General features: G+C 43.2%; 1 protein-coding gene across 1 annotated transcript; it reads right to left on the bottom strand.

Annotated features, from left to right (window-relative positions):
- Window positions 1–62896: 62896 nt before the first annotated feature.
- Window positions 62897–127939, bottom strand: LOC145348984 (transmembrane protein 182-like). Its single transcript, XM_080197160.1, has 6 exons — window positions 127578–127939; window positions 108611–108742; window positions 93129–93225; window positions 75450–75545; window positions 68180–68317; window positions 62897–65322 (listed from the first exon to the last, which is right to left on the bottom strand). Exons 1-6 carry the CDS (start codon window positions 127719–127721, stop codon window positions 65084–65086), a joined length of 846 nt encoding a protein of 281 aa, XP_080053286.1. The 5' UTR covers window positions 127722–127939; the 3' UTR covers window positions 62897–65083.
- Between the last annotated feature and the right edge of the window lie 16240 nt (window positions 127940–144179).

The raw sequence follows: 144179 nt of genomic DNA, 5'->3' as shown, positions 1-144179 counted from the left end.
ACGATCTATGTCCCTTTGCAGACTTTCAGTGTCCTCTGTACACTTTGCTCTGCCACCCATCTTAGTATCATCTGCAAATTTTGACACACTGCACTTAGTCCCCAACTCCAAATCATCTGTGTGAATCGTAAACTACTGTAGTCCCAACACTGATCCCTGCGGCACAATACTAGTCACTGATCGCCAACCAAAAAAGCACCCATTTACCCCACTCATTGTTTTCTATTAGTTAACCATTCCCTATCCATGTTAATACATTACCCATGTTAATAACACCATGCACCTTTATCTTATGCAGCAGCCTTTAGTGCAAAACCCTGTCAAGTGCCTTCTGGAAATCCAGAGATACCACGTCCACAGTTTACCCATTGTCCACTGCGCAAGTAATGTTCTTAAAGAATTCCATCAAATTAGTCAAACATGACCTGCCCTTCATGAACGCATGCTGCTTCTTCCCAATGGGGCAATTTATATCTAGATGTCTCGCTATTGATAGATTCCTTGATGAAAGATTCAAGCATTTTCCCCACTACAGAAGTTAAGCTAATTGGCCTAGAGTTACCAACCGTTTGTCCACCTCCTTTTTTAAACAGTGGCGTCACATTTGTTGATTTCCAATGTGCAGGAACCACCCAAGAGTCCAGTGAATTTTGGTAAATTGCCATTCGTGCATTTGCTATTTCCCCTGCCAGGATAGGATTTAGTAACGCCAGTGCCATTAAATGTCAAGGGAAGATGGATAGGTTCTCTTTTGTTGGTGATGGTCATTGCCTGGGACTTGTGTGGCACAAGTATTACTTGCTACTTGTCAGCCCAAGCCTGAATATTGTTCTAAGTTTCCTGCATCTGGACTACTTCAATAACTGAGGAGTCACAAATGGGAGGCGATGTTCAGGTAGCACTGCAAGCCAGAGACATTATTGGGGGGCCGGTTGTTAAATTCGTGACCGATGTCCAGCTGATTGTTTATTCCCCTTTTTGTTAATGTAATCAGCCACTTAGTGCACTAATTCTGGCCTCCCCAGTGGGGTGAGGGCGGCCACAACTTACCAGCATTCTGTGGAGCATAGAGTGCCGGAGATTCATTCGATTAAGTATGCCCAAAAAACAGATGGGAAAATCTCCCGTTTTCCAGCCTGTTGGGCACTTCATTTTTTTGGGGGGAGAATCACAGGTATGTTGTTGAACATTGTGCAAAAACCCAGCAAGTATCTTGATTTCTGATCTTTTGATGGAATGAAGGTCATTGACGAAGCAGCTGAAGATTGTTGGTCCTAGAATACTACCCTGAGGAACTCCTGCAGTTAAGTCCTTGAGAGTAAGTTTCTGTTATCTTAGCAGATACATTCTCACAGCAATATCTCTTGTTCTCATGACAATCTCCAATCAGATTATCTTTGAATTGCTCAAGCTCACAAGTTCGAGTTAGCAATCACTGTGTAGTCATATACTAATCTATATTCCCCCCTTTTCCTGAACTCTGCTGTTGAACATGTAGCGTTCATAAGTGATATTTGAAGAGGGTATAAAGTGAGTCTTCAAAACCTCCAAAATTTTGCAAGATTTTCTGCTCCTCCGAGATTCTAGGTTGCAAAATACCTTGTAGCATGCTTTCTCCAACGTTAATAACAGAGTTGCTAATCTTATTCATTCTGATTTCTTGACTAGATTTATGGCAATTTCATAGTTCTACCATTAAGAATGGAAGAATTTCCAATTCGTTTTCTCCATTTCCCTTCATCTCCATAGGAATTGGTACCAAAATATTCAAAGCCAAAATAAAGAGACACAGAGTGGTCAATGTTCCTTACAAAGTTGCAGACTGATGTTTTAATTGTTCTCTGCTGTTTTTTACAGCTGTTGACTCTCTCATGGATATCAAAATCCTCTCAATTTCAGCTGACACCATGTTTTGTTTGATGGCTAAAATAGCTTCTGCTTGAATCCTTCACACACAGAGAATGACATCAGAGGTCACATGACTCAGAGGGCACCTGACTATGCAAACCACAGTACACACAGGCAACTTTTGGCCAAGGCATTTCTCCAAACAGTGATGTTCCTATCCATCCAGCGCCTTTGTCCTCCCACATGGTGGAGATAGCTGGTTTGGAAGGTGCTGTTGAAGGAGCCTTGCCAAGTTCTGCAGGGCACCTTGTATATGGTACAAGTGCTGCCACTGAGAATTAATGATGGTGGGAGAGTATGTTTTATATCTAAGACATGCCATAAAATTTAACCTTTTGATCTGAGCTATCTGTCCTAGTATTTATTTATATGTCTTGGACAGGGTATTCCCAGCCCCTTACAGCTTTGCCTCTTCACCATTACCATCATCAGTTACCCACTCACCCCAACCATCACCTGCCATCCTATCCTTCCCAGAGGTGGAATAGGAAGCAGGGGGCCAGGAAATTAGTGGGGGTGGGGAAAATAGCAGAGTATAGGTCCAGGTTTTCAGGTGGATTTGCTATTTTGTGGCATGGTTTCCCAGTGCAGCTGATCCTGACAGAAACATGTCAAAGTGGATGTAGAGTCAAACAATCAACTGTAATGTGTGCTTGATAGATATGGCCCTAAAAGCCTGCATGCTCCCAATATGTTGGTCATGGCATCCAAGGTACCAAGTTTGCAGCCATGATATAGGTGAAAGGGCTGGGTATCCATTAGGTTGTGTAGACCAGTGGAAGGCAAAGAACATAAGGTAGAGTGTGACTGCTAGGACTTGGGTCTTTTAACCTGAATGATGACCATCATTGTGAATGTTCAGACACGTCTGAAAACTCAGCCATGTGTACTCCTCCATGATCATATCATAATGCAAGGGGTGGCCTTGGTATGTGATGCGAAGACTAAGGGCTGGAGTCTGTGTTCCTGCCTTGTGTATGGCCAGACACTAACATTGAACACTCAATTGTCTCAGTTCACAGATACAATGAAGAATGGAGAATGCAGGTTGTAGGAAATGCTGCCTTGTTAATTGTTATAATTAGGAGACAAAGGACTCATCACCAATTGACACAACTTAGGAGAGATCATCATCCTGAGGATCAAGAGTTAGCAAGGCCCTACAATGGCCCAGATGCTAATAAAGAGCTGCCAAATCCATGAAGACGTTTGGCGCAACCAAGAGTTGCAGCTCATAATGAACACACATCTCTGACAACGTGCATTCAGATATTTCACCTAGTGGAACCAACTTCTATTGCTCTGCATCTTGCATAGGGAGAATGGGAACTAATAAAGAAATAATACTCAGCCTTAAACATGGAGACTAAATCACATTCCAGAGAGGCATGAAAAGTTGTGATTAACCAATTGTTCGGAATCATTGGGTGGCACAAACGTATTGATTGATTTTGTCTTTGTCACCACTAGTATTTAATGTGTCAGAAAGTGGAATATGCAGGCTTATGCGACGCCTCTAACTCTCAAATATCCATCAAAAGATTGAATCCCTTTAAGCTGGGTTGTTTGTATTTTGCCTTTTCTATTAGCGCAAGAGTCAAATAGTTTTCTTTGAAACATGACATCTAAGTTTTCTGCTGTGAAGAATGATGTTACTGCTTGAGGCAAATCCTGTGTAACTGTGACAAGCTTCTACTAAAGCAAGCTTTGTGAGAAGAAAACAAATCAACATTTTACTTGAAGGATACCTCATGTTTTTTCATGTAGTCAACATGCTGGTCAGCAAATTCTGCCCCCAGTGGAAAACTTGCTTCTAGAAATACATTCGGTTGACAATCCAGGTATACAGAGCAGTCACGTATTTAAAAAACGTAAAGCTATTTGCTGTATTAGTTTTTCATGAGACATTTTGTGCAGAATTTTCATCCTTGAGGTAGGTAGGTAGGTAGTGGGAATTCCACACGTTCACAAGCCTTTGAGTGAAATATTCTCAGCAGTGTCATTGAAGATTGCAGCCAGAAATCCAACCCTTAGTCTACTGCGATGTGAATGAATCGCATATCCATCATTGTCAAATTGGGTGCTCTGTGAGATTTCCTCTGTTGATAGCTGCCAAACATGGTATTTGTGCTCCAACGGACAGGTCAGCATTTATTCCCCATCCCTAAATGCCCTTGAGAAGGTGGTAGTGAGATGACATCATGAACTGTTGCTATCTATGTAGTTTAAGTACACACACACTGCACTTAGGAAGCAAGTTCCATGATTTTGAGCCAGTGACACTGAAGAAATGGGGAATATATTTCCCAGATTGATGTTCTGTGGCTTGGAGAGAATTTTTCACACAGTCGTGTTCTCATGCCCTTGTCCTTCAAGGTGTTAAATGTCACAAGTTTAAAAGATGCTGTAGAAAGAGCGTTGGTGAATTAATGCCACGCACCTTGAAGATGGCACACACACAGCTGGAAAGAATATTTAAGATGCAAAATTGGGTGTCCATCAAGCAGGCTACTTTGTCCTGAATGGTGTCAAGTTTCTTGAGTATTGTTGAAGCTGCCACAGTTCATCTTCTGCTCTGTTCCTCAAGATGGCTGATGCTGATTTGTAAAGGTAAAGCCTTTAGACAGTGTGCGCCCAGAGAATCTCAAGGGCACTTTTAAATTGCCTCTCTTTTTGTGGAATGGGCATCTCCTGGAAGCTGTGAGGTGACAGTGTATTAAAGGCACTCATCTAGCAGTGAGACAATGATTTGTTTCCAAGGGTGTATCCATATCCTCAATGTGGCTTCAGAGAAGCGCCTCTTTATTTGGTGCTCCCTGTTTACGATGGAGTCATGTGCACAGCCAGCTCCAGGTACACCTCTTGTCATTTCCCCCACTGTCCTCCTCATGCTTCTCATCCTTGGTTACACTTTCATCTGAGGCAAATAGCTCCAGCTCCTTCCCCACCTCTTCCTCCAATGAAGATTTTGCAACTGCAAACCTTTTCATTACATTATATGATGTAGCATGCAACAGGTCACCCCTATCCCTGACATTCTCTCAGGAGAGTATTGCAGTGGACTTCCTGAGCTGGCAAGATATTGAAAATGCATTTTGAAAAGACCAATGGCCCACTCGATGGTTGCCCTGGTTTGAAGGTGATTGCTGTTATAATGCTGTTCTGGTACCGTTTCCACTTGGCACAATGGAGTAGGCAGCTAACTCCTCAGTGAGTAATCTCTATCACCCAATAGCCCACCACGGATCTGGAGTACAGACTCAACAATGTGTAGTCCCCTTTCACACAGCTGTGAATATTGGAAACACTGAGAATGAGGATGGGATTTCCATGCTCAGCTCCCTCCTCAGACTCTCCCCAAATCTTTGAAAATTCAGCCTCTAATGAGTAATGAACTGTCAGGATTATCAAGTCTACTTGCTTCAAATCGTATTACATTCATGTGATAAAACCAGACTGCAAATTGCTTGATATCAAATAATAATGAAAATAGTATCTTACTGTAAAAAATATATATATTAAGTAACTGGAAATGTTATAATTATGCCATTTCACTGCAATGTTTCAAAATAGCAATCATTCAAATTACTCAACTAGATAGCACAGCCCTACTTGTGTGTTTTACAATGTGGTCTAAATCATTTCATTGTGCTTGTACCTTATAATAACTTTCTCCCGAGTACCCAGCAATCGGTTCCTAATCCATTCCAGTCTCTTGGCTATTTTATTCTACCAGATTTATTTTGATGCAATTTGACAGCTTTACTGAGATCTAGTATATCATAATATGCCGGCTGTAGAGTTGAGCAGAAGGTGACCGTGTTTCTTTAAAAATATACAACTGATGAATGAAAATGAGAGCTTATAATGACAAGTGTGCTCCGCTGCACATTTTGATGTTGTAATGTAAAAATTACAAGATTATTTTTTGACAGTGCTGGATGTTTCAGGAATGCTCAGTGAGGGACATTGGAATTCCTGGTTTTGTTCATTTCTGACTTGTGCGCATATTGGCTGCTGCGTTTCCTACATTACAACAGTGACTACACTTCAAAAGTACTGCAAAGCTCTTTGAGATGTCTGTTGGTCATGACAAATGCTATATAAAAGCAAGTCTGTCTATCTAACTCAGGAGATCTAACAAAAGTAAAAGATTGCAGACACAAAAACAGAAAGTGTTGGAAAATCACAGCAGGTCTGACAGCATCTGTGCAGCCTTTGCGCATGTGTCGATCTCAGCACTGACAGATCAGCACATGTGCAGTGGCCCACTCTACAGGAATAGGCCCCGCACACTGAAATTTAATGATATTCACACTGGTGCCCTCTGCAGTGCACAGAGCATAGGAGATTCTAGTCTGAACTCCCGCTGAAGAAATCAACGTGAATTACCCCAGTTTTCCCGTGAATTCAACACTTAGAATTTTTTTGGGACAATTCCACCCATGGACTCAAAACCTTTCTCTCTCCACACAAGCTGCCAGAACTGTTGAGTTTATCCAGTTTTTTCAGTTTTTGTTTCAGATTTCCAGCACCTGCAATATTTCACTTTTATTAGAAGAGTAGAAAAGTGATGGATTAGAGTTGGAGAGTTGGATGGAGAAGGTGGAGCAGAATAGAAGGTCAGGAATAGGTAGAAGCTATGATGAGACTGACAAGATGTCATGGACACAAAAGAAAGGGAGTTTTAATGGTAGCATTAAGGACTAAAAGAAGATGCTGATAGTGGCATTAAAGTTAAGATAGCAGAATATGTTTATAGGAGGATGTCAGTGATCAGTGAAAGCAAAACTAAAGGACAAGTGACAGATGACCCCTGTGGAAGGGAGGGTTGCATAGGGACAGGCAAAGAAAAAGAAAAACAGGGAGTCAAGATGAAGGAGAAAGTTCAAGTTTGAAGTTGTTGAACACGGTATTGAGGCCATAAAGTGTCTACTCGGAAGGTGAGGTGTGTTCTTCCAGTTCGCGTTGTACTTCATTGGAGCGTTGCAACAAGCAAAGGATGGATATGTGGGCATGAGAGTAAGATGGTGAGTTAAAATGGGAAGTGACAGGAAGGTTGGTGTCATGCTTGCGCACTGACTGGAGATGTTCCCAAGTATTGTAATTTGCCTTTTCCTGGTAGATGCACAATAACGGTAGCAATAGCAAAGTTGTTGATTAATAATGACAATTAATGTAACTCAATTAGTCATCAATTAGCCAACAACATTCCCTCCTTACCATATGTCATGTCTCAAATTACTCAAATACTGGGTCCCAAAATATTATCTTCTGAAAGAAATCAATTTAATTTGCATCAATTACATCACAACTTTCTAAACTCCAGGGAATATAAGCAAAACGTATGCAACCTGCCTTCATAACTTAACCCTTTAAACTCTGATGAACTGAGCATCAGTCACCTGTCAAATGAAGCTATGAGCTGAATTCTGCTTTATGCAGCTGACATTCTCTCCTGCAATTTGAAAGAATCAGCAGTAAAAAAATTCAGGATTGTGGTGGCTTTGAGAGACTGCTGATATGGCAAACGTCCTGGCCCAGCAGACAGCTGATGTGTGGTATCAGTCACAGATTCCTCTGCCTGCACTGCTTCTCAGATAGGCCCAAGAGGGGACTTTAGATATTGTAGACTGGGTCTTCTATATGTGTATCCCCCAATCACACACATCCCATTTGTCCTGATATCCTCTGAGACGCCTGGCTTCTCCTTCCCCTTCTTAAGTCTCGTTGCAACTAGAACTAAGAAACAATAAAAGTTCCAGTAGTAAGTACGGAAAACTGAGTAAAGCAATAAAAGGTGTGGTTGTAGAAATTGGGCAGCCGAGTGATTAGCATTGCTGTCTCACAGCGCCAGGGACCCACGTTCAGTTCCCAGCTTGGGTCACAACTGTGTGGTGTTTGCACATTCTCTCCGTGTCCAGGTGCTCCAGTTTCCTCCCACAGTCCAAAGATGTGCGGATTAAGTGGATTGGCCATCCTAAATTGCCACTTAGTGTCAGGGCGACTGGCTAGGGTAAATGCGTACGGTTGTGGGGATGGGGTCTGGGTGGGATTGTGGTCGGTGTAGATGTGATGGGCCGAATGGCCTCCTTCTGCACTATGGGATTCTATGGTAAATCAGAGCTTAAGCAATGTGATTCAGTAGAATCCAGTTCCTTCATTACACGGCTTCAAAACTTCTCAGAAATCAAACCCACAAGGATTGGTGGCCAGTCTAGGAATGGGAGGAGCCACCATGATTTTCAATTAAGTCAGTAGTGGGTGCACATGACATCATTAGAGCATAGCATTGACCATTTAGGATCTTGCACCTGATGCAATGTCAAGAACTGGTGAGGTAAAATGATGCTGTTGTTAGTCATGGAGATGGAAATCACGATCCTGCTGACCCATGGGCAGAAAGGATGGACGTTAAGATTCAGCTGGAAGGAAGCGACACCCTCACAATAGAGTCACAGGCAGACAGCATTGCAGCTTGACAGATGTCAGAAGCCTCAGAATTTCCTGGCTGGTCACTGCTGCTGCTGAATAAGATTGCTTTCCCAGTGGACACATTTTGCTAGTTGTCACCAAGATCACTGTCGCTGGAGGCCTCTCCCACACCCCAAACCTGATTTTTGCCCCTCCCTGGAATAGTATGCTCTCTTCTCCTGAGGAAAGAGAAGGCAGTGATTTGTGAGTACAAGATACAGATTGTTGGAGCGGAGTGATGGACAAGGTGTTTGTGAAGGGATGGAGGAAGCTGGCACAAAGTTGAAAGTGAATGTGAGAGCTGCTTGTTCAGCCGGGGATATGTGGAGCTGTTTAGAGAGAGGGGAATGAGTGGAATGCAAGGTGTATTGTCCTGAGGAGTGTTTTGCAGAAGAACACTGGAAAAGTCAGACTGTGGAATATGGCACTCAACTTTCCTGCCCTCCTGAGACCCTCTTGGAACATTGTACCCAGGTTAGAGAGGGTATGGTCCAGGATGCAACACTGGGTGGTGAGAGGTGGAGGGTGGTGCAGCCTTTCCACATCTCCTTTCCATTCCTGTGGTCGCTAAAGGCTCAGGTACCAACATATAGTTCAGATGTGCTGATACCCAGAAATCCTTACTTTGACAGGAATGGACCATCACCCACCACCCTCTCTGGGAAACCAGGGTCACGATTCTCCCATCGCAACCCACAACTTTTCTGGCGGGTCGAGGTGGGAGGTGCGCATCGCTGGCCTGAAAGGGGGATTTTGGTGTGCGCCAGGAATGCATGCACATCTCCCAGAGCCGGTAGACAGTGGCCAGTCAGACCACACTGGAAATGACGGGTAAGTCATTTAAGTCTTTTTAAAATGGATTTTAAATACGTTTAGCAGTTCATTATCGGGAACTTTAAGGTCCCGATCAAATCTCCCACCCCACCAGGATTACTTCATTCGGTCTGGGATGGAGAGAGGGCAGCAATTGGGGCAGACTTGGGCGGGGGTGGTCTGCCGGCAGGGGGGAAGGTGGCCTGCCTCCAGGGGGCGTCTGACCCTGGATGAGGTGGGGCGGGTCTGCCATGGTTCGGGGGGTGGGAGGATGACACTGCTGGGGAAGTGGTGGGCTGTGCTTCGGGGCTCTCCGTGACAAGGGAGGGTCACGGCTGGCCTAGGAATTGCTGTGGGGGCCACGATCAGGCCATAGAGGGGCAGCACTGAGGAGATCCCGAGCTGGCCAGCAATCAGGCTGGCCAGCAAATGGGGAGACTGACAGATCGGGGCCGCTGCACATGCACAGAGTTCCAGAACTGGCAGACTCTGGCACGAATAGGCCCTGCTCCCCTGCGATTTTAATGATATTCACACGTCTGGGACACCTGCAGTGCACGGAGTGCAAAGATTCGGGTGAGAAGCTGAACTGAACAATCAGGATTTAGAACAGTTTTCCCGCCAATTCAGCACTTTTGGGAGATTCACCCCCCAGGTTGCTGGCTGGTAAAGCTGTGACTGAGTTAAAAAGCCACAGCAAAGCTCAGTCCAATTGTAAATTGGGGGTTCCCAACCCAATACTGGCCTTCACACTCCATGCCGATCTTTTTAAATAAAATTTGGCCCAATGAATCAGTCATTCTGTGTTGCATCCAAAACCAGTGACATTGCAGGCAATGCCTTTACTATTCAGGAAAGAGACCTGATAGTTGAGAGGGGTGTTGGACATATTGGAGATTTGAGAGTTAATAATAAGCTATAATATGAACATGATGAACCATAGTGACGGAGAGTGGCTGATGGATCAGCACGTTGTCAAGGTAACACAAAGATAGATAAAACATGGAATTTAAACAAAGGGATTCTATTTGCACTGCAGGCTAAATTCGCCAGGTCCCGTGGTGGGTTTGGAGGCAGAGGGCCGGGCAAACAGTGGGGGACCACATCAGATGGGATCCACACTGCAATCCAGCAGCCGAGGAAGCTTCCCAGATGTGTGCCGGGAATAGGATTGGCTGCCCGCTCACATTCCAGAAACTGCAGCTCCAGGCCTCCATTTGGTCCTGGCTTCAGGATTCTGAAGCCCGATGGAAAATCCAAGCCTGGATATCTGGGTATCAACTGGCATGTAAAAGTGTGCTGGCTAGAGCAAACATCGATCAGATGTGGAAACAGACAGTCTTAGCAATGGTGCAAACATGCAGAGTAAAGCCCATTTTGGAGTCAGATAAGACATATAAATAACATAGATCAACCTCAAACAATTGCCAGGGAAGGGATGGGTCTGGAGGCTAGCAAATGGAATTTCTGGCAATGTTTTGTCTTCCTAATATTCAGTTGGAAGAAATTTCTATTCGTCCAGTATTGAAAGTTAGACAAACAATCTGATGCTTTTGACCATCAGAAGGTGTTGAGAGAAGTGATCGTGAGGTAGAATTGTCCTCAACATACTTGTGGAAACTGATGCTATGTATTCAGATGACACAGGCAGCATGTTGATGAGAAAAAGTGGATCCAAGGATAGATCCTTGAGGAGAGAAGGCATCGCAGGAGATTCAAGCAAATTACTGCAGATGCTGGAATCTGAAGCCGAAAAAGAAAATGCTGAAAATCTCAGCAGGTCTGACAATGTCTTTAAGGAGAGAAAAGAGCTGATGTTTTGCTTCCAAATGACCCCTTGCAGATGATTCCCTAGTTGTAGCTGGATAGATTTAGAAGTATCCAGTGGAGTCCAACGTCAAATTTTCTGTTTCCTCATAGATAACTGAATTTGTTTACAGTTTGAACATTTTGCTTAGAATAATGTATTTTAGAAACTGGATGCATAATCAGTCAAGCCAGTATGATTAACCCATGTACTGATAGATTGCAGCATTTATTTGCACCTGTAAATGTTTCTGCATCCAGCTTTATTTTTTCATTTATGCGTTGCATATAGAAAATAGTTGATAGGCCTAATAAAAAAAATCAGCACTGGAATTATAGAAAATATATTGTTATAATCCAGATTAGAAACTCCAAGGTTTTTATGAAGTCAGCCTAGACCATAAGTTTTGCACTTTGAATTTGGCACAGGTCATGGGTGGGGAGGGTGGGATTTTCCCATCCCGGTGCACAGTAGGCCAGGAGAATCACATGTTGGCCAATTCGTGGGATTGTCAGCATTCACGCGACATTTGCGTCTCCCAGGCTCAGATTTCCAGCAGCTTCTGTGCAGTGCCGGAAATCAGCTGAGAGGTGAGGCTATTTAAGTGCTATTAGTGGGTCTGGGACTGAATTCTTCGGGCTTGCTAGTCTCTCCCTCCTCTTCTCCCCCACACCACACTCCCACACCCCAGGAGCAATTCACTCCAGCAGGGAATACTATAGCTCCCCACTTTTGGGGAACCAGCAGGACGGCTGAAGGGGGGACAATCAGTGCCTCCGAGGGGCTTGGATGGCGATGGGGGCTGGTGTCCTCTGGGCATCGGCACCATGGCAGTGCTAGCCTATGCACCGTGGCACTGCCCAAGAGGCAAAGTGCTAATGCCAGGGAGCATCTTGGCACTGCCCACCAGGCATGGCCTAGGGGATGATCAGTGGGAGTGGGGGGGGGTCCCAATGCCACTCTGCATAAGGATCAGTGGGGGCTGGAAGGAGGCTAGTGATTGGGGCGGGCTGGGAAGGGGTTAGTCAGCCAGGGGGTTCTGCGGGGGGAGGTCTGCCGGAGGGATGTCTGCCAGGGGTGGGGGAGATCATCACTGCTGGAGTTGTGGGGGGGCAGAATGAGGGAGATCAGAGTTGGCCCACTAATGGACAGGGGGCTGTGATTGGGCTGTGGGGGGTTTGGGGGAGGGGGGCGCAACACTGTGGGAGTCCCAGGCTGGGCAGTGATCAAGCTGACCAGCAAACGAGAGACTGACACTTTGGGGCCGCTGCTTATTTCAGTCTCTTCAGGGTGAATACGTCTTGCCCCCTGAAATCTAATGATATTCATACTGGTGACCTCTGCAGTGCATAGAATGTGGGAGATTTTAATGTGAACTCCCACTGAAAAAAACAGTATGAATTATTCCTGTTTTCCCACGAACTCAGAGTTTTTTTGGGAGAATCACCCCCAAGGTGTTTCACTCCAAGTATGATTCTAGTGACTCACTAGGGAGCTTTTATCAAACAAAATTTATTTAAGAATACAGTTGAAGTATAATTAGAAAAATCAGCAATAACTTCTCCGAATTACAAATGAGAAAGAAAAGACAACCATGATATTATATAAACCTTAGCAGCTAAATATGTTGTTCCAACCAAATATCCCTCCAAACATATATAGCAAATGGAATTTCTGCAACGTTTTGTCTTTGTAATATTGAGCCAGAAGAAATATACAACCATAGGCTTAGCACAGAAAGCAAGTCTGCTCACATGATGATCATGTGATGGTGTAATTTGCAGCTTTGCAACACCTGCTGTGAATCAGTCCTTCAGATGGGGAATTGAGACGCTGAGGCCCTCCTGCCCTGGAACTTATAGCATATCTCGAGCGACAGAGACCCCACTTCTGGCCAGCCAGCAAGTAGCAGAATTTCCAATATTGACAGGGGGTGGCGTTAGACAAAAACATTGCATCCTGCCTGCAGTCCAAACAAGTTCTGCCAAACTGAAAATAAAAACCTTTGGATTTCTTTTATGCAAAAAAAAACTGTCCAAAGGCACCTTACCTGCCAATCAGTCGCGAATCAAATAATTCCCAAAAAAGTCATGAAGCTCCAAGACACTGCATTTGGCTGAGATTAAAAGTAAACAAAAGGTCCAATATATGGCTTCAGTAAAAATAAAAGATTCCAGTTCACAGTCCGATGCCAAAATCAAAAAGGCCAGGCCTGCTTGCAAAAACTGCAGAAAACATGATGAAAATGCATTTCTTAAAGGCACAATTTCATCACTATATTAAAATATTTAGTCCACGAATGCAGACCTTATCTATCTGATTACCCTTTGAAATGTTCTTCTTCACTTTTACACCAAGTCATTACAATCTTCAGCATACATGAAATAAAGTAAAAGGAAGCCACCATATGACAGAAGTACCTGCAGCCTGCCATGCCTCCAAACACCACTAAAAGAAAAGCTTTAGCTTCTTGTCAAACTCCCTCACATCAAATACTGCTAGAATTTACAGTCATAATCTGCTGCGCTTGAGCATTTATCTTCCTGAGCCAATAGATGAAAGAATCATTAATATTGAGCAACAGAGAAGCAGACAGGGACTTTCAAAGGTGTCCTGCTCACTCATCAAGTATGCTGTGTTGATTTTTTTTCTCTGAAAACACAAAGCAAAAGAACTTTTTGTGTCATATGACAAATCCTGCATAGGAGTAATTATCAGATGGCAGTCCTCAGTGCATACAATTTCTATGTAATTACCACTAGGAAATATAGAGCGAGTTGTATTTTACAGATTGAAAAAAATCTTGCTGAATTTGTATTAATAGCCTGAGAGAGTACTTTTCCCGTAATCGCTATTCCTCAAAGCCTGCCAGAAAATTCTTCATGAAAAATGTGAAAGTCTTGGTATAAAAACAAAGCAAATATGAGTATGATTCTGTATACAGCAGGCCACCCATTGAGTGACAAAGTTCATCTGATAAAATATAACATATCAAATAATCCCAATGCCAGTGTTTCATTTGCTACAGGGACAGCGTTAATGACATATTTAACAGCTTCTTCTTGGTGTCCTCACTCTACATTAACCTGCTGTAAGGTGCAGTGAGAAAGAAGAGAGAGTGCAATCAGAACATTATTATGCTGACAGGCTGGGTTAACAAGGTTGTGAAAATAGGAGAGTGGGGGATGGCAATTGTGTCTGATCAATGACCAGGAAGGGAGTGACAGCTGCTTAACTGAACATTCTGATGAAAGAAAGATACATGACAATAATCAGAGTTGATGTGAGGCTGGAGATTCAAAAAAAAGCAGTCACTCCAGTGTCTATGCAGCTAGATTTTGCAGAATCAGAATCAGGACATTTGGTCCATCATGTCTGTGCCGGCAATTTGATTGGCAATCCAAAACCAATCCCACATCCTGTTCTTTCCCACGTCCCGGAGGCACTGCGGACACCTGGGCAGAGAATGGAAGAGGCTGCTCACGTCACCAGCAGCACAATGTCTCAGCAACATGAGTGCATCAAATCCTCCATCAGCTGACCTCATAAAGAGTCACATGTAGCAATCCATTAGATAGGTTCAGAGGCAGCGAACTGGCATGAACAAAATGTATGAAACAGTTTGCAACATTGACCACTTTGTAGCAGTGATGACACATAATGAAGCAACATAGTGTTGAAGTGATGGCAGCACAGTGGCACAGTGATTACCACTGCTGCCTCACAGCACCAGGTTCGATTTCTGGCTTGGGTCACCATCTGTGTGGAGTTTGCACATTCTCCCTATGTCTTCATGTGTTTTCTTCCACAGTCCAAAAGACATGATGGTTAGGCGAATTGGCCATGCTAAATTCTCCCTCAGTGTACCTGAACTGAGGTGTCAGAGTATGGCCACTAGAGGATTTTCATGGTGACTTCATTGCAGCGTTAATATAAACCTACTTGTGGCCATTAAATAAACTTTACTTTAGTTATATGGGTGGGCAACCTGGGATCTCCCACATTTGGACTCTGTGAGCATGCATGTGGGCCATGACAGGGCTGATGTAGTTTGTGCCATTCCTGAAGGGGCTCCACCTTGTGATGCCACCCCTATGTTTTCAGGTAGGATCAATCTTTCTGATGGAGAAACAAGTGATCCCTCAGCCTCTCCAATCTAACCATGTACCTGACGTCGCTCACACACATGGAATTAATTTTGGATTTGTTTGACAACCTCTCTGATGCCTTCACATCCTTCCCAAAGTGTAGTGCTCAGAATAGCACACAATATTCCAGTTGAGACTGAATCAGCATTTTACAAGAGTTCCCTACTTTGAATTCCATGCTCCCATTTTATAAAGCCCAGGATCTCATTTGCTATGTTAACCATTACCTCAATCTGCCCTGAAAATGTCAGTGATTTGTGCCTTTTATTTTGTATCACCATTCTTCATTCTTGCCACCAAAATGTAGTCAAATCTCTCTGCATTAAATTTCATCTACCACATGTCCAACTATTCCAACCACCTGTCTATGGAATCTAGGAGCCTATCACTTTCTGCCTCACAGTTTGCAATAGTTGCAAGTTAGGCAGCATGGTGGCACATTGGTTAGCACTGTTTTCTCACAGCATCAGCGACTCATGTTCGATTCCCAGCTGAGTCACTGTCTGTGTAGAGTCTGCACATTCTCCCCTGTCTGCATGGTTTCCTCCGGGTGCTCCGTTTCCTCCTAAGAAACACAGCAGTCCTCGTTCAGATTGCTGTGAATCCCACTGTAGAATCTTTCTCAAATCTGAAAGACAACAGTTCAAATTAATTGAAAGGGACAGTTTAAAGCATAATCATCCTGTAAAGTCGAGCAATCATAACAATATTGGCGCACCTTCATCATCATCAACACTAAATGGCTATGGGCCAAGTGTTGGGAAGTGGGATTAGTGTAGGTTGATTGTAGTTTTGTTGATTCAGGCTCAAGGGACTGATAGGCTTCTCCTGTACTGCATGATTCTGTGACTCAAAATCCTGCAACTTCCAACCTATAAGGCCATTAGACCATAAGACATAGGAGCAGAATCAGGCACTCAGCCCATCGAGTCTGCTCCACCATTCAATCATGACTGATATTTTTCTCATCCCTGTTCTCCTGCCTTTTCCCCATAACTCATGATCACCTTATTAATCAAGAACCTATCTATCTCTGTCTTAAAGACACTCAATCCCTGGTCTCCGCAGCCTTCTGTGGCAAAGAGTTCCACAGATTCACCACTCTCTGGCTGAAGAAATTCCTCCTCATCTCTGTTTTAAAGGATTGCCCCTTCAGCCCAAAGTTGTGCGCACTGGTTCTAATTTTTCCTACTAGTGGAAACATCCTCTCCACATTCACTCTATCCAGGCATCACAGTATCCTGTAAGTTTCAATAAGATCCCCTTCATCCTTCTAAACTCCAATGACTACAAACCCAGAGTCCTCAACCGTTCTTCAAACAACAAGCTCTTTATTCCAGGGATCATCCTTGTGAACCTCTCTGTACCCTTTCTGAGGCCAGCACATCCTTCCTTAGATATGGAGCCCAAAATTGCTCATAATGCTCCAATGGGGCCTCAGAAGTACAATCATTGCTTGTATTCTAGCCCTCTCGACGTGAATGCAAACATTGCATTTGCCTTCCGAACTGCCGACTGAGCCTGCACGTTAACCTTAAGAGAATCTTGAACGATGGCTCCAAAGTCTCTTTGTTATTTTTGGTGTTTTTTTTACCTAGCAGCATTGTGGCAATACCGGGACCACACAACGCTCCATTGGTTCAAGAAGAAGGCACAACTTCTTCTTCTCAAGGTAGTTAGTGGTTGGCAAGAAATTCTGGCTTTGCCAAGAATATCCATGTCTCAAGAATAATTAAAAGATGGTCAACTCCAGCGTCTTTTTATTCATGGTCAGCTTATATTTACTCAGAATCTCCATACATTAAAAGAATGTATTTTTAACTCACGTTATAGGATGTGGGCACTGTTGGTTGGCCAGCATTAATTGTCGATCATTAGTTGGCTTTCGAAAGGTGATGGCGACCTGCCTTCTTGAATCTCCCTGAGGTGTAGGTACACCCACTGTGCTGTTAGGGAGAGAGTGCCAAGACTTTAACCCAGTGATAGTAAACGAATGATGAGATCTCCAAGTCAGGATAATGAGTAACTTGGAGGAGAACCTCCAGGTGGTGGAGTTCCAATGTGTTTGCTGCCCTTGTCCTTCTAGATGGTAAGCAGTCACATGGTTTGAAGATGCTGTCAAAGAAACTTTGGTGACTTCCTGTAGTGCATCTCGCAGATGATAATATTAATTCAATACTGTACAAGCGTGATCTGTCAACTGATGATTGGGGGAAAGAATCACTTTTCTTTCTTTCTACTTAGGGCAGGATTTTCCAGCCCTTCCCGCCAGTGGGATCTTCTGATCCTAAGATAGGTAACCCCCTACAGCAGGTTCCCCAGAGGTGGGGCAGGTGACCCACACAAAAAACCATAGACTTCAGCGGGACTTCAGCAAGTTTTTTACACAGAGGGTAGTGAATGTCTAGAACACATTGCCTGGGGAGGTGGTGGGAGCAGGTATGATTGCAGCATTTAAGGGGCAACTAGACAAATACATGAATAGGATGGAATGAAAGGATATGGACTCCATCAGTGCGTATGGTTTTAGTTTAGGCGGGCGCAGGCTTGGAGGGCTGAGGAGCCTATTTCCATGCTATACTTTTCTTTGTTCTTTGGGACTGTAAAATCCCACCAGTGGCCTATAGCGATCATCCTTCTTTTCTGAAAAACACACCATGAAGGGGCTGTAAAATCCCAGTCAGTGGCCACTGATAAGGATAATACTGAGGTTGTCAGACTTAAAACTGGAATTCAAATTATAAGACTTCTTTTTTCTATGCCACTAACTTTAGTAATTTGCTTCATCAATTACTTGAATTATGTCAGGTAGCCTGTGGTTGTTGGAAACTTTTTTTAGTTCTTTTTGGGCTCACAGATACCCATCTTTTATTTGTATGATTAATTGGGCCCCTGCAGTCTGTATACTCACACTGTATTTTGGGAATACAACTTTAATAATGAATATGAATGTATATGACTAGAATCAATTGCAGAATACACCCAGATGCAAAACAGTCATTGCTCAAATGAATTTCATTCCCATTCCCCAGATTTATTTCATTATCAGAGTGGAAAACTAGCTCATGCTGTGAGCCTAAAGCAAATGACAATGTACATTTTAAAACAGAGTGTACGTTTAATGACATTTTTTCCACAAGGAAAAGATTAAAATGCCTTGGTTCATGCAGATTACAGGTTCAGTCAGTAATTGCAATAGACAGAAGAGTTTCAGGGACACAGAATTAGATTCTAAGACAGTCAGATACTGAGAGTTTACAAGGGAAAAAAATTAAAGAACTTTATATAAAATGCACTATGTGCCTCTATAGTAATGAATCTGCCAAAGACTGATAACGTTTTACCTGAAGAGTTGATTGAATAAACCAGATTATTCATTAACTGGTACCTTAAAAAATATCAATTTATTCTGATTATTTCTTGCAGGTTAAAGAGCAACTAGGAAATGTGACAGAACAGATTAAAACAACAGTTCGTTAGTGAAACAAATTTGACAAATGCCTCATAATCCATGGTTTGTAAACTTGTCGGAACTGCAATCCTTTTTGTCATTGTGTCAACTGTCCATTTCAGAAAATAAGAAATATATACATTTTAAAAAATTAATGATAATACAGTTGTATGACTCACACAATCTTGCTTCAGAAACACTCTGCTTTTTACTGATTATATTCCACAAGATGCCTGTATCCAGTTTGATTATTGTATTTTCTGCCTTTCTATATTTCAGTGAACATTTTATTTTTATTTCTACTTTTCTTCATTGGCAATTTATTATTTTATTTATGAGAAGAAAAATGGATGAGGTTGCATTGTTGGAGAGGATGGCTCTTGCTTAAAAGGAAGCTGGCTTTGGACCCTTTCTTTCTACCATTGCAGCACAGTGGAAAACAGGAATGGGATTTGGGTTAGAACATGAATTCTGATCTTATCAACTTTGTCCATTGACTTTTATTGAGCATCTTTGTATTGGAAAGTAAGGATTTTCATGTTCAAAAGTGCACCTTATTTAATGTAGGACTTGTATTCTTCAGGTTTGGAGGTTGCCCATGTCAATGGCTGATCAGTTGGTAGCACTCTCAATTCTGGGTCAATAAGGTTCTAGTATCAAGTCCTACTCTGGGAACTTGCGCAGGGAAATCAAGGCTGACACTCCAATGCTCCACTGCTGAAGATGCCATCTTTCAGATTAGATGTCCAATCAAACCTTCTTAAATGGCTGTATTTCACTATAGCTGACATTATTTCATAGAAAGATAGAAAAGTCATTCCTGACCAAGGCACACAAGGCCATAGTGCAATAGATAGATGCTTGATGGCCGGTGCAGACACGACAGGCTGAAAGACTTCTTTCTGTGCTGTAAAACTCTATAGGCACGATCTTATCAGCAGTTCACGTAATGCTCCCACTTGCAGCAAAATAGGAGAATTTGGCACTCAGAAAATCATTGTTCACTGCAGCAGGATGGGGAAATCCCGCTGGTGTGAATGGCTGTAACATTCCAGCCTATGACTCTATGACCAATATTTACCTCTCAAAAAAAACATCTGGTTATTATTGCATTGCTGTTTGTGGGCGTTTGCAATGCAATAATTGGCTGCCAAATTTCTTATATTCCAATAATGGCTATATTTGAAAAATAATCTATTGACTGTAAATTAGCTTTGAGATATTCAGTGGTCATGAATCATAGAATCCTACAGTGCAGAAGGAGGTCATTTGGCCCATTGAGTCTGCACCAACCACATTTCCACCCAGGTCCCATCCCCATAACCCCATTCATTTACCCTAGCTAGACCCCTGACAATAGGGGGACAATTTAGCATGGCCAATCCACCTGACTTGCACATCTTTGGACCATGGAAGGAAACCAGAGCACCCGGAGGAAACCCATGCAGACATGGGGAGATTGTGCAAACTCCATACAGACAGTGACCCAAGCCAGGAATCGAACCTGGGTCCTTGGTGCTGTGAGGCAGCAATGCAAACCATTGTGCCATTGCACCACCTTCCACCCTTGACTAGCTGTCAAATCTGTCAAAACATTTCTTTCTTTGAATGTTATATATTTCTTCGTAGCACTATGGTAATCATACAGATTAATTAACTAATCTTTACAAATATTTTCTGAGTTAAGTAAGAGTCTGAATCTTCTGGGGAGTGGAAAACAATATCAGATTGCCACTCAACTCTAATTTTTCTATCTTAGACTGAGGATGCACATTTCTCACCCAGGCTTCTGACCTGGCCTGCTGGGAAATGTAGATTGTTCCTGCTCTAAGAATCCTTCAGTGTAATGTAGTAATGTTGGAGGGAAGCAAGCCACGACCCTTTTTTTACAGAGCTAGCTGCAATAAAACAGTGGGTTTAAATGTCCAAATCACTTTGACAGGAGAGATGATAAGGGAGTAAAGTAGGTAGGTGAAGGAGTAGGGTGGGACAGGTGGTCAAGTGCTTGTGAGGTGTTGGGGAGGGCTGTGTCATCAGGAAGGGTCAGGTCCATTGGGTGAGGGAGTCAAGCGGTCAAGGGTGTAGTCAGTAAGGGATCAAATATTCACAGGGTGGCAAGTCAACTGATTGTGGTTGAATGTTAGAGGATAGCCGCAGATTTGTGGGGTAACTGGGTGGTCAAGGGGGTGGATGTATATTTGGACGTATGTCAGGTGGGCAGGGGGTCGTTCGAGGGGAGTAGAATGTGGCAGATGGAGTACAGCTGGAGGTTGGTGAATGGTTATAAGGTAATGGGATGGTCGGGGGGGGTTTGAAGGGGTAGATAAGGGTGCAGGGTAGTAATCAGAGGTTTGGATAGGGTGGCAGGTGAGCTGGTGATCAGAAGGTAGTGATGGTCAATGGGAGGTTGAAGTAATAATCAGGTCATCATGAGATAGTTGGGTGGTCATTTGATAGTTGAGTGGTCAGGGGAGAGCAGAGGCAGTCAGGTGGCTAGAGGAGTAATCCAATATTTTAACTTTCGATATACCTTAAATACGATACATTTGGGAGTACATACATACAAAATTCATTTAACTTCTCCATTCAAAAATAGAATGTGATCTTATGTAGCACCTTCCCTTACCGTAGAACATCCCAATGTAGCTCACTGTGGCTCCTTAGACAGAACTTTCTCAAACCCACAACCACTACCATTTGGAAGGGCAGCAGACACATTGAAACACCCGCACTGGGAATTTCCCCTCCAAGCCACTCATGATCCTGACTTGGAAATATATATCAACGTTCCTTCACTGTCACTGGATGAAAATCCCAGAATACCCTCACTAACGGCACTGTCGGAGTGCCTACACTACGGACTGCAGCAGTTCGAGAATGCAGCTCACCATCCTCTTCTTAAGGCAATTATGGATGGGAATAAATACTGGCCTAGACAGTGAAGACCACATTTTTTGAATGAATAAAGAAAACTTCATATGGGTGAAATATTTTTTGAAATGTAGTTACTGTTTCAATGTGGAGAAATGCCACAGCCAATTAGCACAGAGCAAAGACCCAAAAACAGAGTTAAGGGATAAAAGACAAGGGCCAGAATTCTCCAAACTCACCCGATGCTGGAAATTTCTGATCCCGCTGCAATAAATAAAGATTTGGCTTAGCACCAAATTTTCCGTTCTCGCTGGCAGCTATGATGGGGTGAACAAGATCAGAGAATTCTAGCCCGGCTATTTCCTATCTTTTTATGAAACTCTCCTACCTTTCTATGAAATAATGACATGGGATCTTTTATAGTGAACTAAGAGATTTTGATTGGGCGCCTCATCTGAAAGATCTTGGGCACAATTTTCCTTCCCCCCTACGTGGGTCAAGTCTTATTTTGCCACCCATTAGGCACTTAGATTTTTTGGGAAAATCACACCTGTTATAATACTGTAGTGGAGAATTCTGATTAATTCTAAATTCCCAGCATGAGGATAATTGGCAGCTAATGTTTAGTATGTGGTTTGAGAATAATACAAAATATGTAAGTAATATCTTAATAATGTCTCTAAGAAATGTTTTTAACATGCCATTAAAATGAAAAATGCATTCATGAAAGATATCAGCACAAGTCAGGCACAAATAATGCAACAAAGTAATTTACCAATGCATGTTTAGGCCAGTGGAATAAGTCCAATAGGTAAAGGTGCCTTCAATAGAACTGGTTTACATTAGTTAGAGAAATGTTGAATCATTAGAGGCCATTTTTGGGAGAGAACTTCCATAAAACAGACAAACGAATAACAAATAAATATTTGAATATGTCAAAATATGATTGATCAAAGGACATGCTGTTGTTAGATTGACAGAACAGCAAATGAATGAAATTGCTTTTAGTCAAGTGCTGGGCTGTATAATCTGATAACAAAAACTATAACCAATTCTGGTCTTTGGCATGAAATCTGAGATCTTTTGTGAAAACCTGCTAGCTCATTAGCTGTGTAGGTGGAACCATTGATCTTCCATTTTGGCCAGAATGAGATTTTCTATAAGGTCAGGTCCATCAGATAGAAATCTATCAGGTCGTCCCTCATCCTCCGTTGTTCCAGTGAGAAAAAACCAAGTTTCTTCAACCTCTGCTCATAGCTAATACCCTCCATTCTAGGCAACATCCTGGTAAATCTTTTCTGTACCCTCTCCAAAGCCTCCACATCCTCCTGGTAGTGTGGCGACCAGAATTGAACACTATATTCCAAGTGCAGCATAATTAAGGTTCCATAAAGCTGCAACATGACTTGCCAATTTTTAAACTCAATGCCCCAGCTGATGAAGGCAAGCATGCCGTATGCCTTCTTAACTACCTTCTCTCCCTGCATTGCCACTTTCAGTGGCCTGTGTACTTGTACACCCAGATCCCTTTGCCTATCAATACTCTTAAGGGTTTACTATATATTTCCTATGTTGGAGTGAAATCAAAGTAAAGGACAGAAAATGGTTACCTGGCACACACCTGGGAAGGGACATTAAGAGTCACTGACTTTGGGCACAGACATTACACAAAAAGTTAAAACCTGTAGTGTTTAGATTACTGCAGGAAACAGGTCAGAACTTAAGGCACCTTAAACTTGAGATAAAAGCAGACCCAGAACAATGAGTTTGATAACGAGATCAGCCATGATGAGAACATAACTGCATAAATGTATATAACAAGAACAGCCATTAACACAGGACATAACTGCTTAAATGTATCTACCCTATGTACAATGATGTGATAACTGTCAGTGTCTTTACTTGTCTGTGTATAACAATGTGTTAACTGTCGATGTCCGTACTGTCTACTCAACTTGTAACAATGTGCTAACGGCGAAATGTCCGTACTGTCTATTATCTAAAATGTATAAAAGACGCTCAACTACCATAGTGTAGTTGAGAAGGTGACTGACTGTACTACAGAGTGCCAGCACTTCTCCCAATGCTTTGTCTGAATAAAACTGTTTGTTGAACCTCCAAGTCTGACTTCAAAGTGGCGAATTTCCCACAACACCTATCTGTATTAGACCTTCCAAAATACATTACCGCACATTTGTCTAGATTAAACTCCATCTGCCATCTCTCCGCCCAATTCTCCAACTAATCTATATCCTGCTGTATTCTCTGATGGTCCTCAATGCTATCAGTAAATCCACCAACCTTTCTGTCGTCCGCAAACTTGCTAATCAAACCAGCTACATTTTCCTCCAAATCATTTATGTATATTAGAAACAGCACTAATCCCTGAGGAGCGCCACTTGTCATAGCCCTCCATTTAGAAACACGTCCTTCCACTGCTACCCTTTGTCTTCTATGACCAAACCAATTTTGTATCAATCTTGTCAACATACCTCTGATCCCATACACCTTCACGTTCTGTACCAGTCTGCCATGAGGGACCTTGTCAAAGACCTTGCTGAAGTCCATGAAGACAACATCCGCTGCCCTACCCTCGTCAATCATCTTCGTCACTTCCTCAAAATACTCAATCAAGTTAATGAGACATGATTTCCCCTTCACAAAACTATGTTGCCTCTCACTAATAAGTCTATTTATTTCCAAGTGGGAATAAATCCTGTCTTGAAGAATATTCTCCAATAATTTCCCTACCACTGACGTAAGGCTCACCGGCCTGTAATTACCTGGATTATTCTTGCTATCCTTCCTAAACAAAGAAACCACATTGGCTGTTCTCCAATCCTCTGGGACCTCCCCTGTAGTGAACGAGGATACAAAGATTTCTCTCAAGGCCCCAGCAATTTCCTCCTTTGCCCCTTTCAGTATTCTGGGGTATATTCCATCAGGCCCTGGGGACTTGTCTACCTTAATGTTTCTCAAGAACCCCAATGCCTCCTTCTTTTTCATCTCAACATGACTCAAATTATCTACACACCCTCGCCCAGATTCATCATCCGCCAAGTCCTTCTCGTTAGTGAATGCTGATGCAAATACTCATTTAATACCTCACCCATTTCCTCTGGCTCTACACGTAGATTCCCTCCTCTGTTGTCGAGTGAGCCAAGCTTCTCCCTGGCTATCCTCTTGCTCTTTATATATGGATAAAAAGCCTTGGGATTTTCCTTAATCCTCCTGACTTTTCGTGACCTCTTTTAGCCCTCCTTACTCCTTGCTTAAGTTTCTTTTTACTTTCCTTGTATTCCACACTTGCTTCGTGTGTTCCCAGCCTCCTAGCCTTGACAAATGCTTCCTTTTTCTCTTTGACTAGGCTCACAATATCTCTCGTTAACCAAAGTTCCCAAAACTTGCCGTACTTATCCTTCATAATTAGTTGTAAATGCTAAGTCATACAGGTCTACAATTATTGATGTAATTTCCTACTCCTCGGATAGAATTTAATGGTTGATGAGGTTTTCCATCCCTTCACCCAAAGAGTTAGCGGAGAATGCATTCCCACTGATGCTGGCAGCCCCTCAGCCAGTTAATGCTCTTAGGGCCATTAATTGGCTGGAGACAAGTCCTGGGGATTTCACTTTGGAGGAAGTCCTATGTCAGAGTTCTCTTAGCCAATCTGATTGTCTGTTTTCAATAAAAATCTGGAATTAAAAGTCTAATGATGACAACAAAACTATTTTCAATCGTTGTAAAAATCCACCTCGCTCACTGATGTTGTAAATCTGCCATCCTTACTTAGCCTGGCCTACATGTAAGTTCATACCTTATATGACTCTTTAATATCTCAGAACAAGGACAATTAGGGATGGTCAATAAATGGTGGCCTAGCCAGTGACGCCCACAGCCCGTGAATAGAAAACTGAACTAAAAAAACTCAGAGCCAGGTGGAGGTAAGTGCTGGTGTGGATGGGTGGGGGGGGGGGGGGGGGGGTGGGGTTGACAGAGAAGCTAATGGGGGAAGGGGAACACACATATGGGAGCTGACTTTGGGGGGAATGGTCCAATCAGGAACAATGGCCTGTGAGGAAGGCATCCTCCCACTACTCCTTTCCAACTGGAAGCCCAAGTAGGATAACCTACTAGGCTTTTCTTATTTCCCCATTCCCCTCTCCCTACACCTCCATCCCTCCCCACCCACTCCAACTTCCATCCCCACCCTCCTCAAAATTGAGGACATGCAGAAAGCAAATTGGCCACTTAAGGGTCTCAGTTGGCAGCAGCCACTGTAAAAGTTGAGGGCAATAGGGTCATTCAAAGGCCACTTGGGAATTTTATGGTGCCTGCTGCCAACAAGGATCAGTGAAATTCTGTCCCTGATGTCATGCACAATGAGAAGTTTTATACATAGACAATAGAAGAGAAAAGAAGTTAAATAGATTTAGAACAGATACGATAACGTGAAACCTCCCTAAACTCTCCAGCTGCCTGTCCTCGCAGGAACTTTCTTAAAGCCTGACTCTTTACCCAGAGATTTTGTCCTTTTTCCTAACATCTATCCCTTCAGTTTGTGTGCATTTTCCCTTGCATCTCTGTGAAATGCCTTTGGATGTTTTTCTCTATTAAATGTACTTTATAAATGCAAATTGTTTTTGAAACAGTAAAATACTGGAAGTTTACGCCAACAAAGATATACAAGCATTAGCATACTGCTTTTGTCTGCCACACCATGTTGGTTTGGAGCCATTACCCTTTTCTTAGTTATACTCCAAATGCGCCCAAATTCAATTTTATTTATTGATAGTTATTTACTTATAATGTTTCATAATATTCAATTTATCGCTGACACTGCTCTATCACAGAGGTTCAGCCAGCATTGAACACTTATACAAAGCAAGAATTGCCCAAAATCAAGATTATCAAGGATATCTTTTGGCCCTGGAGGGAGTGCAGAGGAGGTTTACTAGGCTGATACCGGAGTTGAGGGGATTGAGCTATGAGGAGAGGCTGAATAAACTAGGCTTGTACTCGTTAGAGTTTAGAAGAATGAGGGGAGATCTCATTGAGACGTATAAGATGATGAATGGGATGGATAGGATAGAGGTGGAGAGACTCTTCCCGCTCAAAAAAGGCAGTAGGACTAGGGGGCACAGCCTCAAGATAAAGGGGAGGCGGTTTAGAACGGAGTTGAGGAGGAACTTCTTCACTCAAAGGGTGGTGAATCTCTGGAATTCTCTGCCCGTTGAAGTGGTGGAGGCTGCCTCGCTAAATATTTTTAAGAAGCGGGTTGATGGGTTAAGGGTTATGGGGAGAGGGCGGGAAAGTGGAACTGAGCCACAACAGATCAGCCATGATCTTATTGAATGGCGGGGCAGGCTCGAAGGGCTAGATGGCCTACTCCTGCTCCTATTTCTTATGTTCTTATCTTCCTAGAAGCTGGCTGTCTGAGTAGGAAATACATTTGTACATATAATTCAAAAGCATTCCCACAGTTCTCTATACAATTAAGGGATAGGCGGCACAGTGGCACAATGGTTGGCACTGCTGCTTCACAGTGCCGGGACCTGGGTTCGATTCCCAGCTCGGGTCACTGTCTGTGTGGAGTTTGCACATTCTCCCAATGTCTGCGTGTGTTTCCTTCGGGTGCTCCGGTTTCCTCCCATAGTCTGAAAAACATGCTAGTTTAGTGCATTGACCCAAACAGGCACCGGGCTGTGGTAACTAGGGAAATTTCACAATAACTTCATTGCAGTGTTAATGTAAGTTTTACTTGTGGCTAATAAATAACCTCTAAACTTTAAATATGTATCTGTGCTGTAAGTGCTGGTGCATATCAAGTTACAGCAGTCTAAGTGGACTAATGAAAATACTAAAATAAGAGATTTCCCATTCCGGTGTGCAATAGCAGTTAGCCAAATTGTATAGCATGTTGCATTGGGATCTTTTCATTGACTTCAAATAGCTCACTACAATCAACAACATGTTGGTCTGAAGAATCAAATGATGCCCCAGGGGATTGCTTGGAGTCAGTGGATTGGTCAGTATTTAAAAACTCTAAAAACTCTAAAAACGAGTATGCCACTATATTAACTGACTTCATTAGTAAGTGTATAGAAGACTGTGTACCGAAGAAGCAAATGGTGTGTTCCCCAAACAGAAACCATGGATGAACAGGGATATCCATTGCTTGCTGAAGTCCAGGTCTGATGTATTCAAGTCAGGTGACACTGATCTATACAAGAAAAAAGTCTGACAACACCAGGTTTTAGTCCAACCGATTTATTTGATAGTAAACTCACAAGCTTTCGAGGGGACTGCCTCTTCGTCAGGTGAATGGAGAGTTCTGGCCTCGGACAGAGCATATAAAGCACAGACAGTTTACAGATTACTGTAAATGCACCATAGAAAGCATTCTTTCTGGTTGCATCACAGCTTGGTATGGCTCCTGCTCTGCCCAAGACCGCAAGAAACTACAAAATGTCGGGAATGTATCCCAATCCATCATGTAAACCAGCCTCCCATCCATTGACTCCGTCTATACTTCCCACTGCCTCGCCCAAGTAGCCAGCATAACTAAGGACCCCACACACCCCGGACATTCTCTCTTCCACCTTCTTCCTTCGGGAAAAAGTTACAAAAGTCTGAGGTCATGGACCACCGACTCAAGAATAGCTTCTTCCCTGGACTTATCTTGCATTAAGTTAATCTTTCTCAACAACATAACTATGACTGTAACACTACGTTCTGCACTCTCCTTTCCTTCAGTAATCTCTAAACTGTCTGTGCTTTATATGCTCTGTCCGAGGGCAGAACTCTCCATTCACCTGACGAAGAGGCAGTCCCCTCGAAAGCTTGTGAGTTTACTATCAAATAAATCGGTTGGACTAAAACCTGGTGTTGTCAGACTTTTTACTGTGTTTACCCCAGTCCAACGCCGGCACATCCACATCTATACAAGAAAGCCAGATACGATTTAAGGATATCCATCAAACATACCAAAAGACAATACTAGACCAAGCTACAGTCCCAGGCTAGCCACACAGACCCCCCGCCGACTATGGCAAGGTCTGCAAGACATACCAGGCTACAAGATGAAGGTATGTAAGATCGCCAGCTCCAATGCACCCCACTTTGATGAGCTCAGTGCATTCTATGCCTGTTTTAAGCAAGAGGTCAGCAAGAGCATGCCCTCCACCCTGGAAGCCCTGGATGAATCTGTATCTGGGGTCACCACTGCAGATGTCAGAGCAGCTTTCTTGAAGGTAAACCCACGGAAAGCAACTGGCCCAGATGGGGTACCCAAATGTGCACTCAGATCCTGCGTGGATCAGCTGGCAGAAGTATTCATAAACATCTTCGAAATCTCTTTACAACAATCTGAGGTCCCTATCTGCTCCAAGAAGCCAACCATCATCCCAGTATCCAAGAAAAACCAAGCAGCGTGCCTTAATGACTATCGGCTGGTGGCTCTGACATCCATCATTATGAAGTGCTTTGAAAGGTTAATCATTGCGCAAATCAATTCCAGCCTCCCGGACTACCTGGGTTCACTACAGTTTTTCCTAGCACCACATCAAGTCCACAGTAGGCACCATCTCCCTAGCCTTGCACTCAACCCTGGAATACCTAGATAACAAGGATATCTATGCCAGACTCCTATTTATTGACTACAGCTCAGCCCTCAACACTATTACTCCCACAAAACTCATCTCCAAACTCCAATGCCAGGGCTTTGGCACCTTCCTCTGTGACTGGATCCTGAACTTACGAACTCATGACCACAACCATTAAGGATAGGCAACCTATTATACTCCTTATACTCTATGACTGTGCAGCCAAATTCCCCTCCAACTCAATTTTCAAGTTTGCTGATGACACCATCGTAGTGGGTCGGATCTCAAACTATGACGAGACAGAGTACAGGAATGAGGTAGAGAATCTGGTGAACTGGTGTGGCAACAATAATCTCTCTCTCAATGTCAACAAAACGAAGGAGATTGTTATCGACTTTAGGAAGCATAAAGGGGAACATGCCCCTGTTCACATCAATGAGGACGAAGTAGAAAGGACCGAGAGTCTCAAGTTTTTAGGTGTCCAGATCACTAACAACTTGTCCTGGTCCCCCCATGCCAACACTACAGTTAAAAAACCCCACCAATACCTCCACATTTTCAGAAGACTAAGGAAATTTGGCATGTCAGCTACAATTCTCACCAACGTTTATAAATGCACCATAGAAAGCATTCTTTCTGGTTGCATCACAGCTTGGTATGGTTCCTGCTCTGCCCAAGACCGCAAGAAACTACAAAATGTCGGGAATGTATCCCAATCCATCACGTAAACCAGCCTCCCATCCATTGACTCCGTCTATACTTCCCACTGCCTCGCCAAAGTAGCTAGCATAATTAAGGACCCCACACACCCCGGACATTCTCTCATCCACCTTCTTCCTTCGGGAAAAAGTTACAAAAGTCTGAGGTCATGGACCACCGACTCAAGAATAGCTTCTTCCCTGGACTTATCTTGCATTAAGTTAATCTTTCTCAACAACATAACTATGACTGTAACACTACGTTCTGCACTCTCCTTTCCTTCTCCATGAACGGTATGTTTTGTCTGTATAGCGCACAAGAAACAATACTTTTCACTGTATATTAATACATGTGACAATAATAAATCAAATCAAATCAAAGCTGAACGTCAATTAAACAATGTGATAGTTGTTGATGCAATGCCAAAGAATCTGTCCTGAAAGTAAACAATGGAAACTGTTGAGTCTCATTTTTACATGTAGTAAATTATTTGAAGAGATTTTTAATTATATGGGTGGAAACTTGTCTCAGTTCTTTTATATTACACTATTCTGCCAACTCATGCAGTATCTACCATTGGTAGGTCTGAGGACTGAGATTAGTAAAGTTCCGAATGTCTACTGCAGATGTTTTTTAAAAATATTTATTCATAAAATCAATTTATTATGTTTATATTCCGTTAATCACATTATCCCCCATTACAACAACACACATGTCATTCAATTACTCAATTCCTAATAAAAACAATCATTGAAATTCTTAATCTCCCCAGATCCCCTTCAAAGAGTCCATCACCACTTGGAGCTAAAAATCAAACTGTGAAATGACAGGCACCCTACTGTGGTAATGGCTGATTATGAAATCTGCCATAAGCACTAATCTAGTAATGGAAACACTAAGGCTTATGTAAATAAACAGAGTGAAATTGCAAGTATTTTATCTTCTAACACACCCGACAGTTTATCTTCAAAGGGCTGAAGGACAGGGGTTTTAAATGCCTTTTTGAAAGCTCCATTTGACTGTTCATCTCGATATATTTTACAGTGATTTTTTTGAAAGATCCAATAACTTCACAGTTCCAATGAGTTTTAACACATTTTATGCACATACTTGCCTAATTTCAGAAATCCCAATGTGCATCTAATCTCTCCCAAAAGGCAGCTTGCTTCTTCCAAAAAACATCTAACCTCTCCTAAAGGGCATTAGAGCTCCCTCTAAGGATCTAAAAGAATGCCTTACCTCTCGAAAAGACTAACTCTGGCTATCCAAATAAATTTGAAAAGCTCAGATGTGCTCCTACAAGGTCCAATCTGTGAATTTCAGGTTTCAGACCTTTCACACCAAAATCACAAGAGTGGAAGCTGCTGCTGATTTCCATGGGCAGTTGCCTTAATGAAGTGTGCATAATTGAATCCTAACCTGAACATATTCCCATCCAAGTGAAAATGGTACATGCCATGTTCGGAATAGGATTGCCAGATTTGAGCCTCTTCCAAAATTTTTGGCATGAATACTAGAGCCTTAAAAATGACTGATTTAAGAAAATGAATGCATTGGAGCATACTTTGTTTTCAACTATAGATGTTACCTTAACAACAGTGAAATCAAAATAGAGGGCTAATTTCCTTCTCAAGTTAACAACTGGCTTCTATGCACACGTTTAGAGGACTAGAGATACTTACATCTTTGTTCTTGTTCTTTTCTCAATAAATATGCAATTTAATGATTTTACATACACAAAGTCTCCCTGGAAAAATAATGGCATGTTAATGATGTACGCAGTTATCAATGCACAAATCAGCCAACAAATTCTACGAATGAAGAGACATGCTGTGAATTGTGAATCTTCATAACTTGCTGATTGATTTATACCACATTACCATTTGCCTTCCATGAAATGCATCCCATCTTTAGCTTCCATATAATTTTAGAAACCTGTCAGACCTTAATTGTATGTTAAACTCACCACAGAAGGCTAGGACTCTTAATAAACACCCTAAAGGCCCATTTAATAATGTGACAATTGTTGATGCAATACCAAAGAATCTCTCCAGCCCTGAAAGAGAGTAATGAAAATTGTTGAATCTCATTCCCACATGTGATAAATTATTGTAAGAGATTTTTAAAAATTCTGTCAATTGGCATTAAACTCACGTCCCCAAATTTTATTGAGTTGTTTCTCAGCAATTAAATCGCCAACACTCACAATTTCAAAAATTGGACCTTAATTAAATGTCATGATATCAATTTAAGTTTTGATTGTATGGATGGAAGCTTTCCTAAGGCCTTTATGAGTTACTTACATTTCTACTACAACTTTAAATGCAATAATTTTGAAAGTCTTTTCAATTTTGCTAGTTAATAAACAGGGAAATCATTCCATTTATTTTATTATGTTGGTTAGCACATGGTGGCCAAGTGGAAAGCTTATTCCAAAGTCTTCCTACAAACTAAAGAGCAAGGATGAATCCAGAGAGAAAGGTGAGAAAGATCATTTTCAATGACTTATCTATCGTTGTTCCTCAATATATTTTCAGTTATGTTAAAGGCCTCTGATTTTCCGATAGCTCGAACTGAATTCTCGTCACTCATAAAATGTTTCATTTTAGATAGATTTTTGCATAAATCTGCATTCCCAAAACTAAAAGAATTGGCCAATGTTATAAACTCTAGTCTGATTCCTTAAACAGTCCCATCCATTTGCAGGCATGGCTGATCTGAGAAAAGTGTGTAGACTGTTGAGTACATTTTTTGAGCAACTTTCAGTCTGCTCTTGATTATATTAATACTGTTAATCAGAACCACCCCCATCACAAGCCCATGGTGGTGACAAGCAAAAAGAAAAATATTTCCTTCATCCAGCTGTTGGCTATTAAAGAAACACAATTGAACATTTGAAGAATTAATCAGTGCCTGACTTAATTATGCTTTTTAATGGGAGGGTTTCATTAACAGTTGTAAATTGTAAACCCAAACCCAAGATTGCTTATAACATTTGGTCTAATCTTGGATTTTTCTTCAAGCACTCCATTGTTTTTTGTTTCACTAGGACTATAACTTGTGCACTCCAGTAGAATCACAATTAGTACGGAAATCTTTCTCCTCCTTGATAGATGCTATAATTGCCTCATCCTTCGCAATTATTAATTGTGAGAGTAGGAATTCTGCTGTGAAATACATGCAACACCACCCTCTAGTGTATATACATGGAATATATTCAAAGGTGATTGCCATTTGAGTTCATTTGAAAAGCCGAGTTGGTGTAGTCCTATAGCAAGAAAATGCTTACAATATGTACGTGTAATCAATGATGGTTAAATAAACATTGCAGTATGGATAGCAACTGAACCAATGCCACAATAAATGTCCTCTTCAAATAGGTGTTTTTATTTGCAATGTGTATGGCAAGGAGACAAAAATATTTTCCTCCTAGCTTGTAAGGAAATTCAGAACAATTTAAATAAATATCTCATTGCAAATAGATACTGTTAGAGAATGCATGCTATCAATGAATTTTCTCTGTCAGAGGAAAGGGGAAATCAACTCATGAACATAAATAGGGTACCTTGGGCCAGTTTTTTGCCTGAAAAATTTAAACTGCATGCTTTCGTGCCTTCTAAATTGTACAGTAAGAATAACTATATAGAGTCCTCAGGAGTCATGCAATTGCAGTGAGAATTATTTTAAAATCATTCTAACAGTCTAATACAATCCTGAATTTGATCATTGATACTGAAAAGAAAACTACTCTGGTGTGAAAAAAACATAAACCTTTAAGTACCTATTAGATTTGTAAATAAATAAGGAACTACACTGGAGGAATATTCTGTTAATATTCCATCTCAAAGGTTACATTCATTCTTCAATCAATGGACCATCTGCTGAGCTGATGCAATTCACAGCTTGTGAAACCCAGCCAAACATTCACAACAGCTACAGCTGTCATAAAAAAGCTTCCAGCTACATTGGCTGAAACTCGCAGAACATAATGATATCTGATTTCCATTTCAAAGCATTGCCTGTCAATTAATGGAGGGAAGCAGGTGCAGGCATTCAGTCTACTTTCAAAGGCAGGGTCTTTTGACAGTCAGAGCAATCAGTTGATTTAAATCATAGCACAAAACACGACAGCAGAAGTTGACAGGACATTTTTCTTACTCGTTTAATTCATTGTGGCATTTTCTCCAATGGAAAAAGTATTGTGATGTATAACAATACATACATAATAGTGGTCAATATAAGGATCAACTTACCTTTGCAGGACAGCTCCCTTTGATGAATCTCTACATTAAAGAAACATCTGCATTACAATACAGCATCTCATAGTGATATTTGAAGGTATTCAAACATATTATGTCTACCTTTCAAAGTTTTCCTGAGCGCTCAGCAGGCTTCCCCCACACAGAAAGTATGTGGGAGGAAATACAAATTTCCTCTTATCCTCACAATAGGGATGTTTACCTTGGAAGAAATGCATGTGTGTTTCCAAAATCCCACGCAAATGGCTGAATTTTCCCATCCTGTTTGCCATGGGAATTGTAGTGGGTGGGGACAGGCCATGCACAGGTCCATTGACCTGGGTGGAATTTTCCTCTTGGGTTAAACATGGCTGGAAAATCCCACCCTAAACGGGATCAAAAGGGCAAGGGAAAATTATTTTTCCAGCAAAGAAATACTGTTCAGTGTTTCACAATCTGGCTACATCTCCAGTGGAAATGAAAATCTGGCCCCTTGTTTGATCTCTTTGTAAAAGTTGCATTAACAGGAGGAAATTACTTCCTTTGTTATTCCAGATTTTCAGAGAAACACTATATAACATCGCATCCTGGTGAGGCTATTTAAGGAAATGGTTGGTAGAAGATTTATTGAGTTAGATAATGAGGAAGCTGTAGTAAGATCAGAGGACACAGCCTTGAACCAATCCTCAGTGATTTGCCATTCCAGTTGCGTGTGTTAATTCAAGGCAACTCCAGTAAGTGCTATTATGACTCATTGTTTATCATTTTTCAAGCATCAAAAGAAATAGGTAAAAGAAATGAAATTAACGGTCAGATGTCTTTCCCGTTGCTCCTGGTAAAAATGCCAACAATTATTTCACTCTAACAGTTAACATCTTTTTTGTGAAGTCAAAATCTCTATCAGACATACTTACATATTTATACTTGAATAAATATAACTGCAGACAAGAGCTCTCAGCTCAGCATGCATCATGACTTAATCTCTTCAGTTATGCCTGTGGCCACCCCTGTGCATAATATACGCCTGCCCAGGCATTCCAGGTAACAATGACAGGATGACAAACTCCAGGCTGATGTTAGGTTTGTTTGTTAACAATATGTTGAATTTCAATAGAATATTAATAATATTAATCTAACTACATCTACTGTAAGACAGTCCAAATCAAGGCCACACATAGTGTACATCGCTCACATTTAATAATACGTTGGCACATTTACTTAAAGCCTGTTAGGAGCAAACCTTCTGTGTTGCACTAATTCCTACTGATTTATTACTTATACTTAAGAGGTTATTGCTTGTAGATAAATTAAAATCCACAAATCTCTCATGTTTAGCAAAGGCTAGTCAAAACACGGAGAGATCTAAAGAAACAGATACATGTTATCATTATTTGCTGTAATCTACATTATAACCTGATCTATTAGATGCTTTCAGTGCAATATATCCTTTCTAGAAAGATGTGTTTTGACTGAAGAGTGTATTAGAAAGCATTTTGCATGTTTTTCCTATTGAAAGCAGAGCAATTGGGGTAATCCACATATCAGACAGGAAGTCTCTCTTGGCAGTTGCATCAGTTGAATATTCAGACAATCCTTGCCCCTGATATTCCAGCCATTAACATTAATCAGGGTTAAATTAATGCAAGGGCCTATAAGGGCCTGTGCGCAGATGCCCCAAAAGATATGGGTTCCTTTGATCTCACACCCATTGCTACCAAAGACCTAAGTAGTATGTGCAAACTAGATTGCAGAATACAAATTTGTGGTTACTAATTCTGTGTATTGAGGAAACCCAGCACAGGAATTGGGGTATGAGAGATCTTTGAATGTGAATGACAATATGGAAGTAGAATATGAGTGATCAGCAATTACAGAGAAAGAGAAATCACACCTTTGGTTTGTGCTGATGTCCCAGTCCTCAGTGCTTCTCACGAAAGACAAATGAGATGAATTTTATCATGGGGTTCAGGACCTAATTTCTGGACCAAATGGGATCCCAAACCTGCACCATGATGCCAGCTCGGTGATTTTACTGCAGGCTGCTTCCTAATTGGCAATGTCTGAGTCCAGTGTCCAATCAAAGATGGTGGATGAGGCTGGCAGCTCTGAAACTTGGCCAGTCACATTGGGGCAGTGGTCGGGCAGTGCTGAAGTAAGATGACTGCAGAGTGCATCAACATAAAGGTGCCCTCAGAAAGGTAAAGAGAAACAATAATAAATTCAGGATGAACAAGGTCAAAAGACTCCACCCATTGGAGGGGAAATGTCACCGATGGTTTCGTTGGGGACCTGGGGGCAGCCTTTCCTGCCCACAGTCTTTTTTTGGTCTTGGAGCCTCTGGCTCTGATGGTTGTCTGAGCTGCCGCAGCTGAGCAGTTCCCTGGTTGGCAAGTGTCAGCTATGCTATCGGCAAAAATGTCAATAGCCATGGTTATTGGTCAAGAATAGATTATGAGTTTTGGCTGAGAGCCCGGTGATCCATTAGCCAGTTAAAAGATTTGAACACCAGCAGAAACATTGCCTGATAGACAGCTCTGTCTCTTTGATTGATGCAATTTTACACTGTTTATTTACTCAATATAAAGAGGCTTCAAGCGCTTGCCATTGAAAAACTCTGAACTAGACAGCACCCTTAAAAGGTACTCCCAAACATCAGAGGCCCCGAGTTTGTGGTCAGGAATGCCAGCCTGGGTCTTTCATTTTGAATGAGTTCCCAAGTCATCCCAATTCAGTGAAAATCCAACCTAATAAGCAAAAGTATGCAAGATGTCAGTGTTCAGATAAGGGGTTAGTTTATTAGATTATGCCGATCTTAGCTTAAGTTGAAAACATTTCATTAAATTCTCTGAAACTAAGAATTGGCCACAAATGCAGCCACCCCTTTGCAACATGGAGTTTGAAATTAGGATTGCCATTCAAATTGCTGCAGCAAGACTGTCTGCATTTAGTGGTCCAAAAGCTGTATGGTAATACCAAATGCCAATGCCAAAATGGCAATGCCGAAAATCACCCTTAATTAGGGCCTTAACTGTGGACAGCTTATCTGCATCCCAGGCTGCGGAAGGGATGTTCCTCATTGGGGAGTCAATGCAAAGTGGCTCCCCTCTATTTTCCTTGTTTCCTCCCCACCCCCAGCACTAAGCTACTATCCTACTGGGAAACCTCAGCCTATGTTGTTTTACAACCACGTAATCCCATAATTTGCTTACATTTCCTTTGTTGAATAATGAAAGCATTAAAACCTGGAGGTCATGTCATGTATTGTTGTCACATTTTGAGTGAAACATTAAATTGAAGTCTTGTCTGCCTGTTTCGGAATGTAAAACAATCCCCTAGTACTATTGCGGGAATATTGGATGGACAGCAGAGGCAATGAAAGTCAGATTTGCTAGCAATGATCTGCGGACAATAGCCAACAGTGTAAAGGCAGGGACAACCTTTCTGCATAGTGTGGCTGGACTTCCTGCTCAAAAAGTATTGCCCTGTATCTTAAAATGCAAAAAGCAGCAAAACATGGATCAATATCTGGCCAAAGGGATACAACTTGAAGAATATGTGCTGTGGTGAGAAATGAAAATGAAAATGAAAACATAGCTCACCCTATGTAAAGGATGCCTATGTATACCTAGCCACTGATAACAATACAATGAATTATAGATATTATACAATATTTGCTTGAATTCCTCAATAGATTTGATCTGAATTGATCCAACAACCTGATACAAACCAAACAAATAGGGAAGTGACAATGATAGTTAAGAATTAGGACCATAAACCAAGAAAAAGATAGTCTAGTGGGATGTAGTAGGAAAAGATTAATTGTAATTATTCTCATGTGTAGCCGGCAATTAAGTGCACTCAGTAAGTTGTGTAATATTGTAAAAGGGTGGTAACAGATCTGTTCAGTTTACATCTCTCATTAAGTTTTATCTCAATTGATTTACTTGAACACCTCAACCAGTGAGAGTTTGCATTGAAACTTTCATGATTAGACATCAAAAACTGGCAGAGGATTTGCACTGAAGACGCTAGATTGAAGTACAGTCATATTGTAGAGAAAATACGAGTGTCGCAGCAAATGCCACATGCTGAATCGCTTCCAGCATTGTTTTTCTCACTACTTCTCAAACCTTTTCTCATTTAGTCTTGTTTTCACAAAACTCTTCTTCGCATTCTCATTTTCTATTTCTTGCAAAATCTCCAGTATTTAATAACTCTGCCTCTCCAAATAGCTCAAAAATGTACTTTGAAAAAAATATAATTCTCAAGTGTTGGCATTTGATGCCATTTTCCTGATGCTTAGTTATACATCAATTATTTTGATTACTAAATGTGGCATTCAAAAAGGAAAGATTTTTCATTTTTTCATTAAATCTTCAGTGCAACAAAACTTATCTCAAATTTTGTTAAAACTAAATTATTTTTTAACTTACTTTGGGTTGATCTGGTTATGTCACCAAGCTTTGTGGGAGAAGCTTAGCACGGAACCCTTTAATTCTCACTCAATCTCCTTTAATGGCTTGATTTTTTAAAATTCATTGGTGGGTCGTGGGTGTCGCTGGCTGGCCAGTATTTTTATTGCCCATTCCTAGTTACCCTTGAGAAGGTGAGCTGCCCTCTTGAATTACTGCTGTCCATGTTCTGTTGGGTTGACTTCCAGGATTTTCAGCGACTGCGAAGGAATGACAATATATTTCCAGGATGGTGAGTGGCTTGGAGGGGAATGTGCAGTTGTTGGTGCTGCCATATATCTGCTGCCATTGTCCTTCAAGATGGAAATCGTCATGGGTTTGGAAGGTACTGTCTAAGGATCTTTGGTGATTGCTGCAATGCATCTTGTAGATATTACGTACTGCTGCTACTGAGCATCGGTGGCGGAGGGATTGAATGTTTGTAGATGTGGTGCTAATCAAGTGGGCATCTTTGTCCCGGATGTTGTCAAGCTTCTTGAGTGTTGTTGGAGCTGCACTCATCCAGGCAAGTGGGGAGTATTCCATTACACTCCTGACTTGTGGCTGGGCTTTGGGAGTCAGGAGGTGAGTTACTCACTACAGTATTCCTAGCCTTTGACCTGCTCTTGTAGCCCCAGAGTCCAGTTGAGTTTCTGGTCAATGATAACCCCAGGATGTTGACAATGGGGAATTCAGCGATGGTAACACCATAGATGACTCTGATGAGAATTGTGGTTGTCAGCCCACACATTACCACATTACATTTAACTTTATGTTACAAAGTATTACAGACCGACTTTGACTGGTGGGCCCAGAATTTTCCTGCCACCTCATTTTGATAGAATCATAGAGTCCTTACAGTGCAAAAGGAAGCCATTCAGCCCATCGGTTTTGCATCAGCTCTCCATCAGAGCATATCACCTTGGCCCTATCCTCATAACTCCATGTATGACCTGTCTAACTCAGACATTTCTGGACACTAAGTAGCAACATAGCATGGCCAATCCACCTATCCCACACACCTTGTACTGTGGGAGAAAACCAGAGCATTCAGAGGAAACCCATGCAGCCAGGGTGAGAACTTGCAAACACCACACAGTCACCCAAGGCCGAAACCGAAACCAGGTCTCTGGCGCTGTGAGGCAACAGTGCCAAACAAAATACCCTACATTGTGTGCTACATTCTCCAATGAGGAATGAATTTGTGACAACCCTATGAACTGTACTGAGAACGGGTCTGTCATGATCGGATCATTTATATGCTGTGTCCACAATTGGAGGTGTGTGGGGGTGTGTGCTAGTGATGACAGTAGGAAGTTCAGAGTGTGTGAGTGGGATGAGCAGGGGTTAGAATGAAATGCAATGCAGTGCAGGTAGCAAAGTGAAGGGAATTGGGAAAGGTGAGAACTGTGAATTGGGCGATTGCAGAAGGTGTATGTGTGAGTGCCTTCGTCATTCACCTGACGAAGGGATAAACCCGAAAGCTAGTGAGTTAACTATCAAATAAATCGGTTGGAATTAAAACTGGTGTGGTCAGACTTTTTACTGTGTTTACCCCAGTCCAACGCCAGCATATCCACATCATTCCCATATCTCAAACAGGGGAGCAACAAAGAAAGCAGCATATGTCTGACTCATGAAAATGAGTTGACCGAACAAATTTCACAGTGCCCTTATATGTGCATATAAAGTAGGCATGTACATCCTAGACCCCTGCAATCCCCCTGCACCATTTTTAGGTTGAATAAAATTTCTTGGCCCTCATGCATAGCTTGCCTTACCTCATTATTTTTACATATGCATGTAGCCTATGCCATCCAGTGGCTAAGAGCAGAATTGTTCTAATAGACAATTTCCCCCTTTTCTTTTAAATTCACACACAAGATCTGACTGTCTTATGCAAGGCTGTATTTATGGCCAAAAGTCTGATTGGCCTTAGCTGAGTGGCTTGCTATGCCCTTTCAGAGATAATTAAAAGCCAATCATTTTGTTGTGGAAGTGGTCTATAGTACCATTGAGATAAGGAAACCATCAATATTGTAAATAGTCCTTTATTCAGCAGTGGTGTTTCAGTATTGAGATGAAAATTCAATCAGATTAGACATTGCTTTTTACTGATAAATCTAATTTAAGAGATGTCATTTTCCAAGACAGTAAAGGAGGGGAAAAGAGATGAGTAAATCATGTATTCCTGGAATTTTTTGGGGATTTCTCCTGCTCCACCACCATTACAACTTTGGCACAAGTTCAATCTAACCATGAATTGTCTACAAAGTTGCTGCAAAGAAGAATGGGGTGTGTGTTCTTTCCAATACTGTCGCTAAAATTTCACATCAGAAATTCCTGCAAAATGTAGAGGTGCCAGACAGAGTACATAAAATTTGAAATTTGCCTCTTATGTACATTGTTAGCATAGAATCATAGAATCTACAGTGCAGAAGGAGGCTACTTGGCCCATCGAGCCTGCATCAATAACAATCCCACTCAGATCCTATCCCTGTAACCTCACATATTTACCCTCCAAATCCCCCTGACATAAGGGGCAATTTAGCATGGCCAATCACATCTTTAGACTGTGGGAGGAAATCGAGGCACCCGGAGGAAACCCATACAGACACGAGGAGAAAGTGCAAACTCTACAAAGATAGTCACCCGAGGCCAGAATTGAACCCGGGTCCCTAGCGCTGTGAGGCAGCATTCACTATGTCACCGTGCTGCCCCGTGCACTACTATGTAACATACTGTTCAGGATTAGAGTTGAGTTTTTAGTTCATCTAAATTGATGGAGGCTGTTTTCAAACCTGAAGATTGACTGCTCAAGTTTTGAGAACTTATTGCTTCTCTGCTTCAAAATAAAAGTGATGATCCGGAAACTAATCTAAATCCTGATTTGATCACTTGTAACTTAAAAATTAAAAAATACTGGGGCCAAAGGTAGATTGTTAAATAAATACCTCATGCTCCACTATAGACTTTCATCAAATCATGTTAAAAATTCCTGAAGCACTTTTTGTCTTTGCCAATGAACAATGAACTCAATTTACATTTAACTTCTGAGCAAAAATGAAAAAGAAAGTTTTCCAACAATAATTGAATAGCCTGTGACAACCAAAAGTATTTATTTTTGATGGACTTCTTGAATTTGCTTTGTTATGGAAGTGAGACTCTTGATAAAGCACAACGACATTATCATTTTCTATAAGTCTCCTGTAAGTCACATTTTCTTTTCCATTTTTCCCACAGAAAAAAATACCTTTCTCTGCTCCGGAAATTCCTTGTCAATATTTTTTTTTGTTTTAATCACAAAGACTTAAGATGTGAAGGTTAATTGACAGCATTTTAAATTATTAAATACTGATTAGCCTAAATTAGTCTTTCTTTTTAACTTGCTGCATAACAATTATTTCTGACAGGCTTAATACAACACAAATTAAGTTTGTTGTGAATGTATTGCCAGTGTGTAGTGGGGAGTGAATTGATGAGCGAATTATAAGTGGGCTTCTTCTGGGTCAGTCACCAATTCATTGTGAAGGATGTAAGTGGCTATGTCTGTTGGCAACTGGCAACTGTTTAATTAATGGATTGTAATTTTACATTATACCAACATGTGTGTACTTGAGGACAACCTGTCATCACTTGTTGGTGCTAGGGCAACTATGTCAGAATTGTCAGTATCTATCTGAATGATTATTCACTGGCCAGGCTATGAATGAAGCTGCATTCAGACCTGACAGAGCCAAACTGTAGATGGCAGTGTTCACCAGGGCTATGGACACAAGTGAACAATTCTAATTGCCAAGGTTCAAAATTAGCCTCTTTAAAACTCCTTCAAACTCGCAAATAGTCCATCTTCCACCATCAATTCAAATAAATTTCCCTGATCAGTCTCTTAATTGTCACCAGGATTAGAAAGAAAACAGGAAAAGAAAGGTACAATATCTCTTCGATGCAGGCTCAATTAAGTGATGTAATCTTGAACAATTCAACTTATTTAGTTATAAAATTGACTGATTGCTTGCATGACAGTTCCTTTCTTCTTCAGAGCATTTCCATGAATAGCTCTGACATCCTTTCCTGCACTATAAGGGTTCAAAATCTCACATATTTTGGGAAATCCTATGGAGTCAGCAAGTGGCCTTAATTCTAGAATTTTTATTTCCTGACAGCAAATTGAAATTTAGAGATTACGCTAGTGGTGCATTTATGGTGTTGAAGTAAAAGTGAGATGCTATCAGATGGAATCCCAAAATTAGAAGATAAAAGATGGTTATTTGGTACAAAATGGACTCTGTGGAAAGACATTAAAATGTGCTGATTTAGGCATAGACATTGCACAACGAACTAAACTTTGAGCTACATCCTGTTATTGTATTAAAAACTATGGAACAGGCAAAAAAACAGACTTTGGTCAGTTTAGCTTAAGATAAAGCGGAACCAGAACGATAAGTTTCCCATTTGTTAAAGATTGTTTTTGAATGAATGTGATTAGAAGTTAATTGTTGCTAGGGGAGCCCAATTGGTTAATACATGTAACTAACCAAGGCTAATGATGCAATAACTGCTAGTGTCTGTACTTGTTGACTCTTTGAAATGTATAAAAGAAGCTCAGCTGCCATTTTAAAATTGAGAAGGTGATTGCGAGCACTGTGGAATGCCAAGCACTTCTCCCAAAGTTTTGTTCAATAAACTGTATCTTTAAATCTGACTCTGAGTGGTGATTTCCCACAACAAATTGGTGTAGTCAGCAGGATCTCACTGCTGGTGAGTTGATCGGTTGGCCATGATTGGTAAACTGGAGTAGAGATTATTGAACTGTGGGAATCAGACTGAGCCAACAATGCAGTTAAAAACGTGAACCTTAGGGGAATTTATGAGACCATCAGATAGAAACAGGAATTGATTGCTTGTGCTGATCAACTAAGGACAAGGAAGTGCCTGTCTCAAACACACAACCTTAGACCTGTTGCTAAGAGGGGAAATTCCCCACATGATGGTCAGGACCATAAAGTGGGCGTAGAGGCATAAAGGCACTTGGGATCGCATAGCGCAAGCAATAAAGGTCATTTAACATCAGACTGTGTAGTGGTGAACAAACACAGAGTTTGCCATTTGTTTGCATAGAAGTTGGTGTACTTGTCGTTCATGTTATTGAGTGGCACAGTAAGGAGCTGATCATCCTGATCTAGAGCCAGACTTTGGTGGAGGAAGCACGTTGCTGAGAAGGTAATCATGGCCGTGAGGATAAGCAGAAACCCCAATGAAGGGGCGTAGAAGCCTGCAAGATGACAGGTAAGGAAATTAAGTGGGGACCTGTGGGTTCCCTTATTGATAAATATATGACAGATAGACACTGGTTGAATAAAAAGATGCAAAGGATGGCTGGGATGTTTCTCAGACCTTAGAACAACAAAGAAAGTGGGTAGATGGGGAAAAGAAAAGCAAAACAAAAAAGGCAGGGGTATTATTAGTACATCAATTAGCTGGACTAATTGGACAAGTAGCCGCTTCCACTAAAAAATGGAAGGAAGACAAGGACAAGTTAAGGAATTAGAATCTAGGGTAAGGGAATTAGAAAAAAGGAATCAATTATTAGAAGGGAATCAATGGGGAGAGAAAACTGTCTCCTCACCCCCTTATGAGACAATATAATAGGAAACAACAGCCCCTCCAGAAGAAGGAATAATGCCAGAATATAACTTGGCACCAGTAACCAGAGGGGGAACGGCCTCCCAGCCAACTGCACTTAAGGGATATACACCAACTAGTCAGGGCCACATGCCCAGTGGAAAGATGGAGGCAGGTAGCCAGGGGGCCCACTGTCCTCCCTGGAGTAGACAACAATGGGGGCGGGGTGGGGGGGCTGGATCTATGCAGTAGCCCTAACGGCAGAGATGGACGCCGAAAAGGCACCCATCGTCTTGTTTAAAACAGAAGTACAGAGGGTTTTGGGAAATGCCCCTTCTAATTGAAGTAAAATCACAGTGACCTAGAAACAAAGAGGTACGGAGCCATCTGCGCCTCTGTCCATGGAGCATGGTCTGAAACAAAATTAGACACTGGCCTAACCAAAATTGATCTGATAAAGGTGTCCAGACCAGAGCATAAACCCCACCGACAGGACACGATAAGACCGGAGGCAAAGGCAGCTGTAGTAGAAATAGTTAAAGGGTTAGTGGAGAGAAGAATCCTGAGGGGAACTACGAGTACCACTAACTCCCCTACCTGGCCAGTAAGCAAACCCGACAGAAGTTACAGACTCACAATATACTACACTGCTCTCAATAAAGTCACGCCCAAATTGCACCCCATTGTAGCAAGCCCCTCAACAACTCTGAATGGATTGTCACCATAGTATAAAATCTTTACTGTATTAGATGTAGCCAATGGATTCTGGTCCCTACCCTGGGATCCTGAATCCCAAGAAAAATTTGCATTTACAGTGGGAGACAAACAGTACACTTGGACTCGCTGACCGCAGGGATTCCACAATAGCCCCATCTTCCATCGAGTAATGAGTGATATTTTGAAAAGGGTAGAACTACCAAAGGGTAGCACGATTCTACAATACGTTGATGATATATTAGTTACCTCAGAATCCAAGTCAGGACACCAGGGAGCACTATACCTAGTGCTGAATGAACTGAAAACCACAGGGTTAAAGGTGAGGCCCAAAAAGGCACAAATCGGGAAGAATAAGTCCTGAACCTTGGGCACTTAATATCACAAGGGCTTAAAGAGATGCCAACAGGCTGAAAGAAGGCGGTATAACAAATACCACGTCCAGTCACCATAAAAGGAGTGAGGAAGGTGCTGGGACTGTTTAATTATAGCCGAAGTTTTATCCCAGAACTTGCAAAATTGACAGAGCCTGTACAAAGGCTAGTTGATGGGGGAAAGCCAGCTTTAAACCCCATAGAATGGGGAGCAAGAAGAGGCCCACAATAAGTTAAAGGCAGAACTGATATCAGCCCCCGGATTGGGACTACCAGATTCCAATAAAGATTTCCACATACACTGTAACAATGAAGGGGGTTCTACTCTGCAGTAGTAATGCAAGATCATGGTGATAAATGGAGACCCATAGGTTACTATTCAACAGCTGAAGGGCTGGTAGTATCCGGACTGCCAAGGCGCATAGCTGTCTTAGATTGCGCCACCTGGGCAGTAAAGGTTGGCGAGCTGATAGTAATGACAGGAAACATAATCCTCCACACCAAACACACCTTGGTGGAAATACTAAATACAGGAAAGTTAAGATCCATCCAGAACATGAGAAGGGCTAAATGGGAAGCCATCCTTCTGCCTCCCAGCAAATCAGTCATAATAATAACAGACACAGGAGATAACCCAGCAGAAGGAATTTTGGATACAGGAGAATCACATAATTGTGGAAATGTAGATAAGGATACAGAAGAAGGTAAGGTAAAGGATGTACCTTTAGCAACAGCTGACCCTTTTTGTAGATGGTTCACATAAATACATGGAAGGATCACCCTGGACAGTTGGCAGTTGGCAGTAATAAATGACAGATTGGAAACAGTAAAGTCAGAAAGAATTGACAGAAGTCTATTCGCGCAGATGGCAGAACTAGTGGCACTCACAAAGGCACTAGAATTGTCTGAAGGAAAGATGGTAAATATATATACAGATAGTAGGTACACGTTTGGAGTAGTACATGATTATATGATGGCATGGGGTAGGAGGGGGTTTGTAACCACGGGAGGAACTCCTATTAAACACTAACCAAGGATCGAGGCATTACTAAGGGCCAGCAAAAAACCCCGAGAAGCAGCTGTAATAAAAATCAAAGCACATCAGAAGGAATCAGAGAGGGATAATCCCGACTGGTTAAAATACAAAGGGAACCAAGCCACAGACAGAGCATCGCAACTAGCGTTAGAACAGGAGGCAGTTGGCAAGTTGCCAATAGCAGTAATGGGCCAAACGAAGACGAAGTAGATATTCAGGACTTACACAAAGATACCTCGGAAGAGAAAAAGAAGAATTGGGAAGCACAAGGAGCGAGCAGAGGGACAGAGCCCGACATTGTCACCGACATGTGGCAATACAACCCCAGTCGACTCATAAAAATTAAGATGGGACACCAGCCCTGACCAAAGGGGCCCTGGGAACATCTACAATTTCACAGGGTCACGACCACAATCCCACGGTATAACCTATTATTTAGTTATCATAGACCAGTTTACCAGGTGGGTAGAAGTATTCCCTACCAGAAATTGTACTGCTACCACAGTGGCTAGGATATTGGTGGAGGAGGTAATCCCTAGATGGGGAATACCCATACAGATTGATCTGGATCAAGGGACGCACTTCACCGGAAAGGTGATAAAAACTGTATGCCAACTGATGGAAATAAAACAAAAATTCCACATCCCTTACCACACACAGTTCTAGAATGGTAGAATGCATGAACCGAACCCTTAAGAATGCCCTGGCCAAGGCCATGGAAATGTTAGGAAAAACGTGGACAGAAGTATTACCTATTGTGTTAATGAGGTTAAGAGCCACAACAAACTGGATAACCGGATTAACCCCTTATGAACTAATAACAGGAAGGATGATGCAAATATCAGAAAACATCGTGACAGGTGGGGTCGATGTAGGCCCACTAAAAGACAAGATTAAACAGTATGTTTTGGAACTCAGTGCCCAACTAAAATGGATGCGTAAATTAGTAAAAGACAATCAGGAAGAAAGAGACTACAGAGAGAGTTTGAGATGCTCCCTGACGTCCTGATGGAAGGACGTCACATTATAGTAAAAACATTACCTGAAAAACTGGGGTTTGCCCCAAAATGGAATGGCCCATATGAGGTCATAATCAGTGGAGATGCTTGTGCCTGTCTGGACATAAGAGGGAAAGGTATTTGGAAACATTGGACCCGGCTGAAATTGTACAAAGTAATTAATGAGTAATATGCGATTTATGATTAATCAATAAAGTAACCAGAATGCTTTCCCCCAAAACAGGTGACAACTGCAAGCAAAATTAATTAATGTGATCATGTTGGCAATATAGCCTTTGGGAAGTTGTTAATATAGAATAATGAGATAATTTTGTTTATTGTATCTGCCTTGATACTTGTCTGTCGCGAACATTAATGAAATAGCATATGGTTGTAGCGTTGATACATCTGAATGACTGTAAATGGTGGACACCAGTACCTACTGATAAACCATGAAGTTTATTCTCATCATTCTCAGCCTTTCGGCTAGCCCTCTGGTATGAAGACGACCAATCCAAAGGAAAAGAAGTCTGGGAAATGGACTAACCAATGGACATTTGCATTCTAATAACTTTCTGTACATGTCTTATCTGTATGCATTGTAGTCAAACCTGACTAAGTGTTGCATATGTTCACATATTCCTACCCATACAAAGGAGGGATCCCCTTGTTCCCTGTCCCCTTATCCACACAGGAAACTATAGAATGGATACTGCGTCAGAACGGGACTAAATGTGGGAGACGAAGGGAGTCCCAGGCTATCGGAGTTATGATGGCTCAGATTGTGCCAGGGGCCAGCGTGGTCCCTGAAGAAGAACATCTAATGCAAACACCCAAAGAAGGCAGTGATGGAGAGATGGACAAGGAAATGGAAGTTTACCTGTAAACATGTAACCTGTGAATTATGGGTCAGGCATACACACAGGACATCACAGAGGATAAATATTTGAAAGGCTGTGTATTAATTGCCAGATCAGCAATACAGGGACTTTGCTATTTTTGGTCAATCTGATTATTAATGCATAATCATGACCAAATGGGGGAATTGTTGAAGTAAAAGTAAGACGCTGCCAGATGGAATCCCAAAATTAGAAGATACAAGATGGTTACGTGGTACAAAATGGACTCTGTGGAAAGACATTAAAATGTGCTGATGCAGGCATAGACATTGCACAACGAACTAACCTTTGAGCTGCATCCTGTTATTGAAAAAAAAATTACGGAACAGGCAAAAGATCAGATCTTGAGGTCCAGGTGATCAGCTTAGCTTAAGATAAAGTGGAACTGAAACAATAAGTTCCCCTTTTGTTAATGGTTGTTTTTGAAGGAGTGTGATTGGAAGCTAATTGTTGCTAGCGGAGCCCAATTGGTTATTACATGTAACTAACCAAGGCTAATGATGCAATAACTGCTAATGTCTGTACTTGTCAACTCTTTGAAATGTATAAAAGATGCTCAGCTGCCATTTTACAATTGAGAAGGTGACTGCGAGCACTGTGGCATGCCAAGCGCTTCTCCCAATGCTTTGTTCAATAAACTGCATGTTGAATCTTTAAATCTGACTCCGAGTGGTGATTTCCCACAACAGTGGTGTATCGTTCCTCATGCCTGACTGTGACAGGTACCTACTTGTAACATGTTTGCACACCATGAATATCTCAAAACTATTTGGAAATACATCCTACCTTCAAAATAAATCGCAAAATCTCACGAAAAAATGGCAGTGCTGCTTCCAGCGCGAGAAATGGAGTGTTTCCCACCAATAGCGATGGCATGTTTTTGGACCAAATCCTATGCTTCATTCGTGATAACTTCCATGCTCACCAGTATCATGCCACACTTGCAGTGCGTTCCATCCAATTGGCCCTCCCCACAACAATTTAACTGCTACCAGTACTGAGGCGCTCCATTAGGAGCAGATTCCCCAGCACTGGTTCCACAATGGCTGCAGGAGATGTCAGGCAAGAAGGCAGCATCGTGCTTTACAGAGGGGCCTCGCCAGAATGCTAGATGGAGTGGAGAAGAGGCAGGACACACTCTGCCCCGGTACAGGTGACGACCTTCCAGCAGGGTGACCACCCCTTTCTGGGACGCAGTGGCAGCCTTGGTCAGTGCAAGTGCACTCCAAAAGAGAACTGGGCAGCAATGTCTTTACTCAGTCAGAGTAAGTGAACTACCCAAGTCTCCCACTGAACCCCTTCGCACACCCCTTCCGCACCCTCAACTTTTTCTCTCACCCAGCGATCTTGGCCTTTGCCAACATCAGGCACCAGTTTCCCCCTTCCCTCCCACAATCACTATGATCCCCCCAGTAGCTGCTATGCTCCTCACACTTCATCTCCTACCCAAGCCTCATGCCTGCCACACCTCATCACCATATTAAATGTCATCACTCCCATTTACACCCTCTGTTGCAGGACAAACTCAACCACAACTGTAAGCAGGAGCAGTCAGTTGGAGTCATGTCTGAGCTCTGAATCCTCATGCATTTTGAGAACTGAGCCCTCAAGAAAGAGGAAGAGTGCTGCTTGTGAAGTGAGGGCAGCAGAGAAATGAGAGAATCCACAACACATACACTCTCTCCATCCCATCTGACACCCCACTCTCTATGAACGACACTCCTCCAGTCCCTGACACCAAAGAGGGACGCAATCAAAAATGAGTGCTGCCTGAAAGCAGGCTTGGACCCTCAAGGTCCTGGCCTACCAGGGAACACCCACCAAGGTCACCAGGTAAAAGGGTGTGGAAGTCAGCAAGACCACCTCAACCTCAGCTGTGGATCCAGGGGATAAACCTCAATGCGGTGGGAGGGTCAGGAAGATTAAAAAACTGTGGGCACTTCGTGGGCACGAGTGAACATAGGCAATAGTGTCACCATTTTGTTTTGAATGTTTGCATTAAATTTCACTTTGTTCACCCATGGGGTCTCTATCCTGTCTGTCTATGCATCCAAGTTTGGGGGGAGCACCATGCTCACTCAGCAGCCTCACCAACCACCCGCCCACCGCCCTATTCCTGTGGAGTGTGTGAGAATGACAGTGCTATGTCCGTCCCATATTGGTGATGCAGTGAGAAGGCGCTGCCACTAGTATGCCACCTCCCCTTCTGTGAAGCCATCTCCCAATCCCCACGCCCACCCCCCCATCGCCCCCTCTATCAAATTGCACCCCTTTCTTTTTTAACAGTGTTCTGTAGCAATCATGAGACCAAGGTTTGCCAAGGTGTTGTCAAGCTGCCCACTGCAAGGTGGATGTGAACACCACCAGGCTCCTGATGTGGGTGAGGCCAGTAATAGCTGATGCTGTGCATCCTGCCTTTCTGAAGCCTATGATAAGACCATTCAATGGCAGGAATCATTAAGCTCTCTGTCAAGCTGGAGTCAGACATATCGCTGAGGATGATGGGAGCATCACTTTGTCTGCAGAGTTCAGCCAATAACTTCAGTGCCCTGCCCACAACTCTAGCAACAGCATGGGAGCATACTGCCGGCACCACATAACTGGTTAGATGTTAGTCCTCATGGCAGGAGTGCTAATAGCTCCCTAGCCCTGCTTGTCTCCAAAGTGAGACAACATGGGGCCATCCCTAGCACTTCGACCCATCAGGCCCTGTCCATTGCCTGAGCCTCTTCTGCTTCCTCCTCTGAGTGGCCACTCTCACCACCCTCCTTGATGTCCTCCTCATCTGAGGGGATGTGGTGCTCCTCCATCTCCTCCTGGTCCAGGTGATCCCCCCTCTGCAGTGCCAAGTGGTGGACAGCACAACAGACTACAATCATGAGGAGAGTCCCTGGGGGCAATATTTTCGGGTACCTCCCCCAACCTGTCCAGGCACCTGAACTGCATCATCAGCAGGCCAACTGCCTGCTTGGGCAGCGTGTGCATTGACGTGTGAGCATCATTGTAACAGGTCTCCATTGGTGTTTTTTGCCTCTGCACTGGCATCATCAGCCACCTACTGAATGGGTAGGCCCTGTCTCCAAGGAGCCATCCTTCCAACAATCGCTTTCCCTCAAAAGCGGCTGGGATCTGAGAGTATCACAAGTTATAACTGTCAAGGGTGTTCCATTGCAGTTCATCACTGGCATCGCATGGCATCCTGGAGTGCGCAAGACCATGTGGGTCAGTCAAAACTTGCACCTAGGACAAGCCTGCAAAGGGGGCGAATGGAATTTAATCCAGATAAATGTGAGGTGATGCATTTTGGAAGAAATAATGTAGGGGGGAGTTATACAATAAATGGTAGGACTATTAACAGTATAGAAACACAGAGGGACCTAGGTGTATAAGTTCACAAGTCCTTGAAGGTGGCAGTACAGGTGGAGAAGGTGGCAAAGAAGGCTTATGGTATGCTTGCCTTTATAGGAAGGGGTATAGAGTATAAAAGCTGGAGTCTAATGTTGCAGTTGTGTAGAACGTTGGTTAGACCACATTTAGAGTACTGCGTCCAGTTCTGGTCGCCGTACTACTGGAAGGACGTGGAGACCCTGGAGAGAGTGCAGAGGAGGTTTACCAGGATGCTGCCTGGTATGGAAGGTCTTAGCTATGAGGAGGGATTGGGCAAATTGGGGCTGTTGTCCCTGGAAAGATGGGGAATGAGGGGAGATCGAAAAGAGGTGTATAAGATTATGAAGGGTATAGATAGATTGAACAGTGGGAAGCTTTTTCCCAGGTTGGATACGAAAATCACGAGGGGCCATGGGCTTAGGGTGAGAGGGGCAAGGTATAATTCAGATGTTAGAGGGAGGTTTTTCACACAGAGGGTTGTGGGAGCCTGGAATACACTGCCAAGTAGGGTGGTGGAGGCAGGCACGCTAGAGTTGTTTAAGGCTTACCTAGATAGGCACATGAGCAGACGAGAGATGGAGGGATACAAAAGATTGTTCTAAATAAGGCTCAAGAGCCTCAGGAATTTCCTGGGAATCAATAGATTCCTATGGGCCGTCCAACATATTTTGTGGCTCACCTGTCTTACGTTTGATCTTCTGGGGATCTTCCGTGAATGTCGGTATAAGCTGTATGTTTATTGATGTCTTTTTTTTTACATCCACAGGTGATTCGGTCCACCTTGTTGGCCAACAAGGGGCATACATGCAGTGGGTCGTGCGAGGGCTACTCTTGGATGTTGCTTCGAGAGTTGCCTAGTGCTTCATGTCGTTAGTGTACGCTTAAACTGGAACAACTGATGGGCAACACAACAGCTCAGTGACTATCACTGTTTGCTGTGCAGATACATGGACCTGGGTAGGATCTCCGACTTGGGCCGGTGTCTGTGGGAGTTTGCACATTCTCCCCATGCTTGTGTGGGTTTTCTCCGGGTGCTCCAGTTTCCTCCCACACCCCAAAAACGTGCTTTTAGGCTGATTGGTGTTAACAAATCGTCCCGAAATTAGACCTCCCTGAATCTGGCACACATATAATTCTCTAAATTTGCACACCTTTATTGTGGGGTCCAAGATGCATAGACAAAACTCATAGGTAGAAAAAGGATTGGAATGAGGCACTTGCTGAATGTTAAAATGGCAGCGTGGGCTTGTAGGGCCAAAAGGCCGGTTTCCTGTGCTGGGCTGTTCTTTGATCTTTGAAATCCATGCCCCTGGTGTCTTGACTTGCCTGGTTCCGGTCCAACTTGATATACCTGTAAGCCCTCGCATGAAGGACATCTGTAGCCTCCTGAATACATTTGTGTGAGTCTGAGTGACTGGGAGATGCCACTCAGGTCACCCATGCTGCCCTGGAATGAACCACTCATGTAGAAATTCATAGAAATTGGCTCTATGCCAGTAAGTAGGATAGGCAACCCATAGAGATCTAGCACAATTGGTTTTGGTCTTCTGGGCAGCCTATTACCTTTACCCTCACACTGTTGGCTGAGTGAGGGGTTCCAATCACACTGCAGTCATCCTCCTCGGAGTGCCAGGTCCTTCACTCTGCATGAGGGGAGACGCAGCCCATTCCTGATTCTCCTTCTGTATCCTGACAGTCCGGCCTCTCATGTGACCCCACTGGGTAACTCACAATCTCCCCCAAGTGCTGAGCCACTTGCTTTCAAGCCCTGCCACTTTCTGGCCAGCCTCCACTGAGGAAGGGCATTCCCTCAACTTCAATATGAACAAGAACCCAGGAAGGAGGACTCGGGAAGTGCTGCCTGCATTCCAGCCTTCACAACCAGTTCATAGAAAGGGGAGCAGCGAACATCCCGCAGAGGTAAAGGTGTCAGGTTCATGCTTATGTAGACCTTTTGTAAATGCAGCCAGCGTGATCCATGCCATGCCTGCTGAGCATCCAGTGAGGGGAGTCCCAGAGAGAGTGCTGGATAATATCATGTTAATATATTAAAATGAGCTTTCTGTGATTCCGTGGTATGTTTCATGTCACTCTATTGGTGACGGGCTGGAGAGTCGCAACCTGAAAACTCTTCAGTGCAAATCGCACTTTCTGGATTTTGAGCGTGCACCATCTTGCGACTGACGGAGAGTGGAGATTCAAAATCATCCCCACAGCCCGTGGCACCTGAGAATCTCACACCGTCTGATTCGTGTTCATTTAAAAGCGACGAGCACTAGTTGGTTTTGGTTAATTGTGGCTAAGGTTAGTGGTTTTTCTTTTTAACTCTGCAGCACAGGGAGGAGAGCAGAGACTGGCAGCAAGTGGGAAGACTCAAGATTGGCAAAGGTGAGTCAATGGTGGGCTGTGGGTAGGAGTATGGTCACAGGCATTGAAGAGTGAAAGAGGGATTAAAGAGAGGACAGTTGGCAGGGTTTGGGGTATTGCTCAGCTCATTTCATTTCTCTAGGGTGCAACTGGGCATCTCCGGCACTCCTGTGCCCATTCGAGTTCCCTAGGACCAGCCAACTGCAGTTATGATTCTCAAAGACTTTCACTCTTTGAATTTGAATCTGGTCTGCAAACACAAGTGAAGAGTTGTGGCACTCTGTACAATGAATGGTCCAACCCTAGGAAGACCCTAGGAAAGATGCTTTGACATTGACTTGTCCACTCATATTCCTTGCCTTTCTTCAATAAATTGGTTAGCAGAGCCCCAAGAGAGTGCTGAAAGTCAGAACAAATTGCTGATGGAATCCATTCGTGCCCATAAACCACAAAATATCTTCTTGCATCTTAGGCACCAAAACAGCCCTTATTTTTGTTTTGCGGACAGCACGGTGGCACAGTGGTTAGCACTGCTGCCTTACAGCAGCAAGGACCTGGGTTCAATTCCAGCCTTGCGTCACTGTCTGTGTGGAGTTTGCACATTCTCCACGTGTCTGCGTGGGTGTCCTCTGGGTGCTCCGGTTTCCTCCCACTGCCCAAAGATGTGTGGATTAAGGCTGATTGGCCATGCTAAATTGACCCTAGTGTTAGCAGGATAAATATGCAGGATTATGGGAATAGGGGCTGGGTGGGGGTGTGGTCGGTGCAGACTCGATAGGCTGAATGGCCTCCTTGCACATTGTGGGATTCTACTATTCAAGGCGCTACTTAGCTTTGTCCACAGTATAGCCCAACTAAGATAGCTTTGATTTGGCATAATCCTTCACTGATCTTGTTGGTTAATCTTTGAAAAGGTGCTGGTGCACTTACATTCTGAAAGACATGACTTAGAACACAGAAAGTAGAACATTACAGCGCAGTACGGGCCCTTCAGGTCAACATTGCACTGACCTGCGAACCAATCTAAAGCCCATCTAACCTACAGTATTCCAATATCATCCATATTTTTATCCAATGACCATTTAAATGCCCTTAATGTTGGCGAATCCACTAATGTTGCAGGCAGGACATTCCACGCTCTTACTTTTCTCTGAGTAAAGAACCTACCTCTGACATCTGCCCTATATCTATCACCCCTCAATTTAAAGCTATGTCCCCTCGTGCTAGCCATCTCCATCCGAGGAAAAAGGCTCTCACTGTCCACCTTATCTAATTCTCTGATCATCTTATATGCCTCTATCAAGTCACCTCTTAACCTTCTTCTCTCTAACGAAAACAGTCTCAAGTCCCTCAGCCTTTCCTCATAGGACCTTTCCACCATACCAGGCAACATCCTGGTAAATCTCCTCTGCACCCTTTCCAATGCTTCCACATCCTTCCTATAATGTGACGACTAGAACTGTATGCAATAATCCAAGTGCAGCTGCACCAGAGCTTTGTACAGCTGTAACATGACCTCATGGCTCCAAAACTTAATCCCTCTACCAATAAAAGCTAACACACCATACGCCTTCTTAACAACCCTATCAACCTGGGTGCCAACTTCCAGGGAGCTATGCACATGGACACCAAGATCTCTCTGTTCATCCACACGACCAAGTAACTTACCATTAGCTCAGTACTCCATTCCTGTCACTCCTTCCAAAGTAAATCACTTCACACTTTTCCACATTAAACTCCATTTGCCACCTGTCAGCCCAAATTTACTAACCCATCCTTCTATGCCCTCATCCAGATCATTTATAAAAATGACAAACAGCAGTGGCCCCAAAACAGATTCTTGCAGTACACCACTAGTAACTGAACTCCAGGATGAACATTTCCCATCAATCACCATCCTCTGTCTTCTTACAGCTAGCCAATTTCTGATCTAAACCACTAAATCACCCTCAATCCCATGCCTCTGTATCTTTTGCAATAGCTTAGTGGGGAAACTTGTCAAATACTTTACTGAAATCCATGTAAACCACATCAACTGCTTTACCCTCATTCACCTCTTTGGTCACCTCAAAGAACTCAATTAAGTTTGTGAGGCACAACCCACCCTTTACAAAACCGTACTGCCTATCCTTATTCAAATTATTCCTTTCTAGATGATTATAAATCCTATCTCTTATAATCCTCTCCAAAACTTTGCCCACAACCAGAGGTAAGGCTCACTGGTCTATCATTACCAGGGTTTTCTCCACTCCCCTTCTTGAAAAAGGGGACAACATTTGCTATCCTCCAGTCTTCTGGCATTATTCCTGTAGACAATGATGACATAAAGATCAACGCCAAAGGCTCTGCAATTTCCTCCTAGCCTCCCAGAGAATGCTAGGATAAATCCCATCCGGCCCAGGGAACTTATTTATTTTCGCACTTTCCAGAATTCCTAACACCTCCTCCTTATGAACTTCAATCCTGTCTACTCTAATAGCCTGTATACCAGTATTCTGCTCGACAACATTGTCTTTTTCCTGTGTGAATACTGACGAAAAATATTCATTTAGCGCCTCTCCTATCTCTTCGGACTTCACGCACAACTTCCCACTACTGTCCTTGCCTGGCCCTAATCTTACCCAGTCATTCTTTTATTCCTGACATACGTTTAGAAAGCTTTAGGGTTTTCTTTGATCCTACCTGCCAAAGATCATGTCCTCTCCTGGCTCTTCTTAGCTCTCTCTTTAGGTCCTTCCTGGTTAACTTGTATCTCTCAAGCACCCTAACTGAGCCTTCACATCTCATCTTTACATAAGTCTCCTTCTTCCTCTTCACAAGAGATTCAACTTCTTTAGTAAACCACGGTTCCCTCATTCGACCACTTCCTCCCTGCCTGACAGGTACATATTTATCAAGGACACGCAGTAGCTGTTCCTTGAACAAGCTCTACATTTCAATTGTGCCCATCCCCTGCAGTTTCCTTCCACATCCTATGCATCCTAAACTTTGCCTAATCACATCATAATTTCCTCTCCCTCAGCTATAACTCTTGCCCTGCAGTATATACCTATCACTTTCCATCGCTAAAGTAAACGTAACTGAACTGTGGTCACTATCACCAATGTGTTCACCTACCTCCAAATCTAACACCTGGCCTGGTTCATTACCCAGTACCAAATCCAATGTGGCCTCACCTGTTGTTGGCTTATCTACATACTGTGTCAGGAAACCCTCTTGCACACATTGGACAAAAACTGACCGATCTAAACTCCTTGAACTATGGTTTTTTCAGTCAATATTTGTAAAGTTAAAGTCCCCATAACAACTACCCTGTCACTTTCGCTCCTATCCAGAATCATCTTTGCAATCCTTTTCTCTACACCTCTGGAACTTTTCGGAGGCCTATAGAAAACTCCCAGCAGGGTGATCTCTCCTTTCCTGTTTCTAACCTCAGCCCTTACTACCTCAGTAGACAAGTCCTCATCAAACGTCCTTTCTGCCACCGTAATACTGTCCTTGACTAACAATGCCACACCTCCCCCTCTTTTACCACCTTCCCTGATCTTACTGAAACATCTAAGTCCTGGAACCTGCAACAACCATTCTTGTCCCTGCTCTATCCATGTCTCCAAAATGGTCACAACATCAAAGTCCCAGGTATCAACCCATGCTGCAAGTTCACCCACCTTATTCCGAATGCTCCTGGCATTGAAGTTGACACACATCAAACTACCTTCCTGCCTGCCAGTATACTCCTGTGACCTTGAAACCTTATTCATGACCTCACTACTCTCAACCTCCTGTAGACTGGAACTGTAGACAATTCAGGCAGGCTCCCATCCCCCTGTTGAATTAATTTAAACCCTCCCGAAGAGCATTTGCAAATCTCCTCCCAAGAATATTGGTATCCTCTGGTTCAGGTGTAGACCTTTGTAGAGGTCCCACCTACCCCAGAATGACTACCAATTATCCAGGTATTTGAATCCCTCCCTCCTGCACTATCCCTGTAGCCACGTGTTCAACTGCTCTCTCTATTCCTCTTCTTGCCAACACGTGGTACGGGTAACAAACTAGAGATAACAACTCTGTTTGTTCTAGCTGTAAGCTTCCACCCTAACTCCCTGACATCCCCATCCCTTTTCTTACCTATTTGCATTGATGAAATCCATCCAAAGTTAGAAAAGCTGATATTTCTTTGGCTGTATCAGTTCATGGAATTTAATTTTAGTGACTGGAAGCCTATGCCCAGTGGTGCTCTGCAGGGATCAGTGCTGGGTCTCTTGTTTGTAGTGCACATTAATGATTTGGAATGAATGTAAGAGGCATGATAAGTAAGTAGTGAGGAACAAAGCCTTAGATTAGTGGACAGTATAGAAGGGCTATTCTATATAAAGAGGCAGAACAATACAAATGGATTTTAATCCTGAAAAATGTGAGGTAATGCATTCTGGAAGGACTAAGAAGACAAAGAAATATACAATGAATGGCTAGACCCTGGGAAGTACAGAGGATCAGAGGGACCTTGGTGTTCATATCTACAGATCTCTGAAGACACCAGGACAGGCACATAATGTACTTAAGAAGGCATGTGGGATATTGGTCTTTATGAACTGAGGCTTTGAAAGATGAACATGGAGGCTATGATGAAACCATATAAAATGTTGGTTAGGCCACAGCTGAGTATTGTGTGCAGTTCTGGTCATCACACTACAGGAAGTAATTGCATGAGAGAAGATGCAGAGGAGATTCATCAGGATGTTGCCTGGACTGGAGGGTTTCAGTTATCAAGAGCGACTTGATAAACTGAGGTTGTTTTCCTTGAAGCAGAGAAGGCTGAAGGACGACCTGATTGAGTTGTATAAAAAGCATAGGTAAGGTGGATAGGACAAAGCTTTTCCCCTTACAAGAGGGCTTAATAACAAGGGGGCATAGATTTATGTTAAGGGACGGAAAGTGTAAGGGAAAACCTTTTCACCCAGAGGATGGTGAGAATCTGGAACTCATTGCCTGACAGGATGGTAGAGGCAGGAACCCTCACACATTTAAGTATTTAAGTGAGCATTTGAAATACCATAGCATACAAGGCTACGGGCCAAGAGCTGGAAAATGTGATTAGAATAGTTAAGTGCTTGATGGCCAGCAAGGACACATTGGGCCTGTGGGTTTCTTTCTGTGCTGTAACTCTTATGGGCCAGATTCTTCAATCTTACTTGCAGCCAGGATTCTCCCTTCCCGCTGTAGTGAACAAAGATTTGGCTGAGCATCAAATTCTCCGTCCTCACTGACAGCAGTGGTAGGGTGTGAGCAACCAGAGAATTCAGGCCTATGACTCTAACTTGTCAAAATATCCCTTCAATAAATCAATTTTTATAACAAACTCTCCTGTCCAATCTCTTCAATACAGTCTTCTGACTGTGGAATTGAATTTGAATCCACGTTTGTTACCGCACTGACTTTTCAGTAATCTATACATGATCGCTATAACCCATCTGGTTTCAGCACTTTTACAATAAGTCAGGTCCAGCTACATAGAAACATAGACATAGAAACATATAAGTATAGAAGATAGGAGCAGGAGAGGGCCATTTGGCCCTTTGAGCAGGTTCGCCATTCATTATGATCATGGCTGATCGTCCAACTCAATAGCCTAATCATGCTTTCTCCCCATAACCTTTCATCTCATTCGTGCCAAGCACTACATCTAGCTGCTTCTTGAATACATTCAATGTTTTGGCAAAATACATTCAATGTTTTGGCAATGTTTTACAACTACTGTAACTCGGTTTAATAATGCCAATTTCCATCACAAACTTCACCTCTTCCATCACTTGAGTTAATCTCTCGGAATTTATCCAGTAAGGATGTTACACATACATTAACATCATGTATGGCCAAAGATGTCTTTTCTCTGGCCTAGTCACTTAAATTGGTTCATGAGTTTATAAAAGCTTTTGAAAGTCACCTTGACAGTTTTCTGGAAGATAGTTTATTTTTACATATAAATTTTTAAGCACCTATGTCTACTCAATCTGATTAATGGAAGGTCAACTTTAGAATTTTTGACTTCTGATTCATTCTCAATGTTCTGCTATTTTTACTTAACTTCCTACTTCTTTTTGCACTGCAAATACGCTCCAATCCTAACTATCTAATATTAACATGACTCACTTTGTTGACATTTCCTTCTGTCTGGTGTACTCATTATTGTTATGAAATGGAGGTAGATTCCCCCCACCCCCCTTCTCTGAGAACTAACACCTAACCACTCAAAGAGGAATACCTCACCTTATAATCTGTTAAATTGAGTGGGAAGTGGTACGATCTGCACTTCAGCAACTTTCAGTGGTTAAATCAAAATAACTGCTTGATACACTCTCTAAAATCAACGAGTAACAATTTATTTATCTAATTAACAATGAACAATTTAATTGAACTATTAACAAACCGAATAAAACATGATTCTAATGGAATGCTGTTTAGATAAATACAATTCCCATTTACTGATAAAAAAAATAGAATTTTAGTCACTCTCTGAATTATAACCAGGTTTGGCAACTTCTGGAATACTCTGGGCTTTCTCTGTTGATTCTCCTGTCTGAAATTTCTGTCTTCTTTAGTACATTTGCCATCTAGATGAAGCTTTCTCCAAGACATGAATGAGGCGGTTACTCTGACAGATGGCGGCTGCTCTTTCTGCTTATTCGTCAACTGCCTTCTTCTTTTATACCTGTGATGACATATCAACATCCCCTACAATATAATTGGTCTCAGGTTGTCAAAACCATCAAATTTGAATCTAATAGGTTGCTGGCACCCAAGTATCTGATTTAAATTGATTGACTGAATTCAAAAAAATTCCAAACCCCGTTTATTGTCTTGGCAACACTGGTGCCTGAACCTCTGATACAAATGTTTCACTTTGGGCACTCTATCTGTACTTGCATTTTTTTTTAACATTCCAAGCCAAGCACAAAAAAACACTACTTTTTAAAGGGACCATACAATACTTTTACTTCTTAGCATTTTCACAATTGTTTATAATTTTAAAAACATCAAAGTCTAACTTTCTACTTAATGTTATTTTTTAGTTCAATAAAAATCCTCAGTGTAACCAGAATCATCCATAAAACTACCATCTCTCTGTTTTTTCTTTATTTGAAGCTTCTCTCTAGCCAATTTCTTTCCTTCTTTAATACCTGTGCTCAAATTTTTATATCCACATTTTGTTTTTTTGTTCCTTTTTTTTAAGTTCCTTTTTTTTCTAACCTCTTCCTCTGGCACTCAATTTCAAGCTTCTGTTCAGACCATAGGACGTAAGAGCAGAAGTAAGCCATTCAGCCCATCAAGTCTGCTCTGCCACAAAAACAGAAAATCTCAGCAGGTCCGTGGAGAGAGAATAGAGAATAGTTTTGAGTCTGGATGACCCTCTGTCAGAGTAGTCTGCTCTGTCATTCAATGAGATTGTGACTGATCTGAAATGATAATCTGCAACTCCACTTTCCTGCCATAACCCTTGATCATAAGAGGCATTATAGAGTTGATTACATTTTTGTTGTATATCTCAAGCTTCTTCATTTGTAACTGAATTCTAGGTAACTCGAGGTTTAACACAGTAGTTTTAGGTTTGTCTTCTTTTAATTTTAAATGCTGTGTCGGGAGGCAAGAACTCACATTCTATGGGTGGGATTTTCTGGCCTTTCTTGCTGGAAGGTGACTCCCTTCCATTCTTCCCTCAGTGGATTATCCAGTGGTGGGATGGGCAGCCAAACAAAATACCAAAACATTGTAGACAGTGGTGGCTGCAGAAGATTCCACTGGTGGCCAATGGTGAGCCACCTTTACCACCGTAAAACACACCAGGGAGAAGCCGGGGGCTGGAATATTGCTGTATGTTTTTTTTAAGCATATGCGTTATGAGGATAGAGTTTGGATGTTGGCGCAGGTTCAGTGAGCTAAATGGCCTCCTCCTGCAATGTAGGAATTCTATAATATATGGATATCTTCCTGCCTAATTTCTAAACACTTAAAAACTGGACAAATAACTTTTTTTTTAAATGCCTGAAGCTACGTTTTACCTGTGACCTTTGGACAACAAAAGCTAATATGGTAGTTCCTCTACACCTCGTTATCTCTGAAGAGACTCTAACAACCTCCTGTGGGCTGCAGAGATGAAATTTAAAGGGAACCATAAGAAGACCATCTACATTTCATAATTCAAGCCTGGCCAACCAGAGCTGACTCATCTTCAAGGGCAAAGGACATCACAATCTTCCTATAAGATTTAAGACATAAACAACTTCAAGGACCCAAAGAGATACACATTTTTTTTCTCAAAACCAGTGTGAAGAGGTGACATGACCCATTATTTGCCTGATTGGAATGCAAATGTTGAATCAGCCAGTTAACTGAACTGCCTCCTGTAAGATCAGCCCAACAGATGGACTGTAGCCAAAGGCAGGGACAAGAGCTGGAATTCAAACCACTCCTAAAAAGTGTAAAGATAGAGTTTTGAGCAATTGTGTTTCAAACTCCAAATGGCTCTTTGCCCGTGTACTTTTAGTGCTCTTTTTATTGGTAGCTGTCCAAGAAAGAATTATCTCTTTTATTTCCTTTTGGCTCAAAATGATAAGGAATAACAACAATAGCAGCTCTTAGCTGAAATTTAAAAGAAGCACTCCACCAAAGTCTTTCTCAGAATGCTTAAATTGCTCAAGGGATTAACTGGATGGTCAAAGAGCCCAATATTGCACATTTAAGATTTTATATTTCAGATATTCTCAAAACTTCCCAATCTAATTCATTGTTTATTTTCCTTAGAATTAACATGTAAGCTTAATGCAGTGATAAATCCCATTCATTCACCATTGTTAATAATTTTTAGGAAAACAAGTGTGTCAGACTATTTCAATAATATTTAACCATGATGATGCAATCACTATTACTGGTGTTTATTTTTATATTTTGCATTAATGGTAAAGAATGCAGCTCTGCATCATTCTGTTAAACCAATTCCAAACCAGTTAGTGAAAAATCGAAATAGACACAAGTACTTTTCTTGATAATGCCTTTATTTACAGAATACATGATTAGTTGTGTCTGCTGCTAATCAACTACCCCATGTTCCAACAGTCTCTCTTTAAACTCTGGAGATAAAGCAATGGTCAAATTAATGAAACAAATTAAAGTAACAGCCCCTTAAAGGGGTGCTGGAACAAAAGACAATAATATTACAGGAAACTTCTTAAATCAAAGTTAAATGTCATTTTGGGACCCAGTGATGCACTCCATTCCCCACAGTGTCCACCAGCTGCAGAAGGCCTCAAATGTACCAGTTCACCCTCTCCAGGGTTAACCAGCCACAAACATATTTGCAGTAGAAGGGCAAACAGATGGATCGGACATCCCATTGACTGCCTGCTGCCTGGATTTATTCGAGGGCAGCTTTGTCAGGCCTAGGAGCAGACTTACAAGGAGCTTCTCCTCCCTTCCCACACCTCCAATTTACCAGGTGGTCACAGATCAGGAGTGTTCGACTGGAATGCAGCTAAAGTTTAAGGAGCAATTCTTGCAAAAGACATCGGGCTAGACTTTTCAGCCATGCTCACCCCAAATCTGGAAAATCCCCTGCGAGGTCAACAGACCTTTGCATGGTTCCCACGGTGAGTGAAACAAGAAAATTTCCCCTTACAATAGAAGTTCAGTGTAGTCTCTCTTTATAACTTATAATATAAGTTATTAATTAAACAATGACTTTCCCTTGTGTATTTTAGTAATATAATTAACATACTATTAATAGATCCTCTTTTAAACAAAAGCTTTAGAATCCATAGAATCCCTACAGTGCAGAAGGAAGCCATTCAGCCATCAAGTCTGCACCAACTACAATCCCACCCAAGCCCTATTCCTGCAATCCCATATATTTACCCTGCTAATCCCTTGACATTAAGGGGCAATTTAGAATGGCCAATCAAACTAACCCACACATCTTTGAACAGTGGGAGGAAGGCAGAGCACCTGGAGGAAACCCATGCAGACACAGGGAGAATGTGCAAACCCCACACAGACAGCGACCCAAGGCCGGAATTGAACCTAGGTCTCTGGCACTGTGAGGCAGCAGGTCTAACCACTGTGCCACCGTGCCGCCCTCGTTATTAAACATTCAAATCATTACAAAACAAAAAGAAAGAATTATTTTCCTATTCCACATGCCCATCTTAGATATAATGTCCTTCTTTTAGGACCTCCAATCATTTATTTGAGCAAGGATTCCTTTTTGTAAAGCAGTCCAATAATTCTTAACTTGCACCATACCATTTTATCTCAAGATTTCTAACTTTTTATCTCTAGCATTTCCTTTATACTAGCAAAGTCAATCCTTTACATTTAATCATATTTTGTTAAATGTATATACATGTGTGATTGCTACTTAAAAAGATTCTGCAGTTTGAACCTTTTCCCAAGGGAGATGCTGGTGTGTGGTAATGTCACTGAACTAATAATCCCAAGCTTATCCCTCCACCACAGTAGCATGTGAAATTGAAATTCAATGAATATATCTGGAATTGAAAGCTGCACTCAGAAAGAAATCTGCTATTCTTATTCATTCTGGCCTACCTGTGACTCCAGACGCACAGCAATGGGGTTGACCCTAACTGCCCTAGAAAGACACACAGTTCAAAGGCAATGAGAAATGAGCAACAAATGCTGGTCACGCCCACATTCCATTGAAGGGTAAAAGGAGAAGTAAAAGCAATACAGCTGCAGCTGGCCAGACTTGTTTGGTCAGCAAGTTAATGGGAAGTACAGTATGGAAGGAAACTAAAAATATCTACAGCTCATGAGATATAGTGACATTATCTCTAGCTAAACATATCTAGGAAATTAATAGGCAAAAAGTTTTGGTGGATAAATACACCGACAGAGGCAGTTATCATGAATATAATTCACTTTATAACTCATATTAATTGTATTAAGTCTTTACTCCACACAATGTTATGGTACCTTGGTACACAATCTTAAAAATGATAAAAGACCTTTGAAGCAAATCAAAATTAGCATTACACATTTCATACAATATGAAAAGCTGAAGACACAGTTAAAATTCTGAAGTAACACTGTGAGAATAATTATTGCATGTTAGCAAATGTCTATCAAATTCATGCTTTTTTTATGTTTTGAGAGGATAAAATACAATGGCACATTTTACATTTTTGTGTTTAGTCGTGAAGCATATACATTTAAATGATGCTACTGCGTCCCTTGGAAGCAATGCCACCTACTTTAATGAACAACAAGCCTGCAACCAAAGAGAAGAATGCTGCAACAGGAGCTGTCATGAACGACCAGCCAAATTTCACTTCAGTCCTGTAAATGATCACATCCATATCGTCTTGCATAATTGCCTGATTCGCAGTTATTTGAAGTACAGCAGATATCCAGAAGGCATACATGATAATCGATATCGAATACAAAACAGCTAAGTACAAGAGTGAAGAGCAGAATTAAATTAAAATGTTTCATTTTTAGACTGTATTAAATCTTCTTACGGATCAAAACATTCACTCAGATTTTAAAAAGTGCTTTGTGCCTTGAGATAAATTTTAAGTAGCTAATTTTAACTGATGCAATTGATATCTCCATTGAACATGATGGCTGTTCAGTATTAAGCTGCAGCAATCCAATATAGTTACAAAATATGAATTTTCTCTATGGTTAAGAGTTTATCTGGAATACTATTTGGAAGTTACCTTTAATTTGTTTCCACAGAACAACAACAGCCTGCATTATTGAAGAGAAGAAATGCACAATGAACCAAAGATTAGAAGTGAAAGGAAGCTTGGGAGACGAAATTGATTTTGGATAAACTTAGACAATTAGAAGAAATTGAGGGTTAGTTTTTGAAGACCAGAGTGTACAGCCTCAGAAGCTTAAGACAAAATCCAGTAATGTTGAGGAGAACAGCAGTTTCAGTGCAAGGTGTGGGGATAGCAGGCAGTCTCACAAGAGGTCAGGAGTTTGACAATTTAAGTCCAGGGCAAGATAGCAATACAGAATCTGGACTACACTTAGCTTTTCAAGCATCTCCCACTATTCCAATAGATCATGATGGATCTGCATCTCAGCTTCATTACTCCACCTTTGCTCTATGTTCCTAAAGGTGTTAATCCTCAAATAATCTATGGATCTTAGTCTTGACAATTCCTCTACTAATACTGAAGAGGTAAGATTTGGTGCAAAAGACAAGACTGAAGCATTTGCAACAATCTTCAGCCAGAAGCACTGAGTGGTTGGTCATCTCGGTCTCCTTCAGAGGTTGCCAGCATCACAGATGGCAGTCTTCAGCTAATTCGATTCATCCCACACGATATCAACATATGGCTGAAGACACAAGGTACTACAAATCTTATGAAGCCCAGCAATTTTCCAGCAATAGTACTGAAGTCTTGTACTCCAGAATGTGCTGCATCACTAGCTAAGTTGTTCCAGTACAATTACAACGCTGACATGTACCCGTCAATGTGGAAAATTGCTCAAGTATATCAATAAAGTAACAGAAGGGGTCATCAATAGTGCTATTAAGCAGAACTTGCTTAGAAATAACAGTTATTTCTGCTTAGTTTGGGGTCCACCAGGACCACTCAGCTCCTGATGGCTATGATTGTTGGAAGTCCATCATTTCAGTTCCAGGACATCACTACAAGAGTTCCTCAGGATAGTGCCCTAGACCCAATCACATTCAGTTGATTCATCATTGACCTTCCCTCAGAAGTGGGGATGTTTGTTGACTATTGCACAATGTTCAGCACCATTTGCAAGTCTTCAAATACCGATGTAATCCATGTCCAAATGCAACAAGTCCTGGACAATATCCAAGTAACATTCACACTGCACAATAACCATCTTCAACAAGAGAGAATCTCACCATCACCCCTTGACATTCAATGGCATTACCATTGCTGAACTGCCACTGTCAACATCTCTTAGGTTATCATTTAGTAGAAACTGAATTTCACTAGCTTTCAATATTATGTGCTATGGTTACAAATGCCAGTCAGAGGCTTGGATTCCTGTTGTAAGTAACTCATCTCCTGACTCCCCAACCCTGTCCACCATCTACAAGCTAGTGCAATGGAATGCTTTCCACTGTCCTGGCTGAGTGCAACTCCAACAATACACAAGAAGCTTAACATCATCCAAGATAAAGCAACCCATTTTACTGGCACCCTGTCCACAACATCCATTCCTTCCAACAGTGAAACAGTGGCAGCAGTGTGTACCACCTACAAAATGCACTGCAAGAATTCACCAAGGCTCTGATGGTAGCACCTTCCAAACTCACAACCACCAAGATCTAGAAGGACAGGGGTAGCAAACAGGGAAGTAAGGATTGCAGCAAAGATGTATGCAGGCTGTTAGAGGTTAGCAAAAGTGACCATAGCAACAGCAGCATTACCACATGCATGTACTCCAAGACAATGTGGTGGTGGTGGTGGTGGGGGAGAGGGGGCGGTTGCAGGGAGTAAAAGAGAACTATCTTTAAAATAGATGGGGGAATATTATACATACTTTAAGAGATAGCGGTATAACATCACAGGAAGGGAACTGTGTCACAAATTTCAGTTTTGGTTTTACTTTTATTTGTGGGCAGAACATAGCTCTACTTATATGTATACCTATGCACATCAGTTCCCATGTGCCTAGTCTTAATAAGTGAACTCATAATGTGTTTACCCAAAATCTTCAGCCTCATCTTTTACACTAAGCTGCTGAGCTCCCTCATCATCAAGGACCATTCATGACTGGGTGTGTCTGGACTGCAGAACGTTTTTTCTGATGTGTGGATCACTTAGCTATATCTATTGCATGCTGCTTCTGCTGTTTAGCATGAGTGTAATCGTGCACTGGATTCTACTCGCCTGCTCTCCTCACTAAACCAGAGTTGACCCTCTAGCTTGGTGGTAATGGAAGAGTGAGAAGTATGCCAAGCTATCAGGTTACAGATTGTGATGGCTCACGTTGCCTCATGCTCAGTTTTGAACTACTAGATCTGTATCTATCCCTTTCAGAACAGTAGTAGTGACACACAGCACGAGGAACAGCGTCCCTCACGTGAAGATGGGACTTTGTGTGATGGTCCCTCCAACCAATATTTTCATGGACTTCTGTGGCAGGCAGATTGAAAAAGGCAAGGTCAATCAGGATTTTTCACCTTTGTCAGTTCCCTCACCACCTTGATTTTATAAACTCCAGACAACCCATGAAAAACTGTCATACCTTTCAGGACAAGTAATGGGAAGAAGCTACGCAACACAATGAGTGAAACTTTCACTTACCAGACAGTAAAAATATGCCTCCCACAAGTTTATACATCCGGTAAGTCTCACATAATGCTTCAAGTGTAATGGTTACACATCCAATTGTGATAAATATCACTGTGAGAAACATCAGTGCACCCCACAAACGACGATAAACTAGAAAAACAGTGTACATATTGACCACATGTAACAATTTGTTTCTCATCTGTAAACATAATTCCTCATTCTCACAGTGCTGCAAGAACTCATTAAACAACACTGCTGCTGAAACTAATCTCTGCAAATCACACTACCATCTAGTGAATGCAAACACAGATTCATGATATTCAAAGGAGCTTAATGCAATAGCGTTTTGCATTTCAGAGTGAGCCTTCTGCACATCTATTCCTTTAAGAGCTTCAGGAAGACTCAGTTAGACTGAGAACCCCAAAAATTGGCTAGTGTGGGATTAAAGGGTTAATGTCTGAATCCCGTCCCCATGCCACCCACTTCTGTTTTTAACAGAGGTGGGTAGGACAAGGGGTGTGACTGCCCAACGCATTCCAAGGTGGCTGGTTGGCATTTTAAGTATATGAAAAAGTGTGCCTTATAGCCTCAGAAAAACTGTCAGTGAAACTCAGACAGAACTATTGTAGTCGGGAGATAAACACCTTTCCACTTTCTGCTGTATCCGGCCTGCCTGGTTACACTCTGGAGTCTTGGAGATATATTCCTCTTCCACTCTCTACAGCCCTCACTCTGAGGCCTCTGATCTCTCTCTCTCTCTATACGCCAAAACTGTTCTCCCCAAAGGCCTTCAATATCCGCAATAGTCCTCACAGCCTTCCCAAATTGAGATCACTGATTTCCCCCATTCCTGACCCCCAACGTCCCAACCCCAACCCCTCTACTCAAGCACCTCACAATGGCTTCTTCCTACCTCAAAGTCAATTTTTCACCTCTCTCTCCCTAATTGGAGTGTGGGCTTACCTCCTCCAAACTGCTCCCCACCTTCTCAGAAGCTAAAGCTATCAGGTGGTCTGCCAGGTAGACAACCAGTTGTGGACCTCTGAGGAGTTAAAGGTTGCAGGTCAAGGCTCACTGCCATGCTATAGAGTTTAAGCTTGCAGCATGTGATGGAAGTCTCAGTTCTGGGTTCCCTGCGCATCAGCTTCCCAGCTCATGGTAGGCCAGCAAATTTAAAATATATAATTGTTTTATTGCACCTTTGACAAGAATATTACAGAAAATTGCATAAAGATCTATTCTACAGCATTGCAATTTAATGGAAAGAAATAGGCAGTCAGAATCTTTTTCCCAGAGTTGAAATGTCTACTACTAGGAGGCATGCATTTAAGGTAGAGGGAGAAAGTTCAAAGGAGATGTGAGGGGCAAGTTTTTTTTTACACAGGGAGTGGTAGGTGTCTGGAACATGCTGCCAGGGGTGGTGTTGCAGGCAGATAAAATAAGGGCATTTCGGGTGCTTTTAGATAAGCAATTGAATACGCAAGGAATAGAGGGATATGGACCAAGGGCTGGCAGAAGGATTAGTTTAATTTGGCATCATGTTTGGCACAACATCGTGGGCTGAAGGGCCTGTTCCTGTGCTGAAATGCAATGCAATATGTCCCAATTTCCCTGTCAGTTTCTCTTCCTTCCACCAATCACTATTGCGCTTCTTTGCCCATCACAATATCCCTAAAGCTTTGCTAATTTATTCTCTTTCCTGAATGAGCCCATCCTGCCAACAACCTTGGCTCCTGACAGAACAATCCGAAAAAAGTAAAAATAAAAAACAGAAACCCCCATGGACAGGGGACACCCCCATCTCCCAGAGAAACAACCCCCAGCTGAATCTCCACTATGCAAGGCCCTCCCAGGCAGTGCCTGGGCGATACCCAGCCTTGCCCCTCCGCTGGAGGGTTTACTTACCTGTGCGCCCCCAACAGGTTTGTTTGCCAGGTCCCCATTTGTCAAGACTTGTTGTAAACCCTGCCAACATGACATCATGCCGTGGTGTGATGGAAATCCTTACGTGACTAGATAATATAGTGGGGAGGCCTTCTTGTGGTATTTAAATATATGCTAATGGAGTTCCTAGCCATTCATTTAGGGGAAGCAATGGCACAGTGTATTGTAACTCAACCAGTAATCCAGAGACCTGGGATAATGCTCTGGGGGCCCGGGATCAAATCCCACCATGGCAGATGATGAAATTTGAATTCAATAAAAATCTGGAATTAAAAGTCTAATGGCGACCAAGGAATCATTGTCAGTTGTTGTAAAAACACATCCGAGTGTGTTGTAGCTGCTGGAAGTGCTGAGATGTTTGGGAATAATGAATAGCAACAATCAACAATGGTTGAGGTTGGGTAAGAATGTGCATATTGGCTTTTAGACACTGCACTGGCTGAAAAATCAGAACAAAAGAGATATTTTATATCCTTATGGTGGTGGGAAGCTTCCTATAGTTATTTCCTCAGCTGATAGTAAGATCAGGCCCAGGAAAGGTCCCTGGTGCTTCTCGTGTTTCTAGGCTCCATATCCCATCCTCCATTTAACATCTCCCTCCCTCCTCCCACACATCCTTTAGCTGCTCAGAAAGGAAAACCAATGTCACAAAGGGGGTGAGGTGCTTTATAAAGGTCCAACAAAACTTTTTGTCTTCTGTATGCTGTGCTCCTAATTACCGAGCACATCAAAAGTTCAGGTTTCAGCATGTTTTTCTTAAAAATCAGTTTTAAAGTCTATTATTTATGAATGTCACAAGAATATTTACATTAACACTTCAATGAAGTTACTGTGAAAATCTCCTTGTTGCCATACTCTAGCATCTGTTTGGGTACATTGAGGAAGAATTTAGCATGGCCAGTGCACCTAACCAGCATGTCTTTCGGACTGTGGGAGGAAACCCATGCAGACATGGAGAGAACTTGCAGGCTCTGCACTGACAGTGATCCAAGCCAGGAATCAAACCTGGATTTCTGGCACTGTGAGGCAGCAGAGCTGACATCTCCAATTCTGACTTTACGATATGGAAGAAGGTCACTGATCAAGCAGCTGAAGATAGTTGTGCCTAGAACAGTACCCTGAGGAATTCCTGCAGTGATGCTCTGGAACTGAGATGTAACGGAGGAAACTGGGTTTTTTCACAGAATATTCAAGGTTAGATGCAGCTTTTGAGTTAAGAGAGAGAAGTCTCTCTCTTTACCCCTGTCTAAAGTTGGAGATTCTGCTGTATGAGCATTGTTGCTTTGGAAGCTGCAGAGGGAGGGGTATTATTTTCTGTCGCTGGGGTCTGGGGACGGGGAACTGCCAGAGGCTGGATTTGCTTCTCTGAGGTTTTGCTGCTTTGAGGATAAATTCTTCTCTGAAAATTGCTACCTGCACTTTTGTCCACAAGTGATAAAAAGCTGAAAATCCAGCATCATCTGAGCATACCTGTTTTTGTGCTAATTTTGAAGAAGAGTGTATATTTATGGGGTATTGCTTTAAGAAATATACTGTGTCATGTTTAAGTCTTGTAATTGGTAAAAGTTACCAATTTTTGGTAATTCTTCTTGTTAATTTCTAACTGCTTTCTTAAATCAAATTTGTTTGACAAAAGCTTCCTAGGGGATCACTTAAATTACACCTGGAGTGAAACAGCTAATGCTCACCAATGCTAAAATCAAATGTAAAACTTTGAATCTAGGCTAACTTCACACAATACCTTGCAGTTTCTGACCTGGGTCTAAATATTATACTGACCTTGCATTCACTGCTAATGGTGTAAACTCTGAGTTGGCTTCAGCAGAATTCATATGAATGTGAGTGTCAGAAGCAGGATGTCTTTCAGTCTGGGTTTTCGCCCTCTCCCAGCCCACTGTGCGCTTAGATTTTTGGTGAGGGAGGAGTGAGTGAGGGAGGGATGGATGATGTGCATATTACGTGTACTTGCACTAAATTGTGTCTGTGCAGTGTTTCTGTGGACTCATCAGAGAGAGAGAGAAGAATGTTCTAGAAGGCAAAGAGTCAGACCAAATAATGAGGAAGAATTACAGTGAGTTGTTGAGAGCTGGTGTGTGTGTGTGTCTGTGTGTGTGTATGATGGGAGTGTAAGTGTATTTGTGCCTGATTTAATTAAACTGAAGACAGCACTTAGAATTCTAAGTCTAGGACGGGTGTGAAAATGAAAGAGTTTCAGATCCGTTTTTTGGGCAAGTTCAAATCTGCTATCTGAGATCATAAGAACTAGGAGCAGAAGTAGGTCATCTGGCCCCTCGAGCCTTCTCTGCCATTCAATAAGATCATGACTGTTTTTTTTTTATGGACTTAGTTCCATTTACCCACCCGCTCAACATAACCCTTAATTCCTTTACTGTTCAAAAGTCTATCTATCTTTGCTTTAAAACATTCAACAAGGTAGCCTCAACTGCTTCATTGGGCAGGGAATTCCACAAATTCACAACCCTTTGGGTGAAGAAGTTCCTTCTCAACTCAATCCATAATCTGCTCCACTTTATTTCGAGGTTATCCCCCTTAATTCTGGTTTCACACAGAAACAGGAAACAACCTCCCAGTTTCTATCTTAGCTATCCCCTTCATAATTTTATATGTTTCTACAAGATCCCCCTCATTCTTCTAAATTCCAATGAGTATAGTTCCAGCCTACTCAGTCTCTCCTCATAAGCCAACCCGCTACTACCTCACAGCGCCAGGGACCTGGGTTCAGTTCTGGTCTTGGTTGACTTTCTGTGTGGAGTTTGCAAGTTCTCCCCATGTTTGTGTGGGTTTCCTCCACGTGCTCCAGTTTCCACCCACAGTCCAGAGATATGGGGGTTAGGTTGATTAGTCATCGTAAATTACCTCTTAGTGTCAGGGGGACTAGCAGAGTAAATAAATGAAGTTATGGGCATAGGGTCTGGGTGGGATTGTGGTTGATGCAGACTTGATGGGCCAAATGACCTCCTTCTCCACTGTAGGCATTCTATGATGCTCTCAACTCCAGAATCAACTGAGTGAGTCTCCTCTGTACCCCCTCCAATGCCAGTATATCCTTTCTCAAATAAGGAGGCCAAAACTGCACACAGTACTCCAGATGTGGCTTCACCAGCACCTCGTATAGCTGCAACATAACCTTCCTCCTTTTAAACTCCATCCCTTTGGCAATGAAGGACAAAATTATATTTGCCTTCTTACTTATCTGCTGCACCTGCAAACCAACGTTTTGTGAATCATGCACAAGGACAGCCAGGTCCCTCTACATAGCAGCATGCTGCAATCATTTCACCATTTAAATAATAGTCCACTTTGCTGTTATTCCACCAAAATGGATGGCCTCACATTTACCAACATTGTACTCCATCTGCCAGACCTTTGCCCACTCACACAAACTATCCAAATCTCGTTATAGACTTTCAGCGTCTTCTGGACACATTGCTCTCATTTACTTAGAGTTTTTAAAAAAAGGACAAATAGGTTTGTTGCCTGTAGGCAGTGGGGGCACGGCTTAAGTCACCCAAACAATGGTTGAGGGCAGCAGAGGACACCATTGCGCATGTGCAGGTCTCTAGCAGCAGAGGCTGAAACAGAAATAGCAAACCTCCCCACCAGCTACCACAGGGGCCCATGGTCTAACACGAACACCCCCACCCCCCTGTCTGCTTGAACCAATTGACCCCCCCACGCAGACTGGCTCCTCTCCCTCCCACAGCCCCCACCCCACTACAGTTGGCCGCCTGACCCTCCCCCATGACCTGCCTCAATCATCCCCCTCCCTCCTCCCACCAATCCATAGTATAGATTGGCAGCAGGCATTCCATCAATCCCCCCAACCAACACCACCATCAATTGTAATGCAGAGTGGCAGTGAGACCCCTCTTCCTCCCCATAATGATCCCAATGCAGAGTGTGCAACAAGTCCCTCACCTCCCCCCCGCCCCCCACCACATATCCCCCCACGCTCCTTTCCCTGCCCAACCACCACATCTGGTTTCCCCTGGTCTGGACCTACCCCCTTTGGCCCGGCCCTTTTCCCTTGGCAGTGCCAGCCTCGTTTTGCTGAAGGTAAACACAACATGGGTTGAAATTTGCATTAGGTGATAGGGTTTAGATTTTAGTTGTTAACTTTCAAAGAGAACTAAAAGATTTTACAACGTGGTAAATGTCATAAATAAACTTGGGAAAGGTTTACTTGTCCCAAGAGTTGTGCAAATAGAGAATATGAAAAATGTGTATATCTTGAAAACAGTTATGTTTAGAGGGATATTACAAACAATTGTTTTAAAGAAGTAAAAAAAGAATATATTTAAGGAAACTTGGGAGCTCTGTTGAAGGGGAGTAGCCATGTGAGACCCTGGAATGTGCTTTGTGCTGGGTCATAGCTATAAAAAGAAGCAGCCTTCAACCACCCAGATGAGTTCCTGCTGTCTTCAGAAAGTAGTTTGGTTCTAAAGCTTTTGGAATAATCCAGAGTGGAGTGCGGGAAGTGACCTCCGGTGACATATCATCCCTATAAGCAATAGGGATTGCCTTGTAATATTTCTGGAATGTGTAAGGATTAAATATCTATGAGGATTGTTTCCTAAAGAGGTTGTTCATTTGCAAGTTTAACTAAGTAAAAATCTTTGGGGAGCAACCTTCTGCAAAACTAATTTTAACTGCGTAAATGCAATCTTGTGTGTTCAAGTTTTATTTTCTTGTGTTAATAAATTGTTTAATTTGCTCTCGAAAATCTCCAAAAGTGTTACTGGAATTTGTGACTTCTAACTTCAGTGCACAGATCTTCATGAATCTTCATTGGGCAGCACTGTGACACAGTGGTTCGCACTGTTGCCTCACAGCATCAGGGACCTGGGTTCAATTCCACCTCGGGTCACTGTCTGTGCGGAGTTTGCACTCCCTCCCCTTGTCTGTGTGGGTTTTTCCAGGTGCCCCAGTTTCCTTCCACAGTCCAAAGATGTGCGGCTTAGGTTGATTGACCACACTAAATTGACCTTAGTGTCAGGGGGATTAACAGAGTAAATATGTGGGGTTATGGTAATAGGGCCTGGCTGGGATTGCGGTCGGTGCAGACTCAATAGGCCGAATGGCCTCCTTCTGCACTGTTGGGATTATATGTTGTATGCTAAAAATACAAACTGAACATCACTGTGATAGCTTGCCGAAGTTTCCCTTTGGATTTCATTACCTGGCAATTACCTCATTCCAGCTCTTAACAAGTTCCATTGGTTATAAAATGCAATTCAAATACCTGTGAGTGGATAATTTTAACAAAATATTTTCCAACTATAATATATACTATGGTAACAACTCAAAAAGTGCTTACCAATCCAAGGTTTAAGTTCAAAGGAGGATTTTTCATTGGTACTTGGAAATGGAGAATGAAAGGCATGTACACAGCATTTTGAAGGTGGTTGGTTAACTAAACAAAGAAAAAATTACACATTACTATTTAACAAAACAATTTTCATTAACATGAGCAAAATATCAAATTTTAAAAACTAAATTGGGACACAGTAGGTCAGGCCTTCCGAATTATTCCGAGGTTTTCACAAGAGGGAAAATGTTTGACATTGAGAATTTCTTTCGTATTCATAGCAAGTTCTTACATGCACTGACTGAAATTTTGACAGGATATCGTCACCTCAAAAATCAATGAAATTTACTCATGCCACAAGTACTTTTTGTGGTTGATTATATATACATTTTTGACAACCATAATGCTTTAACCATGACAAGTTTATCAGAGGCATGAACCATATAAGGCATGAAACAGAGCCCTATTTTACCAATTTAATTCGAAGTGCTAGGCGGACTTGAAACTGGGAGTGTTTCAGATCTAACTTTTAGACCCATTCTCAGGCACCTCCATACACATTCTGCCTGAAATAATAGCAATGATTCTGAATCGCGCTGCATAAATCCTGCAGCTCTGATGGGCGCCTCCAACTGCACATGCACAGGTAAAAAAAGGTAGAGAGAAGACTCCCCGCCACATCATTCCCAGGCCGGATAATGCCTCCAACTGGCTCCCGCAAACAACACCTCACCCTCACAATATTACTGACCCCCTTAACCCCCAGCTCCCCCTTCCACACACACCCACGCCCTTCTCCCCTTCCCCTCCCAACGATCGTATGGAGACTGGCAGCGGACCCCCTTTCCCCCCACCACCAATCAATCCAAAGTGGCAGCAGACCCCTCCCCCCCCGCCTCGCCCCCGCCCCCACCAATCACATGCAGAATGGCAGCAGACTCCCTTTCCCCCCATTGATCACATGCAGAGTGGCAGCAGAGCGCCCCCACCCCCACCAACCAATCACATGTAGAGTGGCAGTGAACACCCCCACCCCCGCGCCCTCTCCTCCTCCATCTGATTCAGAGAGCCATCTGACCCACATCCCTCCCCTACCGATCTGATTCAGAGAGCTATCTTCCCCCACTTCCCCCCAACCCCAATCTGATTCAGAGAGCTATCTTCCCCCGCTTCCCCCCAACCCCAATCTGATTCAGAGAGCTATCTTCCCCCACTTCCCCCCATCCCCAATCTGATTCAGAGAGCTATCTTCCCCCACTTCCCCCCATCCCCAATCTGATTCAGAGAGCTATCTTCCCCCACTTCCCCCCAGTCCTGATCTGATTCAGAGAGCTATCTTCCCCCACTTCCCCCCAGTCCTGATCTGAGTCAGCGGGCCATCTAACCCACCTCCCTCCCTCTTCCCTCCCCTACCCCTTCCCTACCAATTTAAGTCTGACAGCTGCCGGAAGCTTAGAACTTATCTCCTCAGAAGCTGGAACACCCAAATCTGACCCTTGCGGACCATGTCTGTTTCCTGCCAAATCTGGACAGATGAATGCGGTGGTAAAGCGGGGAGTGCTGATAAGTTTGAGCATGCAACTCATTAAGTCAATTTAAGTACATGCAAATACATTTTAATTGACATCGCACCCATTTTGGGCGCGGTCCTAACGGTGGCCATTTTCGGTCTTTGGTAAAGGGGGAATTGGCACGGAGGCAGACGCGGATCACGCTACTCGCCTCACACCCAACTTTACCAAGTTCTCGTGCCCAAAAATGGGCACAACTTGATGGTAAAATCGGGCCCATAGTGTACCTTTCTAATAACATTTTGAAGCACTTATTTTTGAGAAAGGCAGGAACAGCAGTTTTCTTTCATTGCCATGTTGATAAGTTTGAAACTTTGGGGCAAATCTTGTGCTAATTTTACCAGCTATTTCTTGGTGGGAAAGGCTGTTTGGAACTCATTGGGCCCGATCTTACCACTTTCATTCTAAGTGCTGATTCTAGGCGTAGTACAGATCCGACTTAGAAATCCACCTTCAGGCGCTCCCATACGCTCTCAGCCATCTCCAGTCCCACTCGCACTGTGGATGGGGCTTAGCGCTGCCGGAACTCTGAACCGTGCATACGCAGTTAGAAAAAAATTGGAAAAAGCGCACCCTTGTCAGATCACTCCCGAGCCGCAGAAAGCAGAGAAAATGGCCCGGAGCAAGGGTGTATCGTGGGGGCGGGGGGTGGGGTGTGGGGGGGAGGCAGGTAAGATGTATCTCGGGGGAGGGCAGGGGGTCCACTGCCATTCTGTGGGCTATCGCTGGGGGGTGAGGGGGGCAGGGGTGGCGATCGGTCTGGGTAGTGGGAAGGTGGATAAGGGAGGCAGTGATGTCTATGGGTAGTGGGGGGTTGGAAAAGACACAAACACACACACACACACATATCACTGCCCCCCTTATCAACGCCCCCCCCCCCACTACCCAGACCAATTGCCACCCCTGCCCCCTTCCTCACCACTGACCGCCCGCAGAATGGCAGTGGACCCTCCTGTCCCCCACCAGAGATCCATCTGCCCCCCACCCACCAGAGATCCATCTGAACCACCTCCCTCCTCCCCCGCAAGACAACAATCTGTCCTCATCTTCTCCCCCACCGCCTCCAGCGACAACGGACTGGCCTCACTCCCCCCTCTCCCCCCTCGAGAGAATGGTCTGGCCTCACTCCATCTCCGCTCCAGAAGAACATCTGACCTGCCTCCTCCACGCCCGCCCCCACCCCCACCACCAGACAAGGATCAGCCCTCCCCCGCCAGAGATATATCTGAACAGCTTCCTCCTCCTCCTCCCCCAACCAGACAACGATCTGACCTCACTCCCCTCCTCCCCGCTCCAACCAGAGAATGACCTGACCCGCCTCCATCCCCACCCCCACCACTGATCTGAGCCAGAGTACCGTTGCAAACACTGAACGCGTCTTCAGGGTTTGGAGCACCCGACTCAGACTTTTATTCTGCAGGTCCCTAAAAGCACAGTTCCAGATCGGTAAATGTGGTGGTAAAGGGGGAAATACTGATAGAGTTGGGCAGGCAGTTCATTAATTTAATTTAAATACATGCAAATGTTTTTAAATTATCGTTGCGCCCGATTTGGGTGCGGAATGGATCCCAGCCATTCACGGGTCTCAGTAAAGTGACAATCTGCATGGACTCGGGTGCAAATCGCGATAAAGGCCTCATACCCAACTTTACCATAATTTTGTGCCCAAAAACGGGCACAAATTGTGGTAAAATCGGGCCCACTGTGTACCAAGATGTATCTTAAAGGGGCTCTGCATTATGGGTCTCTGAGGTTAAGAGTCACATATTATCTAAAATTGGGGTTAAATTCAGGTGGCTTCTTGGCTAAGATCAAGTGTAGTATCGACATGCTGTACTTGTTTGAAGTTGTTAGGTTACATTTCAGCTTCATTTGAAGCAATTTTTTAAAGTGGCATCTCGGCCTTTTGGCTAAGATGCAAATAAGATCAAGCCTTGGAGGAGGAGCTATACCTACTCCAATCAGCTTGGATCATGTAGATATATCCACACAGGATCCAGGATGAGGTAGCTAAATGGATACAAAAGTGGCTTGATGACAAAAGCCAGAGGGCGGTTGTAGAGGGTTGTTTTTCAAACTAGCTACCTGTGACCAGCATGTGCTTCAGAGATCAACACTGGGTCCACTGTTATTTATCATTTATGTTATTGATTTGGATGAGAATATAGGAGGCATGGTTAGTAAGTTTGCAGATGACACCAAGATTGTGGCAGTGGATAGTGAAGAAGGTTATCTCTGATTATAACAGATCTTGGTCAATTGGGCCAGTGGGCTGACGAATGGCAATTGCTAAAATCCATGTAGACAACATCAACTGCACTGCCCTCATCTATCTAATGGCAGATGGAATTTCACTTAGGTACATGCAAAGTGATGCATTTTGGTAGATTGAACCAGGACTTGTTCAGTTAATGGTAGGGCATTGGGGAGAGTCACAGAACAAAGAGATCTAAACGTACAGGTTCATAGCTCCTGGAAAATGAAGTCACAGGTTGACAGAGTGGTGAAGAAGGCATTCAGCATGCTTGGTTTCATTGGTCAGGACATTAAATACAATTTTTTCACACAGAGGGAGGAAGAAGCTGCCAGAGATAGTAGTCAAGTCATGTACAATTTTGTGTTTTAAAAAGCCTCTAGACAGTTACATGGTAAGATGGGTATAGAGGGACATGGGCCAAATGTGGGCAACTGGACCTAACTTCAGGGTTTAAAAAAAAGGGCAGTATGGACAAGTTGGGTCAAAATGCCTGTTTCTATGCTGTAAACTTTTATGATTCTATATGTTTTTATTTAGCTGAGTAAAAGCATGTAAGAAGAGAGAGATGATCTAGAACTGTAAGAAACACTACAGTTACAGTGGGCCATAGTTTGAAAAGGACATGTAGTTCCAGTCACAGCATTACAGGAAGGACATGATCACATGAGAGTTATTTATAGGAAATTCATGAGCATATTACCAGAACTGGTCAGATCATTCTTTGGTTGGAGGGGGGGAGGAGGGAGTGAGGTCAGATCGTTGTCTGGTTGGGGGAGGAGGAGGAGGAAGTTGTTCAGATATATCTCGGGCGGGGGAGGGCTGATCGTTGTCTAGTGGTGGGGATGGAGGAGGCAGGTCAGATGTTCTTCTGGAGCGGAGATGGAGTGAGGCCACACCATTCTCTCGAGGGGGGGGGGGGAGTATCCTCCTGAATACACTCAACAAATTTCTCTCCATCCAACCCTCTAATACTGTGGTAAAAATCCTCTACTATTACCACCCTACTTTTCTTGGAGCTATCTGTAATCGCCTTATATATTTGCTCCTCAATTTCCTGCTGACTATTTGGAGGCCTATAGTATAACTCTATCAAAGTGATTTCCCCCTTCTTATTTCCCATTACTACCCATATAGACTCAGTGGCTGACCCGCGGATATATCCCCTCTCAGTTTAATAAATACAGTTTAATTTGAACTTACCTTGGTCTCTGTCTTGCTTTTACCTGATCTGTCTGGTACTAGGATTACTGACACTGTCTTTACTACTTAATGTGCTGTCTTTAACTTCTGTGCTGTCTTCAACCTTCTCTCCTGTCTCCCTACTGCTTTGGGTTCCACCCCCCTGCCAAACTAACTTAAACCCTCCCGAGTGGCTCTAGCAAATTTCCCGGCCAGGATGTTGGTCCCCCTCCAGTTCAGGTGTAACCCGTCCGTCTTGAACAGGTCACCTCTTCCCCAGAAAAGATCCCAATGATCCAAAAATCTAAATCCCTGCCCCCTGCACCAGCTTCCAAGCCATGCATTCATATGTCTAATCTTCTTATTCCTATTCTTATTAGCACGTGACACTGGTAGTAGTCCAGAAATCACTACCTTCGAGGTCCTGCACTTTAGCCTTCTGCCTATTTTACCTGTTAAAAACCTGTTTAAAATAAGTTTAAAGCACTTTACTCTTTGTAGAACTGTTTAAAGCATTTATTTATTGTATTTACTGCTTTAAGAATTCTGAGGGTGTGGTGAAAAGGCATTTGTGGACCAGCCTGCTTAATTATCAAGGGGCCACACGGTGAAGCCTTCCATTGTTTGCTGGAGCTGAGAGAGAGAGAGACAGAGCTAAGATTTTACCTGTTAAAAACCTGTTTAAAATAAGTTTAAAGCACTTTACTCTTTGTAGAACTGTTTAAAGCATTTATTTATTGTATTTACTGCTTTAAGAATTCTGAGGGTGTGGTGAAAAGGCATTTGTGGACCAGCCTGCTTAATTATCAAGGGGCCACACGGTGAAGCCTTCCATTGTTTGCTGGAGCTGAGAGAGAGAGAGACAGAGCTAAGATTTTACCTGTTAAAAACCTGTTTAAAATAAGTTTAAAGCACTTTACTCTTTGTAGAACTGTTTAAAGCATTTATTTATTGTATTTACTGCTTTAAGAATTCTGAGGGTGTGGTGAAAAGGCATTTGTGGACCAGCCTGCTTAATTATCAAGGGGCCACACGGTGAAGCCTTCCATTGTTTGCTGGAGCTGAGAGAGAGAGAGACAGAGCTAAGATTTTACCTGTTAAAAACCTGTTTAAAATAAGTTTAAAGCACTTTACTCTTTGTAGAACTGTTTAAAGCATTTATTTATTGTATTTACTGCTTTAAGAATTCTGAGGGTGTGGTGAAAAGGCATTTGTGGACCAGCCTGCTTAATTATCAAGGGGCCACACGGTGAAGCCTTCCATTGTTTGCTGGAGCTGAGAGAGAGAGAGACAGAGCTAAGATTTTACCTGTTAAAAACCTGTTTAAAATAAGTTTAAAGCACTTTACTCTTTGTAGAACTGTTTAAAGCATTTATTTATTGTATTTACTGCTTTAAGAATTCTGAGGGTGTGGTGAAAAGGCATTTGTGGACCAGCCTGCTTTAAATCAGCGCCAGGTTTAAAAGGAGGCCTGGTGTAGACAGCGGGCAGCGTCTGAGCGGGCAGCGGAGTGAGGGGGAAGCAGAGTGAGTTAATAGGGCTTAATATCAAAAAGGGCTTGAAGGAAAAAGGCCAGGTGAGTTTGTTTGAAAAAAAACAAGGAAAAAAATTTTTTCAAAACTACTACAGCAAGAAACAAGGAAAAAAATTTTTTCCCATAAAAAATTACAGTGAATAATGGAGGGGCATGTGATGTGTGGTTTGTGTATGATGTGGGAACTGGCAGACCCCAGGGTCCTTCCCAGTGACCATGTCTGCAGTAAGTGCAGGTTGCTGGAGGAGCTCCAGCTCAAGGTGGATGAGCTGGCCTCTGAGCTACAGACACTGAGGCTCATCAGGGGGAGAGAGGGTGCCCCTAGACTGGCTAAATCTAAGGGTCAGGGACAAAAGGGGGCTGCTGGGAGGAGGAGGAAGGGGGGTGAGGAGCGGAGGCCTCAGCCTCTTAATCTGCATAACAGGTTTGAGGTTCTTGCTTCCAGTCTGGAAGAGGACGAGGCAGGTGAGGTTGGTGAGCAAACTGCACACGGTACAGTGATGCAGCAGGACATAGGCAAAGAGAAGGGGAAAAGGAACGTAGTAGTGATTGGGGATAGTGGGGTGAAGAGTATTGACACTGTCCTTTGTCACAATGACAAAGTGCACAGAAGGGTGTGTTGTCTGCCTGGTGCTCGGGTACAGGATGTCACAGCTGGGCTGCAGAGGAACCTGGAGTGGGAGGGTGAGAACCCGGTCGTTGTAGTACATGTGGGTGCCGGCGACGTAGGCAAAGTGCGGACTGAGGATCTGCAGAGGGAGTATGAGAAGCTGGGAATGGAATTAAAAAGTAGAACCGACAAGGTGGTCGTCTCTGGGCTACTGCCTGAACTGAGTGCAGACGGGCGTAGGGTTGACAGGATAAAGGAAGTGAATGGGTGGCTCAGGGATTGGTGTGGGAGGAATGGGTTCGAATGTATGGGGCATTGGCACCAGTATTGGGGTAGGTGGGACTTGTTCGGGCGGGATGGGGTTGGTCTGAATCGTGCTGGGACCAGAGTGTTGGCGAATCGAGTAAAGAGGACTGTAGACAGGGCTTTAAACTAATTAGGGGGGGGGAGGGTGCGAGGGTAGGTGACGCTACGAGGTCTAAAGTTAAGGATAGGGTACAGGTAAGGGAAGAGGCCGAGGATGTCCCAATTGGTGGCGTTACGGCAAATAGGGTCCAGGTGAAGGCTGGGATGAAAGCGCTTTATCTGAATGCACGAAGCATTCGGAATAAAGTGGATGAGCTGGTGGCGCAGATCGACACAAATGGATACGATCTGGTGGCCATTACAGAGACGTGGCTGCAAGGTGACAGGGACTGGGAGATGAATGTACAGGGCTATCAAGTGTTTAGGAAGGATAGGCAGGAGGAAAGAGGGGGTGGCGTAGCTCTGCTGATTAAGGATAGTATCAAGGTGGTAGCAAGGGATGATATCGGAGCCAAAGAGCAGAACGTGGAATCGTTGTGGGTGGAGATTAGGAACAGCAAAGGGAGGAAGACGCTGGTGGGTGTCGTCTATAGGCCCCCGAATAATGATCTGGAGGTGGGGCGGGCTGTTAACACGCAAATAAGTGCGGCGTGCAGGAATGGGACGGCAGTAGTTATGGGAGATTTCAATCTGCATATTGATTGGTCAACCCATGTTGGACGAGGTGGGCTCGAGGAGGAGTTCTTGGAATGCTGCCAGGATAATTTCCTTGAACAGTGTGTGTTGGAGCCGACGAGGGAGCAAGCTATCTTGGATCTGGTGCTATGTAATGAGGCGGGTAGAATTAGGGACCTTGCGGTGAAGGATCCTCTTGGAGAGAGTGATCATTGTATGGTGGAGTTTCTGGTGCAGATGGAGGAGGAGAAAGTGGGTTCCCGGACGCGCGTCCTTTGTTTGAATAGAGGGGAGTATGGTAGGATGAGAGAAGAATTGGCGAATGTGGACTGGGGGAATGTGTTGGAAGGTAGGTCTGCTGAGGAGCAGTGGAGGATCTTTAAGGAGATCTTTCTTGGTGCTCAGCAGAAATTTATTCCGATGGTTAAAAAGGACAGTAGGAAGAGAGGTAATAAGCCGTGGATAACGAAGGAGGTGAAGGAAAGTGTTAAACTAAAAGCGGAGGAATTTAGAGTAGCTAAGAGCAGTGGGCGAGAAGAGGATTGGGAAAGGTTTAAATGTCAACAAAGATTGACAAAGAAGTTGATAAAGGAGGGTAGGAGAAGCTATGAGGCTGGGCTAGCGCTTAATATAAAAAAGGATAGCAAGAGTTTTTATAAATATATAAAAAGGAAGAGGCTGGCTAGGGTGAACGTTGGTCCTTTAGAGGATGAGAAAGGGGAGCTAGTGGTAGGGGATGGGGATATGGCGAAGGTCTTGAATAACTTTTTTGTTTCTGTCTTCACGGAGGAGGACGTGAATAATTTGCCGGGTGTTAGCGATGGAAAGGTGGTAGGAATGGAGGGTCTTAATGACATTACTGTTACTAGAGAGGTGGTGCTCGACAGACTGGAGGGGCTGATTGTGGACAAGTCCCCAGGACCGGATGGAATGCATCCGAGGGTTCTGAAAGAAATGGCGGAGGTGATAGTGGATGCCTTGGTGGTTATTTTCCAGACGTCGCTGGATTCCGGGGAAGTGCCGGAAGATTGGAAAACGGCTAATGTTACGCCGTTGTTTAAGAAGGGTGCCAGGCAAAAGGCGGGGAATTATAGGCCGGTTAGTTTAACGTCTGTGGTAGGTAAAATGTTAGAATCCGTCATTAAGCAGGAAATTGCGAGGCATCTTGAAGGGAATTGCTTGATAGGGCGGACGCAACACGGTTTCATTAAAGGGAAGTCGTGTCTGACAAATTTACTGGAGTTCTATGAGGATGTGTCTAGGGCAGTGGATAGAGGAGAGCCGGTGGATGTGGTCTTTCTGGATTTTCAGAAGGCGTTTGACAAGGTACCTCACAAGAGGTTATTGCAGAAGGTCAGGGGACATGGAGTTGGGGGTAGGGTGTTAGCGTGGATAGAGGATTGGTTGTCAAATAGGAGGCAGAGAGTGGGGGTCAATGGGTGCTATTCGGATTGGCGGATGGTGACTAGTGGGGTGCCCCAGGGGTCGGTGCTGGGGCCTCAGCTATTTACCATTTATATAGATGATCTGGAGGAGGGAACCGAGTGCAGGGTGTCGAAATTTGCTGATGACACCAAGATTGGGGGAACGGCAAATTGTGCGGAGGGTGTGGAGAGTCTGCAGAAGGATCTAGATAGGCTGGGCGAATGGGCCAGGAAATGGCAAATGGAATTTAATGTTGGCAAGTGTGAGGTGGTCCACTTTGGTAGGAAGAATGGTAGGAAGGACTATTACTTACGTGGCGAAAAACTGCAGCAGGCGACGGTGCAGAGGGACCTCGGGGTCCTTGTGCATGAATCGCAAAAACCCAGCTTGCAGGTGCAGCAGGTGGTCAGGAAGGCGAATGGGATGCTGGCCTTCATAGCGAGGGGGATTGAATATAAAAGTAGGGAGGTCTTGCTGCAGCTGTATAGGGCATTGGTGAGGCCGCAGCTGGAGTACTGTGTGCAGTTTTGGGCGCCGCACCTGCGCAAGGATATTTTGGCCCTGGAGGGAGTGCAGAGGAGGTTTACTAGGCTGATACCGGAGTTGAGGGGATTGAGCTATGAGGAGAGGCTGAATAAACTAGGCTTGTACTCGTTAGAGTTTAGAAGAATGAGGGGAGATCTCATTGAGACTTATAAGATGATGAATGGGATGGATAGGATAGAGGTGGAGAGACTCTTCCCGCTCAAAAAAGACAGTAGGACTAGGGGGCACAGCCTCAAGATAAAGGGGAGGCGGTTTAGAACGGAGTTGAGGAGGAACTTCTTCACTCAAAGGGTGGTGAATCTCTGGAATTCTCTGCCCGTTGAAGTGGTGGAGGCTGCCTCGCTAAATATTTTTAAGAAGCGGGTTGATGGGTTTTTGATAAGAGAAGGGATTAAGGGTTATGGGGAGAGGGCGGGAAAGTGGAACTGAGCCACGACAGATCAGCCATGATCTTATTGAATGGCGGGGCAGGCTCGAAGGGCTAGATGGCCTACTCCTGCTCCTATTTCTTATGTTCTTATGTTCTAACACTCTATATTCACACTTCTGAACCTCATCCCTTTTCCTACCTATGTCGTTGGCAACAATATGTACTTCTGGCTGCTCAGAGATATCCTTGACCCTGGCACCAGGGAGGCAACACATCATCCTGGAGTCTTGATCACGGCCACAGAAACACCTGTCTGTGCCTCTAACTAGCAAGTTCTCTGTTTCTTATAGCTCGCTTGCTCTTTGCCCGACCCTGCTCTACAGCAGAACCAAGTGTGGTGCCACATGCCTGGCTGCTGCTGGTATCTCCCCCTGACAGGCTTTCCCCCTCAACAGTACCCAAAACAGTATACCTGTTTGAAAGGGGAATAGCCACAGGAAACTCCTGCACTACCTGCCTGCCTCACCTGCGGTCATCCATGTACCTGACAGAATCTTGGTGTGACAACCTCCCTTTAACTAGTATCTATCACACTCTGTATCACACTCCATCTACCAGTCGTGCAATGTTATGGGTCTCTGCTTGAGCTCATCAAGATCTCTCTGCTGAATTAATGAAGAATCATAACAAAAGGATCCTCTTGGCAAAACTGATCATAAAATGTTGGAACTTCACACTCTGTTTATGTGAGAAATGTGGGTCCATATCTAGTGTCTAAAATAAAGGAACTTTAAGGGTGTGAAACCTTTTCATTGTGATCAAAAGGTGGACGAGCCCAGAAATTCTACCACCAATTCCCAAACACCGCACTTGCTATTTTTGTGGGTGCAGGACAGGAGTTGAGGTGAGCTAGATGCTTACATGATTTACAGAGGAAGCTGGCCAATTGCATCCTCAGTTGCCTCCACAGCTGTCAGATTTTGGTAGGCAGGAGGGTGGAACCTCGAGTATGTACTTTAGATCAATTTAAATCTGGTTTGAATTTGGTGAATTTGTTTAGATAGCCAGAGTACCCCTTTGAATCTGGTCCACGACATCTTTGGGGAGGTAAGCTACCTTTTTGGAGATAAAACATGCTTCAGGATTGTTAAAAGTAAACATGACTGTGTACAAAGTCATTGAAACTGTTTAGCTGTCAAAAAACCGTCAAGAGCTATTAAAGCTGTCAAAAGATTTAACTCTGATCTGCTTTAAATTTTAAAAAGTCTGGTGTTCAAAAAAAAAATCAGCGCTTGATAATTCATGCCATAAGATTGTAGGATATGTGCTACAATGACTGATATTACAAACTAACATTATCACAATGGGATGCCTGTTAAGTGAACAATTTGATTGACAGCCCCAAGTAGTTTTCAAACAGAAATCATTGACTTCTGAATGATTTTCTTTTTACTAATGAGTATTTTTTTGTTTAAAACAGTGACATCATGATTAGATACAGAACTTTGCATTTGCATGACTCCGAATTTTTACTCATTTTATCCACCTGTCCTTCCACCTTAACGGCCCGGTCTACATACATACCAAGATCCCTCTGATCCTCGATGCTTCCCAAATTCCTGCCATTCATCATGTATTTCTTCACCTTGCTTGTCCTGCCCAAGTGCACCACCTCACACTTATCCAGATTCGATCAGCCTATCTGACCAGTTTGTCCACATTCTCCTAACACTATCTTCCTCACTATTTATCACACCACCAATTTTTGTACCATCTGCGAACTTACCGACTTTCAAAACTTAATCATTTGTTTAGATCACAAACAGCAAGGACCCCAACACTGATTCCTGCAGGACCCCAATGGATACAATCTTCCAGTCAGAAATACCCCTCGACCATAACCCTCTGCTTCATGCCACTCAGCCAAATCTAGATCCAATTAAACTGGATCCAATGGGTTCTTACCTTTTCTGCCAGTCTCTCAGCTGAGACCTTGTCAAAACCCTTTCTGAAGTCCAAGAAGACTACGTCAAATGCATTGATCTCATCTACACATCTGGCCACCTTCTTGAAAAAATCAACCAAGTGGATCAGACTAGATCTCCCCTTAACAAAACCATGCTGATGTTCTTGATTAATCCCTTCTCTCAAGAGATTAATTCTGTTTCTCAAAATTTCTTCCAATAACTTCCCTGCCACTGAGGTTTGGCTGACTGGTCTGTAATTTCCTGGTTTATCTCTTCTTCCCTTCTTGAATAATGGTATCACATTGGTTGTCCTCCAGCTGTCTGGCACCTTTCCTATGGCCAGAGAGGAGTTGAAAATTATTGCCAGCTATTTCCTCCTTTGCCTCGCTCAACAGCCTGGGATATATCTCATCCAGCCCTGGAGATTTGCTTTTAAGCCTGCCAGTCTACTCAGAACCTCCTCTCTGTCTATGTTAATTTCAGTAAAAAGTCTGACAACACCTGGTTTTAGTCCAACCGATTTATTTGATAGTAAACGCACAAGCTTTTGGGGTAGTCCCTTCGTCAGGTGAATGGAGAGTACTCTCCAGGTGTTGTCAGACTTTTTACTGTGTTTACCCCAGTCCAACGCCGGCACATCCACATTATGTTAATTTCTTCAATTGGATCACAGTCCTTCTCCCTGATTCCAAACCCACATTGTAAATCCCACTGTTTTTCCCACAGGAGTTTCAAAATGAATCTCCCACACTCTGTGAACTGCTGAGTGAATCGAGTTAAGAATCAGTGGGTGGCTCTATTCTCGCCCACCTACTATCTGTTTATCCTCCTTTCAGAATGCCCTGCAGTCATTCAGTGAAATCCCTGACCCTGGCACTAGGAAGGCAACAAACCATCCTGGAATCTCCTTTGTGGCTGCAAAAATGCCTTTCTGCCTTCCCTTACCATTGAATCCCCACCACTATAGCCCTGCTGTTCTTCTTCCTCTTGTGCAGTAGACCCGCTCATGGTGCCGTGAAGTTGGCTGTTACTGCTTTCCCCCGCACACTCTTTTGTCCCAACACTCTCCCCCAACAGTATCCAAAATGATATATCTGTTAGAAAGAGGAATGGCCACAGAGGATTCCTACACAACGTGCCTTCCTCTACTCTGCTAGGTGGTCACCCACGCCTTTCCTGCCTATCAATCTTTACCTGTGGTGTGACCACCTCACTGAACATGCTATCCACGACTTGCTCAGTGTCACAGATGCTCCACAATGAATCCATCCTCAGCTCCAGCTCTGAAATGCAGTTAGTCACAGCTTCAGTTGGCCACACTTCCCGATCACGTAGGCTGCGATTTTCCCAAAAGTGCTGAATTGACGGAAAACTGTTCTATATCCCGACTTTTGTCAGCTCAGCTTCTCACCCGAATCTCTGCACTCAGGGGTCCCTGCAGTGCAGTGTCATTAAAATTCCAGGGGCTGGAGCTCTGCGTATGCACAGTATCTCCGATCTGTCAGACTCCCGGTTTGCAGGCCTGCCCGATCACTGGCCAGTCCACAAACCCTGCTGCCCCTCCATCCCTTCCCCCGGCCTAATCGCGGCCCCCCACAACAATTCCCAGGCCAGCCTTGACCTGCCCCAACCCAGGCCAGAGTGCCCCGACGCACAGCCCACCCCCCAGCAATGGCAAGCCCCCCCCCACTAACTCCTCTGGGGTCAGACGCTTCCACTCCCTGGAGACAGGCCCATTCCCCTGATAGACCACTGCCCTCCCCCAGCCTACCCCAATCGCTGGCCTCCCTCCATCACTAACCGATCCTGTCTGCAGAGTGGCAGTGAGACCCCCCTACCACCACTGATCACCCCTAGGCCCTGCCCACAATAAGCCTCATTAGCTTGGCAGTGCCCATTGCCCAATGGGCAGTGCCAAGGTGCCCCCTGGGCATGGGCACTTTGTTCCTTGGGCAGTGCCAGGGTGACAAACTAGCACTGACAGGCTGCCCATACCCAGGGGGCACCACGCGCCGTGCTGCCTGACCCCATCGGGGACCCTGATTGCTCCCCCCCCAACTTTACTCTGGCAAAATCTCCTGCTAGTTCACCAAACATGGGGAACTAGTCTAAACCCTGCCAGAATGAAGTACTATGGTGTGGGAGAGTCAATCGGGACCCACAGGTTCCCGATAATCACATTTAAAAAAGATTCAAATTATTTACCTGCCTTCCCACCGGTTTCCAGTGTGACCTGACCAGCGATTGTTTGCACGTGCATTCCCGGCGCGTGCGCAAATCCCTGTATAAGGCCGGAGACGCGCGTCTCCCACTGTGACCCACCAGAAAAGTTGCAGATCGCGGTGGGAGAATCGCAACCATGGTTACCATGGCCAACTGAAGCTTCCACAATTTGTTACATAGCACAGAAGGAGCATATCACAGGCGCGAGCTCCCCTGCCATGACAAGCTTAAAGCCTCATATTTACTCCCTTTTTTTAAACAAAATGTTATATTTATATTAGATTTCTATTAACATATCTCCCTCACACTAACTTTACTTCCCTTACCCTACTTTGCTTATATCCTACATTACATTATAATAACGGCCCTAAACTTATTTGTTCTGTTAATCCCGTCTTTTAAAAAAATACAGTTCCCTCCCCCTCTTCACCTAACTCACACACTTACCAAACTACCACTCTCTTTGTTCATTGCACTCTCTGTTACTGCAGAATATAGCCCTTACAAACTATGGATCACAAAATAAAGACCTTACAAGCTGTAAGTGGTAAAAGTACTAAATACTTAACCAACAGTACATACCCAAACAGTACAGGGATCATCTTCACCCCCGGTGCCACGCACTAGTATCTACTAGTGTCAATCTGGACAGCTGTGCTGTGGGGCCCACGCAGCCATCACAACAAAGGTCCAAAATTCGACCAAGGGTGGAATGTACAGTGAGGGAGGTAAGGTGGAGTTGTGGGTGACTATGGAAGGCAGAGGAAAGGCCAAAGGGAAGGAAGTTAGACCCTGATATAACTGCAAGAAAAGCTCACAGACAAGTGGGTCAGATGGTGATGTAGGGGGACTAATTAGGTTAATAAAACACATAACCATAGATTTAGGAACATTAACACAATACTAACTTTAGAGTGAACGATCTTAGACTATGGAAATCTAAGCCAGGTCTGTTGCCATAGAAGACAGCTCTGTATGATGAACAAATATTTCTCATTTAAAAAATGCATTTTGAATTTTTAAATGAATGTCTTTTGCTTTTAGTGACATTTTGTGAAACTTCAGTCAATGATAAAATACAGCAAGCCCTGGTGGGAGAGGTAAGAAATAATAGGTCCACTGTAGAGCAGTTATGTTATCAGCAGTGGTTGGAAACAAGATGGCTACCAATGCTAGCTTTATGAATGGAGTCATACAACTTTGGGTTAATAATGCAGGCGGTGGGTAGACACAATTAATGCTCAGGGTCGGAAGAGAGTCACATGGGTTCAATTTGGTGGGATTATTCCACCAGTTCACTGTCCAATGTCCCATGTTGCTGGGCAACAGAAGGGAAGTAACGTCCATAACTAATGACAAGTGAAATCCCATGATGTCAGGATGTGTATTGTTATTGGCTGGAATTAATGATGATTATTGACTGATTTGTAGTAATATTTACTGGTGGGCAATATGAATTTGGGAATCTATAATTGCCTTCATGGAGGCATTGTTTTTCAAAGTAATATTGGGCTGCCTGCATTCTATGCCTTGAGAGCAGGGCTACTTTGTATCATTCTCCCATTTGATTGTTTGGTTAAATTAAGTCACGTCTTAAAAATCAGTACACCGCATTCCATGAATCTCTGTATTAGCTTAAGTAGCAATACATAGACTTGAGGGGAAATCCCCATCTACCGATAGATATTATATCTTTTACTGAAAGGGGATGTACAGAGACTCCAGAGGTGGAGGATACACATCCAAGTGGGGCATGGGCCCCTCGCAGGTGATGGGCTCAGGGGGAGGGTGGTTGAATTGAGGAACAGACTTCCTCTTGAGGCTGCCAGATTTTTCCCTCTGGGTTGCTGATATCCTGCACAGCCTGGTGAAGACAAGTGGGTTGGAGAGAGTGAGAGTGTGCTGGACTAGCATTTAAATATGGGGATATGGGTGGGCGAATGAATCAGCTGTCAGACTGCCAGGTAATTCAAAGGGGCACCTGCTAATGCATAATTAATGAGGTTCCAAGCACAGGATCCCGATAGTCTGGTTGGCAGGAGTGCACTGTTAGAGCCACCCACCACCCCACTTATTCTCAAGATGGAGAGAACTCCACCCAATGTGACCAGCCAACATGTTGAGGGTCTGAAAACAAAATATGTAAATGTGTCACCCAGACCTTTGCTAAACACATTTGAAATGATCTGTAGGAAGTTACAGAAAGATGCGCTTTGTTGTCGAGTGACCTGTTTCTTAACATAGAACTATTATAATTTACCATCAGCCTCCAATGTCCACAATGAGTGAGGGAGACTTCTGGAGTCAATCCCTGCTAGAACAATAAAATTTGAGTAAAATTGATAGAGATCTCTTACCTAGCTATTCAGTCAGACACTATCTGGCTGGATCTCTAACATTGCTTCAGAAAGCACTCATTCTCAAAGCAATGTGGGAAATCAAGCGTGACAGCATGCCATTATGATGGGATAGGAAGAATCAGTTGAAATACTAGAAAACAAGAGAAGTTTTTAGGCTTCTTTCCAACAAGTGGATTAAAGGGTGGAGAGAGATTTGTTGAAGATTTATGAGGGCACATTATGCAGAATTCACAATGTAAAAATCTTCTAAAATCTTTGAAATGGGAGGGTAAAAGGCAGAAGATTCACCCTCTAGAATTTGCTGGTTTCGGTAAATGGAGCAGAATTCTTGCAGGCCCAGGTTCCGTACACAATGCAGATTGATGCCGTCCAGTTGTACCTGAGGATCAATTGGCATTTCAGGACAAGTATCCAGCTGTAGGCCAATATCAAAATGATGACAACACTGTTGAGTAAACAATGGCTTTTCACTTGCTTTTGCCCGAGTTACCAGCCTCTGTACTGCCTCCAGCACTTCATATGTTATATGGTGGAAACACAATTGAAATATTTAAATATCACAAACTCCTATAACAGGTGTGGTGACTTCATCCAAATAGAAATACAGAAGCTGGCTTAACAACTGGAAGAGATATCATCACATCAAAAATCATATTACCACTCACAGAAAATAAATTTTGAGATTGTATCTTCTACCCATTGGTCTGTGAACCAGCATTTCCAGAAGAAGCCCTCATGATAGTAATTCACTTGCCACTGTTTCTGTAAAACCACCAAAAAAAACACATTAGTTCACAGAGATACAACTTAAAATCACCAAAATAATATTTCATATGAATGATTTTACTCATTATAATTAATTTATTTGCAGTTTTTTTTAAACTTAACATTATAATTGTAAATTTTGGGTTGATGTGCTATATATTACAAAGTCAATTTATAGTCAATAGATGGAGATATTTTATGGAGATATTTTTCCCAATTGGAGCTCATTTGGTGCTTTGAGAATTTTTTACTCATGCCTTAGGGGTAATAATCACATTGAATGTTCCTGGGCTCGCATCATCTTATAGCCAACTTCTTCTGAAGAAAACAGCCACAACATTCAATTGGACATTTAGCAATCCAAGCATTTTAGCTGCAATCATAGTCACAATAGAACTGCTTAAACTATTCACAAGCTATAACCCAGACTGAACATTTGGACATCACTGTATGTCCTCTTCAAATTTCCAATATCATAAAATCACTGCAATGGTTTCAGAACCATATGCCAAGTAACAGGAAAGAGAAAACTATCAGAAGAGGAATGCAATTTTAAAACTTTCCCTGCTTTTGAAGATATCATTCTAAAAATCTGAGGATCAGAGAAGAAGGTTTAATTATATGAAGCAACAGGCTTCCTCACATTCACCGTTAGACCATCTTGTTCTTACAAATGAAAGATACTGCAGATACTGGAAAAAACAAAAAATACTGGAAAAGTTAGGTTAAATATGTGATAATTGAGTGAATATCCATCTTGCAAAGGAAGTTGGATTTAGTCTGTCTTCAAAATAGGTTCATTCACAAAACCCAGCATAACCTTTTTTTTTAAATACATTCACATAGGCATCACTGGCTGGGCCAGCACTTATTGTCCATCCCTAATTACCCTTGAACTGAGTTTCACAAGACATTTAAAAGTCACCCACATTGCTGGAGTCACATTTAGGCCAGACCGGGTGAGGGCAGCAGATTTCCTTCTCTAAAGGATATTAGTGAACCAGATGGAACATAGAACATTGAACAGTACAGCACAGTACAGGCCCTTCGGCCCTCAATGTTGTGCCGAGCTATATCCAAACCCAAGATCAAGCTATCCAACTCCCTATAATTCTGGTGTGCTCCATGTGCCTATCCAATAATCGCTTGAAAGTTCCTGAAGTGTCCAACTCCACTATCACAGCAGGTAGTGTATTCCACACCCCAACCACTCTCTGAGTGAAGAATCTACCTTGGACATCCCTCCTATATCTCCCACCATGAACCTTATAGTTATGCCCCCTAGTAACAGCTACATCCACCTGAGGAAATAGTCTCTGAACGTCCATGCTATCTATCCCCCTCATCATCTTATAAACCTCTATTAAGTCACCTCTCATCCTCCTCTGCTCTGAAGAGAAAAGCCCCAGCTCCCTCAATCTTTCCTCATAAGACCTACCCTCCAAACCAGGCAGCATCCTGGCAAATCTCCTCTGCACTCTCTCCAATGCTTCCACATCCTTCTTATAGTGAGGTGACCAGGACTAAACACAATATTCCAAATGTGGTCTCACCAACACCCGGTATAGTTGCAACATAACCTCATGGCTCTTAAACTCAAACATAAGAACACAAGAACATAAGAAATAGGAGCATGAGTAGGCCATTTAGCCCTTCGAGCCTGCCCCGCCATTCAATAAGATCATGGCTGATCTGAAGTGGATCAGTTCCACTTTCCCACTTTCTCCACATAACCCTTAATTCCCTTGTCTGTCAAAAACCTATCTACCCGTGACTTAAATATATTTAGCGAGGTAGCCTCCACCACTTCAACGGGCAGAGAATTCCAGAGATTCACCACCCTTTGAGTGAAGAAGTTCCTCCTCAACTCCGTTCTAAACTGCCCCCCCTTATCTTGAGGCTGTGCCCTCTAGTCCTGAACCCCCGTTAGTAAACGCTAACACACTATAAACCTTCTTCACAGCTCTATCCACTTGAGTGGCAACCTTCAGAGATCTGTGGATATGAACCCCAAGATCTCTCTGTTCCTCCACATGCCTCAGAACCCTGCTGTTGACCCTGTAACCCGCATTCAAGTTTGTCCTACCAAAATGAATCATTTCGCACTTATCAGGGTTAAACTCCATCTGCCACTTTTCAGCCCAGCTCTGCATCCTATCGATGTCTCTTTGCAGCCTGCAAGAGCCCTCCACCTCATCCACTACTCCACCAATCTTGGTGTCATCAGCAAATTTACTAACCCATCCTTCAGCCCCCTCTTCCAAGTCATTGCCCGGGGTGTGGCCACTGTCGTAAGCAAACAGCTACAGGGAGCCACAGGTGAGAGCTGAGTGCCAGGAGGGGGCAAAGTATGGACAAACCGCCCTGAAAGGATGCGACATGTTCCCCCACCAAAGGTATTACCCCTCCCTGACACCCCATACACGCCCCTTCAAGAGTTGAACAGGACACTGATGATGATGATGGTGACGAAACGAGCGCTTGATTTGGATTAAAGTGAGGGAGAGTTGCGCAGCGTCAGCCTCACTCTGTCTTCCCAATTCCCATCTAGATCCAATGGCAAGACAAGAGTCAAGATGGCTGGAGGTGGGACTAGGTGCAGTGGATGACCAGGTCCAGGAAGAAAGATCTTGCCTGATATCCCCTCACCCCCTTAGGTTTGAGGAATAAGTGAAAGAAAAAGAAAAAAGAAGAAAGCTTACTTGGTCTCACTCCAAGTCTTTTCTTTTAGGTTAGAGGAGGGGGAAGGGTGGGAGACTCTAGAAGTGTTCCGCATTCAAATTTATTGGGGAAAAAAAACCTTCCCAGGTCTCGCTGGGGCCTACTTTCGGTTTTACACTCCCGGTTTAGAAAAAAACTCTGAAAAAAGTAAGGTAAAAGTCCCTCTTATCTACAAGCTCTCTTCACTGAATCACCACTCCAACTGCTCCTTTAGAAACAACGAATGGATTTTTGCAACAACCAACAATGGCTTTATGATCATCATTAGACCTTTAATTTCACCACCTCTGTGGTGGGATTCGAACTTGGGTCCCCAGAGGATTACCGTGGATCTCCGGGTTACAAGACCAGTGACAATGCCACTGCCTCCCAAAGTCCTAACTATCCACTGTAGAGCCTCCGATGAACTATTGGGATTGCAAGAATAACAGAAAAACAGCTCATGAGAATAAACTGACAAACGAGGTAACCCCAGGTTCCAGCTTTCAGAGCACACCCACGGTGCGTTTTCTTTTAAAAAAAGATGATTTTTCTCCTGCAGCTATACTTGTTTTTGCTTAAGACAATTGGGGTGCTGTTTTTGCTAGGAACAGAATGATCTTTCTTGTGTTTGTCCTTGATTGTATTAGGTGATACGTGCTTGCTGAAATCTGCCTGCTGGAATTGTAAATTGTGTAAAAGGGGACTGCCTTTTTGTTCGGCGTGCTTTTGCTAACTGACTCCCACCACTGAGCGGAAGTTATGCAGCAAAGGATTACCAGCTTGCACATGTAAGACAAATAAAGAATTTTGAATCGGATAACAGTTGGTGTTGGCCTTTGTATCAAGGACGGAAGAGTCTCACAAAAATGAACTTACTATAGTACCCTCCACCACAGGTGAAAACTGGCTCTTAAGTATGCGCCCTCACCAATCCCCAATTAGTATCAGAGGCCCTTAATCATAACTGGAGCATGCACTCAATTATCACTGCATTTCCAATATTAACACTATGGAGAGAGAAACGGGTCTGGCTTTTCACCTGCTCAGGAGGCATTTTAGAATGGCAGATAAGACCACATACCAGTATTCCCATTCCCATTTCCAGCAATTTTAACCACTGAGGAATATGAGTGGGCTGAATATTGTATGTTAAATATTGAAGGTTCAAACATATTTAGAAAGAATTCTGAAAGGAGGAGGAAAGCTATATAATTGTATTAATTAGAGATAGCATAATGGCAAATAGCAAATAAGAAGAAATAAGAAGAAATAAGAAGAAACTTCAATCACACTCAGATTTGTACAGTCCAAAACCAAACTGTAGGAATGAACTGGTGGAAGAAATAAGTTGGCAAATTCATAAAATAAGCAAAGGACGTAGGGTGGTATTTCCCAGTCCTTCCTGCTGGGAGAATCAGTCCCGCTGAAGCCAATGCCGGCTATGGGTTCCCAAGCGGCTGGACAGGCGAGCCATGCAATCTACCATTGACTTCTGTGGGACTGGGACTGGGAGATCTTGTGGGTGCTTCCTCCACTGCGGGATGGGGAACCCAGAAACCAAGACTTTCTCTATGATTGCAACTGAGAACCAATTAATGCCCACATAGGCACCTCATCTCACCAGCAACAGAATGGTGGTGGGAGAAGGTTATCCTGAATTGGCTAGTGGTGGATGGGGGAGGGGGGTGTCCCTACATAATGGATCCCAGGGGGACACTGAAGGCCCCCTCCCCAAGCTTTGAGAGTCCTCAGGTTGCCCTCCCTTCAAATTCCAATCCCAATTCACTCAGCCAGGCCTGCCAGTTTGGCATGTGGCAGGACCATCAGTCACTTACCCAAATTTCAATCCAATTCCACACCCCACTGTTCCAGAGTCCTGGAAGTTTCTGGCCTCTGATTGATTGGCAGCTCTCTGAGACAGCAGCAGCTATCCCTGAGAGATGATATTCCTAGGTCCAGTCCAATGACAGCCAATTCTAAATTGTCCATCAAATGGGTGCAGGCCAACTGGTGCTGCCACTTGTCAAGTCCACCTCCTCTACCTCCACTAACGCTTTATCTGGCAGAGCAGGGAATCTAACACCTGCATAATACCACCCACAGAATGGACCATTCAGCCTGTCCTGTCCATACTGGCCCTTTGTAGGATCAAGTCATCTAGTATGACCCCTACACTTTCCTGAAAGCCTGCACATCTTTCATTTCCGGATAATGATCCAGTTCCCTTTTGAATGCTTCAATTCAACCTGCCTCCATTACAGTCTGTGGAATTGAACTCCAGATCCAAACCATTCACTGCATGAAAAGGTCTTTCCTCAGGTCAACATTGCCTCTTTTGCCAATTACCTTAAACCTCTGCCCTCCTGTTCTCAATCCTTCCACCAAAGAAAACAGTTTCTCCCTACCTACTCTATCCAGCCCCCTCATGATCTTGAACTGCTCAATTTTTTTTCTTCTCCAATCTGACGATGTTGATTTTATTTATTTGGTTAAATACAAAAATATCCCTGAGCTCTTTATTGCTTGTCCATTCGGAGAACTTTTGTTGGGAATGGTAGGTCTCCTGTTACTCTGGCTGCTGACTCAGAACTTGTGACACTTTATGAACTTAAATACAGCTTGGAAATAAAAAGGGAATCTGGTGAACAGATACTGGTTTCTGCTGACTTGTTTCAGGAGTGATGAGGGAAAAAAAGACGCAAAGGAAATTGCTTGCTAACAGCCATGATCCATTGACAGGTATCATGCTTCTGTCTGGGGAACTGGACTCTTTGATCCTGCTGTGAGAGGCTGGGCTCAATATGTAGAACAAATACATTTTTTCTGAGGCAAATGACATTGGGCCCAATTGCACACAAACTTGATAAAATCAGGCGTGAATCGATTAGTGTGATCCGCGCCCGCACCTGCACAGATGCCCACTTTACCCCAAGGCCCGAAAATGGCCATGATCCAAACTGTGCCCGAAAAGGACGCAACGGCAATTTAAATGCATTTGCATGCATTTAAACTGAATTAATTGGCTGCCCGCCCAACTTTACCAGCATTTTCTCCTTTACCATCGCGTTCACACATCCAGATTCAGTGTGAAACAGATATGGTGGCCAAAGGTCTGTTTCAAACGCTCCAGCTTCTGAAGAGGTAAGTTCAGAGCTTCCAACGGCTCTCTGACTCAGATCGGCTGGGGGAAAGGGGAGGCGGGCCAGATCATTCTCTGGTGGGGGAGGGGGTGGCAGGAGGGGGTGGCACAAGGGTGGCCCAATCATTTTCTGGTAGAGGGGAAGGGAGGAGGGAGGCCTGATCATTCTCTGGTGGGGGAGGGGAAATTCTGCTCAATTCACAAATACTAGTTATTTGTACCTTGTTAGGTCAAGCACAATTAAGGAACCCTTTGCCATAGATTAAACATTCAGAGCTTATGATTTTGTTTAAAAGAGTTTTATACTCCAAAATCCCTAAATCTTATATAACTCCAGTATATATCATCCTCCTATCAGAAACAAGCAATCATCACTAATCTGCTTCCTGTCACTCAGCAAATTTCATACCCAGATTGCTAGTGTCCCTTTTATTCCATGAGTTCCAACTTTGCTCAAAAATCTGTTCTGTAGCAATGTATCAAATGACTTTTAGAAGTCCACATGCATAAGAACAATAGTATTATCTTCATCAACTGCTTCCTGATCAAAAAGCTCAAGCAAGTTAATAAAACACAAGTTGTCTTTAGCCAATCCAAGCTGGCTTAATCTATATGTACCTAAGTGATTATTAATGCCGTCTCAACTTATCATTTTTAAAAGCTTCCACAACCATCATGACTAAATTGGCTGGCCTTTAGCTGCTGGACTGTCTTCACAACTACTTTTGTACAAGAGTGTGTAACATTTTCAATTCTCTACTCCTGTGATACCACTACTGAGTGTTAAGATGATTGGAAAATTATGGTCAGTACTTCTGCAATTTCCACTCATTTCTCTCAGGATTCACCCCATCAGATTCTGATGCCTTTATTAATTAGCCTATGTAATACCTTTTTCTTATCTTTAATTACTTAAAGTGTCTCCTCTTTCACCATGATCTGGGCAATAGCCAGGAAGCTCTCTATTAGCCCTACTTTTCCCCTTTGTGAGAATATAACTTGACAGTAATTTTTTTTTTAAAGATAGTCCTTTACTCAGTTACAGTTTTGCTTGCCAATCTTTGATTCCAATTTTTCAGGGCAAGATGCATTCTTATCCCACTGGAGTCACTTTTCCCCTAGTTAATTATTCTTATTCTGACATGTACTTTCTCCTTTTCCATAGCCAACCTAAACTTTATGAGACAATGATCACTATTGCCTAAATTTTCTTCTACTGATACTTGATTCAATTCATTCCCATGAACCAGATCCCATCAGTGTTTCCTTTCTTATTGGACTGGAAACATTGGTGTAGAAAATTTTCCTGAACACACTCTAGAAACTCTAGCTATTCTCTCCCTTATACATTATTACCATCCCAGTCTACATTTGGATTAAATCACCATTATACCTGTTCTATAATTCTTGCACTTCTCTCTAATGTTTCTACAAGTCTTTTGTGCTGCATCTATACAAATAGTAGCCTACACATTCTAAGTACTGTCTCCTGAACCATCTCTTCAGCCACACGTTCATGTAGGGCAAACAAGTCGGAGGTCATGGAACCTATACAGATTAAAGGGGAGGAGGCACTTGCTGTCTTGAGGCAAATCAAAGTAGATAAATCCCCAAGACCGGACAGGGTATTCCCTCGGACCCTGAAGGAGACTAGTGTTGAAATTGCAGGGGCCCTGGCAGATATATTTAAAATGTTGGTATCCACAGGTGAGGTGCCGGATGATTGGAGAATAGCTCATGTTGTTCCATTGTTTAAAAAAGGCTCAAAAAGTAATCCGGGAAATTATAGGCCAGTAAGTCTGACATCAGTAGTAGGTAAATTACTGGAAGGAGTACTAACAGCTGGGATCTACAAATATTTGGATGGACAGGGAATTATTAGGGAAAGTCAACATAGCTTTGTGCGTGGTAGGTCATGTTCAACCAATCTATTAGAGTTTTTCAAGGAGGTTACTCAGAAAGTGGATAAGGGAAGGCAGTGGATGTTGTCTGCATGAACTTTGGCAAAGGTCCCACATGGGACGTTAGTTAGGAAGGTTCAGTCGCTAGGTATACATGGAGAGGTAGTAAATTGGATTAGACATTGGCTCAATGGAGGAAGCCAGCGAGTGGTAGTGGAGGATTGCTTCTCTGAGTGGAAGCCTGTGACTAGTGGTGTGCCACAAGGATCAATGCTGGGTCCATTGTTGTTTGTCATCTATATCAATGACCTGGATGATAATGTGGTAAATTGGATCAGCAAATTTGCTGATGATACACAGATTGGACGTGTGGTGGACAGTGAGGAGGGTTTTCAAAGCTTGCAGAGGGATTTGGACCAGCTAGAAAAATGGGCTGAAAAATGGCAGATGGAGTTTAATGCAGACAAGTGTGAGGTATTGCACTTTGGAAGGACAAACCAAGGTAGAACATACAAGGTAAATGGTAGGACACTGAAAAGTGTAGTAGAACAGAGGGATCTGGGAATAAAGATACATAATTCGTTAAAGTGGCTTCACAGGTTAATAGGGTTGTAAAGAGTGCTTTTGGAACATTGGCCTTTCTAAATAAAATATTGAGTATAAGAGTTGGAATATTGTGGTGAGGTTGTATAAGACATTGGTGAAGCCGAATTTAGAGTGTTGTGTGTAGTTTTGGTCACCTAATTACAGGAAGAATATTAATAAGATTGAAAGAGTGCAGGGAAGGTTACAAGGATGTTGCCAGGATTTGAGAAACTGAGTTACAGAGAAAGGATGAATAGGTTAGGATTTTATTCCCTGGAGTGTAGAAGAATGAGGGGAGATTTGATAGAGTTGTATAAAATTATGATGGGTATAGATAGAGCGAATGCGAGCAGGCTTTTTCCACTGAAGCTAGGGGAGAAAAAAACTAGAGGACATGGGTTAAGGGTGAAAGGGGAAATGTTCAAAGGGAATATTAGGAAGGGTTTCTTCACACAGAGAGTAGTGGGAGTGTGGAATGAGCTGCCAGATGAAGTGGTAAAGGTGGGCTCACTTTTAACATTTAAGAAAAGCTTGCGCAGGTACATGGATGAGTGGGGTATGGAGGCATATGGTCCTGGTGCAGGTCAGTGGGACTAGGCAGAAAAATGGTTTGACACAGCCAAGAAGGGCCAAAGGGCCTGTTTCTGTGCTGTAGTGTTCTATGGTTCTATGGTTCATCTGCTCTATCTTTCTACTCATACACTCATTAGCACATGACACAGACAGAAATGCAGAGATTACAACCTTTGAGGTCCTGCTTTTCATTCTGCTGCCCAGCTCCCTAAATTCTTGCTGCAAGGCATCATTCCTCTTTCTGCCTGTGTCATTGATACCAAAATGAACCATGACCTCTGATTGTTCATCCTCCCCTTTTAAAATGCCCTGCAGCCACTCAATGATATCCTTGACCCTGACACCAGGGAGGCAGCACACCATCTTGAAGTCTGTAACCACAAAAATGCCTGTCTGCAACCCTCACTATTGAGTCTCTGATCACTATTGCTCCCCTGTTCTTACCCCCATCCACCCCTCACCCGCTTTGGGCAGCTGAGCCTCCCACAGTACTGTGAACTTGGCTCTGGCACTCCCCAGAGGAACTGTCACACTCACCATTTTCCAACATAGAAAAGGTGGTTCTTGAGTGAGATGCACTCTGGGGCTTTCTTAACTACCTGCTTGTCCTCCTTCTGACTGGTGGTCACCCATTCCCTCTCTGACAGCATTTCCTTAAGGTGCAGGCTGACCACATCTGAAAATGTGCTATCCACGAACCTCTCAGGCTTGTGAACGCTCTGCTGTGCCTTTGGCTGATGCTTAAGGTCTGAAACCCATTCTCAGATTAGTCAAAGCGGTGACACTTTCTGCAAATGTGGAATTCCCACAAGCTGCAGGCTGTGCAAAACATGGGACTGAGCTTCCCAGTCATACTTTAAGTTAAAAGTTTCTTATGCTAAATTTATTTCAAGTAAAAGAATTATTTAAGTTATTTTTTGAAAAAGCTAGAACTTTGTTTTTCTCCTTAATGTAGTTTTAAATTGGAGAAAAACAATTTACCCTTATCATTAATCCAAAAGTAGTTTGTGCCTGTCTTTAATCAGGGAGGTGACAGTCTCGTGGTATTATTCACTGGACTACTAGTCCAGAAACTCTGTGAATATTCTGGGGACCTGCATTCAAATTCTACCACGGCAGATGCTGGAATTTGGACTCAATAAAAAATGATGTCCTTTTAGGGAAGGAAATCTGCTGTCTTTACCTGAGCTAGTGTACATGTGACTCCAGAGGCACAGCAATGTGATTGACTCTGAACTGCTCTCAGAAAGTTCACCACTGCCTTCTCAAGGGCAAATAGGGATGGGCAATAAATGCTGGCCAGCCAGCAACGCCCATGTCTCATTTAAATACATGCATGTTCTTTTTTTTCCCCTCCACTGCTGTTTCATCAAGGCAAAATTGGTTGGCACAGTGGTTAGCATTGATGCCTGACAGCACCAGGGACCTGGGTTCAATTCCCACCTTGGGGGGTGACTGTTTGTCTGTGTGCAGTTTGCATGTCCTCCATGTTATTGTAGGTTTCATCCCATAGTCCAAAGATGCGCAGTTTAGATACATTGGCCATGTTAAATTGCCACTTAGTATCCAAAGCTGAGTAGGGTGGAGGAGGATTATCTGGGTAAATATATGGGGTTTTGGGATAAGGCCTGGGTGGGATACTCTGTTAGAGAGTCAGTGCAGCCTTGATGGGTTAAATGGCCTCTTTCTGCACTGAAGGAATTCTATGAAAATGAGGCTTTAGGCAAAGCTAAATTGGATTGAATTCCCCTTCATAACTAGGCTTGAAGTTATAGAGTCATAGAGATTTACAGCATGGAAACAGGCCCTTCGGCCCAACTTGTCCAAGCCACCCTTTTTTTTAAACCTCTAAGCTGGTCCCAATTGCCTGTGTTTGGCTCATATCCCTCTATACCCATCTTAACCATGTAACTATCTAAACGCTTTTTAAAAGACCTGCTCTACTACTACCTCTGGCAGCTTGTTCCAGACACAAACACAGGTTAAACTAAATGCTTGTTTGTAAAGCCAAATATCTGTCCAATTTATACAGGGTTACATAATATAGGTCTTCACTTAAATTCCTGACACACGAACACACTCATGAGAATGAGCCAGTTAACCAAAAAATATGCCCATTGCTTTCAAATTCAATGCAGTAATTACAATTGTAATATAGCCTCACTCATCTAAATCACAATTTACTAGATTCAACAGTCAAAAGTCCTGTCCTTATTGATTTTGCAAACGTATTGACATCAGTAAAAACTAATGTTCCACATATACTCAGTTCTACTTTAGAAATATAGAAATGTAGAAGATAGGATCAGGCAGAGGCCATTTGGCCTTTTGAGCTTGCTCCCCCATTCACTATGATCATGGCTAATCGGTCAACTCAATACCCTAATCCTGCTTTCTCACCATAACCTTTGATCCCATTCATCCCAAAAACTATATCTCGCCGCCTCATGAATACGTTCAATGTTTTGACATCAACTACTTCCTGCGGCAATGAATTCCACAAGTTCACCACTCTTTGGGTGAAGAAATGCCTCCTCACCTCCGTCCTAAATGGTCCACCCTGAATCCTCCCACTGTGACTCCTGGTTCTGGATTCGCCCACCATTGGCAACATCCTCCCTGCAGCTCCCCTGTCAAGCACGATGAGAATGTTATAAATCCATGAGATCCCCCTTCATTCGCCTGAACTGTTGTGAAAACAATTCTAACCTAGTCAATCTCTCCTCACACATCAATCCCACCATCCCCGGAATCAGCCTGGTAAACCTTTCTTATGCATTTATCTAGGGCAGGAAATATAACCAAAGGTATAAACGGAGAACTGGTTCAAACTAATTGGATATACAGACTGAAAGATATCATGATAAATAAACAGCAGGAAACATTTAAAGAGGCAATTCAAAATGAGCAACAAAAATACATTCCATTGAAAAACATGATAGATCCATGCGTGTCTTTTACTCTGGCAATTAAGGATAATGTTAAATTGAAAGATGAGGCTTCTACAGTGGCAAAGGACAGTAAGAAGCCGGAGGATTGAATGTGTTTGAGAATTCATGAATAGAATAGAACGTAAAAATAGAATGTGAAAGTAAGCCAGCCAGGAAAACAAAAACAGTTTATAAAAGCAATTACAAACATCATAAAAAAGGGAATAGCTCCTCATAAAGTAAATATTGCTTCCTTTAGAGGCAAAGACAGGAGAAATTATTGCGGGGACATTAAAAATATTTTGCACCTGTCCTCACAGAAGACATGTTATCTACAGAAATACAGAGTAACCGAGGAGCTAAAAAGTCAGGAAATTTGGGTAAACAGCATCAGCAGAGAACAAGTATTGTAGAAATCTATCAGGCCTCTGACAAACACCCAAGAAATTATGACCTGCAAGCTGGGGTTCTCATAGGGGTAACTGCAAAGATAGTGGATGCACTCAATATGACTTTGCAAAATTTTCCAGATTCTAGATGGTCCCAACAGATTGGAATCTGCTATCCAAGGAAGGAGGCGAAAAGAAAACAGGGAAGTACAGCCCATTAGCCTGCCATTAGTCATTGGGAAATGTTGAAACCGATTATGTACAAAGTCTTAACATTTATCATCAGACAAAGTCAACATGGTATTACAAAAAGAAAATTGTGCTTGATGAATTTATTTATGTTCTTTTTTGAGGATTGAACCAGTGGGTGGATGTAGAAGAACTGCATTTCCGAACCGCTGTCAAAAAATCTACACAGAGTTAATATATATGATATGAGTTCATGGAGTTGGAGGAAATCTATTAGCAAGGATAGAGGGTTACCTAACAGGCAAGAAGCAGAAACGCTGGATATATTGGGTATTTTCAAGCTGGCAGGCTGTGATTAATAGAATGCAACAAAGATCTGTGTAATGGCCTCAGCTACTTACAAGCTATATGAAAGATGAAGAGACCAAGAGTAATACATCTAAGTTTGCTGTGTGGGAATGTAAGCTGGGAGGAAGTGACAGAGTATCAACAGAAAGAGAGAGAAAGTTTACGCGAGTAGGGACATAGATGGCAGGTAGAGTGTTACAGAGAAAGAACAAACAAAATTACAGCATAGGAATAGGCTCTTCGGCTCTCCAAGCCTGCACTGACCATGCTGCCCAGCTGAACTAATACCCCCTCCCCTTTCGGAAACCATATCCCTCTATTCCCATCCTGTTCATGTATTTGTCAGATGCCCCTTAAAAGTCACCATTTATCTGTTTCTACGACCTCCCTGGGGAACAAATTCCAGGCACCCACCACCCTCTGTGTAAAAAACATGCCTCATACATCTCCTTTACACCTTGCCCCTCGCACCTTAAATCTATGCCCCCTAGTAATTGACTCTTCCACCTTGTGAAAAAGCTTCTGACTATCCATTCTGTCCATGCCCCTTATCATCTTGTAGACTTCCATATGGTTATCCCTCAACCTCTGTTGTTCCTGTGAAAACAAACCAAGTTTCTCCAACTTCTCCTCATAACTCATGCCCTCTATGCCAGGCAACATCCTCGTGAATCTTTTCTGTACTCCCTCCAAAGCCTCCACAACTTTTTTGCAGCGTGGCAACCAGAATTGAACACTATGTTTCAAGTGCAGCCTAACTAAGATTCTATAAAATTGCAACATGACTTGCCAGTTTTTAAACTCAATGCCCTGGCTGATGAAGGCAAGCATGACATAGGACTTCTTGACTACCTTCTCCACGTGTGGTGCCGCTTTCACTGACCTGTGTACCTGTCTACCCAGATCCCTCTGCTTATCAATATTCTCAAGGGTTCTGCCATTTACTCTATATTTCCTCTCTGTAGTAGTCTTTCCAAAATGCATTACTTCACATTTGTCTGGATTAAAGTCCATCTCTCCGCCCAAGTCTCCAACCAATCTATATCCTGTTGTATTCTCTGATGGCCCTCATCACGATCCACAAATCCACCAACCTTTGTGTCGTCTGCAAACTTACTAATCAAACCAGTTACATTTACCTCCAAATTATTTATGTATATTAGATACAGCAAAGGTCCCAGCACCGATCCCTGAGGAATGGCACTTGTCACAGCCCTTCATTCAGAAATGCACCCTTCCACTGCTGCCCTCTGTCTTCTATGACCGAGCCAATTCTGTATCCACCCTGCCAGCTCACAAACTGATCCCATGCGACTTCACCTTCTGCACCAGTCTGCCATGAGGAACCTTGTCAAAGGCCTTACTGAAGTCCATGTTGACAACATCCACTGCCCTCCCTTCATCAATCGTCTTTGTCACTTTTTCAAAAAACTTGATCAAGTCAGTGAGACAAAACCTCCCCTTCACAAAACCATGTTGCCTCTTGCTTCTACATCCACTCATTTCTAAGTGGGAGTAAATCCTGTCTCGAAAAATTCTCTCCAGTAATTTCCCTAACACTGACGTAAGGCACACCGGCCTGAAATTACCTGGATTATTCCTGCTACCCTTCTTAAACAAAGGAACAACATTTGCTATTCTCCAATCCTCTGAGGCCTCCCCTGTGGCCAATGAGGATACAAAGATTTCTCTCAAGGCCCCAGCAATTTCCTCCCTTGCCTTTTTCAGTATTCTGGGAAATATTCCATCAGGCCCTGGGGACTTGTCTACCTTAATGTTTCTCAAGAACCCCAATAACTCCTTTTCCATCTCAACTTGACTCAAACTATCTACAGGCCTTCGCCCAGACTCATCATCCACCAAGTCCCTCTCGTTGGTGAATACTGACGTAAAGTACTCATTTAATACCTCGCCCATTTCCCCTGGCTCTATGCGTAAATTCCCTCCCCTGTCGTTAAGTGAGCTAAGCCTGTCCCTGGCTATCCTCTTGCTCTTTATATACGCATAAAAAGCCTTGGGATTTTCTTAATCCTGATGGCCAATGATATTTTGTGACCTCTTTTAGCCCTCCTTACTCCTTGCTTAATTTTCTTTTTACTCTCCTTGTATTCCACACTTGCTTTGAGTGTTCCCAGCCTCCTAGCCTTGACAAATGCTTCCTTTTTCTCTTTGACTAGGCTCACAATATCTCTCGTTATCCAAGGTTCGCAAAACTTGCCATATTTGGCCTTCATCCTGACAGGAATGCGCCTTCATCCTAACAGAAAAGGTGTGACGTTATTCTCCCTGGCAGTAAAAATAGAGAAGCAAAATACTCAAGATGTGAAACTTTAAAATTTTAATCTTCAGATCCTCACTGCCCCTTCCACTGGTGAGATTCACACGATGGCTTCTATTCTGCAGTGTGCCATATATTCTCATTACTTGCCTCGCTGGAAAAAAAGCGAGAAAACCTAATGTTTTTCCTCACTGTTCATCATTTAAAATTTCTTTGAGAAAATTTCACCCATGTAGGGACGTAGGGCAGCTGGGTGGCTGCTGTGCTAATGTACAGCTTTTCTGATTAATAAAATACCTTTTTGTGTTACAAATGAAGTTCATGAAAGTACATCATTACAAACTTACCATAAAAAGATATCTCCTCCAGTTGGGGAGCTTTTTATCAGGTTTCATTCTCTGGGCAAGTGGCTGCATCACTTCAGTTAAATTGTCTTTCTCACTGGAGTAATTCTGATTGGTTCCAGTTGAATTGGAGTGCTGCAACAAATTACAGGAAGGCATGAATAAAACTTATCAAATAAGCAAACAATTGACTAACTAAGTTCAATACAGAAAAATGTGAGGATAGTCCATTTTGGTAGGATAGGGAGATTGTTTATTACTTGGAGGTTGCATGTTCAGACGGGGTAGAGGAACAAAGAGATCTCTGACTAAAATTACAGCATTATAAGTTATAGGATAGCAGGACCAAATACAAACCAAACAAAGCACTAGGTTTAATTTCCAGAGGGCTAGAATTGAAAAGAAGGGAAGCTATGCTAAACTTGCATTGATGTGGAGATGTTGGCGTTGGACTGGGGTAAGCACAGTAAGAAGTCTCACAGGTTAAAGTCCAACAGGTTTATTTGGTAGCACAAGCTTTCGGAGTCTGGCTCCTTCCTCAGGTGACTGCGGAGTTGTGTTCACAAACAGGGCAAACACAGACACAGATTCAATTTACAAGATAATGGTTGGAATGCAAGTCTTTACAGGTAATCAAGTCTTTACAGATACAGACAATGAGAGTGGAGAGAGGGTTAAGAACACGTTAAAGAGCTGTGAATTGTCTCCAGCCTGGACAATTAGTGAGATTTTGCAAGCCCAGGCAAGTCATGGGGTTACAGACAGTGTGACAGGAAGCCAAAATCCCATTTGAGGCCGTCCTCATGTATGCGGAACTTGGCTATCAGTCGAATCACTCGGCAATTCTGCATTGTCGTGTGTCGTGAAGGCCGCCTTGGAGAACGTTTACCCGAAGATCAGATGCTGAATGCACGCGACTGCTGAAGTGTTCCCTGACAGGAAGAGAACATTCCTGCTTGGTGATGGTCAAGCGGTGTTTATTCATCGGTTGTTGTAATGTCTGCATGGTCTCTCACCAATGTACCATGCCTTAGGACATCCTTTCCTGCAGCATATCAGGTAGACAATGTTGGCCAAGTCGCAAGAGTGTGTACCATGTACCTGATGGAGGGTGTTCTCACAAGAGATGATGGCATCCATATTGATGATACCGCATGACTTGCAGGGGTTGCTCTGGCAGGGTTGTGTGATGTCGTGGTCACTGTTCTCCTGAAGGTTGAGTAGTCTGCGACAATTGGGCAAGAACTAAAACAACAGGCTGCAGTTTAAAAGACAGAGACAAACAGGCTGCAACCCGGACGTGTGATTCCACAGGATATGGGTCATCTCCAGGATCAGAGACTTTCTGGTCAAACTGGTTGTTTACCAGATATAAGGGAGCAAGGTGTGAACCCTATATGCCCCCAGCACCTCCAGACGTGGCTGTTGGGGACACACCCAGAGATTGGTGTGGCAGCACCCGATTGGACTTTATTGATCAGGGTGATCAAGCCCTGATCGATTGATTGGCAACGACCAAAAGGAGCACGAAATCCAACGGGGTATAAAGGGTGCTGCACAACCAAAATCTCTCCTCTCTCTGACCTCACAAACGAACTCTGACACCGGTGACCATCACCAGCGACAACCAGCAGGAGGAGAACCATCACTTCCAAGAAGGAAGGAAGATCAGAGCCAGAATGCCAGACCAGACCAAAGGACCAGACTATGCAGAGGACGACCGAGACCAGCACACAGATAAAGGCCGATATCTGCTCAGGTACTTGCCAGTCACGCAAAGTTAAGTCAAGTATTGGACTTGAACTCTAGCATTTTTATGTAAGATTAAGTTGTTGTTAGTTGGGTGGGTGATTATTGATTGTGTGTCTTAAATAAATATTGATTGAATTAACCAGATGTCGACTCGCAATTATTTGTCCACCGTATAAGGGGTAAAACAGACTGTGCAGCAGGCACAACAATTGGTGACTCCGGTGGGACATCAAAATGAAGTAACTTTGTTGTTCCAAAATCGAATCCCGCAGAATCTATATTGAACGGTTATTTAAAATTCAGAGCTAAACACCTTATTGGACAAATAACTGCTTTTGGGAAATCGTGTATTGTGCATGTATTGTTACTAACAAGGAGGATAGGGTAAACTCCATAGGTCTGTATTAGAACTCAGAGGGATTAGGACAGGAACACAGCCCAAAGCCGTACCCGCAGTCCAATCGACTCCCTACCCCTTGTCACTAAATATAGAATGGCAGGAAACAGTATAGAAACAGAGAAGAGTCCCATATGGGAAACAGGAATCAAGGAATATGTTGAGAAGTAAGGGTGGCCCCTATGGGCAGAATCTTGTGCCAATACTGAGGCGGGACCGGAATCCCTAGGGCAGAAGTATTGGGATGATCTAAGGAAAGTTCAGGGAAAATGGGCAGTCAAATGTGAGAAAGAAATTGCCATTGTGAACTATTTGGAACAGAAAAAGAATTAAGAGGAGATAGACAATGCAGATTGGGGAGAGATAAAGGCAAATGTTTGTTGAAATTGAGTAAAGTTATTGTGATTATTAGTTTAGCAGAGTTATAGGGTGAGAAGTCAGAGAAAATGAAGTTAGAAGAAGAGTTAGAAATTATGAGAGAGTTAATTGAGAAGAGAAGAAAATAAGTAATTTTGTGGAAAAGTAGACAAGCAGGAACAAAACAATGAGGTAAATATATTGTCTATGAGTCAGTTTAAAGTATATCAAGTAAGTGAAAAGAATTAAAGTTCTGATTACTCCAAGTTCTAGCAGGAGATTAATCAATTAAAATCTCAGTTGCCAATGCAGATAAGGATGTTGTCTATATTTGGGACAGTTCAGTCTGAGGGAGATAGTGTTTATGGATTGGATTGTAGATTGTATCTAGAAAAGAATGCCCATTTTGCACGTGGCATTGACTGGGAACCTCACCTCCTTTTCCAGAGGCACCTAATCCCCCAGTGAGTCTAGAATTTGCCCCTGGTCTGATGAATCCTGTGACTTACCAGGAGATGTTGTTGATTTAGAAGGAATGAATGTTTTAAAGAATCTCAGCACTGTATACAGTTCTGAATGCAAACTTAACCGTCCCCATCAATGGATAGTCTTGTGTTATTAGAAAATGTTATGTACATGAACCCCATTGAAACAGACCATGTGAAGTAAGGAGCTTACACCTTCATTAACATCACAAAGAACCCCAAGTGGTCCTTTGTTTTTTTTAAAAGGAGCGAGTGTGTAGTGTGTGTTACAGAATTTTGAGAGAAAGGAACTATGTTCTCTCAACTTGGGAAATACTATAAATAAATTGGCAAGATGGAAAATCATTAGAGAAAATCTAAGGTTGAGCTAATAAGTGACTAGTTTTTGTATTTCAGTGTATTTGTGTGGTCTTGTTGTTTGTTGAATGTAGGTGATTGTTGTTGATTAGATTGAGAGCAGGAGTTGTTAAAGCCTGTTTGTTCTTGTGGAGTATTTAGAACATAGAACATTACAGTGCAGTATAGGCCCTTTGGCCACCAATGTTGCACCAACCTATAAAACCAATCTAAAGCCCATCTAAGCTACACTATTCTAATATCATCCATACGTTTATCCAATAACCATTTAAACGCCCTTAATGTTGGTGAGTCCACTACTGTTGCAGGCAGGGCATTCCATGCTCTAAGTAAAGAACCTACCTCTGACATCTGTCCTATATCTATCATCCCTCAATTTAAAGCTATGTCCCCTTGTGATAGCCATCTCCATCCGAGGGAAAAGGTTCACACTGTCCACCCTATCTAATTCTCTGATCATCTTATATGCCTCTATTAAGTCAGCTCTTAACCTTCTTCTCTCTCACGTAAACAGCCTCAAGTCCCTTAGCCTTTCCTCATAGGACCTTCCCACAATACCATGCAACATCCTGGTAAATCTCCTTTGCACCCTTTCCAAGGCTTCCACAACCTTCCTATAATGTGGCGACCAGAACTGTACGCACCAGAATTTTGTACAGCTGCAACATGACCTCATGGCTCTGAAACTCAATCCCTCTACCAATAAAAGCTAATACACCATATGCCTTCTTAACAACCTTATCAACCTGGGTGCCAACTTTCAGGGATCAATGCACATGGACACCAGGATCTTTCTCATCCACATTACCAAGTACTTACCATTAGCCCAGTACTCTGTATTCCTGTTATTCCTTCCAAAGTGAATCACTTCACACTTTTCCGCATTAAACTCCATTTGCCACCTCTCAGCCCAGATAAGTCTGCAGCTTATCTATGTACGTCTGTAACCTGCAATATCTTTCCGCACTGTCCACAACTCCACCGACTTTAGTGTCATCAACAAATTTACTAACCCATCTTGTTACGCCCTCATCCAGGTCATTTATAAAAATGACAAACAGCAGTAGCCCCAAAACAGATCCTCGCGGTACACCACTAGTAACTGAACTCATGGATGAATATTTCCCATGAACCACAACCCTCTGTCTTCTTGCAGCTAGCCAATTTCTGATTCAAACTGCTAAATCACCCTCAATCCCATGCCTCCGTATCTTCTGCAATAGCTTACCGTGGGGAACCTTATCAAACGCTTTACTGAAATCCATGTACCCCACATCAACTGCTTTACCCTCATCCATTTCTTTGGTCACCTTCTCAAAGAACTCAATAAGATTTGTGAGGCACAACCTACCGTTCACAAAACCGTGTTGACTATTCCTAATCAAATTATTCTTTTCTACATGATTATCAATTCTATCTCTTATAATCCTTTCCAAAACTTTGCCTAGAACAGAAGTAAGGCTCGCTGGTCTTGCGGGCAATAAATGCAATGCTTTACACTTTGGTTTAACTTCAAATGGGCTGAGGAAATGTTAAAACTGTTAAATGTTGAAAGTTAAGTGTAAGATTTCTTGAATTTACTTCTGTTTTTGAATTTAATTACACTTTGGAAAAAGAAGAATGAAAGTGACTGTCTTCATCAATTTTCTGTATTTTCTTTAAATGTTTTATTTGTTTATTTAGTAGATGTAGTATATATGGACTTCAGCAAGGCATTTGATAACGTGCCCCATGCAAGGCTCATTGAGAAAGTGAGGAGGCATGGGATCCAAGGGGACATTGCTTTGTGTATCCAGAACTAGTTTGCCCAAAAAAGGCAAAGAGTGGTTATAAATGGGTCATATTCTGCATGGAGGTCGGTCACCAGTGGAGTGCCCCAGTGTTCTGGGACTCTTACTCTTTGTGATTTTTATAAATGACCTGGATTGGTAAGTTTGCTGGTGACACAAAGGTTGGAGGTTGTGATAGTGTGGGGGGATGTCAGAAGTTGCAGCGAGACATTGATAGGATGCAAGACTGGGCAGAGAAGTGGCAGATGGAGTTCAACCCAGGTAAGTGTGAAGTGGTTCATTTTGGCACGCCAAGTAGGATGGCAGAATATAATATTAATGGTAAGACTCTTGGCAGTGTGGAAGGTCAGAAGGATCTTGGGGTCCGAGTTCATAGGATGCTCCAAGCAGCTGCGCAGGTTGAACCTGTGGTTAAGAAGGTATATGGAGTACTGGCCTTCATCAATCGAGGATTTGTTTTTAGGAGTCGAGAGGTAATGTTGCAGCTATAAGGGACCCGGGTCAGACCCCACTTGGAGTACTGTGCTCAGTTCTGGTCCCCTCATTACAGGAAGGATGTGTAAGTCATAGAAAGGTTGCAGAGGGGATTTACAAGGATGTTGCCTGGATTGGGGAGCATGCCTTATGAGGATAGGTTGAGGGAGCTCAGCCTTTTCTCCTTGGAGAGACGAAGGATGAGGGGTGACCTGATAGAGGTGTATAAGACATTGAGAGGTATTGATCGAGTGAATAGTCAGAGGCTTTTTCCCAGGGCTGAAATGGTTGCCACAAGAGGACACAGGCTTAAGGTGCTGGAGAGTAGGCACAGAGCAGAGAGTGGTGGGTGCATGGAATGGGCTGCCGGCAACGGTGGTGGAGGCGGATTCGATAGGGTTTTTTGAGAGACTTTTAGATAAGGACATGGAACTTAGTAAGATAGAGGATTATAGGTAAGCCTAGTAATCTCTAAGGTAGGGACATGTTCAGCGCAACTTTCTGGGCCGAAGGGCCTGTATTGTGCTGTAGTTTTTTCTATGTTTCTATCTTCATCCCAGTTTAAAATGTTAAGTTTGAATATTCAAGTGGAATGAATGTTGGAAGCGTCCATGTGTGTCTGTGTGTGTTTAATAAAATGGTTGCGTCAATGTTTTTGTTGTTGTTTCTTGTAATGTTTTAATGTTCTTCCCCAAATTGTGATTTTACAAATTTGATACAGAATTTAAATAAAAATTGGAAATTGGATTGGATTAAACTTAAATGAATTCTTAGAATTCATTAACCTTTTGAGTATAATCAATGGCCATGATTGTGCTTAAGACGTATAGAATATAAATACATAATATATATATACGTGTGTGTGTGTGTGTGTGTGTGTGTGTGTGTGTGTGTGTGTGTGTGTGTGTGTGTGTGAGTGTGATGTTACTTTGAACACAATTTTTGGAAAATATATTGAAATTTTAAAATCAAAGTACATAAATTGAAGTTTGAAATAACCAATTTGAATTTTGAATAATCCTGGGTTTAAATTTTGTTAAGAAAGGATTTAAACCATTGCTCTTTCCTTTGTCTTGAAGAAATCGTGACATCATCACATTGTTCTTTTTTAAACTGGCAGAGATTTTACCGTCTTCTGTTCCTAATTTGCCGATTAAAAAATTATATACATTGGAGGTTGTAAATTTTATTTTTTTTTAATTTGACAGATTTTGAGACCAAATTAATTCATTTGGCTCCAAGCCGGAAGCTTTTTTTTGTGTTTTGTTTTAAATAGGTAGCCCGTGAATAACAAGTCTAGCAGCTTCAAGACTCCAAGATTGTTTATCACAACCCAGTGATATTTGAGACTTGAAGAGTTTGGCTCATTCAGGTTTTCACACTGTTAACTTTCAAACTGAAGTGATTGGTTATGCGTAAGTGTTACAGTTTCTGACATTTAATTGATAGAATAAATTGAGTGCACAAAATAACTAACTTATAAATGGGAAGTTGCCTAAATTCTAAAGAGGTAAATAGGTTTAATTTTGACAAATAAAGGGTAATGAAAAGAGGGTCTGTATGGATTTTGTGTTTCAAAGAGGGATGCATTGAAAGATATTGTCAGTTTATGATGTAACCATTTGAATGTGAGATAAATTTACAAAGTAATATCTGTTTATTTTGTGACTTTCCTATACTGACTAAATGTTCATCATGTTCCTCATGTTCACACGTAAAGTTTGTTCAGTTCAATGTAGATAAATGCTAATAAGTTGGGAGTTATTGAAAAGTTAAGGGCTCTGGAAAGTGTCAATGATTTTACAACAGATGACAGGATTTTTCCCAGTACTTAGTTATTTGGGGTTACAGGAGTTAAAATGCTTAAAAGAGGAACAAATAAACCTTTTGTGCAAATCATGTTACTCATAAATAAAATTGGTAAAGTAGACAGAATGATAGAGAAGTTTCCTCTCTGATTTGTTAAACTGGTAGAAAATCATTTGAATTACTTCTAACTTGTACTTTGATTACATTGTGTTAATTGGGTCATAAAAGAACATAGCATGTGTATGCTAGAAGGAGATAGATTTTGAGTTTTGACTGTGGAAGTTTAAATCTAAAATGGTAACTGCGACAAAAAGTGTTTATTACACAAATTTGGATCATTTTTAAATTACAAATATTTTGGAGAGTTAAACCGACCTCTTCAGCACTTTTGGTGCATGACCTTCCAAAATCCAAATTTAAACGTTATTTCCCTTTTGCATCTGTATCAATCATTTATTATTGTCCTGTGCATAATTTTGAACCTAAAATGGTGTTTAGAATATGTGATTATTTGTAGTTGTGGGTAATTAATGCTGTACATGTTGTAGGGATGTATTATTACTGTGCATGCCAATACCTGGGCCTTACTTGACTGGGGAATTCCTGACAGATACTAATCCTGCGTTTGTGATCCATCATGCTTCGCGTTCAGGATCAAAGGGGAGACTGTGGCCAAATGGGCCATCTAAAATGGCGATTTGTAAAGCACTTTGGGACAATTAGGCAACAGCTAAAATGACAGGCTGCAGTTTAAAAGACAGGGACAAACAGGCTGCAACCCGGACATGTGAATCCATAGGATATGGGTCATCTCCAGGATCAAAGAAACTTTCTGGTCAAACTGAGTTGTTTACCAGACAGAAGGGCATCATGACCCCTTGTTAGGGGGGAAGGTGTGAACTCTATGTGACTCCAGCATCTGCATACATGGCCGTTGGGTACACACCCAGAGATTGGTGTGGCAGCCTGATTGAGCTTTATCTATCAGGGTGATCAAGTCCTGATTGACTGATTGGCAATGGCCAAAAGGGGTGCAAAACCCAACGGGGTATAAAGGGTGCTGCGCAACTAGGAATATCTCTCTCTCTGACTCACAAATGGGCTACAACAATGACGACTATTGCCAGCGACGACCTAGCACGAGGAGAGCCACCATGCCCGAGAAAGAAGGAAGACCAGAGCCAGAGTACCAGACCAGACCAAAGGACCAGACAAAACAGATGACTACCGAGACCAGTGCACAGATAAAGGCCAATACCTGCTTGGATATTTGCCAGTCACGCAAAGTTAAGTCAAAGTCTCGTGTTGGACCTTGAACTTTAGTATTTCCCTGTAAAATAACTTATCATTGGTTGGATGGGTATCTTATAAGAGAGGGGATTAAGGGTTATGGGGAGAGGGCGGGAATGTGGAACTGAGCCACGACAGATCAGCCATGATCTTATTGAATGGCGGGGCAGGCTCGAAGGGCTAGTTGGCCTACTCCTGCTCCTATTTCTTATGCTCTTATGTTCTTATGGGTAATTATTGATTGTGTGGGTTTAAATAAATATTGATTGTACTAACAAGACGTCTACTTGTAGTTCTTTGTCCACCATATAATGGTTAAAATAGACTGTGCAGCAGAAGCAACACTTTGATATTTTCCTGGCATTTTGCCTACCAAAATTTGCTCAGTAATAACAAAACTCTACTTTAATTCAGTCTTCCATTTGCTTTGGAAGTTGTTTGCTGAACTTGTTACTGGTAGTATGGTATTTACCTGTCTCACCTCTTGAATCTCATATCCTCTGCCAAACTCTCAATTCCTTTCCATTAGGCATCCCCCTCCAACCAGTGACTTCACCTCAACTTTATTGGCAGTAAATCACTTTGGAATCCCCTGAGGTTGTGAGAGACACTTTTCAAATGAAAGACTTTGTGGGCAATTCTCCCAGTCTGCTGCACGGCTCTAGCAGAGGGAGTGGGCTGGGAGACATCAGTAGAGGCCATTTAACATCATTATTCCTATGAAGCTCAACTCCAAACTCTGTGGTAGGCCTCAGCTCCTCCCTCTGCCACTGGATCCTGACCTTCCTAACCACAGACCACTATCACTAAGGATAGGCAACAACTCCTTCATGATTATCCTCAACACCAGTGCCTCACAAGGCTGTGTTCTCAACCCCCAACTATACTCCTTATACACTTATGACTGTGCCAAATTCCGCTCCAATTTGATAATCAAGTTTGCTGACAATACCACTGTAATGGGTTGGATCTCAAACAATGACGAGACAGATTACAGGAATGAGATAGAGAATCTGGTGACTTGGTGCGGCAACAATAATCTCTCCCTCAATGTCAACAAAACAAAGGAGATTGTCATCGACTTCAGGAACCATAAAAGAGAACATGTCCCTGTCTACATCAATGGGGACGAAGTAGAATTAGTCAACAGCTTCAAGTTTTAGGTGTCCAGATCACCAACAACCTATCCTGGTTCCCCCATGCCAATGCTACAGTTAAGAGAGCCCCCAGTGCCTCTACTTTCTCAGAAGACTAAGGAAATTTAGCATGTCAGCTATGACTCTCACCAACTTTTACAGATGCAACACAGAAAGCATTTTTTCTGGTTGAATCACAGCTTGGTATGGCTCCTGCTCCGCCCAAGACTGCAAGAAATTACAAAAGTTCATGAATGTAGCCAATCCATCACACAAACCAGCTTCCCATCCATTGACTCTGTCTGCACTTTACACTGCCTTGGAAAAGCAGCCAACATAATTAAGGACACCACGCACTCCGGACATTCTCACTTGTACCTTCTTCCGTCAGGAAAGACACAGAAATCTGAGGTCATGTACCAACCGACTCAAGAATAGTTTCTTCCCTGCTGCCATCAGACTTTTGAATGACCTACCTCGCATTAAATTGATCTTTTCTACACCTTAGCTACGACTATAACACTACATTCTGCATTCTCTTGTTTCCTTCTCTATGAGCGGTATGCCTTGTATAGCATGCACGAAACAATACTTTTCACTGTAAACTAATACACTTGACAATAATAAATCAAATCATTTAGCGAGCTCCTGGCTGGTTGCCGCAGCCTCTGTGCATCTCCAGGTTTTTTGGAGTAATCCGATTTCGGGCATAGGGCTGATTTTAAATACTTAAACCAGCATTACCATGTCACCAGACAGAAGACAGGGCCTATAAGAAGGCCGATGGATGGGGATTCCTGCTGCCAATCTGCATAGGGATCATTGGCAGAGGGAGGGAAGGGAGTGATTGAACTGGCCATTGGGGTGGGGGTGGGAGTTCAGAGCTGCTTTGGGGGAGGTGGGAGGGATTTGGGGGAGGTGGTTGGATCAGGAATCCGGCAGTGCAGGGCCATTGCGTGTGCGCCTATCTCGATGCTAACAGATCGGTGCATGCGCAGTGGCCTGCTTAGTGCTATGCTGCTGAACTCTCCAGCAGGACAACTTCCGCCACTGATTTTCAGTGTGAATCTCGCTATGGCATTCTGCAGCAGTCAAGAGTGTCAAAGATTCATTCTGAAAATCACACTAAAATTCTGCGGGAGTTATTCCAGTTTTCATGCAAATTCCGCACTTAGAATTTTTTGTATGTCATATTTGGAGGAGGTTGAGAATGGTGATAAAAATAAAGAAATTGAGGAAGGTCAGAGGGACGTCAGATTGGTATCAAAAAACTTGTTGAATAGTCCTGATTTTGTTAAGAATTACACTGATAACCAATTTCGGATTTACAATGGGGCTATCTTACACTTGCTAGAAGCTACATATATTCACACACAGGGCCCTGTCCTTCGCAGAGAGAAAGTACATGTCCCAACATTGCTCCTTTTTCAACTAAATAGAAGCTCGGAGACAGCCATCCTTGGCAATGCCTTGACCAATCAAAGTCAGTCTGCCTGCTTTGAATTTAAATAAAAGCTTGGCACCTAACTATTTCCTAGTGCATTCCCCATGGCAATGCCTCTACCAATCAGCACTCTCTTCTCGTGCAATATAAACATGTGCATTTATGATAATGGAACCTTCAGATGGAGACCAAGGTGAATCAACTATTCAGCACTTACAGCTAAAGGTGGCTGAAAATGCTTCAGCCTTGTCTTTTGCACTGATGCACTAGACAGTGCCAACATTGAGGAGGGGTGGTGTCTATAGCCTTCTATTGGTTGTTTAATTTTTTTTTTAAACTTTATTCCAATCCAATCAAGTCAAATTAAACCCAATTCAGAGTCCCAACAAGTTGGGACATCCCGATCCAAGCTGACAAGACAGGGCTCTCACCTCCTGTCTTGGGCTTGATCTACATGATCCAAGCTGACTGGAGTAGGTGTAGCTCCTCCTCCAGGGCTTGATCTTATTGGCATCTTAGTCAAATGGCCGAGATGTCGCTTTAAAAAATTGCTTCAAATGAAGCTGAAATGTAACCCAATGACTTCAACCAAGTGCAGCATGTCGATACTACACTTGATCTTAGCCTTTAGTCCTTGTGGAGACTAAGCCTTATCTTCAATTAGGATACCCTCCATTGTGTCATGTGACACAACCACTATGTGAATTGGATTAACTCACAACAAATCGAGCAGCTCAGAACTGGGCATCAATAACGTGTTGCAGAATTGTGTTTAATTGAAACGTGAAATCTTGTGGCCCAATATGGTCCCCCACCCTACTAAAAAGCCAGGGACCAATCTTGATTCAGTGAGGAGTTTGGAATGCATGCCAGAAGCAGCACCAACCACAACTAAAAATGAGGCATCAACATGGTGAAGCTACAATGCAGGACTATACATACATGCTATGCAATGGAATGAACAAACCTCAGCAATTCCCCAACCAATAGATCAGATCAAGCCTGGAATTGTCCAACCCCACCCATTTCTGTGAATGGAGATTCTTCATTCTCGCTGGCAGGGCAGGTAATATTGAAGGATTCTGTAACAAACTCTGGGGTGGACAATTCCAGGAACCACTGTGTAATGTACACACACACACACTTAAATCTTCAACACTCATTGATTAGAAATTGGTTGTGAGTTAGATAACAAAGATCAGAGTGTTGAATGGTGTATCGCATTCACCAAATACGACTCGCTACTTGCACATCTATGAAGACTCTTTGATCGACACAAATGTATCCAAGTGTTCAGTCACGACAAAATATATTAACTCACCCACAACTGATACTGGACAGACAGGTATACAACTACTTGGGGTGGAATTTACTACCCCCGTAGCTGTGAGGCCAAGAGGCGGGGACATATAATCAGGCAGGAAAGCCCAGGGTAGAGAACCCATTGCCTTCCAGAAATCCATCAATTCACTCTAGGATGGGAAGTGTTGAGAAATGTCATGGCAGAGACTAACTGTAGCCCTAAGGTCACGTGAAAAGTACATCATTGGTAGGAGTCACAGCATGTGGCCAAACCACTCGGTAAACACCAGCAGGAATGCCTGAAGCCTGTTGGAGTCAGGGAGCCTCCTTCCCAGGCATCCTGTGTCCAACAAAGAGACCATGTGGTGGCAAAAGAGGGACCAACAGAAAGACACCCTCTGTACCAACCTCTCTCTCACAGCCTCACCAGGGCTTCCCTGAACTGACCCTGGCAATTCTGTCCCACTTCTGGGCTCCAGCTACAATCCTCTTGTAAGGGCCAACTACACACCTCTGATTGGCCAACAGCTCTTGGGGGGCAGGTCATCCAGCATGCAGGAGAAACACCTGTAGGAGTCAAGAACCCTGAGGCCAGAAGACTCCCTGACTGGAACTTAATTCCAATGAAGCCCCAGAAATCGCTATGGTGGGGTTGCTATCAGCTTGCCAGCCAACAGGATAGGCCCACTGCCAGAACCATAAAATTCCATCCCTGCTTCTCTTCCTCACCCTTCTTGGATAGTTTTCCATTCAACTTCCTGAATCTATATAGCTTTGGGAGAATTAATGCATCTGTAATTCCATAACTTCCTTTATTTAATACCGTGACTTGGAAACTATCGGATCCTGGTGATAGCTTAAGCCGTGTTATTTTCAACATTGCGATTTTTAAACTGATTGATTTCAATAAGTTCCACCTATTGATTCATGGTTGTTTACCTTGTACCAATGATACTTTTCCTCTTCCTCTACTGCGAGGCCAGTGCAAAGTACTCATTTAGCAAGTACGACATATGATTATAATGTAGTCTGCGTCTGTCTTTACTCGGCTCACGTTTTCCCTAATCACTCTCTTGTTGATATATTAATGCAAAATGTTACTGTTAGCTTTAATACCATTATAAGTCTCTTTTTCATGTAAATCTTTGCAGCTCTTACTGTTGTTTATGTGTTACATTTTGCAGCTGTTCCAGACTGCTGGATTTTCATTTTCCATCGCATGCGTGTAGGTCTCTATTTTTACATTGATATTGTATCTTACCTCATTTGCTGCCAGTATATTGACTAACCACATAAGTGGGGTCATTGCCTTTTAAGGGTAGGTACTAGACTTGTATTGCACCTGACATTTCACTACATACATCTCAGTCTTTGTCCAATTGACATAGTGCTGGGTATGTAGGGATCTGTTCTAGGACCCTTGCTGTTTGTCATTTTCATAAATGACCTAGATGAGGAAGTGGAGGGATGGGTTAGTAAGTTCGCCGATGACACGAAGGTCAGTGGTGTTGTGGGTGGTCTGGAAGGATGTCAGAAATTGCAGCAGGACATAAATAGGATGCAGGACTGGGCGGAGAAGTGGCAGATGGACTTCAACGCGGATAAATCTGTAGTCGTCCATTTTGGCAGGACCAATGGGATGAACGAGTACACTATCAAGGGCAGGAGTCTTAGTAGTGTTGAAGAGCAGAAGGGTCTTGGGGTCCGGGTCCACAGGACTCTTAAATCGGCCTCGCAGGTGGAGGATGTGGTCAAGAAGGCGTATGGTGTACTGGCCTTCATTAATCGAGGGATTGAGTTTAGGAATCGGAAGGTAATGCTGCAACTTTGTAAGACCCTTGTCAGGCCTCACTTGGAGTACTGTGCGCAGTTCTGGTCGCCTCACTATAGGAAGGACGTAGAAGCTATTGAAAGGGTACAGAGGAGATTTACAAGGATGTTGCCTGGACTGGGAGGCATGCCTTATGAAGTTAGGTTGAGTGAGCTGGGACTCTTCTCCCTGGAGAGACAAAGGTTGAGAGGCGACCTGATAGAAGTTTATAAAATGTTGAGAGGAATAGATAGGGTGGATTCTCAGAGGCTATTTCCCCAGGTTGAAATGGTCGCTACGAGAGGACACAGATTAAAGGTGCGGGGAGGCAAGTACAGAAGTGATGTTAGGGGTAAGTTTTTCACTCAGGGGATGGTGAGTGAATGGAATCGGCTGCTGTCAGTGGTGGTGGAGGCGAACTCGCTGGGGTCTTTTAAAAGACTTCTGGATGAGTATATGGGATTTAATGGGATTGGGGGTTATAGATAGGTCTGTGGATTGGTAGGTGTTGATGTGATCGGCGCAACTCGTGGGCCGAAGGGCCTGTTTGTGCTGTAGTGTTCTATGTTCTATGTAACCTTAATATGAAGGGGTGGCCTGCAGCCAGTTGTCTTGATGGAATGAGATTGTGGCATGTTGGAATGTTGTTCTTTGGTGTTTATATATGAAATGGACTTTTTGTTAAAATTATTAGCCTGATAGTTATTATGTCTCATTATTATAATTGGCCACTGCAATTATATAGTATCATTTATCTGCTCAGTGATTCTTTGACACACAACAACACAGAATTGCCAAGCAGAAACTGACAGCTAAGTTCTGCACGCATGAGGATAGCCTCAACTGGGATCTTGGGCTCAAGTCACACTACATGTAACTCCCACCATCTGGCTTGAACTTGCAAAATCCTACTAACTGTCCTGGCTTGAGAGAATTCACACCTCTTTAACCTGTGATTATCCCTCTCTCCACTCTCACTGTCTGTACCTGTAAGGACTTGCATTCCAAACATTATCTTGCAATTGTGTCTTTGCTTATATATGCCGTGTTTGTGAACCCACCTTTCCACTCACCTGATGAAGGCCAGTGCAAAGTATTCTGAAAGCTTGTGATTCCAAATAAACCTGTTGGACTTTAACCTGGTGTTGTGAGACTTCTTACTGTGCCCACCCCAGTCCAACGTTGGCATCTCCACATCATGGATACAATTCAATCACATCTCTCCTCAGATGCCTCACTTCTAAAGTAAAGAACTCTAATCTATCCAATCTTTCCTCATAACTAAAATTCTCTAGTCCAGGCAATATCCTTGTGAATCTCCTTTGTGTCATCTCCTGCTCAATTACATTTTTCCTATATGAATGCAATGACCAGAACGGCACACAGTATTTGAGGTGTTTTATACAGTTTCAGCATGACCTTCCAGCTTTTTAACTTATGTCTCAACCATTAAAGGCATATCTCTTCTTGACCATCCGTCCAGCCATCCTCAGGATCTATGGATCTGGACTCCAAGTCCCTCTGTTCCTCTACACTTCTCAGCATCCCACTATTTATTGTGCCCTGCTGATTGACTTCTGTTTATCACTGTTCTGCTCACCCAACTAGTCCATTGATAGCTTTCTGCAGTTTATAGCTTTCTTGCTCATTATCGACCACACAACAATTTTTTTAATTGTGCACCCCCTCTCCCCTGCCTCATTCAGGTCCAAATCATAGATATTAAACACAAAGAGCAAGGGGCTCAGTGCGATGCCCCCTCACACAGGCAGCAATCTGGTGGCTAGCACGACATCAACAAGTTTCACATAAATCAAATTATGAATGTGTTGAACTATATAACTATGTTTATGCATCTCAAGTATTTGCATTGTGTTACAGAGTGTGCAGCTTTTAATATCAGGGTAAAGGGTCTCAGGTATGACCATGTTGACAATTTACGCTGCAGATAGTACTGCAGTGGCAACTGTGAATGTGGCTTTTTAAAATCAACTTACACTCAGTTTTTTGTTCCTTTTAGTAATTGCTGTTAAGTATCATACTACCTTACTATTATGTATGGCATTTCCTCACCATTAACTGATAAGTGAAAGTCAAACAAGTTAACTGATTGCCCACATTTTAGCATTTCTTCTGACCTCTGCAACAATTCACCCTTTGCCGTTTCAACCAAATAATTTAAGAACATAAGAAATAGGAGCAGGAGTAGGCCATCTAGCCCTTTGAGCCTGCCCCACCATTCAATAAGATCATGGCTGATCTGAAGTGAATTAGTTCCACTTTCCCACTTTCTCCCCATAACCCTTAATTCCCTTGCCTACCAAAAACCTATCTACCCGTGACTTAAATATATTTAGCGAGGTAGCCTCCACCACTTCAATGGGCAGAGAATTCCAGAGATTCACCACCCTTTGAGTGAAGAAGTTCCTCCTCAACTCCGATCTAAACTGCCCCCCCCTTATCTTGAGGCTGTGCCCTCTCGTTCTGCTATCCTTTCTAAGGGCGAAGAATCTCTTTACCTCTACCCTATCCATCCCTTTCATTATCTTATACGTCTCCATAAGATCCCCCCTCATCTTTCTAAACTCCAACGAGTACAGACCCAGTCTATTTAGTCTCTCTTCATAGTCCAACCCCCTCATCTCCAGTATCAGCCTAGTGAACCTCCTCTTCACTCCCTCCAAGGCCAAAATATCCTTGCGCAAGTGCGGCGACCAAAACTGCACACAGTACTCCAGCTGCAGCCTCACCAGTACCCTGTACAGTTGCAGCAAGACCTCCCTACTTTTATATTCTATCCCCCTCGCTATAAAGGTCAGCATTCCATTCGCCTTCTTGATCACCTGCCGCACCTGCAGACTGGGTTTTTGCGACTCATGCACAAGGACCCCCAGGTCCCTCTGCACCGTAGCATGCTGCAGTTTTTTGCCCTTTAAATAGTAATCCCTCCCACTATTATTTCTGCCGAAGTGGATAACCTCACACTTGCTAACATTATACTCCATCTGCCAGGTCCTTGCCCACTCGCTCAGCCTATCCAGATCCCTCTGCAGATTTTCCACACCCTCCACACAATTTGCTTTACCACTCATCTTCGTGTCATCAGCAAATTTTGTCACCCTACACTCAGCCCCCTCCTCCAGATCATCTATATAAATAGTAAATAGTTGAGGCCCCAGCACCGATCCCTGTGGCATTCCACTGGTCACCAACTGCCAATCAGAATAGCACCCATTGATTTGGAAAAAGATTGTGGGGAAAAAATAATTTGGAAAAAGAGGGAGGGAGGGTTGTGCAGATTAGCTCTTGTAAATAAACTATGGACTTGCTGCCCTCTCAAAGGAGTCTGTATAGCCAATATTTAAGTGAAATCAGATGTTGATCAGATCCAGATTTCCAAGAAGCTGCATGGATCTGGGAAGGGGCAAGTCTCCCACTTTAATCTGTTCCTGGCGAGCTGTGGAAGCCAATGAGTGGCTAGTCTGTTCCATATTTTGGACACGCGTTACCACACAAAACAGTGCCCAGTCTTTTCCCTATGGGTCACTCGCAACCACACACACAACAGTGGGCTGTCTCAGAATGTAACAAGCTCTGAAAAACACACAACAAATCCGACAGTTAAAAGTGCTAACTTTTTTTCAGAGCTTAAAAAGAACCCGCACAAATTGTTCAAGTTCTGGTATGACATTTCACTCGATGTTTAAAAGTTAAAGATTTACAGTGGAAAGCGCTTATCTGGTACTCAAACAGACTGTAGGTAAACAGTCCCTGTAACATCCACCCTCAGGGAGACGGGACGGGACGGGACGGGGGTGGTGACGGGAGCTGCAGGAAAACAGGGATTGGGGAGCAGGGTGGTCCGGCGAAGGTGGGGGTGAGGGAGAGTCCATGGAAAGTGGGGATAAGGGATGGTCCATGAAAAGTGGGGCGAGGGACGGTCTTTGGAAAGTGGGGGAAAGGGAGAGAGGGTCTGAAGAAAGTGGGGGTGAGGGAAGGAAGGAGGGTCCAGATAAAGTGGGAGAGAGGGAGGGTCTGGAGAAGGTGTGTGGGGGAGAGGGAGGGCATGGGGATAGTGGGGGAGAGAGGGGGAGGGTCTGGAGAAAACTGGGGACAGGGAGAAAGGGATGGTCTGGAGAAAGTGGAGGAGAGGGAGGGAGGGACCAGCCAAAGTGGGGGAGAGGAAGGATCTGGAGAAAGTGGAGAGAGGGTCGGAGGGACTGGTGAAAGTGGGGGTGAGGGAGGGTCTGTGGAAAGTGGGGGTGAGGGAGGATCTCGAGGAAGTTGGGGACAGAGAGGGTCCGGAGAAAGTGGGAGAGAGGGAGGGAGGGGACTGGTGAAAGTGAGGGAGAGGGGGATCTGGAGAAAATGGAGAGACGGAGGGAGGGACGGATGAAAGTGTGGGTGAGGGAGGGTCTATGGAAAGTAGGAGTGAGGGAGGGTGTGTGAAAAGTGGGGGAGAGGGGCACTAACAGGTGAGGTCCGGCAGGAGGGCAGCTTCAATCCTTGGATCCTCATTCAGGCTCAGGGTTCTACACAACCTACATTTTTGATGACTGAGACTCACCAGCTTGGCCACCGCGGTATCATTGGTGCCCGGGTAGGTGATGGCGTGGAGCCAGTAGTTGGTGCACGAAGTTGAGAAGCAGAAGACGAAGGCGATAGCAGCGCTGAGCCTGGCACAGTGCAGAATCAATCTGAGCTGCTGCATGGTGCCGCTGCGGTGTGTGGAGGATCCCTCACTGACTCACTCCAGCAGCAGCAGCACGGCTGTGTGTGAGGGAGAGAGAGAGAACTCGGAGCTCTTGTACCTCCGCCGTGTGTATAGTTCCGGAAAACTCGCACTCTCCCACAGCACTGACAATGTCAGCCAGAATCAGTCCAGTTACGAGCAAATTCCGGCAATTATCTCTCATTCAGCCTTGGTTCAAGTATTTTGCACCCCATGAAGCGCGCTGTCTGTCTGTCCAATTGAAGATTCCAAAGAAATGCGTGCACGGATCAGATTATAATGTGATTTCCCCCATGAGAATCGAAAGTACAGGTCCATACAGTTAAGCTAGTTATTCAGGGGAAACTTTGTTATTCAGATACTGACTTGTCACACAAAGTGGTTAAGGTGACTTGCAGAGAATCGTTTGAAGGGAACATAAGGCAGGAATATCAAATGGGATAAAAATGAATGAGGCTTGAGTGGAGCATTATTCACTAATACTTGCAGAGTTCTCATCAGAACTGCTGTGATACAGAAGGAGGTCGTTTGTGGCAATCTGGGTCACCCCAGTACACAAGAAATTTGGCTCCCCTCAAACCCCACCCCCCCTCCCCCCGGCCCAGACCCCCACCCCACAACACACACACTGCATTTTATCTCATGATTCTGAACAGATCCATCAAATCTGCTTTCAACCTTCTCTTTAAGGAAAACAAAGCTGTCTTCTCCAACCTATCCAGATGATGGAAAATCTGGTAGATCCTTTCTGCACCCTCGCTGAAGTTTTCAAATCCTTTCGAAACGGCAGTGGCCAGGATTAGGCACAATTTTCCAGTTGAGGCCAAACTTGCGAAACCAAAAGAGAAAATGCTGGAAAATCTCAGCAGGTGAGGCAGTATCTGTAAGGTGAGAAAAGAGCTGACGTTTTGAGTCCAGATGGCCTTCGTCAAAGTGGTTTTACCTGGGTTCATCAAAATGTCTTTGCTTTGGTATTCTATGTACTCTATAAGGAGGTTTTCTCTGGCCGTCTATGCCCCAATTCCTGCTGCCAGCAAGGACTGAGAATTGATGCTCAACAAAATCTCTGTTCACTGCAATGGGACCAGAGAATCCCACAGGCGTGAACATTCGGAGAATTCCAGCCCTTAAAGCACATTATCCTGTAAGCTTTTATAATCAGTTTCTCAACCTGTCCTGCCGCCTTCAAGGATTTGTGCTCATTTAACCCCAGGTCTCTTTCTCGCTCCACTCACCACCCCACACACCACGCACCCACCCCCCCCCCCCCCCAACCCTGCACCCCACCACCTCCTTGAATTGTATTTTTAGTTTATATTGCTTTTCTTCAGAGATGAGGTTGATATACAAGGGATGAAAACACAAAAGAGTTCACGTTTCAAGTCCATATGATTCTTCTTCAGATCATGTTAAATCTGTTTCTCTCTCCACTCCACAGATGCTGGAGGACCTGCTGAAATTTTCCAAGATTTTCCATTTTAATTCCAGCACCTGCAGTATTTTGAGAGAGCGGGATTTTCCAGCCACACACACGCCACAACCAGAAATTCCTGCCCAAGGATAGCAGACCTTTAAATGGTCTGCTGAATTTTCTGTCCCACCTGTTACAATTACCACTCTGGATGGGACGAGAAATTTCCAGCCAGTGATCTGAGTTTGCTGGGCAAACAGTAACCAGAAATTTCCAGAGAGGAACCGCTCAAACAGACTCAAACAGCCTGGAGTCTTGCCCTGATGTTTGCATCAGGGCAAATGAGCACAAATCCTTAACAACTGACTGAGTTGCAAGTCTGGAAATGTAACATTAAAACTTTCTGAAGGTCAGAAGTTTAAAGATTTAATGCTTATTTATTCATGTCACAAGCAGGCTTACATTGACAATGTGAAAATCCATCAGTTACCACACTTTGGGGACACTGGGGGAGAACATAGCATAGCCAATGTACCTAACCGGCACATCTTTTGGATTATGGGAGGAAACCAGAGCACCCAGCAGAAACCCATGCAGACATGGGGAGAACGTGCAGACTCTGCATAGACAGTGACCCAAGCCAGGAATTGAACCCGGGTCCCTGGTGCTGTGAGGCAGCAGCACTAACCGGTGTGCTACCATGTTGCCCAGGTCATGGTTAAGCTTTGGTCATGTGCATTGCTTCTTAGTGAGTCAGTTGCAGGCCAGCAAGCAGTTTCTATGCCTCTGGTCAAAATTCAGTATTCAGTTTAAGAGATAGAGGATGGCTTTTTAGGCAAGTACAATGCATATCAATGTTTTCCTCTTTGTTATCAGACCAGGCTGAGGAGACAGATCATTTATTGTAGTATGTCCACTTCAAATCCACTTCAGATCAGCCATGATCTTATTGAATGGAGGGGCAGACTCGAAGGGCTAGATGGTCTACTTCTGCTCCTATTTCTTATGTTCTTATGTCCTCTCTATTTCTTATGTTCTTATGTCCTCACAATGGAGCTGTGAGAATCCACAAGAACAATGGTTGAGCCTTTGTCCTGAAACTGCTGTTGGCAATTTCTAGAAGCAAAGCCAACTTGTGGATCATGTGGCCTGTAGCAGCCATCTTTTGGTTAGGCAAGGTCCACATTTTAAATAAGCAAAAATGTATGGTTTAACTAAAAAGTTTATGATCCTGAGTATACACAATAGGCTACCAACTCCAAAGATGTGTGTGCAGATTGTGTTTATTGGCCATGCTAAATTGACCCTTAGTATTAGGGCATTAACAGGTTAAGTATGTGGGGTTATGAAGATAGGGCCTGGGTGGGATTGTTGTCAGTGGAGAATCGATGGGCCAGACCAACAACCTGTTCCAGTCCCTCCACGTGGACACTAAAGTTAAGAAAGCCCACCAACATCTCTGCTTTCTCAGGAGACTAAGGAAATTTGGCATGTCAGCTACAACTCTGCAATTTTTACAGATGTACCATAGAAAGCATTTTCTCTGGTTATATTACAGCTTGGTATGGCGCCTGCTCTGTCCAAGACCACAAGAAACTACAAAGGGATGTGAATGAAGCCCAGTCCATCACTCAAACTAGCCCCCCATCCATTGACACTGTCTACACTTCCTGCTGCCTCAGAAAAACAGCCAGCATAATTAATGATGCCCCACATCCTGGACATACTCTCTTCCACCTTTTTCCGTTGGGAAAAAGATACAAAAGTCTGAGGTCACGGACCAACCAATTCAAGAGCAGCTTCTTTCTACTGCTGTCAGAATTTTGAATGGACTTACCTCGCACGAAGTTGATATTTCTCTACACCCTTGCTATGACTGTAATACTACATTCTCCATTCTCTCCTTTCCTTCGCTATGTACGATATGCTTTGTCTGTGTATTGTGCCAGACACAATACTTTTCACAGTATGCGAATACATGTGACAATAATATATCAAATCATAATTCTGCACTGTAGGGATTCTATTTCATGTCTCAAGGACATGTCAGTCATCTTGTAATACTATAATTACTATTCCTTAAATACTCCACTAATGACAACTTTATTCCCCAGAATCAAATCCAGCAATGCCTTCTTCCTCATTGGGCCAGAAAACATATGTTTAAAATTCTCCCGAACACACTTCAGATAATCTTTCCCCATTTACCCTTTGCATTATTCCAGGCTCTCCCAGGAAGATTAATGTCCCTCATTATCACTATAGTTTTGCACTTCTCTCTAATTTCCCTGCAAATTTCTCTTTATGTCTTTACCACTAGTCGGTGGCCTATTGTGTACATACAATAATGCAATGGTATCTCTTTTGTCTCTTAGCTGTAACCAAATAGATTCAGGGCAGAATCATCCCAGGAATCAGCAATGTTATATGTTGGGTGAGTAAAGTGGTATTTGACCTGCTGGCGACAGTATTGTGTGACATGTTGTTTCAATGCAGGGGCATGGGTTTCTCCCCATATTGCTGGCTGGTAGTCTCTGATTCACCCACCATACTGCGATCTCAGAGCTTCAGCAATCTGGGCATCATATTTAAAAGTTGCCCTGCTCAGAAGTAGAATTCCTCAAGAAACAGGAAGCCACTGGGAACTGCCCTTAAATTTTACAATGCCTCCCTCGAGCACCAGCTGGACACAGTGGAGACCCACTACAATGTCCTTCCTCTCACTCTGGGCCAAGTCCACCAAGCAAGGTAACAAATCCAGCATGGGAGGCACTGGCAGTTGTGATCAGCACCAGCACCTCCAAAAGAGGACAGACACCCAGTGATGAAAGAGGATGAATGATCTCTTAGCTGGGTGCAATATTTTCATTGTAAATCTACCCCTAACCTGGCTGGATGGCCCCCGGGGTGTGTACCTATTGATCTTCTTCCCAATGAGTGCCAAAAGGTCCCTGGCTATCTCCTTGAGAGGGAGTGACAACAGGAATGAGCTGTAACATTGATAGATAGCAGCAAGTGCCTCAGCCATGGAGTGCAGCTCCCGCAGGAATGCTCGACGAATATCCTGGACCAAGGTCTCCACGGTGGTCATGACCCAATGAGTGTTCAGCTTGGTGCATTAGCATGTAATAACTCTTATTACTCTCAACTCACACGTCTACAGAGTTCTCACTCATTGCCAGCTCACTCTCCCACACACACCTTTATCTCCCCTGAGGGTCATGTCCTGATCCTCAGCGCCCACATATTCCAGGCTCCCTCACCATCTGGACTGGGAGGTATCCTGCTTACACTTTTCCATCCGTCTTTGTGCAAGAAAGCTGCCACACAACAAAAAGTTTATTTATTATTATCACAAACAGGCTTGTCTCTTAGACACGTTACTAATAATCTTTCTTTCACTGGCACATCTCAAAAAGGGGGTCAACAGCCAGATCCTGGACTCCAGCCCTGAAAACATTACAGAAGATTAATCAACAGACCAACATTATTGACCCATCAGTGATCACCCACACCCAGCACTGAGTTCATGAGTAGCCATAGAGTCACAATCTGGTGAGCAGGGACACCCCTGGCACTTGGAGAACTGCTGGAGACCAGGAATCAGCAGATGAGGAGCCTCTAAACCTAGTCATGCCTCAGTTGCCAGAGCTGCAAAGGCAAACTCAGGAACATCGAGAAGGGAAGTCTGTTGCACTCCCAGCTCAATGGAGGAGTCTGTCTGCCTTCCGACTGAGGTGATAGTGCCAACATGCTAATGCACCAAGCCGAACGCTCATTGGGTCATGACCACTGTGGAGACCTTGGTCCAGGATATTCGTCGAGCATTGCTGCGGGAGCTGCACTCCATGGCTGAGGCACTTGCTGCTATCTATCAATGTCACAGCTCACTCTTGTTGTCACTCCCTCTCAAGGAGATAGCCAGGGACCTTTTGGCACTCATAGGGAAGAAGATCAATAGGTGCACACCCCGGGGACCATCCAGTCAGGTTAGGGGTAGATTTACAATGAAAATATTGCACCTAGGTAAGAGGCCTCAAAATGCAGGTTTTTTGATTCATATCAATCACAACCAATCAGGTGCGGACATATATGGCAAACCCTCCCAAACTGGAAAAGTTAGTCACTTTTCTGAACCACACGCAGAAGGAGGGCAAGACTGATCCATTGCTGCGCAAAGTCTATGGAGTTAGTCACATGACCAGAACAACATTACCCATGCTGCATGTGGTAAGTGTCAGCTCAGTGAGTAGCATCAGCATGGAACCAGGGAGAGAGTCAGTTCACAGTGCCTAATGGGAGCACAGAGGTAGTTGGTGCCAAGCATCTGGGATTTTGAATCAGAGAGCTGATAGGCAGAAACAGCTGTCATGTGGGCAAGGCTGGAATCTGAGGCTCATAAAAATATAGAAGATATGAGGCCATTTGGCACTTCAAGCCTGCTCCGCCATTCATTACAATCATGGCTGATCTTCCAACTCAATAGCCTAATCCTGCTTTTCCCCTAACCTTTGATGCCATTCACTCCAAGTGCTGTATCTAGCTGCCCCCTGAACACCTTCAATGTTTTGGCAGTACATTCAGGTTTTTGGTATCTGTACACATGAAGGCACCTGTAAATCCCAGCCCATGGCAGTGGGCACCAAGATCGCAAGCATTTCACATCCTCTACCTCAAATACCCCATTCACCAACCCCCCACCATCTCCTTCACCCTATCTCCCCTCCTTCACTGCCATCCCCCTTCTTTCACACCTTTAACCTCCCTCTTTCCCACCCCCATTTCCACTCCTTTTCAATTCATGTCCCTAACTTCACATAACCATTTCCCCCCCTCTCACACACACACCCCCCTCATTTACCCCCACCCTTTCCTTCACATATAACTTCACATACCCATTCCCCCCCCCACACACACACACCCCTCGTTTCCCCAACCCTTTCCTTCACATATCCATCCCCTTTCACCCACCCATACCTGCCTTTTTACCAACCCCACCCATGTCCTCTTCCTTCACCCACCTATGCCCCCCTCCTTCATCTCTCCCCCATTTACCCAGTAGAAAAATGTTGTTTGTTTGGGAGTGAGAGTGTGTGCGTGCCACCTGTTTATATCCAGGGTCTTTCAACAGTGAGCCAATTCTGACGGCAGCCTCCACCTGGCCATCTGGTGCAGTTGGTTACTGGAATTTTTCAACAGGCAACTATTATCGCAGACAAAAACAAAAAACGCTGGAAAATCTTAGCAGGTCTGACAGCATCTGTGGAGAGAGAATGGAGCCAACGTTTTAAGTCTAAATAACCCTTCCAGCATTTTCTGTTTTTCCTTTGGATTCCAGCATGGTCAGTATTTTGCTTTTGCCCTCACAGTGGCATGTGGCATACACCACAAACTTACCAGGAGATAGAAGTTCTGCAAGAAAATTTCTCACCCTAGCACAAAGGCCAGGCCAAGTCAGTCCACTTTAGGCCTGCATTCCCTCAGAATCAATGTTGTATTCTGCTTTTCGATTAATTTTTTTTTTCCTTCGTGTTATCACAAGCAGGAATAAATTTGGGCAATGGCCTCTCTTATAGAATCTGAGCACCACGGCTGCAGCCTCTTTGGGTTTCCCAATCTAATAAATATTTTATGAGGATCAAGACCTGGGTCATGTTAAACCAAATGCTCAAAGAATTTAGAGACTTGTTTAGACCCCAGAAGTTTTGTTAATTACTTAATTGATCTTATTTGAAGCATAAACACAATACCTAAAGTTAACTTTGTCTATTATGAAACACTGATATCTGGTCAAAAACTAGGGTGTAATATCTTATTCAGTAGATTGTATGATAGGGAAAAGATAGTTGAGGATGCAGCCAAGAATTTATTCCTTAATCAACAAGCAATGGACTTAATCAGCAGCAGGACTCCTGAGTGAAATTTGGGCTGCTATTCTCCCAAAAATTGGTGGGATAACTATTCCAGATCCTGACTGTTTTCTCAGTTCAGCCTCTCACCTGAATCTCTGCACTCTATGCACTGCACAAGTCCAGTCATGAACCTCATTAAAAACCTAGGGGGGCAGGGCCTATTCGCACCAGAGTTCGACAGTTCTGGAACTATGCACATGTGCTGTGGTCCCAATCTGTCAGTCTCCCCATTTGCTGGCCAGCTCCAACTCTGCAAGCCCAGAACACCTGCATTGCTGCCCTTCCAGCACCCCGCTTCCCCCCGGCCCGATCGCAGACCCCACTGCAATTCCCGGGCTAGTCCCGTACCCCACCCCCATCCCAGAGTATCCCAATGCACAGCCCACCCTCCCCAGCAGTGGTGATTCCCCCATCCCCCTGACCCCGGCAAACCACCCCCCCCGCCAGCCCACCCCAATCACTGCCCTCCCTCCATCCCATGCCAATCGCCATGAAGAGTGGCAGCAGTACCCTCCACCCCCACCGATCACCCACAATTGGCCCTGCCCCCTTGGCACTTCCTGATGCCCAATGGGCAGTGCCTAAGTGCCCCCTGAGCATAGGAACTTTTCCCTTTGGGCAGTGTTAGTGGGCACAGCTGGCACTGCCAAAGTGCCCATACCCAGGCACCGCGTGACCTCCTGGGGGACTCCGATTCTCTTTTTTTAAATTTAGATGTAAAACATTTGATGGACTGTATTCTTGCCACTGTTCCTGCCCTAGCAATTCATGTGAATAGTCATTAAAACTAACCTAAACCACAAATGAATGCCAAAAATACCTTACAAAAAAGAAACAACCTATCAGAGGTATTACCATGGTAAAGTTTTATATGTTCTGTCTATCACCAGAAAAGCTACCTTTGAAAGATTTAGCATGGTGGTAAGGATTGAGGAATAGGATGTGACTGAAATGTAATTATATATATTTTCATTTTCACTATTGAGCATATACAGTGGAAGAAATGTATGCTTTAGATATTGACTCTTTGAAAGTAAATGCACAAATGGCCTTAATCTGGTTTGAGACCCTGAAGATTCTTCAGGTTGTTGGACCTGATAACATTTAACTGGAATGCTGGAGAAAATTAGAGAAGTCCAATGCAAGCCATTAATTTAGCTGCCTAATAGTTCTTTGAAACCTGGACCATTTGAATTGACTTTGTGCATGGATATATCCACACGTGTGCCAAGCCCCATTCATTAAGATTTGCATAGGAACATACGAACAAGAGCAGGCCATTCAGCCTCTTGAGCTTGTTCTATCATTATGACTTATCTATATCTTAACTCTATTTACTCAACCTTGTTCCATATTTGGAAGTAAAATTCCATAATTCATTTCAATAGGCTTGAATTACATAATTTAAATTGTTGCATAACAAATTTCTAGCTATGCTAAAGACTAATGATTCAATGTTTCATGATTTGAAATAAAATGCCAAGCAGCACTTATATTTTTCATTTAAAAACATAGTTTCATTGACAGTTGGGGACTAAAATGATTAATACATAGGAAAACAATAGCCTGTAACCTTTGGTCGCTGGCGGAAATCTATGGGCCACCAAAAATAGACGAAACTTTTGCGCACTTATTTTTCGTGTAGAAACTCCCGACGGATGCAGCAGCCTTTGACCTGCGCAGCCATCTCCCCGGCCCCAGCGCGAGGCAGACAAACCTGAACCATGGTCCCTTATGACGTGACAAGACTGGGAACGCCCATTAAAGTCCAGGTACCAAAAGGTAGTTTTGCATTGAAAACAGAAGGATTTCCCTGCTTTTATAAAAGGTATATTGAAGATTGTCTTTTTTTGTTGCTATTTCTTTTAAGTAGTTAATACTATTGTTATTGGCTCACTCAAACTGCAATTCTTTATTTTAATGATTGAACATGAGTATTATTTAATAAGTATGAATAAACATATATTTTAAATTTGTGAAAATACTATTTAGAATCATAGAATCCCTACAGTGCAGAAGGAGGCCATTCAGCCCATCAAGCGTGCAGTGACAACAATTCCACAAGGCCCTATCCCCGGAACTGAATGAATTTGCATTGCTAACCCCCTGACACTAAAGGGAATATACCATGGCTAGTTAACCTAACCCACACATCTTTGCAATGTGGGAAGAAATTGGAGCACCCAGAGGAAACCCACGCAGACTTGGGGAAAATGTGCAAACTCCACACTAACAGATACCCAAGATTGGAATTGAACCTGGATCCCTGGAGTAGTGAGGCAACAGTGTTAACAACTGTGCTACTGCGCCACCTTAAATCTGCATTGGATTATTATGTAACTTCTTAATATGTGTGGCATGATTGAAGTATTCGTGCATTTTAATTTAGAATATGGCGACTGAAGTGTTTGCTGGGAAAAAGAAAGCTCAGAATTTCTCTGACCATGATTTAGAAAAATTAATGCATGGAGTGGAACAGAGGAAAGTTCATGGAAAATTACTATTTAAATCTGCATTAAACATGCTTAGAAGTGTTTTAGTTTAGAATAGTTTAAATTTAGGAAACTATTTAACCAGCATTCTATTATTATAAAAAAAATGAGTTTTTGTGTGTTTTAATTTAAAAGATGGAAACTGAAAATTTACTGGGAAGATGAGGGATCAGAACTTCTTGAATCATGATTCGGATACCTGCTTAAGATTGAGCAAAGGAGAGTTCACATTTTGGGCTGTGGAAAATCTAGGTGTGTTTATCACTAGTATTTCTACTGCCTTGTTTGTTTCATTTATAATTCTCATATTTAACTGTTCTGTATGTTTCAATAAAACATTTGTATAATTTAATATTTTAATGTTTTGTTTCAATAACGGATTAGTAGAATTTTGTAGTTTAATAAAAAATATTTATTAACAAAACTAATGTTATAAATACAAAACTTTGAGACCATGTAACATTTAACTAAACATTTTACTTTAACAGCTGCACTAACATAATAATTGCCTCATCTTTAAAAGTTTCTTACAAAATTATTTATTTCTTTAACAACAATCAATAAGATATATATCCACTAATACAACAATTCTGTTGTTTCTAAACAAGAAGGTGAGAGATGGATATGAGGAATAGGAGAGGGGAAAAGGAGGGGGAGGATGAAAAGGATGGGGGGAAAGAGGAAGAAGGGAAAGGGGGGAAGGGTGAAAGGGAAGAAAGAAGGGTTTGGATTTTATGTAACCTGACTCTTCCATACCTACATCAAAGCATGAAAAAGAACTTCAGTTAAGAATCAAGCAAAAATTATCATGTTGCAGTGGTGATGGAATATGACTCCAGATTTTCAAGCTGCACTGGATTCTGTAATATCTAGTTCACATCAGCTTACAGGAGACTTGTATATGTTATCTTAAGGGATACATTTTCCCAAAGCAGTTGAACTAATAAAATGTCATAAATATTAACGTTGCATCAGGAAAACCCATAAAATTGGGATGAACATTACATGAGACTTACGTACGTTATTTTAGGGATACACTTGCCTGAAGCATTTGAACAAGTCAACTTACACAAGGATCAACGTTGCATCAGGGAGACTCTTAAAATAGGGTTAAAATATATTGCAAATCCAAATGCTGAAATTCATTCCAGAAACTAACATCGATTTTGTTATATGTGAACTAACTTTTTTTTTACTGGAATTTGTTGTAATGACAAAGTTGTAAAAAAAATGTTAAAAATCATTCTTCAACTTTCTGTGTTTCACATGTATGTTAAACATTTTTTAAAAAACATGTACAAGCCCATCCAAAGAATGACTGGTGTTTTTACATGCCGCAGCTAGACCAAAAAATAAAAGTGCAAATAAATAAGAGCAAAAATAAACCACTCAACAACAATGCACGTGGCAGAAGTTTTGGCACAATTGCAGCTCAGCCCTTCGGTACTGGCAGCTTTCAGAACCTCGATTGGAGGTTCAAATTTGACATTCAGCATACATGCGCATGTGTCGGGACTTCCATGATGCCCCATGTGCATGTGCGAGGCATAATTAACCCAGCATTCGGGCTGGAAGTTACACCCCAATGTAATACATCAGTGGTGGGCAACCTTAAACCTATCTGGGTTCTTAGTGCAGCCCATGGGACATTTGCCTACAAGCAAAGTTGTCACATTCTGCTGATTTCCATCTATGTGGCTCTTTTCCTATCAGTATGATGGTTGTGATGCTCGCACAAAGCAAGGACACATGAAGTGATGTGTGTGCTGTTTGCACTAAACACTGACTGTGAGAGCCAGGCATTCCTTCCTTGCCCTTCCAAGTGTAAATATTTATTTTGTTTTTACCACTTGAAGTTATTGACAGTTCTACTGGTATATAAATAATTAAACACTTCCTATAACTTGTTATGAAATATTTGGCATATATTGAATGTATTTAGTTATATTCTAGGGTTACAGTTAGTAAACATGCCTGATTTCTATCTTGCAGCTGCTGAGATGAAGGAGGGTAACTCAAGCAGCCCACTCATTAACCTAAGTTGACATCTGAATCCCCTCTTCCTGTGATCCCATCAACTTCAGCTTCACAAGTGGTGTACTTCAAGGATCTGTTTTGGGGCCCTGCTGTTTGTCATTTTTATAAATGACCTAGATGAGGGTGTAGAAGGATGGATTAGTAAATTTGCTGACAACACCAGAGTTGGAGGAGTTGTAGACAGTGAGGATGGATGTTACAGTTTGCAGAGGGACATAGATAGGCTGCAGAGCTGGGCCGACAGGTGGCAGATGGAGTTTAATACGGAAAAGTGTGAGGTGATTCACTTTGGTAAGAATAACAGGAGTACAGAATATAGGGCTAATGGAAGGACTCTTAGTAGTGTTGACGAGCAGAGAGATCTCGGGGTATATGTGCATAGCTCCCTGAAAGTTGGCACCCACGTTGATAAGGTTGTTAAGAAGGCATACGGTGTGTTAGCTTTTATTGGGAGAGGGATTGAATTTCAGAGCCGTGAAGCCATGTTACAACTGTACAAAACTCTGGTGCGGCCGCACTTGGAGTATTGCATACAGTTCTGGTCGTCGCATTATAAGAAAGATGTGGAGGCATTGAAAAGGGTGCAGAGGAGGTTTACCAGGATGTTGCCTGGTATGGTGGGAAGGTCTTATGAGGAAAGGCTGAGGGACTTGAGGTTATTTTCATTGGAGAGAAGAAGGTCAGCCATGATCAGCCATGATCTTATTGAATGGCGGGGCAGGCTCGAGAGGCTAGATGGCCTGCTCCTGCTCCTATTTCTTATGTTCTTAAGGTTACGAGGTGACCTAATTGAGGCATACAAGATGATCAAAGGATTGGATAGGGTGGACAGTGAGAGCCTTTTACCTCGGATGGTGATGGCTAACACAAGGGGACATAGCTCTAAATTAAGGGGTGGTAATTATAGGACGGATGTCAGAGGTAGGTTCTTTACTCAGAGGGTAGTAAGGGCGTGGAATGCCCTGCCTGCAGCAGTTGTGGACTCACCAACTTTAAGGGCGTTCAAGTGGTCAGTGGATAGGCATTTGGATAACATTGGAGTAGTTTAGGTTAGAGGGTCATTAGATTGGTTCCACTGGTCGGTGCAACATCGAGGGCCGAAGGGCCTGTACTGCGCTGTAATTTAGTGATGACACCAAGATTGGTGGAATGGCAAATTGCGCAGAGGGTGTGGAGAGTCTGCAGAAGGATCTAGATAGGCTGGGCGAATGGGCCAGGAACTGGCAAATGGAATTTAATGTTGGCAAGTGCGAGGTGGTCCACTTTGGTAGGAATAATGCTAGGAAGGACTATTACTTACGTGGCGAAAAACTGCAGCAGGCGACGGTGCAGAGGGACCTCGGGGTCCTTGTGCATGAGTCGCAAAAACCCAGCTTGCAGGTGCAGCAGGTGGTCAGGAAGGCGAATGGGATGCTGGCCTTCATAGCGAGGGGGATTGAATATAAAAGTAGGGAGGTCTTGCTGCAGCTGTATAGGGCACTGGTGAGGCTGCAGCTGGAGTACTGTGTGCAGTTTTGGTCGCCGCACTTACGCAAGGATATTTTGGCCTTGGAGGGAGTGCAGAGGAGGTTTACTAGGCTGATACCGGAGTTGAGGGGGTTGAGCTATGAGGAGAGGCTGAATAAACTAGGCTTGTACTCGTTAGACTTTAGAAGAATGAGGGGAGATCTCATTGAGACGTATAAGATGATGAATGGGATGGATAGGATAGAGGTGGAGAGACTCTTCCAGCTCAGAAAGGACAGTAGGACAAGGGGGCACAGCCTCAAGATAAAGGGGGGGTGGTTCAGAACAGAGTTGAGGAGGAACTTCTTCACTCAAAGAGTGGTGAATCTCTGGAATTCTCTGCCCGTTGACGTGGTGGAGGCTGCCTCGCTAAATATTTTTAAGACGCGGGTTGATGGGTTTTTGATAAGCGAGGGGATTAAGGGTTATGGGGAGAGGGCGGGAATGTGGAACTGAGCCACAACAGATCAGCCATGATCTTATTGAATGGCAGGGCGGGCTCGAAGGGCTAGATGGCCTACTCCTGCTCCTATTTCTTATGTTTCTTATGTTTCTTATGTAATGTTCTATGTTCTATAAGCCAAGGAAAGTGGCACTGCCACACTATAGGACCCCAAAAGCAGGCAGGGCCTTCCAGATCTCAGCTCTCCAAAGGGGGCCAATCGAAGTCATCACAGACAACAGGTGTAGTAGTCAGCAGCTGCTTGCACCAAGACGTAGTAAGAGGGCCCTACATGTATTCAGCCACATACTTTGTGAGTAGATATTAGGAATTTGAGACCTGCTGAGGATGTATGAGTACTGTACATCCCTGGAATACCTTGCACAAACCTGCATGGTCCATTTGTTACAGTCAGATTTGAGCAGAGCTGAACAACAAGAAAGTGGAAGCCTTTGTGGTTCATGCACAAGACTGATTGTTGACAGGGAGATTTAAGAGTTCTTTCATCCTGGCTTGCCTGATTTCTGACAAAGTTGATAAAGTTGTGCTCCTTGGCAAAAATGTCATCCGGGATGTCCTGGATACAATTGTGGGTGGAGGCTTGTGAGTTCTCACACAACTCCCCAGTGGAACCCCAGAGGGATCCACAGCTGTAGAAACTGAGCTCAGTGGTTACTTCCACTGCCACTGGCAATGGATGTCCTCCGCATCAGCATGGCACCAAATCCTACTGAAGATGGCATTTGTGCAGTCATCGGTGACACTGGTTGTCGCTCACCTGCAGGTAGAACCTATACATTCTATAAAAAGTGGGTCTGTTGATAAGCCTGTGAACTACAGCTCTGTGGGGTCCATCCGTGAAAGGCAGAGGCCCTGTTGTCCCTTGGACTTGGCAGTCCTGGTCCTATCTTTGGCAAGCCAAACACAGCAATTATATTCTTCTGCGTCTTCTATCCTGCCTATAAGCAATGAAGAAAACAACAAGATCACCAGTCTCTATCTTCCTGATGGTCTCCTCATTCCAGTATCAAAGAGAGAGACATGAGGGTCACACGTGTCTGCTTAGAGCCACTCTAGGAATTAGTGCTGCTTGTGTAGGCATAGCAGCTTAATGAGCCTGATTCCAAGCATGTCAATTGAGCTCAAGCTAAATGGTCTCAGCTGTAAAAGTGTACTCATCTTTAATAGGTTTTTCCATTTGTTTCACCGTTTTTGTCACCTCTCCACTGGCCCCCATGTGTTTGCACTCAACCTTTAATCTGTATTGTCAACTCTCCTACATACATTGCACTGCTTTCCCTGAGGTTCCTTTCTCTCTTGTACTGTTGCCCATGCCCCAATGCTGCAAGGCAACCAAGAATAAGCTGGTATAGAGAATTTCCTGTGATCCCCTCTCCCAAAATCCACAGAGCCACTGCCTTGTACTGGGTCCGAGTGAGTGCCACTCTAAGTAGTGTATTCTCACCTCTGAGTTCCCCTTGAAGTTCAAGTCACCAGGTGTACATATTTTAAAAGCAGTTTTGAATCATGCCATTCTGAAGTTATGCTGACATAGGATTTAAATTTGACTTGGGTGGTGATTCTAGCATAATGAGATGCAAATGTATTTAAATTAAGCTTCCAGTGTTCAAATTTGGGATGTGCAGTCTGCTAATGACAGCAGGGAAGGGACAACCGCTTCCTGGATTTACATAGCTGGAAATCACATTAGGCACTTCTCGTGAAATTTTCTTATCTCACAACCGAACACATCAGTCCTAGTGAAGCGTGGAAATTGGCCTCTGTCTTTGATTCCACGAGGACAGCCCCTCTCTATAATATTTTCCTTAATCAATAGAACAAAGAACAAAAACAGCCTGGGAAACAGGCCCTACGGCCCAACGAGCCCGCGCCACCATTTTAACGAGTCCCCCCTCCACCCATGACCCTTACCTATGCTTATGGCATTCCACATTGATGGAAAACTAATTTAGGGACAACTTATTACCTCCAATCAGCCTAATAGCACATCTTTGGGGTGTGGGAGGAAACCGGAGCACCCGGAGAAAACCCACGCAAGCACGGGAAGAATGCGCAAACTCTCACAGACACTGGCCCAAATCCATGTGTCTGCACAGCAAACAGTGATAGTCACTGAGCTGTCGTGTTGCCCAGCATCTGGTCCAGTTTAAGTACACACTAACGACATGAAGCACTAGGCCACTCTCGAACATTCAAGAGCAGCCCTTGTACGACCCATCGCGTGTATGCCCCTCGTTGGACAACAAGGCGGACCGACTTAAAACCTGTGAATTAAAAGAGAAAAACATTAGTATCATTCCACATCCTTATACATTACCAGGTGCATCCCAAGGCTACTGAACCTTATCTAAAATAATCTCCTATATCCCTCCATCTCCAACCCACTCATGTGCCTGTCCAAGTTACTCTTAAACAACTCCAGCGTACCTGCCTCCACCACCTTGCTTGGCAGAGCATTCCATACCCCCACTACCCTCTGTGTGAAAAACCTCCCTCTAATATCTGTGTTATAACTTGCCCCCCTCACCCTAAGCCCATGGCCCCTCGTACTGTGTGTTTCTAACATAGGAAAAAGCTTACCACTATTTGCTTTATCTATACCCTTCATAATCTTAT

This window comes from Carcharhinus amblyrhynchos, chromosome 10 (assembly GCF_965287045.1).
Source record: "Carcharhinus amblyrhynchos chromosome 10, sCarAmb.v2.hapA, whole genome shotgun sequence".
NCBI classification, from domain to species: domain Eukaryota; kingdom Metazoa; phylum Chordata; class Chondrichthyes; order Carcharhiniformes; family Carcharhinidae; genus Carcharhinus; species Carcharhinus amblyrhynchos.
The sequence above is the reverse complement of the archived record's forward strand: the minus strand, read 5'-3'. Positions and strand labels throughout refer to the sequence as shown.

Bases quoted from the DNA above. Each gene is read 5' to 3' on its own strand.
- LOC145348984 (XM_080197160.1), bottom strand. From the start codon at position 127,721: ATGCAGCAGCTCAGATTGATTCTGCACTGTGCCAGGCTCAGCGCTGCT. The intron at 108,743-127,577 runs GTGAGTCTCAGT...AATTTGTTGCAG, and splicing joins ATACCGCGGTGGCCAAGCTG to CACTCCAATTCAACTGGAAC. The intron at 75,546-93,128 runs GTGAGTGGTAAT...TTCTTTGTTTAG, and splicing joins AATCTCAAAATTTATTTTCT to TTAACCAACCACCTTCAAAA.